This window comes from Erinaceus europaeus, chromosome 13 (assembly GCF_950295315.1).
Source record: "Erinaceus europaeus chromosome 13, mEriEur2.1, whole genome shotgun sequence".
Taxonomy (NCBI): domain Eukaryota; kingdom Metazoa; phylum Chordata; class Mammalia; order Eulipotyphla; family Erinaceidae; genus Erinaceus; species Erinaceus europaeus.
The window spans coordinates 62,221,834-62,359,284 of record NC_080174.1 but is presented as its reverse complement, the minus strand read 5'-3'; the positions used below and the strand labels follow the sequence as shown (position 1 = coordinate 62,359,284).

Sequence of the window (137,451 nt, the reverse complement as noted above, 5' to 3'; positions counted from 1 at the left end):
TATAATGTTTTTGTGTTTTTTTCCCCACTAGCTCACATTCTGTCTTTATTTTTCAGGTTCACTTTAGAGCAATTGACTGAGAGGGCAAGGAGAGACAGCAAGAGGGAAAGCAAGCAAGCCAACCAGAGCAGATAGAAGAGGGGTACAGGCTCCTCCTGGACCCACAGTGGCTGCCAGATGGGAGGCCACTCGGTGGCTGGGTCCCCCTGTTGGCACAACAACTCCCTTAGGCGAGAACAGCACCCCAGGGCCCCACACCCTGTGCCCTTCCCTGCAACCCTGTTGGTGGACTCCATTATACACTGGCCCCACCAAATGCTCCTGACTACATACCCATCGCTGTCCACATTGTGTGTCTCCATAGCAAGTCCTCCTTGTACCAACTTTATTCCACATGCTGCAGGCAGCATACACCTGTGGCCCACCCCCCAACACACACATTCATCTTGTTTTTCCTTTGCCTGTGCATACTCTGGGGCCCAGCTACCCACATCCACCCCGTCCTAATCCATGCTGTGTTCTGACTCCTTGCCACTTCTGTTGTGTCCACAGAGCGCATCAGACGGCTTCTGGAAGTCTGTGGCTACCCGAGTGCCCAAGGAGCCTCCTGAGATTCGCATCCTCAACCCATATTTCATCCAGGAGGCCGCCTTCACCCTCATCGGACTCCCCTTCAACAATGGCCTCATGGGCCGCGGGGTGAGTTTACCAGCCCTCAGCAGAGGAAGGGGAGTGGTGTTGGGAAGGAAGGACAGGACAGCAGGGCCAGGATAGTGTGCTCAGTCCTGGGAAATGAACCTCTCTGTTCTGGGGGACCCCACTCAGACCTTTTGCTGAATCCTTTGCACCATCTGCCCTCCCTGCCTCCAGAACATCCCGACCCTCGGCAGCGTGGCTGTGACCATGGCACTACACGGCTGTGATGAGGTGGCAGTTGCAGGCTTTGGCTACGACATGAGCACACCCAATGCACCCCTGCACTACTATGAGACCGTGCGCATGGCAGCCATCAAAGAGGTGCGGGGCTGGGCCCAGGGAGGGGGTGATCCATCCCAGAGCACAAGGCCCTGGCTGAGTGAAAGAGGAAGTGGTGAAGGGATAGGACGAGGCAGTGCTGGCCCAGCTGCCCCAGTGGCCCTGCCAACAGCTGAGTGACAAGGAGCCACCCCTGCCTGCATATTCTGAGCTCTCCCTACAGTGTGGCCCCAATCCTAGCATGTCCCTTCTGCTTGAACTTCCCCTCCCTGGCCTGGACCCTGTGTCTTCTGCTCAGACTTCTGAATCAGTGGACTTCTTCCAATGTTCTGCTTATTTCACTAGCCATTTTCTCTTATTCTCTTTCTCAGTGTCCTTAGTTTCAGTTCACTCCTTAGGAATAGGCACTAGGGGGGCAGAGAACTCCCCTGGCAAGGCACTTGCATTGCCATACAAGGCCCAGGTTCAAGTATTACCACATTACATGGGAGTTCTGTGGCACTGGGGAAAGCTTTGGTGCTGTGGTGTCTCTTCCTCTCTCTGTCTCAACCCAGAAAAGTCAGTTTATAGTAGTAAAAACATGCATATATGTTGACAAAAAGGAGGAGGAGAGAGGGTGTCAGGGGTAGGTGGGCGAGGAATAAGAAATAACTAACATTAGCTAAGACTTCAATCTGGATAATCTTCTTACATTATATGTTCTCTAAGAAGTATTCATTCAGGGAGTTGGGTGGTAGCACAGAAGGTTAAGTGCAGGCAGAGCAAAGTGCAGGGACCGGCATAAGGATCCCAGTTTGAGCCCCTGGCTCCCCACCTGCAGGGGAGTCACTTTGCAAGCAGTGAAGCAGATCTGCAGGTGTCTGTCTTTCTCTCCCCCTCTCTGTCTTCCCCTCCTCTCTCCATTTCTCTCTGTCCTATCCAACAACGATGACATCAATAACAACAATAATAACTACAACAATAAAATAACAAGGGGCAACAAAAATAAATAAATAAATAAATAAATATTAAAAAAAAAAGAAGAAGTATTCATTCTTGGATGCTGGATATAGCCCACCCAATAAAACACATTTTATCTTGTGTGAGAACCAGAACTCAAGTCTCTGGCCCCACATGTGGGAGTACCATGCAAAGAGGAAATTTCACAAACAGTGGAGCAGTACTATATTGTCTCTCCTTTTCCTCTCTCCCTCTTTGTTTCTCTCTCTGTCTCTCATCCTCTTAAAAGAGAGAAAATGTAAGTGCAAGGGCTGGCTTAAGGATCCCGGTTCAAGCCTGGCCTCCCCACCTGCAGGGGGCTCGCTTCACAAGTGGTGAAGCAGGTCTGCAGGTGTCTATCTTTCTCTCCCCCTCTTTGTCTTCTCCTCCTCTCTCCATTTCTCTCCGTTCTATCCAATAACAATGACATCAATAACAATAAAACAGCAACAGCAACAAAAAATAAATAAATATTTTTTTAAAAAAAGAGAGAGAAAATGTGTCCACCAGGAGCAGTGGACTTATGTAGGCAGGAAGTCCCAGCAATAACCTGGTGGCCAGAGAGAGAAAGATTTACATCCTCATCCATGACTTTAGTTACGTCTGTATTACTTTATTTATTTACTTTTGGTTCATTCAGGCTTCCACAAGATATGAAAGTCGTTTTCGGGATATAGGAGAGACTTGAGAACCTCTTGGGAACCCAGGAACAGCTTTACACTGGACCTGCTGTTGCCTTGAGTGGGGTTCAAGAGTAGGACACTCACCCTGGGCACAGGAAACTCCAGAACTCTGTTTCCCCTCAGAAGCACCTCCTGGTTACTAGACCCCTGGGAGCTTCCCATCTCTGCCTCTCTCCATGCTATTTCTCCTGCTTCTTTCCCCCCTGCCAGCACCTGCCCCACTCTGCTCTCACCTGCCTCCTAGACTCTGTTCACTTGTTTCTTTGTCACTCACAGATTCCTCTTAGGTAAGCTTCATGGAAAGGTTTGAGGTGGGGTAAGAGGCTATAGACAGGAGCAGTAGCCAGGTTGTGGTGGACATTTCCTGCCAGGGCTAGGAATTTGGCCTTCACTCTGAAGGTAGGAGGGAGTCATGGAAGAGCGTTAGGATACAGATTAGCATATATTTGGATCACTGTGGCAGCCACACAAAAGAGAGGGGTACAAGGCAAGAAGAGATGCCAATAGGTAGTTCAGGCAAGAGGTGAAGACCCTGGACTGGAACTGACCGGTGACAATGCGAGGACAGAGGTAAGAAATGGGGTGTTAGGAACTGGGCAGTGGTGCACATGGTAGAACGCACATTACCATGCACAAGGACCCAGGTTCAAACACCTGGTCCCTACCTGCAGGGGAGAAACTTCATAAGCAATGGGACAGGGCTGCAGATGTCTCTCTTTCTTTCTACCTCTCTCTCCTTATTTCTCTCTCTGTCTCTATAAAAAAAAAGAAAGGGGGCAAGCGGTGGCACACCTAGTTAAGCACTCACATTAAAATGTTCAAGGACCCAAGTATAAGCCCCTGCAGAGGGAAAGCTTCATGAGTGGTGAATCAGGGCTACAGGTGTCTGTCTTTCTCTTCCTCTTGTCTCTTCCCTCTCAATTTCTCTGTCTCTATCCAATAAAAAAAATTTTTTTTTTTGTTTTAAGCTACTGGAAACAGTAGAATTAATGAGTAGGCTCCCAGCCCCAGTGATAGATAGCACTGGTAGATAAATAAATAAATAGATAAATAAATAAATAAATAAATAAATAAATAAATAAATAAATGGGGGGTTGTATCAACAAAGCATCACCTTTCTGTAGGATGCTGAGGAAAGAGCACAGGCTATGAAATCAGATCACCTAGGTCAGAGCCTGGCTCCATGCCTCCCTTCCCTTATCAGGCTAATGATGGCACCTGCCTCCTACATCTGGAAGAGACTAGATGGGATAACGATTTAAAAGGCCTGGCTCACAGTCAGGACCTATAAATGTTAGCAAGTGATACTAATGTTTTTACCTGTCTTTGACAGCCTCCTGGAATTCACTGAAAGTGTCTGGGTTTAGAATCCCTGTTCTCACTCAAGGTGTCTTCAGTAGTCAAGTCAGCATCCTGGCCTCACCATTGCTTCACCTCCACTTAACTAGTCAGCCCCTTTATTAGGCCCAGCTGCAGTGCATAGGGTGTGAACAAATGCAAGTGACATAAGAGGGCTGGCAAAATAGCTCACCTGATGTGGCATGTGCCTGACCCAGGTCTGATCCTAGGGAGATATATATCAACCCAGAACAGTGAAACCCCAGCAGTGACAAAAATAAATAAGTAAAGCAAGGATGCAATGCCAGGGGAATACATCAAGGTTGGCAGTGTAATACCTAACGGAGGCAGTGTGAAAGTAGGAATAAATTAGGAAGTTGTGATTCCTGGAGCTCTGAGGAACAGGGTTCCAAGGAGGCAGTGTCTCCACTGCCCAGAAGCTCAGAATGTTCAGTAAGGTAAAAATGTCACTAATTTTTCTCTAAAAGATAAGGGCTGTATTTATTATTATAACATCATTATCACATCTAAGAAAATAAATAAGAGTTAGGGAAGTAGCAGAATGATTATGTAAAAGACATTCTTGCCTGAGGCTTTGAGATCCCAAATTCAATCCTCAGAGCCACCATAAATAGAGGACCAGTATGTAGCCATCAGGCATGTCAGCCAGAAGTCCCTGCCAACTGTAATTAAAGGAGTGATGGTGTGGGACCCAGGCCACAGTAGCTTTACAGTGAGTGAGGCCAATACACATCACAGAGTGGTGTGGTCATCACTGCATAGGAAGCCAGGAGGAGAAGGTAGGAGAGACCCATTTGGTCCTTGGAGCCAAAAGGTCCACACTGGAGTCTGCCACTCAGCAGAACACACAGGGCTGAAATGTTGATTGGAGTCATGAGCACGGTTGCTTCTTCCAGCACAGGGCAGGCCTGGGGTGAGCAGCACAGAGCCAAGACAGAGCCCAAGGGTGCCAACACTTAACAATGTGGCAAGGGAAAAGTGAAAACTCTTATAGAACTGTCAGAGGAAGGGTTCTTCCTAAGAATGTGGATTGTGAAGTAGGTTGAACATTGGGGCCTCAGGACCACCAGGATGCTGTGCCAGTACAGAACCAGCAAAGACAGTGCAGTGCAGTGAGTGCTGGGAAACTCCTTTGTGTCAGGAGGAAAGAGGAAACAGGAAAAGTGTACCGGTGAGATGGTGTCACCTGGTCACACACCACAACCCAGGGCCAGCTTTATTTAATTCTTTTATTGGGGGTGGGGGAGATAGCATAATGGTTATGCAAAAAATATATATCAAGTGTACTCTCATAAGAAAAGAATCGCTTCCCCAGTTATCAGCATATGACCAGTTCTTCATCCATTCTTCCTCATGCTCCTCCTCCCCACTGATTATTCAGAAGCAGGTCTCAGATACCATTCCATTCCTGCCATAAAAAATGTCATTAGTTTTCTCTAAAAGATAAGGACTGTGTTTTTATTATTATAACATCATTATCACACCTAAAATAAATAAATAAATAAAGCCAGGGAGATAGTAGGATGTTTATGCAAACGACATTCTTGCCTGAGGCTTTGAGATCCCAGATTCAGTTCCCAGTGTCACCATAAACCAGAGTTGAGTAGCACTCTGGTTTAAAAATAAAATACAGGGAGTTGAGTGGTAGTACACATGGCGTAAGTTACAAGAACCGGACTAAGGATCCTGGTTTGAGCCCCCGGTTCCCCACCTGCAGGAGAATCGCTTTACAGGTGGTGAAGCAGGTCTGCAGGTGTCTATCTTTCTCTCCCCGTCTCTGTCTCCTCCACCTCTCCATTTCTCTCTGTCCTATGCAACAACAACAACATCAATAATAACTACAACAATGAGACAACTAGAGCAACAAAAGATAATGAATAAATAAATAAAATTAAAATAAAATACAATGGGGGTGGAGAGATAGCATAATGGTTATGTAAAAAAAAAAAAAAAACTTTCATGCCTGAAGCACCCAAGGTTCCAAGTTCCATTCCCAGTACTACCATAAGCCAGAGCTGAACTGTGCTCTGGTAAAATAATAATAGTTGTTATTATTATTAATTTTATTAATAAAAACTAGCAATAATTTCTTTTTTATTGGGAAATTAATGTTTTACATTTGACAATGAATACAATAGTTTTTGTACATGCATAACATTTCCCAGTTTTCTATATAACAATACAACCCCACTAGGTCCTCTGTCATCCTTTTTGAACCTGTATTCTCCCACCCACCCACCCCAGAGTCTTTTACTTTGGTGCAATATGCCAATAATAATTTCTTGATATCATCATATACCCAGTTCTCTGGTTCCTAGTGGAGGTCATTGGCCTTGCGGGTGTTGTTTCTTCTTCCTGAGAATGATGAAATATGGGACAAATAAAGAGTGCTTTGCTTCATTTGCTTGGATACTGACCCTACCACTCTTCCAAGCTGCAATGTTCTTACCTATAAAATACAATTCAGGTGGTCCGGGAGGTGGCGCAGTGGATAAGGCTTTGGACTCTCAAGCATGAGGTCCCGAGTTCAATCCCCAGCAGTACATGTACCAGAGTGATGTCTGGCTCTTTCTCTGTCTCCTGTCATTTCTCATGAATAAATAAATAAAATATTAAAAAAAAAACAAAAACAATTCAGGGCCTGGGAGGTAACGCACTGGGTTAGGCTCACATAGTACGAAGTGCAAGGACCCAAGCAAGGATCTCAGTTTGAGCCCTCAGCTCCCCACCCACAGAGGGGTCACTCCACAGGCAGTGAAGCAGGCCTGCAGGTGTCTTATCTCTCTCTCTCTCTCTCTCTCTCTCTCTCTCTCTAATCTCCTCACTCCTCTCTCAATTTCTCTCTGTCCTATTTTTAAAAATGGAAAAATTGACCTCTAGGAGCAGTGGATTCGTAGTGTCGGCACTTGAGCTGAATCGATTAACTCTGGAGGCAAAATTCTTTCATTCATTCATTCATTCATTGAAATACGATTCTGAAATAGTTTAACTGAATAGTGAGCTGCTTTGCTTTGAGCCTAGCCCCCCACAGTGATGAAGGGAGCTTTGATGTGGTATCTCTCTTTCTCTGCCCCTCTCTTCCACTCCCCCTCTCCCTCTTTCACTTCTTCAGTCTAAAAAAGTCATGCTGGTGTTGCAAAGCCTCTGGATATAATTAAAAAAACTGTCTGGGGATTGGGTAGTAGCGCAGTGGGTTAAGCGCACATGGCATGAAGCTCAAGGACCGGCTTAAGGATCCGGGTTCAAGCCCCTGGCTCCCCACCTGCAGGGGGGTCACTTTGGAAGCGGTGAAGAAGCAGGTCTGCAGGTGTTTATCTTCTCTCCCCCTCTCTGTCGACTCCTCTGTCGACTTCTCTCTGTCTTATCCAACAACAATGACATCAATAACCACAACAATGATAAAACAGGGGCAAAAAAAGGGGGAATGGCCTCCAGGAGCAGTGGATTTGTGGTGCAGGCACCAAGCCCAGCAATAACGGGGGGGAGGGGGCGACTATCTAATTCCATTCAGCAAATATTTATTGAACACCTACTTTATACCTTTAAGAAAGTTAGCAGATGACAGAGTATAATAATAGAATCCTCAAGAGAACTGGGGCTTTCAGGCCAGCTGTGCAGACCCAGCAGTAGATTGAGGAGTACCTACCTGCCCACCTTTAGGCACTGTGGAGTGGAGTGGGTGGGAGTCATCACTTGGGAGTGTGTCTGGGAAACACTGTCCTTAGTGCAGCCAAGTCTGTGACTAGTACAAGACGTTGAAGGGAATATTCAGATAAGAGGAATATAGGGAATTGTGTCTGAGTTTCAGATAGCAAAAGCCTGGAAGGTTGGGCAGAGATGATTAGATCAGATGTTCAGAGCTATCAGTTCTCAGCAAGAGTAAATATTGCCTGATAATATCACCACAGTAAGGTTGGAGCTGTCAAATGCAACAGAGAAATCAGTTATATATAAACTATGGTAAAGCTATTGGTTTTCATTCATTTGTTCATCTAATCAGTTATTCCATTGTGGTGTGTGTGTGTGTGTGTGTGTGTGTGTGTGTGTGTGTGTGTGTGTGTGTGTGTCTGTGTTGGGGATCAAATCCATGGCCTCATATGTGCCCAACACATATTCTACCACTGAGCTACATCTCTGGCCCCCTTTTTTCATTCTTGAGAAACTTAACTATCAAGGCTTCCTGGTGAGAGCTCTGGAGAAATAAAGATTCTGTACCTGGGCCCTATCTTCTGGAAAGCACTGGAAGACAGCATCTTCCCTGTGATTTCTACCTTGACAGGAAGATTAGCCTCTTGTCCTCAGGCCTCTGGCTCAGAGCTAAGAGTCAGGGTTTCCTCGGCTGCCCTAGGCCTGCAGAGCGGATTGCATCAGGACAGAATGACTAAGCCACCCCACCCCTGGGGCCAGGGCCAGAGCTAAGTGACTCACACTACCTGTCCTCTGAGTGCCTAGAACCTAGGTGCCACACATGGGGGTGATGGGGAGAAGGCTGGAGTCTGTGGGAACAAGTTTGGAAAGCTTAACATCTCCTCCAACTTGGATGAATGAGTTAAGAGGCACAGTTCCCTTGGGATGGGGAAAGGGATTAGAAGATTCTTTTCTCCAGCTCTTGAGAAAGGAGGAGGGTGAGGTGTGGCACTACTAGAGTGGTAGCATCATACCTTATTGGCACAAATGATGACAGGTGTCTGCCCGCTGGTTTCCCACAGTCACAGAGCATCAGAAGGTAGCAGTCAGGAAAGAACACTGAGCCCTGGGCAGAAGATGCAGTAAAGCCTTTAGCAGGGCTCTGGTTCAGCAGCCTACTGGCTCCCCAACTGACCTCTTCTCCTTCTGCTTCCTTTCAGTCCTGGACACACAATATTCAGCGTGAGAAAGAGTTTCTGAGGAAGCTAGTAAAAGCCCGTGTCATCACTGACCTAACCAGTGGCATCTGAGGTGGGCCCAGCACACAGCCACAGAGGTCCAGGCCCCTCCAGGAACAAGGAGCAGTTGCCACCACCTGCCTACTTGATTGGCCTCAGTCTGGCTCTGCCTGAAAGGCACAGGAGTCTTCAGACCCAGAGAAGGATAGTGCCAAGTGATCCCCGGGCTGGTGAGGCCATGGCAGGGCAGCCAGAGCTGTGTCTGCTCAGAGACCAGCACTCAGCCTCACTCTCAGTCTGGATCCTTGAAGCCAGAAGGCCAAGAGGCCTCTGGCTGTGCCCAGCAGGCCCCACATGCAGGAGGTGGGACATTCAGCAGCAGGGCCGCTGCCGGAATCATTTCTCCAATCAGTGTTTGGTGTATTATCATTTTGTGAATTCGGGTTGGGGGGAGGGGAGGGATAATTTATTTTTAAATAAGGTTGGAGATGTCACATTGGATCTACTTGCTGTGCAGAAAGAGGCCCACTAGAGGGCCCATCAGGCAGTGATACCAACAGGGTCCTGCAGAGTGGGAATACCATGACTAGCTGGACCCTACTCTGGGGCTGCAGGAGAGGAACAAGTTGTCTGTCATGCCAGGCCCTTCCAGCCCACAACACTGTTTGGCCTTTCTTGGGGTTTTCCTGCTCACAAGCCCCTAACTATCCCACAGCACAACCCTGGAACCATCCTTTAAGACAATAAGATAGTCTCCAGGCTAGTACAGTGAACTCCAGGGCTTAGGAGTTGAGGCCTGGCCCAGCCCATGGGGCTAGCCCCCTCCCCAGCTGCAACTGATCCACAGGACATTGCCCCCCACATCTGGAGTGGACCATCTGGGCAGGTTTCAGCAATGAGGCTGTTAGACCATTGGGTTCTGCCTTTAACCTGGAACAGAGGGAACAGTGCGAGAACCTTACCCAGGCTGTGGCAGCCTATGGAACAGCCGTCATGGAAGCAATAAAGCTCTTCCCTGAACCTGGCCTCCTCTCTTTCTGAGTTTCAGGGTGGGGGGTGGGAGCAGGGGTTGGGTGAGGTGACACAAGAATCTGGGACTTTGGCAGCTATACTAAACTCATTAGCACTCCAGCCCACAGATTCCCATGTCCCTTTCACACCTAAATAGCCACCTAGGAGCCTTCTGGAACCTCTCCCACTGCACACCCTTTGTTTAAGAGAAGCAGACCAGGGGTGTCAGGGCACAGCCCAGAATATATCTGGCTGCCTCCCAAAGGAGCCAGAGGGCAGGGATTGATGCCAACAGACTAGCACAATACCTTTGGGCCCCCGCAGTCTCAACTTAGAAGGACAGAATCCCATAGACATGAGAGACACTCCTGAGCCCACCAAACAGAGAGGTCCACATACCTTCCACTGTCCCCCTGGTGCTCCTGGTCAAGCCCTAGCAATAACATACACCCTCTCCCTGTGGCTCCTGTTCCACACAGCCCAGCTCTAGGTACCCTGGGTCAAACTTTAGAAAGGACACCCCCTACCACCACCACCATCTCACCTCCTTAGCACTCTGGAATATGACCCCATTCTTGCCTAGCATTCCCAACGGGCCTGAGATGGAGCAAACCTACATGCAGCCAAGGCTGTGGAGCCTTGTTGTGACAGAAAGCATGGCTGGCCTGTTCCCTGCCCCTAAAACCCAAGAGTTCTGGCAATTACAGCTCCCCCCCACACACACACACTGCTTCCTGTCCCCTTAAGGAACCCTAAGGATAGAGCCTGGCCACCATAAAGACCACTGGTTTCCCATCCCCCTCCCCCCCAATTGCTATAATGGGTCTAAGCTGCTTTATCTGAGGGGGAAAGGTGGTGATTGAGGTGGTGATTGAAAGGTGGTGGTGAGCAAATTCAGGAACTCCCTTCAGATTGTGCTGGAAGCGGGTACAGTGGCACAAAATCCCACACTCTGCACTCTGAAAAGTGCTCACCAGTGCTGTACAGGGTACTAGCTGCAGCGAAGCTTTGAGGAAGTCACCCTCACTGGGTAGCAGGTGGTGGCAGAGAGCAGAGCTTGACCTCCTATCTCCCTGAGGTCTGTCAAACCCTCAGTAACCACAGCCAGCAGCAGTCCTTTGCTTTTTGGAATGCATGGAAAATGCTCTCTCAAAGCTACAGTCCTTAGTCCTGGCACACACCAACATCACCTGTGCCGACTCAGAAACCTGCACACGCCACCTCTAGGTGCCGATTCAGGTCTGAAGCCAGGACTGGGGTGGAGCCCGGATGTGGGTAATTTTAAAAGGTCCACAGGTGGTTCTGATGCATAGCAGGGGATTTGCTGGTCCACACACGCTCCCCTAAGCATTCATCCCCACCCAAGGCTTCCAATCATCAATTGCTTGACAATTCTGGAAATTGATATCTCCAGTCCAGCCCCTGGCTACAAATTCAATTGTTTCCTAAAATCTCTGCTAGGATTATCAACAAGGCCTTCCAACTCAGCATGTATGACAGTGAATTCCTGATCTCCTGTCCTTTATGTGTCCTTATAGGGAGTCTCAACTTACAGAACACATCCACCATGAAACTGCCAAAGGAAGGTCTGTGTTCTCCCTATCTCCTTACTCTGTCCAGTCAAGCACCAACTGAGTTTGTTTGTTTTGGTGTTTTAACGTGTGGTATGGAAGAACAAGGCTCTTCCCACAACTCCTCTCTCCCCCTGCAGCCTCCTGACACCACCCTTTCTCATTTTCAAACCATCTTTCCTCCTTGTAGCCAGACTCAGTCATGGAAATGCCTATGATCATACAATATTCTCCAGCCTGAAAACCCCAGTGTCACTGGGACAAAGTTCAGACTCCCTAGGATGATATACAGGAACTGGCCTTTCCTTCCCTCCATCCACATTACTCATTCACCCTCCACCCCACCTGTCAAATTGCCATTAACTAGGCATCTGAAATCCTACCCTCCAGCTCCTACCTCAAACATCCGTGCAAAGGTTCCTCCCCTTCTTCAGCCCCCAGCGCACACTCCTACCACCCCTGCCTGCCTGTGAGTGGGTTGGGTAAGCAGTCCCATCTGCAGGTGTGTCTTTACTCTAAGCCCCAGGCAGTGCAGGAGGAGAGCGACGGGGCCGCAGAGCAAGACCAGACTTCAAAAGCGCCAGTGCAGTGTGCAGCAGGATGTTCCAAGGGTATATTAAGAGAAGAAACTAGCAGTGGAGGAGAGAACAATCACTGTAGGGCAGCCACCCAGACCGTGAGTTGAGGCAGCCCAACCCTAAAGGCTGGTGGCCCAAGATAGGACCCGCAGGTCCCCTCCCTCCCCACCCTCTCTCCCGCCCGCCCTCAGTCCGGCCTCCCAACTCCCTACTTGGAGTGCCTACAAACTGAACGCCCAGCTTCCTTGCCTCTCTGCTGCTTGTCTTCCCAAGCAGTATCTCCTCCCTACTCTACCGTGGTGGGGTCTAGTGAATCCAGGGGGAGATCAGATCCTAAGGGTAGAGTAGCCAGGTGAGCCCTAAAAGGTGGGGCGGGGCGGGGGTGCTCTGGGCCCCACCCCAGGATCGGGTGACGCCGGGGCTGGAATTTGACACCGGACGGCGGCAGGCATGAGGCTGCTGAGGGATGGAGTTGGGCCCGGCCCCCAGATGCGGCCCACGGGCTCTGCCGGCAGCAGGTCCCTGGGGCCCCAGCCCTCGCTGAGTCCAGGACCCAGAGAGCTGCATATTCGGTAAGCCAACCCGCTGTCCACCCCTTGTCCCAGTCCTGGGGCTGGGGGACCGGGCAGGATGGTCACACACACCCCTCCTTCATCACATCCTCCTCCTCCTAGGCCTGCTGTTGTGCAGCTCTCCACCCCTCTCACCTCCCCCCCTCAGTCCATCTAGTCGGTTATCTGAGGGCGGGAGCCCTGCCGGCCCACTGTAACGTGAGGCTTCTGCTGCTACTACAGGGCACAGACTGGCTGCCAAGGCCACGCTTTTGGCTAAAGAGGTGCTGCCAGGTGCACAGCCCTGGGCATATGTCTTTAGAGCTGCAGGGAGAGACCCAGCACTGATCCCAGGACAGGTGCCTAGAAGAACAGAGCACAGGACCTCCATGGTGAGTAGTGTGTTGGCAGATTGGGAAGCAAAAGCTGGAGAATCAAGTGGCCCCTAACTTTAGGAGAAAGTGAGGGCCTGAGCTGCCTTCAAGGAACCTACTCCTGGGTGCCCTCTAGTGTTGGGGGCCTTAATGCTGCTTTACTGTGCTTTCCCTCCATCAGTGAGAACAACCACTGGAGGGGCCCTGTGTCTAGTTAACTTGACCCTGGATGAGAAGGCCCAGGGGTGTCTGACCACCTGTATGCAAACAGTCATATGCAAGGGGATGGGGTGGAGGGGACACATGGGAGCCAAGATCAGGCCAGCTAATGAAGCTATGAGGGCCCAGGGACTCTAGATGGTGTTTTGGAGAATGTCAACCAGTAAAGGGGGAGAGGGAGTCACCAAGGCCAGTATGGGTTAGCAAGGCTGGCAGGGCTCAGGAAAAATTCATAGAGTAAACTTCTAGAAGAAAGGTCACTGTCAGAGCCACAAGAAGCTGTAAGAAGGGGACCACCTGGACCAAAGCAAATTGACTTAGTTCTGTAAGATCAGGCTAGGGCAAAGTCCTGGCTGATTTTCCTGGGAGTTACTCAAGCCTGAGTCTGGCTGGGGGTAGAGAAAGCCCACCCCTCTTTCAGTCTGCAGACTTGGCAAATGCTGCTCCCTGGTGGTCATAAGAAGCCATAGACCAGGCCCCATGTTCCTCCTGAGCCCATCAGTCTTCACCATCTGCAAGTTCTTGTGAGACACAGGTAACTAGAAAAAGAAAATTTAGGTTTCTCTGGTTCCACACAGAAATCACAGGGGATCAAAAAACTCAGTGTGCAGGTGAGAGACAGCATAATGGTTATTCAAAAATCTTTCATGCCTGAGGCTCAGAAAAGTCCCAGGTTCAATCCTCTACACCACCATAAGCCAAAGCTGAGATGTACTCTGAAAAAAAAAAAAAAAAAAAAGATAACCCTCTGAGTACTGGAGAGGCAACATAGGCATGGGTCTCACTATCATTAGACAACACTCAGGTCAATCAGCAGGTACTCTAAATCTTCTCCTCTTCTGTGGTATGGAGAAGGTTTTCTGTAGGATCAAGGATGTCCAACAACTCCTTCCTCCAACCAGTCCTAGCAGATCCAGCCCTGCAACGCAGAGCAGGAAGGTCCTGGGAAAAAAGAGGGCACCTACACACACACACACACTTCAGATCTGTGTGGGTCTGGATTTATAATCCTTGGCAATTACTGAGTTTTTCTAAGTCTGGTTTGCTCATGTACAAAATAGGACGATAGTGTTTGTCTCATGGAGTTGTGATGACTAAAACGGGGAACAGGTGCAAAGCATCAACACATAGTTAGGTTCTTGATGCTGTTACCTCTCCTCCCGAATCCAATCCAACAACTCAAGTCATCTGTTCCTCGCCTGGAACAATTGAAGTAGTGGGATGACCTGTTCAAAAGATAACTCACCTCTCAATATTCCAAGCTGCCTCAAAAGGAGGGTGGGGGAACAAGTCAACAGAGGCTGATGAGAGCTCCTGATGTTGACAGAGATGGAACCTGCACGAGGAGGCCCTTCTGCACTACCCCATCAGCCTGGGCCTAGACGACAGGTGAGTGGGCAGGGTGAATGTGGAAGAGAAAGCGGTCAGGGAGGGACAAGGAGTATGGGAAGCTCAGTGCCTTGGGTGTCTTTTCTTTTCGAAGCACTGGACCCATTACTCCCCAGGGGCAGCCCATCCTGAGCTCTCCCACCCAACCAGGAACCCATCCTGTCTTCCCTTATCCTGTATTTATTTTTTTCATTGCAGAGAGACAGAGCGAACTACAGGGGGAAAGGGAGACAGAGAGGGAAAGAGAAAAACCTGCAGCACTGCTTCACCACTGTGAAGCTTCCCCCTACAGGTGGGGAGTGGGGACTTGAACCCCAGGCTTACGCATGGTAAGGTGTGCTCAGCCAGGAGCACCACCACCCGGTGCCTCCCTCCTGAAGCCCGCCTGTCTCTGAGCAGCCGGCCCTGTGGCCGACCTTGGCCGCTCTGGCCCTGCTGAGCAGCGTCACCGAGTCGTCCCTGGGCCCCGCGCCCCGAAACCCGGTCACCCGCGAAGTCCCTGCGCTGGTCCTGGCGCCCCCCGCCGAACACCTGCCAGGTAGGTGAACTTCAACCACGCGGTGCCGGGTGGGGGCAGGACTGGGCTGGGACCCTGCCAGTGATCCATCTCCTTGCAGGGGGCCGCGCCGCCCGTCTGTGCGGGGGGAGAGCCCGGCGGCCGCCGCCCCCGCCGCCCCGGGCCGCGCCGCCCTCGCCCTCGCCCGCGCCCTCGCCCGCACCGTCCCGCGGGGACCGCATCGCGCGCGCCAGGAGCCGAGGGAGGCGCGCGCGGGTCCCGGGGGCGCGGGGCTGCCGCCTCCGTTCGCAGCTGGTGCCAGTAAGCGCTCTCGGCCTGGGCCACAGCTCAGCTGAGCTGGTGCGCTTCCGCTTCTGCAGCGGCTCTTGCCGCCGCGCGCGCTCCCCGCATGACCTCAGCCTGGCCAGCCTCCTGCAATCCGGGGTCCTGCGGCCGCCCCCCGGCGCCCGGCCAGACACCCAGCCCTGCTGCCGCCCCACGCGCTACGAGGCCGTCTCCTTCATGGACGTCAACAGCACCTGGAGGACTGTGGACCGGCTGTCCGCCACTGCTTGCGGCTGCCTGAGCTGAGGACCAGCTCCCAGGCTCACAGACTGGACCGCATGGCATCCTGCCTGGAAGGCGCCTGGTGTTTTGCCACAGAGGGAGGCCTCAGCCCTGGAGAGACAGAGGCAGGACTGACCAGTGGGCCTGCCAGGCCCTCACCCTTAGAGTGCAGACACTAAAGAGCTCCAAGATGAAGACCTTAGGACCCACTTCTCAAACTCTGGGCACTAGCCAGGCAAAAGACTCCTCTGGACAAACCCAGCATTGCCTGAGCTCTCAGTCTCTGCTTAGGCCCTGGGGGAGAAAATTTGGAAGAGATGCATTGCAATGTTATCGCTGAAGTGCCTGTGCTGGAGCAGGCAGGCCTTGGACTCAGTCCTGGGAGCTGGAGCCCTATTTATTATTTCTAAGTTATTTATTTACTTCTGTCGTTTGTCAGCTCTTTTCCTGGACAGTAGGGGTTGGGTGGGTTGAAATTATGTGAACCCTAGGCCCTGGAGTCGTATGCACAATTTCAGATGACTCAGTAAACACAAGCTTGGCCTCATTGCCAACTGCTTGACCCCCACCCCAAAGCTCTGGGACAGGGGGGCCAGGGAATGCAGGCAGAATGGGGTGGCAATGGTGCAATGCACTAGTCCCAAAAGGACAGGTCACAACCACCTACACAGTCCCCAGCAGTGGAGCCTTGCTAGTAGTTAAAGACATGAAACCACACATCTACTCAGCCTCCCTCACCCCCAGTATCATTCAGCAGTGTCCTGTTCTCCAGGGCACCCTGACAGATATATCCACTGCCTCTGCTTGCAAAAGGGGAGCTCACTAGACCCATACTGCATGAAGCAGTCCAGGGCAGAGAGCATTTGAAGAAGCTAAGGGTAAGAGGGAGGGTGCAGTGAGAGGTTGGTTTAGGGACAATGAAGCAACAAGTATCTTGGAGATAAGATGGTAAGAAAAGACTGCAGACCCCTAGACAAACTTAAATCTTTTATGATAAATGAGAATATGTATTTAATCAATACTATTTTTTTTTTTTGTCTCCAGGGTTATTGCCGGGGCTCAGTGCCTGCACCACGAATCCACTGCTCCTGGAGGCCATTTTTCCCCCCTTTGTTACCCTGGTTGTTTTACCATTGTTGTGGTTATTATTATCGTTATTGATGTCATTGTTGTTGGATAGGACAGAGAGAAATGGAGAGAGGAGGGGAAGACAGAGGGGGGAGAGAAAGACAGACACCTGCAGACCTACTTCACCGCCTGTGAAGCGACTCCTCTGCAGGCAGGGGGCCAGGGCTCAAACTGGGATCCTTCCACCGGTCCCTGCACTTTGCGCCACATGCGCTTAACCTACTGAGCTACCACCTGACCCCAATCAATACCCTTTCTTTCTCTTCCTTCCTTCCTCTCTTTCTTCTTGCCACTAGGGTCATTGCTGGAGCTCAGTGCCTACATAACAAATCCACTGCTCCTGGTGGATGTTTTTCTTTCTTTTTTTAATTGACAGGACAAAGATATTTATAAGGGAAGGAGAGATAGGGATGTAGACAGAGCACTGCTTCACTGTTTGTGAAGGTTATCTCCTGTAGGTAGAGACCTTGAACCCAGTTACTTGCACATAGTAATGTGAGCACTCAACAGTATATATTGACTAGGCACCTATAATGTGTCAGATACTGAATAGACACCAGGAATACAGAAGTGAAAGGGATATGGACCCTGCCCTTCATTAAACTAGGAGAGACAGGCAATTAATAAACAGTTACATAACTATATTTAAATTTGATTTGGTAAGCAGTATGAATAAAATGCCAAGAACCTGAAAGGTACACACATCTGGCAGGAAGGAGTGGTTAGTTTTGACCCTGGCTTTCTACACTGTCTCCCAAGTCATCTCCAAAATGTCAGTGCAGTCCTTCTGAGCTTTTTTGCATATGCTGAGAAACCTTAAGTGGATCCTATGAATTTATCCTATATGACTTGCTTCTTTGGAAGAGGAGGATGAATGTCTGGAAAGGATGCTGAATCTGAAGAACAATGGGACACCTAGAGAGGAGGCAGTGGAGTGTGGTCTGGAACTGAAGAGGGAGGTCTGGGCTGAGTGTGAATTGGCAGTTGTGAACACAGAGACAATAACTGTAGCCAGGGCTGCATGAGATCACCATGAAAGCAGGCCAGGTTGAAGGTGGGATCCCACAGGAATTTGACACTGTTGACTAAAATTCTTAGACTGCCTAAGCACCTACCTGCTTTGCACAGGTACCCCTTTACCCAGGAAAACTGGCAAGAGCTCTGAGGACTGGCCTTCATACTGAGTATAGAAGGCTTCATACTCCCAACACTTTAGTTCTTTTTTTTGCTACTCACAAACACCCCTCTGGGGCCCTTATGCCTACAGACTTATTCAGGATCTCCAGTTGCTGGTTCCTTTCCCTGTCCTGGAGCAGAACATCTTGTCAATTCCAGGGTCACTGGGACCAGGATACCAGGATACTGGGACCTGCTAGAAATACTTGTAAGTCTGGTCTACCGCCACTTAAGTGAGAATGGCTGCACCATATTTGATGCTGCTCACAGCAAGAACAAGTTGGGGCCCTAGTCAAAGGTACTGGCTCTCAACACTCCTCAGGTTGCCAGTGCTGAAGAGACTACATCTACCCCAACTCAAGGCTGCATTTTGGACCCTGGAGAGATTATCTCATAAAATCCTGAATGAAAAAGCAGTCTCATAGAAGACCTGCAGGAACCAGCCTCAGTTTGTAGCTCAGAACAACCTAAATTCCTCTTTTGAAGATAAGAATCATTGGGTTATTTTCCTCAGTGGAAATGAGCTACAGTTTCTCTATGACTAGCAGAGGTAACCTGGTGCACAGGCTCAGCACTGGAGCTCTTGGGGAACCACAGTAGAACTTAGTGTCTCCATTTTTACTGTTGTCTTCTTTCACATTGAGAACACTATACTGCCCATTGGATGGTCTTTCCAGAACTAAAGAATGGTCTCTTCAAGTCACTTACCTCTTGAAATACAGAAAACTACAAGAAGCTTTTATTAATCTGTTTGTTTTTAATGCAGTGCTAGGTCATGAACCCAGGGCTTTATGCATGTATCATACCACTAAGCAACCACCAGGTCCAATTTTATTCTGTTTTTTTTTTTTTCTACCAGAACTTTGCTGGGATGTTGTAATTTCATTATTCCTGGAGTATGTTTTTCTTTTTTCCTCAATTAGAGAGTGAGAGACAGAGGGAAGAAGAGACCCCACAGTTCCACCACTTGTGAAGCTTTGCCTTTACATAGTATTCCCATGTAGTATACAGAAGCTTGAACCTGGGTCCTCATACATGATAAAGTACTGGGGCAGATTTTCAAAAAACAGCTTTTCCAGCTTTGGGGAGCACCAGAAACTTGCTTCTCAGTTCATTTCACCCAGAAATCAGTCCAGGGTTCCATGTGCTCTCCTGCCCTCACCAGTGACTTTCCTCCTCTTGTGTCTAGAGATTGCCATATTTTTTTTTCCCAACTTGAGATCCCTGAGACACAATACTTGTAAACTTGGTGACTGACCGAAGTCTGGTCTTGAAAAGACTGGATGGCAAATTGTGAGGAATAGCAAAGAAAAGGTCTAGAATTTTGTTCCAAATGAGATCATTTTATTCAAAGGAATGGTTCATAACCTCTTTTGGAGTTGCAATATCCTTAAAGAATCTGATAAGAGTCAAAGATCCTCTCCACCCTCCACCATGCCTCCCTCAAGTCCTGAAAAGTCTATTAACATAAATTTGATAAAAATGTTTAGAGGTCCACATACTTTCTAAAGCTCATGCAGAGATTCCTAGGAGTCATTAAGGTATGATTCCTATTCCCTGATTGAGATCCTATTATTAATGTTCCCTGTAGCTATATCAGTTCCTCTGTCTGTAACTAGGATCTCATCTTAGGGTTCTCTGTCTCAATTATTATTTTTTTTATTTTCCCTTTTGTTGCTCTTGTTGTTTAACGTTGTGGTTATTGATGTCGTTGTTGTTGACTAGGACAGAGAGAAATGGAGAGAGATGGGGAAGACAGAGAGAGGGAGAGAAAGACAGACACTTGTGGACCTGCTTCACCGCTTGGGAAGCAACTCCCCTACAGATGGGGAGCCGGGGGCTCAAACCAGGGTCTTTATGCTGGTCCTTGCGCTTTGCACCACGTGTGCTTAACCCGCTGCGCCACTGCCTGACTCTCATCTCTGTCTCAATTATTTACAAGCCTCACCAATTCTTTTGCTTTTTTCTCTACTGAGTTGCTCTTTCTCTCTGCATTTAAGTTTGCTGAAATATATGCCATTAAAAAAACAACACTGTGATTATGAATATACATACCTCTATTTCCACCTCTCCTCTTTCACTAGAAGAGCTCTTACTGAAGTCACCAGAGGCCTCAACATTCTTAAACCCAAAGGCCAATTCTCAGCCTGTAGGCTTTGAGCTCTCAAAAACACTCAATGGAAAGCTTTTTGAAACACCTGTCTTCTCTTAACTCTCCTGAATTTCTGCCACTCCTCCAGCTGCTCATTCTCAGACTGTTTGGGGGTTCCATTTCTCCTCTCAGCTTTGTGAGTGCTCCTCAGGGCCTGATACAGGTCTTTTTCACTTCTGACTCTTTCCTGGAGCAATCTGATCACCTTCCTTGGTCTCATTTTCTTTCCTGCCTAGATCTTGGGTCCCAAGTCTACACTTAAAGTACTTATTTATTTTTTATTTTGCCACCAGGTTATCGCTGGGGCTTGGTGCCCACATGGTCCACCACTCCAAGTGGCTTTTTTTTTTTTAATAGAGGGAGAAAGCAAGGGAGGTGTGTGTGTGTGGGGGGGGGGGGTTGTGATACCTGCAGCACTGCTCAAGGAGCTTCCTTCACCACCACTGCTGGTGGGGACCAGGGATTTGAACCCTAAGACTACTGGGTAAGCCACCACCTACTTTTCCAGTAGTTCTATCTGCATAGTCTCCAAAACTTAAACTTCACCTGTCTGTCCTGGATCCATTCTACTTGAGCCTTTAGAGTCACTTTCCATTCTCCTTTACTGCACTCTGAGCCTTGCATCAAGGAACCTGCCTGCTCTTCAGCTTCTGCACCTCTTCCAGTGTTTCTTCCTGAGTGCATGACACTAACCTCTGCTGGGAAATTGTGCCAATGCAGTCACATCTGCCATGTTGTCCCCTCAGGCTACTGCTAGTTCCCTGGAGAGTTGGGACATTCTCGGAGTGCCTGTTCAGCCATGTTGTGCCCTCAGGACATTGTCTATATCCCCCAGATATCTGGAGTGCTCTGGTTACTCCTCCCCCCTCCCATTCTCACGAGAGTTATCATCCTATCCTGGAGTGCTATGGTTACTCTTCCCCCTTCCCATTCTCGCGAAAGCTACTCCTATAAAAACCCTTAGTTTTCCGCACCTCGTTCTCTTGCCGGCGCTCCACTCTGGTGTTCAGACGCAGGAAAGGTTACTGCGTGAGGCGGCCATTTTCTCTACCTCCACGTGGCCCAACCTGCTTCTCTAACACCCAACTCTGAGGTGCCAGCGCGAATAAAGATTTGTGTTTCCTCTTCGCTCCGGACCCTCTCTCTCTCTTCTCTGCGGCCTGCGCACTACAACATCTGGCTCTACAACAAACCTCCATCTGGTGACACATGCCAGAAACTTGGACAACATTCTAGATTCTTTGAGCATAGTACTTCTCATCCCCATTGGTCTGCAAATCCTTAGATCTTGCCAGTCTGTCTTCTTTCCTCTATTCCCAATACTGTTCTAGTGAAGCCTTTGTGATTTAGGAATGGTTTATTGCTCACCCTTCAGGCTTGTTTCTTTATCATTTTTTTTTTCTTTTTCAACCAGAGCATTGTTCAATTCTGACTTATGGTAGTACTGAGGACTGAACCTGAGACATTAAAGCTTCATGCTTGAGAGTCTTTTTGCATAACCATTATGTTGTCTCTTCAGCCCAGATTTGTTTCTTTGTCTTGACTTCTGAAGTCTAGTCATACTCAAATCTGCAACCAGATTAATCACCATTAAAACAACAACAACATGGTCTAGGAAGTGATGCAGTAAAGTGTTGAACTTTCAAGCATGGTCCAGAGGTCAGTCCCTGGCAACATCTGTACCAGAGTGATTCTCTTTCTCTCACTCCTCCTATCTCTTTTATTAATTATAAATAATACCTTATTTTTAAAAAAACACCATTAAATTGGGGCTAGGGAGATAGTATAATTGATATGCAAAGTGTTTTCATGACTAAGGTACTAGAAGTTCCTAGCACTACCATAAGCCAGAGCTGAGCAGCACTCCAATCTTTCTCTGTGTCTTCATCTCTATATATCTCATTAAAAACAAAACAAAATAAAATACATATTTTAAAATTTTTAGTGTTCTTTCTTTTTAAAAAAATATTTTCATTCATTTTATTATTGGACAGAGACAGAGAGAAATTGGGAGGGGAGGGGCAAGATAGAGAAGGAAGAGACGAGAGACACCTGTAGCCCTACTGCACCACTTGTGAAGTTTTCCCCCTCCAGGTGAGGACCAGGGGCTTGAACCTAGGACCTTGTGCACTGCAATGTGTACACTTAAAACTAGGTGTACCACTGCCTGGCCCCAAAATAACATATTTTAAAAAGACATTAAAATTAATTGGTGGGCTGGTGGTGAGTAGTACACCCGGTTGAGCACACACATTACCGTGTGCAGGGACCTGGGTTCAATCTCCTGGTCCCCACCTACTGGGAGAAAGCTTCACAAGTGGTCAAACAGTGCTATAGATGTCTTTCTTTCCCTCTTGATTTCTCTCTGTCTCTATTCAACAAGTAAAATATTTTTTAAAATTTGTTCATTTAAAAAATAATGGAAGTTGGGCAGTGGTGTACCCAGTTAAGTGCAAACATTACCATTTACCATGTAGAAGGACCTCGGTTCAAGCCTGTGCTCCCCACCTGCAAGAAGGACATTTCACAAGCAGTGAAGCAGATCTGCATAGGTGTCTATCTTTCTCTCTTTCTCTGTCTTCCCTCCCCCTCTCAATTTCTCTCTGTCCTATCTAATTAAATAGAAAAGAAAGGAAAGAAGAAAGAAAGAATAAAGGGGGGGCCAGGTAGTAGCGCACCTGATTAAGCACACACATTACTGTGCCCAAGGACCCAGGTTCAAGTCCCTGGTCCCCACCTGCAGGGGGAAAGCTTCACAAGTGGTGATGCAGGACTGCAGGTGTCTCTCTGTCTCTTCCTCTCTATCTCCCCCTCTAGTCTCAATTTCTTGTCTCTAGCCAATAAATGAATGAATAAATAAATAAATATGTTTAAAAAATATCTGTTTAAAAAAAAAGAAAAAAAGTGGTTTTCAGGCATGGTGGATTTGTGGTGCTGGCACCAAGCCCCAGGGTAACTCTGGTGGCAGAAAAAAAAATAAAGATAATAACTAATTGAGTACTAGCATGTATTGGGCTTATGACAGAGATTCAAAAGTTAGCCAGAACTTGTCCTGTTATCAAGGAGACAGCCATGGGGGGGGGGGGGGTAGAATTGACCGAAGGGTTATCAGGGTTGTCAGGTTTAGTGACTAAAAATACAGGACTTCCTGTTAGATGTTAATTTCAGATAACAATAATTTTTTTTTAGTACGGATGTTTCATGCAATAATTGTAACATACTTAATATTTTTGCTTTTTATTTCTCTGCTATACAGCTTCAGTTTTATTTTATTCTTTTATTTATTGCCACCAGGGTTATTGTCAATGCCTGCACTGTTTCCGGTGGCCATATTTTTCTTTTTCCTTCTTTTTAAAAATATTTACTTATTTATTCCCTTTTGTTGCCCTTGTTGTTTTATTGTTGTTGTATTGATGCCATTGTTGTTGGATAGGACAGAGATAAATGGAGAGAGGAGGGGAAGACAGAGAGGGGGAGAGAAAGACACCCGCAGACCTGCTTTACCGCCTGTGAAGCGACTCTCCTGCAGGTGGGGAGCGGGGAGCTCAAACCGAGATCCTTACGCTGGTCCTTGCACTTTGAGCCACCTGTGCTTACCCACTGCGCTACTGCCCGACTCCCTCTTTTTCCTTCTTTTTAAAAATATTTAAAAATTTTTATTATCTTTATTTATTGGGTAGAGACAGCCAGAAATCAAGAGGGAAGGGGGGGTTAGAGAGAAAGAGAGACAGAGAGACACCTGCAGCACTGCTTCACCATTTATCAAGCTTTCCCCTGCAGGTGGCAACTGGGACTCGAGCCTGGGTCCTTGCGCATTGTCACATGTGCACTCAACCAGGTCTGCCACCACCTGGCCCCCATTTTTTTCTTTTTCTTTACTTATTTTCTTTCATTTTTTTTTTTTATGATAGAGACAGAGAGAACTTGAGAGGAAAGGAGGATATGGAGAGGGAGAGAGACAGAGAAATACAGACAGTGTTACTCCACTGGTCATGAAACTTTTTTCCTTTAAGGTGGTTAGCGGGGGCTTAAACCTGGGTCTTTTGTCATGATAATGTGTGTGCTCTACTGGGTGTGCCACCACTTGGCCCTTATTCAGCTTTGACTGGGTGTCTTGTGTTTTCTCTGGCAGATCTAGGCAGGTGTAAAGCAGTAAAGAAACAAAAAATACAATCAATCATCATAAATATCCCAATAAAGTATGACTAGGCTGCAGTTATGTAAGTTAGGGTAGCGGAGGATTCCACATTTGCAAAGACAAAGGAATTGGCCTTACCTGCACAGAAGGACAAGAAGAGTTGGAGAAGTCTTCTTGGAGGATGTGGAACTTGAGCTGCATCTTGGAGAAATGAAATCTCTCTGCAGGTTGGAGGGGGAGGTTGTACAGTATCCTCTATCACCATCACTGCCTCACAGTTCCCAGCCCATTAGATGCACCTGGTCTCTTATCTCGACAGCAAAGTCTATCTCAGCTTTGGCTGGGGGCAGGACCCAGAGCGTCTTCTTTGGGCTCTTTGTCTCAGCCCTAGGACTCTCATTTCTTACTAGTCAGTTACTTCAAGCCCATTACTGCTCAAAATTCTTTTTTAAAAATTTTTTATTTCCTTATTTATTTCAAATTTCCTTTTAATATATTATTTGAAATAATATATATGAGAGTTTCATATGAAACAGACAGAGAAGAGAGAGGAGCCAGAGCATCACTCTGGTACATACACAGCACTGGAGGTTGAACCAGAAACTTCAGGCATGAAAGTCTAATGCTCTATCAGTTGAGTCATTTCCCCAGCTGTAATATTTATTTATGAATGAGGGAGAGAGAAGGAAATTTCTCTCTGGCACATGTGGTCTCTTGAAAGTGGTAGTTATCAAGTCATTATTTCTTGAAAGACAGAAAACTACAGTTTTTTTGTTTGTTTGTTTTTAACCAAAGCAGTGCTCAGGTCTGGCTTATGGTGGTGTGGGGGATTGAACCTGGGACTTTGGAGCCTCAGGCATGAGGGTCTCTGCATAACCATTATACTATCTACCCCCACCCCAAACAGTTTTTCTTTATTTTTACTTTTTACATATTTATTGATGAATATTATTTACGGAAGTCGGGCGGTAGCGCTACCTCCCGACCCCCAAAACTTTTTAAAAAATACTTTATTTATGCAAGTTGGGTGGTAGTGCAGCGGGTTAAGCACACATGGCGCACAGCGCAAGGACCAGCGTAAGGATCACAGTTTGAGCCCCCAGCTCTCCACCTTCAGAGGAGTCGCTTCACAAGTGGTGAAGCAGGTCTGCAGGTGTCTCTCTCCCCCTCTCTGTCTTCCCCTCCTCTCTCCATTTCTCTGTCCTATCCAACAACAAACAACATCAATAATAACTACAACAATAAAACAACAAGGGCAACAAAAGGGAATAAATAATAATAAATATTTTAAAAATACAAAATTTATATATTAATGAGAAAGATAGGAGGAGAGAAAGAAAGAACCAGATATCACTCTGGTACATGTGCTGCTGGGGTTTGAACTCAGGACCTCCTACTTTTCTTAGTGAACATTTTTTAAAATTATTTTTTATTTATAAAAAGGAAACATTGACTAAACCATAGGATAAGAGGGGTACAACTTCACACAGTTCCTGCCACCAGAACTCTGTATCCCATCCCCTCCCCTGATAGCTTTCCTATTCTTTAACCCTCTGAGAGTATGGATCTATATTGGTGTGTTTATAGTGTGTACTTGTGCTGTCACTAGGATAGTATGTGTGATTTGTGTTGCCAGAAGCCATTTCTCTGCTTGATAAGCTTTGAAACAATGGAAGCCCTCGAGACAAGTTTCCAATTTCCCCCGGGGCAGGCCATTTCCCCTCAGGTAGACCATTTATCAGAAATCAAGTGACACAACACATAGTTGTGGTAACAAACATGGTTTCGGCCATTGTATATTGCAAGGAACATTCCACTTTGAAGATTGCTCCCCCTCCTCCTCCTCCAGCACCTTCCCCCCCCTTCCCCCAAAGCCTTATAATGCCTGTGAACACAATAAAATTTTGCAGCTTGATCAGAAACCTGTCTTGCTGTCGTTCTTTCGTGTCTCTTGTCCCTGTCATTCCAGGTCCTGAGGTTCCTAGCCCCTGTTCACCGCCCCGCTGGTCGGGGCATTGTGTACATTCTTTCTGTCTCTATTCCAATAAATAAATAATAAATAGGGGGCTTGGCAGTAGTGCAACAGGTTAAGTGCACATGGTGCAAAGGGCAAGGACTGGCATAGGGATCCCGGTTTGAGCCTCTGGCTCCCCACCTACAAAGGGGTTGCTTCACAGTTGGTGAAGCAGGTCTGCAGGTGTCTGTCTTTCTCTCCCCCTCTCTGTCTTCCCCTCCTCTCTAGATTTTTCTCTGTCCTATCCAACAACAACAGCAGTAACAACAATAATAACAACAACGATTAACAACAAGGGCAACAAAAGGGAAAAAATAGCTTCCAGTAGCAGTGGATTTGTAGTGCAGGCATCGAGCCCCAGCAATAACCCAGGATGATAAATAAATAAATAAATAAATAAATAAATAATATTTATCTTTCCCTTTTGTTGCCCTTGTTGTCTTTTATTGTTGTAGTCATTATTGTTGTTATTGATGTCATCATTGTTAGATAGGACAGAGAAATGGAGAGAGCAGGGGAAACAGGGAGAGAGAAAGACACCTACAGGTGGGGAGCTGGGGGCTGGAACCAGAATCCTTACAGGACCTTGCGCATCGCATCGCGTGTGCTTAACCCGCTGCGCATCGCCGGACTCCCAATAAATAATTTTTAAAATTTCTTTATTGGATATTAATGTTTTACATTTGACAGCCCCCACTAGGTCCTCTGAATAATAAATAATTTAAAGCCACTTAAAAATAATGAAAAATGTAGTAATGGCTTACAAGATGGGCCAGAGAAATAGCTCATTTGGATAGTGTGATACTTTGTCATGTGCATGACCCTGTTTTGAGCCTGATTCCCACCACACTAAAGGAAACTTGAGTGCTATGGTCTCTTTCTCCTTCTCTCTCTCTTTCTCTTTGCCTCTATCTAAAAAACAAATAAATGATTAAATGAACAAGTAATATGATAGGGGCTGGGCAGTGGCACACCTGGTTGAGAGTACATATCACCATGAGCAATGACCTGGGTTTGAGCCCCCATTCCCCACCTTCAGGGTGGAAGCTCCACGAGTGATGAAGCAGGTTTGCAGGTGTCTCTCTTTCTCTCTCTCCATCTCTCCCTCCCCCTCCCCTCAATTTCTCTTTGTCATATCAAATAAAATAGAAAAAAATAGAGGGGAGAAAATGGCTGCCAGTGGATTCATAATGCCTGAATTGAACTCCAGTGATAACCTTGGTGGCAGTAAAAATAAATAAATATAAAAAATTAGGAGACTTCCGGAGGCGGGGCTACGAGCAGCAGCAGATGTCTTTCTCTCCTCTCCTCTCCCGGATCAACTAGGAATACCGAAGGAGACCACCTGGGACTGAAAGGAGACAGGACTGGACCGACTACAGGAACCCACCAGGTCATGGGTGAGAGCAAATATGTGTGGCTGATGACAGAGAGGAGGCTAGGGAGAGATTAAGTGGCTGGTAACAGTCTTGCAGTTTGTCAGTTGAGACACCACCTCCAGTCTGTTCCAGCAACAAGGGGACAGCTGAGGGGAGGAGAGTACTCCCCAGAGACTCACCAAGTGCAACTCTGGGTCTCCATTGCTACTGCCCTCAGAGTCTGGAGCAGCGGCAGGGAGGGACACCAGGGGACAGAGATCTAGCTAGGAAACTCAGGAGAAGACCTATACCTCGGTGGCATAGCTGTGGGGCTGTGAAAGTCTCTTTGCATAACCACTGGAGTATCTCTGCCACACCCTGCTTTATCTCTTTATCAGGAGTCAATGATTAAGCTAAGAAGCCTACTTGTAGTTTAAAAGCCCTCAGGCTCCCATAGGCTACAGGGAAGAAAAAGAAAAAAAGAGGCTTTTAAACCACTGAGCTCCAACTCAGGGATTAAAATACTATTGAAACAACTATTAACTTCCACCACTGTGAACCCTTTAATTACCTTACTTAGACACAAGTCAATCCAGGAAATAGTGACCAGTAATTTGAAAAGTACTGAGAGAGGGAACTCATAACATAATATATAAAATGGGTAAACCAACAAGAAGAAATAATGGAGAAACAAACCAGGACAAGAGTCCAGCTAAAAGCCCCCCAAAGGGTGAAGAACAAAATAATGAGTTCAACATCCAAACACTAGCTAAGGAAATAATCACAGGAGTGAGTAAAGAGTTTGAAAGAATTGTAATCAGAAATACAGGAACAACAAATGAGACTCTGGAAGAAAACAATAATTATCTCAAGGTTATTAGAGAGCTGAAAGCTGAAATAGCTGAGCTAAGAACACAACTAGCTGAACAAGCTAAAACAGTATCAGAACAGGGTAACAAAATAGATGAACTCCAGAAAACAGTAGAGGGCAGAGAGAATAGAATCAATGAGGCTGAAGACAGAATGAGAAGGATCGAGGACAAATTAGAGACAACTAAAAAAGAAGTAAGAGATCTCAAAAAGAGATTAAGAAATGCTGAAAACAACAACAGAGACCTATGGGATGACTTCAAAAGAAACAATATACGCATTATTGGCTTACCAGAGGAAGAAAGAGAGGGAGAGGAAGAAAGCATTCTTCAGGCCATAACAGCTGAAAACTTCTCTAGTCTAGACAACATCAAAGACATAAAGATTCAAGAAGCCCAGAAAGTCCCGAACAAAATTAACCTAGACTTAAAGACACCAAGACAAATCATATTTAGAATAGAAAGGAATAAGGATAAAGAAAGAATCCTGAAGGCTGCAAGAAAAAAAACACAAAGAGTCACCTACAGAGGAAAACCCATAAGATTAGCAGCAGACTTCTCCACACAAACACTACAGGCCAGAAGAGAATGGCAAGATATCTATCGAGTGCTCAATGAGAAAGGCTTTCAACCAAGAATACTATATCCTGCTAAACTGTCATTCAGACTACAGGGAGGCATCAAAATCTTCTCAGACAAGCAACAGTTGAAGGAATCAACTATCACCAAGCCAGCCCTGAAAGAAGTTCTGAAAGGTCTTCTATAAACAGTCAGACCATCATAAATAGGACATATACCAGAATACTCTAAAACTCTACAAGAATGGCATTAAAATATCTTCAGTCTTTGATATCAATAAATGTTAATGGCCTGAATTCACCTATTAAAAGACACAGAGTAGGAAGATGGATCAGAAAATACAACCCACAGTATGCTGTCTACAGGAAACCCACCTTCTTCTTCTTCTTCTAGCGTTTGCCCTTCTTCCGTAGCCAGTCAACAGCATCAGGTTGAGACTGATGTAAAGTTTCGAGACCTCCTTTGAATCTGGAGAGATGGCAGTCATTGACTATGTGGGTCATAGTCTGTCTGTAGCCGCAGGGTCAGTTCGGGTCATCTCTGGCTCCCCAGCGATGGAACATAGCGGCGCACCGGCCATGGCCTGTTCGATAGCGATTGAGGAGGGCCCAATCATAACGTGCTAGGTCAAAGCTGGGTTGACGCTTGCAGGGGTCTGTGATGAGGTGTTTGTTCTTTACCTCAGCTGACTGCCAGCTCTGTTTCCAAGAGACTGGAACAGAGAAGTTCAGTGTAGGCATAGGGGAACAGATTGGGTGACGAGACATCAAGCGTTGAACAGGGTGGGCGAAGATATCCGTGTATATTGGCAGGTCCGGTCGAGCATAGACGTGGGAAATGAACTTAGATGATGCCGCATCCCGACGAATATCTGGTGGGGCGATATGGCTAAGAACTGGCAGCCATGGAACCGGGGTGGAACGGATGCACCTAACTCAACAAGACAAACTCAGACTTAAAGTGAAAGGATGGAAAACTATCATACAAGCCAATGGCCCACAAAAGAGGGCAGGAACAGCTATTCTCATATCTGACATGATAGACTTTAAAATAGATAAGATTTAAAAAGATAGGAATGGACACTACTTAATGCTCAGAGGATCAGTCAATCAAGAGGACTTAACTATTATTAACATCTATGCACCCAATGAGAAGCCATCTAAATACATCAAACTTCTACTGAAAGAGCTACAGCAATATATTAACAGCAACACAGTCATAGTAGGGGACTTCAACTCTCTCAACTTGACAGATCATCTAGGCAGAAAATGAATAAAGACATAAGAGAGATAAATGAAGAGATAAACTAGAACTGTTGGACATTTTCAGAGTCATTCACCCCAAGAAACTGGAATACACATTCTACTCAAATTCACATGGGTCATTCTCCAGGCTAGACCATATGTTAGGCCACAAAGACAGCATCAGCAAATTCAAGAGCATTGAAATCATCCCAAGCATCTTCTCAGACCACAGTGGAACTAAACTAACACTTAACAATGAACAAAAGACTAGTAATAGTCCCAAAATGTGGAAGCTCAACAGTACACTTCTTAACAACTTCTAGGTCAAAGAGGAAATCAAAGAAGAAATCAAAATGTTTTGAGAGTTCAATGAAAATGAAGACACAAGCTATCAAAATATTTGGGACACAGCTAAAGCAGTCCTAAGAGGGAAGTTCATAGCCATACAAACACACATTAGGAAACAAGAAAAAGCACAAATAAACAGGCTGATTATACATCTTAAAGACCTAGAAGAAGAAGAACAAAGGAACCCTAAAGCAACCAGAAGGACAGAAATCACTAAAGTTAGGGCAGAAATAAATAACATTGAAAATAAGAAAACCATACAAAAGATCAACGAAAGTAAATATTGGTTCTTTGACAGAGTGAACAAAATCGACAAACATTTAGCCAGACTCACAAAACAAAAAAGGGAAAAGACCCAAATAAATAGGATAGTAAATGAAAAAGGAGATATCAAAACAGACACCACAGAAATTCAACATATCTAGCGAGGCTTCTATGAACAACTATATGCCAGCAAGCTAGAGAACCTGGAAGAATTGGACGATTTCCTAGATACCTACCAACTTCCAAAACTAAGTAAAGAGGAAGTGGATAACATGAAGAGCACCCATCACAGCTAATGAAATTGAGGTTTCTTTTTTTTTTAATTCTTTTTTTATATATATATTTATTTTATTTATTTATTCCCTTTTGTTGCCCTTGTTGTTTTATTGTTGTAGTTATTATTGTTGTTGTTGTTGTTGGATAGGACAGAGAGAAATGGAGAGAGGAGGGGAAGACAGAGAGGAGGAGAGAAAGATAGACACCTGCAGACCTGCTTCACCGCCTGTGACGCGACTCCCCTGCAGGTGGGGAGCCGGGGTTCGAACCGGGATCCTTATGCCGGTCCTTGTGCTCTGCGCCACGTGCGCTTAACCTGCTGCGCTACAGCCCGACTCCCAGCTAATGAAATTGAAATAGTTATCAAAAATCTTCCCAAAAATAAAAGTCCTGGACCAGATGGTTTTACAAATGAATTCTACAAAACCTTCAAAGAAGAACTAATACCTCTACTTTTAAAAGTCTTCCAGAAGATTGAAGACACTGGAGTACTCCCTGCCAGCTTCTATGAAGCCAACATCACTCTGATACCAAAAGCAGACAGGGACACAACCAAAAAAGAAAACTACAGACCAATATCTCTGATGAACATAGATGCGAAAATATTGAACAAAAATTCTAGCCAACTGGATACAGAAGTATATTTAAAAGATTGTTCATCATGACCAAGTGGGGTTTATCCCAGGCATGCAAGGTTGGTTTAATATACGTAAATCAATCAATGTGATCCACCACATCAACAAAAGCAAGACCAAAAACCACATGGTCATATTAATTGATGTAGAGAAAGCCTTTGACAAAATACAACATCTCTTTATGATCAAAACACTACAAAAAAATGGGAATAGATGGAAAATTCCTGAAGATAGTAGAGTTGATATATAGCAAATCTACAGCCAACATCATACTCAATGGTGAAAAACTGGAAGCATTTCCCCTCAGATCAGGTACTAGACAGGGCTGCCCACTATCACCATTACTATTCAACATAGTGTTGGAAGTTCTTGCCATAGCAATCAGGCAGGAGCAAGGATTAAAGGCATACAGATTGGAAGAGAAGTCAAACTCTCCCTATTTGCAGATGATATGCTAGTATACACAGGAAAACCTAAGGAATCCAACAAGAAGCTTTTGGAAATCATCAAGAAATACAGTAAAGTGTCAGGCTACAAAATTAATATTCAAAAGTCAGTGGCATTTCTCTATGCAAACACTAAGTTAGAAGAAATTGAAATCCAGAAAACAATTCCTTTTACTATAGCAGCAAAAACAATAAAATATCTAGGACTAAACCTAACCAAAGAAGTGAAAGACTTGTATACTGAAAATTAAGAGTCACTACTCAAGGAAATTGAAAAAGACACAAAGAAGTGGAAAGATATTCCATGTTCATGGATTGGTAGAATTAACATCATCAAAATTAATATACTACCAATAGCCATCTACAAATTTAATGCTATCCCCATCAGATACCAAGAACATTTTTAGGAGAATAGAAAAAATGCTACAAATGTTTATCTGGAACCAGAAAAGACCTAGAATTGCCAAAACAATCTTGAGAAAAAAGAACAGAACCGGAGGCATCACACTCCCAGATCTCAAATTGTATTATAGGGCCATTGTCATCAAAACTTCTTGGTACTGGAAAATGAATAGACACACTGACCAGTGGCATAGAATTGAGAGCCCAGAAGTGAGCCCCACACCTTTGGACATTTAATCTTTGACAAAGGGGCCTAGACTATTAAATGGGGAAAGCAGAGTCTCTTCAACAAATGGTATTGGAAACAATGGGTTGAAACATGCAGAAGAATGAAACTGAACCTCTGTATTTCACCAAATACAAAAGTAAATTCCAAGTGGATCAAGAACTTGGATATTAGACCAGAAACTATCAAATACTTAGAGGAAAATATTGGCAGAACTCTTTTCCGCATAAATTTTAAAGACATCTTCAATGAAACGAATCCAATTACAAAGAAGACTAAGGCAGGTGTATAAACCTATGGGACTACATCAAATTAAAAAGCTTCTTCACAGCAAAAGAAATCACTACCCAAAGCAAGAGACCCCTCACAGAATGGGAGAAGATCTTTACATGTCATATTCAGACAAGAGTTTAATAACCAACATATATGGAGAGCTTGCCAAACTCAACAACAAGACAACAAATAACCCCATCCAAAAATGGGGAGAGGGCAGGAATAGAATATTCACCACAGAAGAGATCCAAAAGGCTGAGAAACACATGAAAAAATGCTCCAGGTCTCTGATTGTCAGAGAAATGCAAATCAAGACAACAATGAGATACCACTTCACTCCTGTGAGAATGTCATACATCAGAAAAGGTAACAGCAAAAAATGCTGGAGAGGGTGTGGGCTCAAAGGAACCCTCCTACACTGCTGGTGGGAATGCAAATTGGTCCAACCTCTGTGGAGAACAGTCTGGAGAACTCTCAGAAGGCTAGACATGGATCTACCCTATGATCCTGCAATTCTTCTCCTGGGGATATATCCTAAGGAACCCAACACATCCATCCAAAAAGATCTGTGTACACATATGTTCTTGGCAGCACAATTTGCAATAGCCAAAACCTGGAATCAACCCAGGTGTCCAACAACAGATGAGTGGCTGAGCAAGTTGTGATATATATACACAATAGAATACTACTCTGCTGTAAAAAATGGTGACTTCACCGTTTTCAGCCGATCTTGAATGGACCTTGAAAAATTCATGTTAAGTGAAATAAGTCAGAAGCAGAAGGATGAATATGGGATGATCTCACTCTCAGGCAGAAGTTGAAAAACAAGATCAGAAGAATAAAAAAAAAAAAAAAAGTAGAACCTGAAATCGTATTGGTGTATCGCACCAAAGTAAATGACTACAGGTCCAAGAAGGATGACAGAAGACCTAGTGGGGGTTGTATTGTTAAATGGGAAACTGGGGAATGTTATGCATGTACAAACTATTGTATTTACTGTTGAATGTAAAACATTAGTTCCCCAATAAAGAAATAAAAAAATTAACAACAGCAACAACAGAAGAGCAAGATTATAAGATTATAGGGCTGGGAGTTGGGTGGTAGTGCAGCAGGTTAAGCACATGTGGCCCAAAGCACAAGGACCCGAATAAGGATCCCTGTTCCTGCCCCCAGCATCCCACCTGCAAGGGAGTCACCTCACAAGCGGTGAAGCAGGTCTGCAGGTGTCTTTCTCTCCCCATCTCTGTCTTCCCCTTCTCTCTCCATTTCTCTCTGTCCTATCTAACAATGACAACATCAATAACAACAACAATAATAACTACAACAACAATAAATAACAATAAGGGCAACAAAAGGGAAAATAAATAAATTATAAAAAGATTACAGGGCTGTAGTTCCACACTGCACCCACCACCAAAGTTCTGTGTTGCCCACCCCTTGTATTAACTTATTTTTAAAGATTTTTATTTATTAATGAGAGAGGAAGAGGAAAGAAAGAGAACTAGAGCATCATTCTGGCACATGCAATGCTGGAGATTAAATTCTGAACCTGAGGCCAGGTGATAGTGCACCGGGTTGAGTGCACATCGTGCAAAGTAAAAGGACCCCTGCAAGGATTCTGGTTCGAGTCCCCAGCTCCCCACCTGCAAGGGGGTCGCTTCACAAGTGGTGAAGCAGGTCTGTAGGTGTTTTTTTCTCTCCCTCTCTCTCTACCCCTTCTCTCTCAATTTCTCTGTTTTTTTCCAACAACAGTAGCAACATCAATAGCAGTAACAACAATAACAGCAACAACAACAATGGAAAAAAAATGGCCACCTCGAGCAGTGGATTCGTAGTGCAGGCATTGAGCTCCAGCGATAACCCTGGAGGGAAAAAAAAAAAAAAAATCTGGACCTTACACTTAAAGAGTTAAATGCTTCTTCCATTGTACCACATCCTGGACTGCTCAAAATTCTTAAACTAACCTGTTTTTATGAGCTGTGTGGTATTTCTTTTCTGAATGACTCTAACCTGGCACAGAGCTTTCTCAGCTGAGGCAGAAGCATGAATAAAGGTAGGGAAGTGGGGACTGGTCCAGTGTGTCCCAGGATATCCATCAGTTTCATGTGGAACTGGGGGATTCTCTCATCAAGGCAATAAATAGGCTAGTGAAATTATAAAGGCTCTTCCTTGAGTGCTATACAAAAGAGCATTAACTTTGTCCTGAGAGAGACACTGAAGGATTTTAAGTGGGATTGCCTAGACAAGCCTTTCTGATAGATCACTGACTGACTAGTGTTGATGGAAGAGGTAAAAGAGGGCAGGTTGCAGCTGCTATGGTTAGAACTATTTAGGCAACAAATGTGGGTACTTTGATTGGGGTAGAAGAATGCATGGAAGGACTGAAGAGAGGTGAGGGTCAATAAACAAAATCTGAGGCTTGATGAATGAGGCTCAATGAGTAAGACCTAGAGCCTTGTTAACCAAGGGTTATTGCTAGGACTTGGTGCCTGTATTGTGAATCCACTGTTCCTGGTAACAATTTATTTATTTAACCTTTTTTCCCCTTTATTGATAGAGACAAAGAAAAATTGAAAGGGAAGAGTAATAGAGATAGAGAGAGACCTACAGCACTGCTCCTGTGCTTGTGAACCTTCTCCTCTGTAGATGGAGACTGGGGGCTTGAACCTAGTCCTTGCACACTATGTGTGCACTCTACCAGGTGTGCCACCACCTGGTCACCTTGTTCCTTTTTTAAAATATATTTTTAAATATTTGTTCACTTTCCCTTTTGTTGCCTTGTCTTTTTTAAAAATTGTAGCTATTATTGTTGTTACTGATGTCATCATTGTTGGATAGGACAGAGAGAAATGGAGAGAGGAGGGGGAGGACAGAGAAGGAGAGAGAAAGATAGACACCTAGACCTGCTTCACCGCCTGTGAAGCTACTCCCTGGCAGGTGGGGAGCTGGGGCTCGAACCAGGATCCTTACTCCGGTCCTTGCGCTTTGCGCCACATGCACCTAACTTGCTGCACTACCACCCGACTCCCTAGTTCCTTCTCCTCTTTCTTTTTTAGATAGAGGGTGAGAGACACGGAGACAGGATAGATGTCATAGCTTCTCCTTTGTGTAGTGCTCCTATGTGGTGGCCCACTTCTTGAAATACTGAGTAAGCTACCTTCTGGTCCCCCAAAGACAAGTTTTGGACACAGTTCTAGGAACTTGTTTTCCTCCAGGATTATTGCTGGGGCTCAGTGCTAGCCATATAAATCCACTGCTTCTGGTGGCCATTTTTTCCATTTTATTTGACAGGAAATAAATTTGGGGAAAAGTTGAGAACGGAGGAGGAGATACAGAAGGGAAGAGAGGAGGCTGGGTGGTAGTGCACCGGGTTAAATGCACATAGTACATAAATGTAAGGACCCACACAAGGGTCCCAGTTCGAGCTCCTGGCTCCCCACATGCAGGGGGGAGGGGGTTTGCTTCACAAGTGATAAGCAGGTCTGTAGGTGTCTATCTTTCTCTCTCCCTCTCTGTCTTCCCCATCCCTCTCAATTTCTCTCTGTCCTATGCAAAAAAAAAAAAAGTGGTGGGGGTCAGGCGGTAGCGCAGCGGGTTAAGCGCACGTGCTGCAAAGCGCAAGGACCGGTGGGAGGATCCCAGTTCGAGCTGTTGCTCCCCACCTGCAGGGGAGTAGCTTCACAGGCGGTGAAGCAGGTCTGCAGATGTCGATCTTTCCCTCCCCCTCTCTGTCTTCCCCTTCTCTCTCCATTTCTCTCTGTCCTTTCCAACAACAAATGACATCAACAATAATAATCACAACAAGGCTGTAACAACAAGGGCAACAAAAGGGGGGGGGGATGGCCTCCGGGAGCAGTGGATTCATGGTGCAGGCACTGAGCCCCAGCAATAACCCTGGAGGCAAAAAAGAAGTGGTCCAGGAGGTGGCGCAGTGATAAAGCTTTGGACTCTCAAGCATGAGGTCCTGAGTTCGATCCCCAGCAGCACATGTGCCAGAGTGATGTCTGGTTCTTTCTCTTTCCTCCTATCTTTCTCACTAGTAAATAAAATCTTTTAAAAAAATGGCCACAGGAGCAGTGGATTTGTAGTGCAGGCACCGAGCCCCAGTGAAGGCAAAAAAAAAAAAAAAAAAAAGAAAGAAAGAAAAAAAAAAAGAAAGAGACACTGCTTTACCACCTGTGAAGCGTACCCTCTGCAGGTGGGGGGCCAGGGACTTTAACCAGGATCTTTGCACTTAGTACTATGTGAACTTAACCAGGTGTGCCACTGCCCCGCCCTCCAGAATATTTTTTTTTATAATTTATTTTAGTTTTATTTTCTCTTTTTATTGTTATTATTTGTAATTATTATTGTTTTCGTTGTTAGGACAGAGAGAAATGGAGAGAGGAGGGGAAGACAAGGGGAGAGAAAGACACCCACAGACCTGCTTCACCGCCTGTGAAGCAACTCCCCTGCAGGTGGGGAGCCAGGGGCTCCTACCGAGATCTTTAAGTCAGTCCTTGTACTTCGTGCCACCTGCTGGTAACCCGCTGCGCTACCGCCCGATACCCGCCACTTAAAAAAAAAAAAATTATTTATGAGAGAACCAGAACATCACGCTGGCATATGCAATGCCAGGGATCAAACTCAACTCCGGAACCCATGGTTTTTGTTTTTTTTTTAATATTTATTTATTTGTTTTCCTTGTTGTTTTTTATTGTTGTTGTAGTTATTATTGTTGTTGATGTCATCGTCATTGGATACGACAGAGAGAAATGGACAGAAGAGGGAAGACAGAGAGGGGGAGGGAAAGATAGACACCTGCAGACCTGCTTCACCACCTATGAAGCGACTCCCCTGCAGGTGGGGAGCCGGGGGCTCGAATCGGGATCCTTAAACCAGTCCTTGAGCTTTGCGCCACCTGCGCTTAACCCGCTAAGCTACCGCCAGACTCCCTGGACCCCATGGTTTTAAGTTCAACACTTTATCCACCTTTGTGGCACCTCTTAAGCTGCCTGAATGTGTGTGTTTTAATATTTATTTATTATTTTTTGATAGGACATAGAGATGAGAGATAGGGAGAGAGACACCTACAGCACTGCTTCACCACTCATGAAGCTTGCCCCCTGGAGGAGGGGACTAGGGACTTGAATCCAGGTTCTTGCACATGAAAACATCTGTACTCAGTGCGCCACAGCCCAGCCCCTAGAATGTAGAGTACTGGGGCTTAGTGCTTGTACTACCCCCCCTTTTTTAAAAGACTTTTAAAAAAAATATTAATTTTATTTATTTATTCCCTTTTGTTACCCTTGTTGTTTTATTGTTGTAGTTATTATTGTTGTTGTCGTCGTTGTTGGATAGGACAGAGAGAAATGGAGAAAGGAGGGGAAGACAGAGAGGAGGAGAGAAAGATAGACACCTGCAGACCTGCTTCACCGCCTGTGAAGCGACTCCCCTGCAGGTGGGGAGCCGGGGTTCGAACCGGGATCCTTATGCCAGTCCTTGTGCTTTGCGCCACCTGCGCTTAACCCGCTGCGCTACAGCCCGACTCCCCCCCTTTTTTTTAATAGAGAAGAGAGAAATTGAGAGGGAAGGGAAGATAGAGGAGAAAGACAGACACCTGCAGACCTGCTTCATCATTCTCAAAGCTTCCCTCCTGCAGGTGGGGAGTGGGGGCTTGAGCCAGGTCCTTGTGCATAATAATGTGCGTGCTCAACTGGGTGCAACCCTTAAAATTGTGTTCTTAACCTTCTTCCAACCTTCCTACTTTTTACAGTGAAATCTCTAGTCAACAAGCACAGACCTGAAACAGTTACTTCATTTTGGCATCCTATTCTTTCTTCCAAATATCCCTTGTCTCTATTTTTCCCTCCTTCAATTTATTGTACATACTACAGACAGACTTCATGAAAACAAAACCCCAAACATCACAGCTCATTTGAAACCCCATGGTGGTTTCAAATTGCACTCAGGATAAACTCCAAACTCCTTCAAGAATCTACTGCCGGGGAAAAAAAAAAAAAAAAAAAACTACTGCTGGGTCCAGGAGGTGGCGCAGTGAGCAGAGTGCTAAGCTTCAGAAACAAGAAGTCCTAAATTTGATCCCCATCATCCCATGTGCCAGATGATGCTCTGGTGCTCTCTCATCCTCTCTCTGTCTCCCCCTCTCCCCCTTGTGTTAATTAAAAAAAAATCTTAAAAAAATAAATAAAACAAGTCTACTGCTTTCAACTCTCTTTGTCAATCTCATGTTACCGGTGCCCCTCCCTTTTTTTTTAAAAATATTTATTTATTGGATAGAGACAGCCAGAAGTCAAGAGAAAAGGGGGTGATAGAGAGGGAGAGACAGAGAGACACCTGCAGCCCTGCTTTATCATTTGCAATGCTTTACTGCTGCAGGTGGGGATCTGGGGCTCAAACCCAGGTCCTTGAGCATTGTAACATGTGCACTCAACCAGGTATGCCACCACCTGGCCTCACCTTTCCTTTCCTCACTCCACAAATACTCCCTTTAACTGCACACATGTTACTAGTTATACTTCAAACTCTTTCTTGATAAAAGAGTTTACTAGATCCCCACTAGAATTTGCCAGCTAATCAAGACATTTCCTCTCCAGTTTCTCTATTCAAGTTAAGATGATGTTTCTCCTTCTCAGGGAAACTGTCTCATTCACCTACTCAAGTCTCAATGGCAGTTGCCAATGCCAGCTTCCTCCACGGAACACACATATAGAGGTTCTTTCTTTCTTTCCTTCTTTCTTTAATATTTTATTTATTAGTGAGAAAGATTGGAGGAAAGAGAGAAAGAACCAGATATCACTCTAGTACATGTGCTGCCAGGGATTGAACTCAGGACCTCATGCTTGAGAGTCCAGTGCTTTATCCACTGCACCATCTCCTGGACCACTGAGGTTCTTTCTTTTTATAAATATTTTTATTTATTTATTATTGGATAGAGATAGAGTGAAATTGAGAGGGGAGGGGGAGGTGGAGGAGAGAGACACAGAGACACCTGCAGCAGTGTTTCACCACTCTTGAAGCTTCCCCCCCTTGCAGGTGGGGTAGAGGGTCTTTCCATCTTCATAATCTCACCCTTCTGTTATTCTAGTAAGAGAAAAGAGAAAGGGGCTGATAGCATAATGGTTATGTAAAGAGACTTTCACGCCTGAGGCTCTTAAGTCCCAGGTTCAATCCCCCGCACCACTATAAGCCAGAGAAAGAGAGACACAGAGACAGAGACAGAGAGACAGAGAGAGAGGGTGGGGAGAGAAGGGGGGCAACTTGGGAGCGCAGAGAGTTCGAGGTAGGGGCTGCAAGGTTTGACCAGATCCATGACTGGTCTCTGCTACCCTAACCATGTGTTCATGCATAAAATAGACTCAACTTTACCCAACTTTCGTTATCCCACCTGAAAATGGTCAATAAAACCTTCATCTCAAAAGAACTGGATCTTGTTGAGATAATGCGTGATGAATTTTTTAATGTGGGGGGAACGAACGTCGGCCCCTTTTCCACCCAAACAGACCTATGACATACAAAATATCTTCGTAGCACTTAAATGTAAGCCGTTCCTATTCTAATTACCCACAAAGAGAAGTTGGCTCCAAGGCGCACAGGAAATTCTCAGAGCACTGTCCATGGTATGCAGTTTCCTGGTTGCTCACTGGATGGTCCTGAGAGCAGTCCCGCCCCCCACCCTCAACCCCCCTAAACCGTCTCTCTCAGAGGCGCGCGGATGCCTTCCTCCTAGGCGGCCCTTTCCTGGGCTACAAGATACGTCCTTTGCGGGGCACCGAGTGACCTGTCTACCCCACCCCAACAGGATCATTATCTTTCATCCTGGACTCCCAGCTCCATGCACGGGTCCATTGAGTCACATCCTCCTATATTGTTGCCGCGCGGGTCTGAGCTTAGAGGTCTGATATTCGCAGAAGGCCCGGGCTAGAGGGGACTCACTACTCCTTCACCCCGCCCCACTCCCTGGTCCACGTGCTTCCAGCCCCCGCCGCAAGGCGCCGCCTTCACTGTAGGTGCCGTGGGGACTACATTTCCCAGAATGCGCATCGGCGGGACCTTGGCTTGGCGGGGACCTCGAACAGCGCGCCTGCTCGGGGGCACATAGATAGACTGGCGCGAGGACAGGACCAGGGACCCGGAATGAGTTTCCTTGAAGTTCCGCTGTGCAGTGCCGGGCTGTGCCAGACTGGGTTGAGCCAGGGCAAGTGCGGGAGTAGGGACTGCGTCCGGGTCATCGGTGCCGGGGACAGGCGCTGGGGGCAGCCCGTGCCTCGTTAAGGTCCCCGCCCCGTCCCAGCCGGGCCGACTCGCCTGTCAGTCACTGGGGCGGAGGCAGCGGCGGTAGCGGGGCCGGATCTCCGGCGCAGAGAAGAGAGCTGGGTCGCGGCGGGCAGAGGCGACCTGCTACAGCCCCTCAGCTCTCCGGACTCTTCGCCGCAGACTAGCGAAACTGCGTCCCTGCGCTTCGTTGGACGCCTCGGCAGCCCGCGAAGGGCTCTCTCCTCCGTGACCCCCACCGGTGACCTCTTCTTAGGGGCCCGGAGAGCTCACCCGGACGAGCGTGCTGTGGGGACAGGTTATCGACCCAGTGACCCCCCCCAGCCCCACCCCCACGGGCCGGGGATTTGGTTTCCCTTGCAGGCTTCCCTCTGTCCCTCCCTCACCCCCCCTTATGACTCCCTCCTCACAGATTCTGGGGTCAGAGCCTTGACTTACTCCTGGAACCCCCCATCCCTCGCCTGAGAACTCCTGCCTGGCCGCTCCTTCCCCGCAGTCACTCTCCGCGGGCCCCCGAGACTGCCCGCTTTGCTCTCTGGCAAGCTCCCCACTGCCGACCGAGGTGGGGAGGCCTCGGCAGCCATGCCCGCCCTGGGCTCCCTTTCACACCACCAGTCCCTGGGCACCCAAGCCGGGGTCTAGCAGGGAGCCAGCAGCCAGGGGGCTGGGGCAGGAGGCAGGTCAGGGTTCAGCTCCCTGCTGGGGAGGAAGCAAAGATGGAGCGGCGAGAGGAGCAGTCGGGGGCTGCAGGGGCTGGAGCAACACCGGCCCTGGACTTCACTGTGGAGAACGTGGAGAAGGTACGAGGGCCCCAGGGTGGGCACTCCAGTGACAGAGCACAAGTCCTGAGAACTGATACTAATCCCAGAGCCCGGGCCTGGGCTGGGTGCCCGTTGGGATGGTGCCCCTGCCCCCCAGGCACCTGGCATCAGCGGCTCTCTGGGCAGCCAGGACAGGAGTGTGATGCTGTCCTAATGAGCTATTTTTGGTTTTCGGAGACATGGATTCTTTGTGGATAGAGACTCAGGGTCAGAGGATGGTTCCTCCAGGGTGCTGATGGCTTAGACCTTCAGCCAACCTGGCTGCTCTCCAGCTCCATGGGAGCTGCATCAGAGTGCAGTAAGAAAGCAGGATCCCAGGAGACCTGCACTCTGTCCCCAAGAGCCATGCTGCTGCCCAACCATCCTGGACCTATTTTGTTGAGCCAGGGTCTCAGAAAGTAATCAAGAACTAAAATAATCCTGATTGTATGTCTATTCTTCCTTGGGTCCTACTTTATTGGGTAGAGGCTAGATCAGTCGTGGGCAGCCAGAAATAGTGCTGGACCTCTGTTTTATGTTGAGTCCAAGGGACCTAGGCCTGCTAGCAGTCTCATAGGCTTCCCCTACTCTCTTCTGCCTATTTAGCTTCCTCCCACCTCTACTCTTTTCTGAACTGTTTATCTTTTCTGGGCTCTGTCCCCAGAGGCTGGGGATGCAGAAATACATGCCCCATGGGATGAATGGGGAGATGAGGCTACTTTACTGGAAAGCAAAGGATGAATGCACATATTCATTGTTATTCTCTAGTCCTCTTTGCCATATCAAGTAGTGAGGGTGCATCTTTTTGCTTCTGTTCTCTGTCTCCCCCAGCATTTCTTTCTGAGATCATACAAGGTGCAGTGGTCATAACTGGCTGTCAGGAATACATATGAGGCTAAGCTTACTTCTGTAGAGTCTGCTTATGGGTATCCAAGTCCTGAACTCACACTCCCACCCCGTGGGGCCATGCAGGGTTGACATGGTGGCGCACTCTTGCATGCGCTGCCACGGAGACAAATCACTGTTTTCTTACTGTGTGAAGTCCCCGTGGAATTGGGACCCTGGGAATTTGGCAGGTTAAAACTTCCAGGCTATGCATTTGTCAGGGCTGCCGACCAATACTTCTCTGGGCCAGTTTTTTGAACCTTCATCACTATGGGATATTCTTATTCTCCCTCCCAGTATGTCTCTGCCCCAGAGCTGTCTGACAGTGTCTTTGTCCTGCTCATATTTCACACTGGCTTTGGTGCTAACATCTGGGGGTGACTTCAGGGTGTTCCCGGGGGAGCTGAATAGAGCTGTTAATGGGGCCAGCTGTGTCTAGGAGACTGTTACATGTTCTTCTTAGGCTTAGCTTTGGCCCTATGAAGCCAGTACTTTCACCTGGGCTTAGCCTTTTTACCTCACCTGCCTCCCCTCTGGAGAGCTCAGCTGCCTCTTATTGCTGCTTTTCTACAGTGATTTACACTCTGAAACCACAGTGTTTTGCTGTTAGGAAAAGAAGGTGTAGTAGAACATGGGCAAGGTTCAGACTCTCAAAATACCAGCAGGACCCCCTGGACCCAGGAAGCAGAGTCCTGAGCTCTCACTTCCTATTCTGTCTCCCAGTCAGAAAATGAGTGATTTTGCAGGATGCAGCTGTGACCTCTGTGCTGGGCTTTGGTGGGATCCAGAGTAACCAACACCTGCTCAGTCCCATAATGTCCTGTAGGCACTGCACCAACTCTACTACGACCCCAACATCGAGAACAAGAACTTGGCACAGAAGTGGCTGATGCAGGCCCAGGTATCCCCACAGGCCTGGCACTTCAGCTGGCAACTACTACAACCGGACAAAGTACCTGAGATCCAGTACTTTGGGGCCAGTGCCCTGCACATCAAGATCTCTCGCTACTGGAGTGACATCCCCACTGACCAGTATGAAAGTCTAAAGGCTCAGCTTTTCACCCAGATCACTCGTTTTGCCAGTGGTTCTAAGATTGTGCTGACTCGGCTTTGTGTAGCACTGGCCTCATTGGCTCTCAGCATGATGCCAGATGCTTGGCCATGTGCGGTGGCAGATATGGTACGACTCTTCCAGGCTGAGAACTCGCCTGTGGACAGCCAGGGCCGCTGCCTGGCCCTGCTAGAACTACTCACAGTACTGCCTGAGGAGTTCCAGACCAGCCGTTTGCCCCAGTATCGCAAAGGTCTGGTGCGGGCCAGCCTGGCAGTGGAGTGTGGGGCCGTCTTCCCATTGCTGGAGCAGCTGCTTCAGCAACCCAGCTCACCCAGCTGTGTGCGTCAGAAGGTGCTCAAGTGCTTTTCCAGCTGGGTGCAGCTGGAGGTGCCACTGCAGGACTGTGAGGCGCTCATTCAGGCTGCTTTTGCTGCTCTGCAGGACTCGGAGCTGTTTGACAGCAGTGTAGAGGCCATTGTCAATGCCATCTCACAGCCTGACGCCCAGAGGTGAGCAGGTCCCCACTTTCCTGGAGAGGGACAACCTGCCTGGTCAGCCATCCATCCATCCATCCATTCATCTTTTCAGTGAGTGCTAATTGAGTGCCTCCAGCATATCTGGTATTATGCTGGAGATACAGCAAGGAAGCCAACAAGACATAGTCCCTGTCCTTATGGTTCAGAGTGAGAGACAGACATTAAACAACTAGTCATTCAACACATTATCCAGTTAAAATATTTGACTTCTCTTTTCTCTGAAGCACTCAAGTCTTCAAGTCCTGGCTGTTCTGCTCCTGACCATATTGCAAATCTTTTTTTTTTTTTTTTTCCATTTCTACAGTCACCACTATAGTCCAAGCTGTCATCATCTCTCTCTCCAATTACTGCAGAGCTTTCTCACCAGTTCCCCCTGGTTTTTGCTTGTGTACCTTCCATTGTCTACCCAGCAGCCAGAATGATCTCTCGAAAATGAGGATGTAATCTTTTCTGCTTAGAATCCTTCAGTGGCTTTCTCTCTGCTCTTAGTATAATGTCCAGGATTCTTTTCTTTTTCTTTTTTTTTTTTTAATGTCCAGGATTCTTGTGACTTACAAAAGTGCTGCACTGCGGCATTTCCAAACACATTTTTTTGCCATGCTCTTTGCTTTCTTACTCTCTAGTTCCTTGAATGTTCCATACTCCTTCCAGCCTCTGAACTGTCACATATTCTAGATGCATCATCACTCTCTCAGCTCAAGCTCCACTTAGAGAAGGCTTCAGTGCTTTCTGAGACTGAATTTGGTCTTTCTTGATTATTAATCTCAGTGCTCAGAATGCCTTCCCTTCTTAGTCCATAGCTTTTTTTTTTTTAAAGATCCACTTTATTCCCTTTTGTTGCCCTTGTTTTATTGTTGTAATTATTATTGTTGTTGATGTCGTCGTCGTTAGGACAGAGAGAAGGGGAAAACAGGAAGAGAAAGACACCTGCAAACCTTTTTCACTGCCTGTGAAGCGACTCCCCTGCAGGTGGGGAGCTGGGGGCTTGAACCGGGATCCTTACGCTGGTCCTTGCACTTTGCGCCACCTGCACTTAACCCGCTGCGCTACTGCCCGATTCCCAGCTTGGTTTCATTTTAAGATGATTTCATTTAAGATTATCTTCCCATTAGTTTCTCAGCTCTGTGAGGACAGGGACTCTGGTGTTTTATTTATTTTTTTCACATTGTGCTTCCCAGTACTTGGTAGCATTCATTGTTTTTTTTTTTTTAATGAAAAACAGGAGTTGCCTGAGTCGGGGGTGAGTCTCAGTTGCCTGAGACCTGTTGTAGGTACAAAGGCTTCTAGTAGGTAGGACCATGAGACATTCTGGGCAAGTACAGTCATTATGACCAGTGCTCTAATAGAGTAAACAGGGGTCTGTAAGCGTGCTGAGGAGGCACTCAACCCAGTCTGATGTTGGAAAAGACTTGCTAGAGGAGGTGATATCTAAACTGTGCTTTGAAGGCTGTGTAAGAGTTACCTAGGTAGAGGTGATGGATATGGGGAGGAAATTCCAGACAGACTTTACAATAGCCCTGAGTAAGGTCTTGAGAGAACCTGCTGAGTGTGGTTAGAAATCAGGGTTTTGGGGGTCAGGCGGTAGTGCATCGGGTTAAGTGCACATGGCGCAAAGCTCAAGGACCCACATAAGCCCCCAGTTCCCCACCTGCACTTCACAAGCAGTGAAGCAGGTCTGTAGGTATCTTTCTCTCCCCCTCTGTCTTCCCCTTCTCTCTCCATTTCTCTCTGTCCTATCCAACAACAGTAATAATATGATAATACTCATAACAATGATAAAACAACAAGGGCAACAAAAGGAAAAAAAAAAAGCCTCCAGAAGCAGTGGATTCATGGTGCTGGCATCGAGCCCCAGCAATAACCCTGGAGGTAAAAATAAAAATAAAATAAAATAAAATAAAATAAAATAAGAAATCAGGGTTTTTAGGGGCCAGTTGTAGGAGATGAATTCTCAGATCAGCCAGGATCTGTGGCTGGCTTTAAAGTCTATCTTTCCATCAGTAAGGATACTTTAGAGGATTTAAAGCAGAGAAAAGGGCATGAGATTTTTGGCATAAGTTGGTTTGTAAAGGATGAGATTGGAGGCCTGACACTAGCATTTCAGAGAGTTAGATGGGGAAAGAAACTACTGAAAGAGATCATGTGGGGAAGTGGTTAATGATTTAGCCCTGGAATCAGTTACATCTGAGTCTGAATCCCAGGTAATCTACTTCCTAGATCTGAGGCCTTGAGTAGACACCACTTACAAGCCAGTTTCCTCAGCAGTAAAATGGGCTTGATGTGTAGCATCTGTACAGAGTTGTAAGGGTTTATAGAGAGTAATGTGCACAGGGCCTGTCTCTCATACTCTATAAGAATATTATGTGAAAATGGAATAAGAAAATGTCTATGAAAGATTTATCATGGTTCTTGTGCTCTTGGTAGTTACTAGTATTTGGTGATAATTATGTCAGGGGTTAGTATCATCCCCTTTTACTGGCTTTTCATTTTAAGGTGGGTTCTAGGTCAAGGCCTTTCTTGGCAGCCTGAAGCCCAAGTGCTGGCTAGGTTTGGAAGTTTGTGGATAAGAGGGAATTAGCCAGGGCCAGTGCATAGGTGATGTGGGTTATCCTTGGATATACTCTGGTTTACCCACTTAGCCAGTCTCAAGGGCTTTGGCATGTAATTGATGCCTCTTCTCTCTTCGAATGAGCAAGTGAATGAGCAAGTGAGGAGCCAGTGAGGGAATCTATAGCCTCCTGAGCGCCCATTGGCTGCGGCCCCCCCTTGGTTGCTTAGCAACTCTCCCCATTTCCTCAGCTTTCCTCCTAGAGCTCTAATTGCAGGTCTGTGCTGAGCTTGCTATGAGTGGCAACCAAAGAGTCCCAGCAGTCCTATCCCACCTTCTCAAACTGACCACTTAGAGCCAGGCTTCTTGAGCCCAGTGTTATCCATGGTTCTTAAAAGCTGTCTCTCTCCCTCAAACCTAGAAGCTGTTGGCCTGAGGCTTCTTATTCTTTCGATTCATAGTTCTCAGACATAGATGCCCAAGTGGTAGGAAACCATGCAAGAGCTTCTTTCCCCCATGGGGTGGGCTGCACCAACCCAGAGTTAGTTTGAGCCTTGTTCTGTCTAGTCTACTTTTTATTTATTTTTTTTACCAAAGCACTCCTTAGCTTTGGCTTATGATGGTGCTGGAAATTGAACCTGAAACTTTAGTTTCAGGCATGGAAGTAGCCATTTCATAACCATTATGCTATCTCTCCAGCTCTAGTCTACTTTCTTAGCTTTGACTTGAGAAAGTTGCCTTTGTAGCTTTGACTCCTGGGTCACCCAGCCACTGCCTTTCCTGGATGTGTTGACATCTAGTCTCTCCTTAATGTAGCCTGCACTCGAGTCATCTTCCCCTTTCCTCCACAGCTGCTGCTGCTAATTTGGCTCTGGCTCCTTTGAGAGATAAACACACACATTTTTTTTTTCTTTGAAATGTTTTTAATCCTGGAGAAGCTTTTCAGTGGGGACTAAGGTAGGAAAAATGGTAAAATGGGAGATGAAAGCTGTGATCTGTTCAGCAAATTCAGACTGAATCCTGAAGGAGAAGTACATCTGTAACAGTCTAAGGAGCTGTCCCAGCTTGGAATCTGTCTTTAAGTTGCTTGTATGACCTTGATTAATACTGAGTTCTTCTCGGGGGGGGGGGGGTGTTGACTTATCTTATGAGGATGCTCAGATGAGACCATTTGAGAGCTTTCATTGAGTAGGACTGACTGTTCCTGAACTTTGGCAGGTGTGAGGGAGCCTTGAAATACAATGGGGGTTCTATGGAGGTAGGACAATTTCTCCTGCCTTCTATTTCAGCTGGTGAAGAGCTTGCTGGCTACGGCCTTGGCCATGTCCCTGCTCTTTGTGCCAGAGTCTGGCCTGAAGGTGCCCATTGTCTTATGGTACAGCTTGTGTCAGGGTCATGAGACTGAAGCTATCCCAGCTGTCTCCAGGCAGCACCCTCTGGGGCTGTCTCTGTGTTGGAGGTATTCTGGTTGGGACTCCTTGTCTCACCAGATTGGGGATGGAGAGAACAGTGTCTAGAACTGTTTGTTTCTTGTTCTTCCTCCTATGGCTATGATGCTACCTTTCTGGGAACCTGCTTGGGGCAAGTCCAAATAATAATCCTCTGAACCCTGTCACCCCTCCCCCCATATAGATAGCTGTGGTGATGCTTTGAGCTATAATTGACAGCTGAGGACTTCCAAGCATCTTAAGAGTATCACTTCCTCTGCTTAGTTCACCAGGGAGTGAGCAGCTGAGAAAGGTTCCAGTCATGGAACTAGCCTTCTCTGTCTTCTGTCTACTGTACTTCCTCTGCTCTCCTTTAGGGCTCATTGTATTTCAGGGCTCTGACCTGGACCTCTTCTTTTCTCTCATTCAGCATTTCCTTCTTGGGCAATTCACTAGTTTGCTTGCTTTCTTTTTAAATTTTTGTTTATTTTATGTTTGATAGGACAGAGAAATTGGGGGGGGAGGTATAGGGAGAGAGAGAGACAGACACTTGCAGACCTGCTTCACTGCTTCTGAAGCTTTCTCCTTAATGGTGGGAACCAAGGGCTTGAACCCAGGTCCTTGTGGATTGTAATAACTATGTACAAACAGATACACACCATCACCACCCAGCCCCCTTTCTTTGTAGTAGGCTGTGAGGTGGCACAGTGGATGAAACTTTGGATTCTCAAGCATGAGGTCGAGAGTTCAATCCCCAGCATTGCATATGCCATAGTGATACTGTGGATCTTCTCTCTCTCTCCCTCCCTCCCATGAATACATACATAGATCTTAAAAAATAATTATACCTGTTAGTCCTACCTTAGCAGGAGGAAACACAATCATATATTTGCATATAGCATCCTGGGAGGTAGTACAGTGGATAAAGCATTAGACTCTCAAGCATGAAGTCCTTAGTTCAGTCTCCAGCACTGCATGTGCCAGAATGATGTTCTGGTTTTCTCTTCCTCTTTCTCATTTAATATGAGTTTTATGTGAGATGGGAAAAGAGGTAAGTCTCAGCTGGGGATTTAACCAGAAGCCCTTTCAGGCTTGCAAGCCTTGAGATTCTAATAGCTGAGCTGTTTTCTTGACCACATCAATTCTTATTTATTCTCATAACTTCAACTGCCAGCTATTTGTTAATGACTCCAAAGTCTGTATCTTGGTCTAACCATTCTGCCACACTTTGATTTGTATATCTAACACTTTGGGTACTTATACTTGCATAGCTCACCAGGCATCTCTTGATTCAACATGCCTAACACTGAACTCACCATCTTCCAGCCTCCCATTAAATTTCTTACTGTCCCCTCCACCAAGTCACAGCAAATAGCTTCATCATCTGTTTGAAATCTGTCCTTGACTCTTCTCTACCCTCCTATCCAGTCAATTGAGTCCTGCCCATTTTGCCTCTTAGCTGTTCCTCAGGTGTGCTAACTAATTCTCTCCTATCCAATGGCCAAAGAAAATTGGAATTTGGAAGGGAGTGAAGTGTAAGGTGGGTGGTATTGATATTTCAGGGGCTGTTGCTGTCTTCTAAAGTCTTTGAGCCTTAACTCATTTGTCTCCCATCCTTCTTCAGTCTCTCCAAATACAACTGTATTCATTTCCTGGGGCTGCCATATTAGAGTGTTACAAACAAAGGTATATTTCAATAGCAGAAATGTATTGCCTCACAGATATTGAGGCTAGGTGCTAGCCCCCACTGGAATCTTCAGGAAAAATCTTTCCTTGTCTCTCATTAACCTCTGATACTTTGCTTAGTTACGGAACTCTACTCTTTGCCTTTGTTGCCATTATATATTATCTTCCCTGTAGATCTGTCTTCACATGAATATTTTATGAATTTGTCAATCTTACTGTACCTCCCCTATTATTTCATCTGTAATAATCTTATTTCAAAATAAGGTCACAACATATCATTTTTTGGGAGGAGGGGGTTGCACATAAGTCTGCTGTTTTGTGTCCTTCCCACATGCAAAATACATTCATCTCATCCCTCCTCCCCCAAAGTCATACCCTTCCCCTTATCAGCTCTAAGTCAAATTGAAGGACATAATTTAACCCATAACACTGTCATCTCACACTTCTCTTCCAGAGTGCTCCTGGAGGTCTCTGTCCTAAGATTCTTCCTGACATGGGAAGCACCATACCTGCCATATGGCCTCTTGTTTGGATTTGATGTGGGGAGGGAGTGTTTTGATGGAAGACAGGGATAATATGCTTTTCTCTCAAAGCTGGTGGGGAATGGGCAGACAACTCTGATAGGTTTCCTTACCTCATGCCTCCAGGTACGTGAACACACTCCTGAAACTCATCCCACTGGTGCTGGGACTGCAGGGACAACTGCGACAGGCAGTACAGACTGGGGACATGGAGACCTCCCATGGCATCTGTCGCATTGCTGTGGCCCTAGGCGAGAACCACTCACGGTGAGGAGTGAGACAACTGGGCATGAGTGAGACAACTGCTCAGGGTGCTCTGAGAAGTGGGGTTTGGAGCCCTGTTGGGGGAGGTTGGAATGACATTACCTTGTTTCCTCCTTCTCAGGGCCTTGCTGGATCAAGTGGAGCACTGGCAGAGTTTCCTAGCCCTTGTCAACATGATCATGTTCTGTACAGGCATCCCTGGCCACTATCCTGTCAATGAGACCACCAGTTCCCTGACCCTCACCTTTTGGTACACACTACAGGTGTGTCTATATGGCCTCTGGTTGGGCCATGATGGAATTTGGATCTTGGGCTTCTAAGACTACTGGAGAAGTAGTTAACTCTTTTCTCTGGCTCTCTCAGGATGACATTCTGTCCTTTGAGGCAGAGAAGCAGGCTGTATACCAGCAGGTGTACCGGCCCGTCTACTTCCAGCTGGTGGATGTGCTTCTGCACAAGGCTCAGTTCCCTTCTGATGAGGAGTATGGATTCTGGTCCTCAGATGAGAAGGAGCAGTTTCGAATTTACAGGTGATGGTAGTAGACCCACCCAAGCTCTGAATGGAGTCCTGAAATTACAAAAGCATTTAAGAGGGAAGAGCCTAAGGCTAGGCTTACTGGGTACTGGACATGTCCTATTTTTCTGGGCACTTTTGCAGAGTTGGGAAATGAACTGACTTTGGGTTGGGGTGGGCTCCTGGGTGTGGGGGCAGACCCTAGGCAATGTGTAAAGCCTGCATCTGCTTTTCAGGGTGGACATCTCAGACACGCTCATGTATGTCTACGAGATGCTGGGCGCCGAACTGCTTAGCAACCTCTATGACAAACTGGGCCGTTTGCTCACCTGCTCAGAGCAGCCCTACTCCTGGCAGGTACCTCCCCAGTCTAATTTCCCTCAGCCTTCCCAGACCTGTCACACCTTCCTTCTCAGCTAAAACAGGGGCATCCTCCTTCCCCAGCACACAGAGGCCCTATTGTATGGCTTCCAGTCCATCGCAGAAACCATCGATGTCAACTATTCTGATGTGGTGCCTGGGCTCATCGGTCTCATCCCACGGATCAGCATCAGCAACGTGCAGCTGGCGGATACTGTCATGTTCACCATTGGTGAGACCTGGCACATACCCATTAATATGTTCCCACAGTCACAGATACCCATCCTCAACTACAGCCACCCTGCTGGATTCTATCTGAAATAGGAGAGACACATATCCTCACATAGACAATCACTGATGCAGCCAGCTGACTGTCCTGACACACATAGGGGTCCTTCCTACAGCATACTGAGCTGAAGTCCAGTGAGGCTAATTCATTGTCAGTGAAACAGCAGAGATGGGTCTCCATTGACTCACTCCTGCTTCTCAGCTATAAGGCTCAGGTTTGAGCATGTGCATGCATATTTGCCCATTCGGTCTTCTGAATGAGCAATGCTGGGCACTGAGGTTATCACTAGACCCTGCTAGGAGATCTGCATGCCTCACAGGGACAGGGTATCAAGCCAGCATGGCCTACCTCAAATACCCTTATCTCTCCCTTCTTCCTGTAGGAGCTCTGTCTGAATGGCTGGCTGACCACCCTGTCATGATCAACAACGTTCTGCCTCTCGTTCTGCATGCTCTTGGCAATCCTGAACTTTCTGTTTCTTCTGTGTCTACACTCAAGAAGATCTGTCGAGAATGCAAGTATGACCTGCCACCTTATGCTGCCAACATTGTGGCTGTCTCCCAGGTATGTGGAACCTTGGGTGAAACTGGGCCTCAGAGTATACTCTGCACCGAGCTGATACTATAATCCTCCTTTTCATTTCCAGGATGTACTGATGAAACAGATCCATAAGGTGAGCTCCTACGTGATATTTCAGGAATCTGTGAAATCTGTTGCCCTCCCCTAGCCCAAGTTTTCTCTGTTCTTTGAACCTGTCCCCAAGAGGTTCATTTTTTCCTACCCACAACCAGATGTGTCCAAGACTGACCCTTCATGTTCTGCCCCACAGACAAGCCAGTGCATGTGGCTGATGCAGGCTCTGGGCTTCCTGCTCTCAGCCCTGCAGGTGGAGGAGATTCTTAAGAACCTGCATTCACTCATCTCACCCTATATCCAGCAATTGGAGAAATTGGCAGAGGAGATAGTGAGTTGAGCTGGTGTCTTGTGTGGGGATGGTGGGACTCTACAGTTCCCCTTTGTGTGAGCTGTGGCTGTGGCTGTGGCTGTGGAGGGACTGGGGGTGGGATTGGAGCTGGCAGTCAGGGCTGCGGTCAAGGGGCCAAACTGGAGCTGAGAGATCCAGAGCTTTATTCTGTTCTCTCTTCTCATAGCCCAATCCCTCCAACAAGCTGGCCATTGTTCACATCCTGGGGCTTCTTTCCAACCTCTTCACTACGTTGGATATCAGTCATCATGAGGATGATCATGAAGGTCCTGAGCTCCGGAAGCTGCCAGTGCCACAGGGACCCAACCCTGTGGGTGATGTTGTTATCCTTGCCCCTTCCCCCACTCTGTGGATGTCATTGTCACCCCCTTCCCCATCTCTGGGTGACTTTCATTGTTTCATTCCCCCACTGGGCTATAATGCATTTGTTCCTCTGATCATGTGGTGACCTTACTATCCCTTCATGTACTTTGTAGGGAGTGATGTCACTTTCTCCCTCAACCCTTGAGAGTGCACTATCTTTGTCCCCAGCCTTATTGGGTGATGTCATTGTGGTTCCTCCATTCCCTGGGAGATACTGACATTATCCTTTGACACCTAAGTGAGATAATTATGTGTTCCTATTTAACCCCCAGCTCTGTAGGGCCTTCTACTTCAGTATCCTCTGCTCCCTGCAGGAACCAGTGCTGACATACTTTACATGTGGGTTTTTTTTTTTTTTTTCTTTTTTTCCTTTTGCCTCCAGGGATATCACTGGGGCTTGGCGCCTACACTACAAATCCACTATTCCTGGTAGCCGGTCTTTCTGCCTTTTTTTTTTTTTTTTTGTCTTTTTCTATTTTATTCAATAGGACAGAGAAATTGAGAGGGGAGAGGGAGATAGAGCAGGAGAGAGAAAGATAGATATCTACAGACCTGCTTTACTGCTCATAAAGTATTCCCACTGCAGGTTGGGAAAGGGGATTTGAACCTGTGTCCTTGTGCTTGGTAATATATGTGCTTAACCAGTTGCACCATTGCAGCTCCCCATTTGTAGTAGTTTCCACTGCTCTGCTCCTAATCTAGAGAAAACATATGTAAGCAGATTGTCACAAAGCAGTATGACATGTGCTGTGTTGTTTGGGCACAGGGGAGGTTAAAGTGACCACTCAGATGCTGTTTTCACCTGGGGTAAATATCAACTTCCCATTTCAAAACCGTGAAAGTCAAAATCTGGCTTGCTTATCTCATAGAACTGTGCTAGAGTGGTCTGGGAGGTGGCACAGTGGTAAAGCTTTGGACTCTCAAGCATGAGGTCCTGAGTTCGATCCCTTGTAGCACATGTGCCAGAGTGATGTCTGGTTCTTTCTCTCTCCTCCTATCTTTTTCATAAATAAATAAAATATTTTTTAAAAAACTGTGCTAGATAGCAGATGCTTTTGAGTAAAAGTACTTTCTGTACTGTGTTGTTCTGTTCAAATGTGAGGGACTACCATGATCATTGTTCTCAGTATCCCCTTTAGGGTTTCTCCAGGAGAAACACAAGTCACGATATCCTGGCCCATCTATTCAGTTCCCCACTCTACCGTATGAGCTTTGGACCAGGCCTGGGCCTTCGTCATCCTACTGAACCCTTTCCTTAGTAGTCATCAGCCTACTTTCCCTCACCTCCCAGAACCCATGTCTGCTTTTTACTCCTCCATAAGCTGCCCATGGCTGTGTAGCCATTGGGTCTCCTGTCCTAAACCTATTTGGGTAAGGTGGCATTTCCACTTCTTACTGAACTAACCCATAGGCTTTTGATACTAGGCTAAAGGGAATTTAATGAGAAAAAACAGGAAATTTTTTAAGGTTACATTTTTTATTTTTAAATTAGTGCTTAGTGGCTCACGAGATTGTAAAATTGATGGAATATAGTTTCACACTGCACTCACCACCATAGTTATGCATCTCACCCCACCATAGCCACCATACTTCTCACAAAGTCTTAGACAGTATGCAGTTTGCTGCTGCTGCTGCTTTTTTTTTTTTTTTAGTGTGTATGTGTTCTAGTTCTTGATATTCCACATATTAACAAAATCATGCAGTAGGTAGTTGTCTTTCACCTACTTATTTCATTAAGCATAATCCATACAAGTTACAAAGTTTTAATAATCTTCTGAAACACTCATAATATCTCTGCTTTGCAATGTGAGACTCCCTCTAAGATGATTCTCAGAATTCAGAATATTCATTCATTCAGTGAGTGGGAGTAGAGCAAGCCATTCCCTTCCCCGGGCCTCATGCTCTGAGTCTTTAGTATGCAGTCTGGGGCAGAGGGTTTGGACTCCTGGGCTATGTATTGCTAGGAGGTCATTCTTGGGTAAGTGATAGTGATGATGTACGTGGTCAAAGAAAACCTGACTTCTTTCTGTGCCTTCAGGTGGTAGTGGTGCTGCAGCAAGTCTTCCAGCTTATTCAGAAGGTGCTGAGCAAATGGCTGAATGATGCCCAGGTGGTGGAGGTGAGCCCTATCCTTGCTATATGCCCCCCATGATGACTTTGCTCAGAGGTGGAGAGGAGGCACAGGTATTGCTGCTCCCTTTAAACTTCTGATGGTGTGGAATAAAGGAGACAAATCCTGCCCCACACATGCCAAGAATTGTTGGTGAAGATATTCACTATTTCCTACTATTGCAAATTCACCAAAGGGATTGGGGCTGAGTGACAGGAATCTACTTTAGCATCAGAGACCTGTCTTGGACCCCATTTTAATTTGGGGTTTTGTGGCTACTACTGCTTCCTGAGAGGAAATGGTTGAGATACAAATGATGAGAATCAAGTTCTTGCCTTCTGAGAAAGGTCTTCTTATCTCCTGCCTTGCAGGGTAAGGGTCAGATTTGTATACCTTCCTTGGTTCACAGAGCCAGCAAGGCTTTTAGGTAAGGGACCCTTCTTAAGCCCCCTTTGTGCAGGGCCTCAGTTCTGTTCCAGCCAATCATGAACCAGTGGCTCCTTTGCCTTTCCTCTTTTTTCCTCTTTCCCTTTTTAAATTGAGCTACACTTGCCGTGAAATACTGCATAAATTTAAGGTGTACAACATGCTGTTTCAATAGGCATATATAGATTTTAATTGCCACGGTATCAATTAGCACCTTTGCCATGCCACATAATTAGACTTCCCTTTAGTAATTAGCATAGTTAAGATAGCCTTTTAGAAAATTTGATAACACAATGCTGTCGTCTCATTCATGGGTTCCATTGTTTTCTTCCCAAGGCGGTGTGCGCTATCTTCGAAAAGTCCGTTAAGACTCTGCTGGATGATTTTGCCCCCATGGTGCCACAGCTGTGTGAGATGCTGGGTCGGATGTACAGCACTATCCCCCAGGCCTCTGCTCTTGATCTCACTCGACAGGTGGGCCTTCTCACTGGGTCAGCAATGTTCTGTATTTTAAAAAAAAATACCGAGAGCAAGCTGGGGGTAGAGAGCATCAGAACCTCACTGTAGCACAAAAGATGCCAAGAGGTCACACCCAGGATCTCTTGCTTGAGAGTCCGGTGCTCTGTCCTCTGCACCACCTCCCAAGCCACGATGTTCAAGATTTTCTCATAGAGAACTGACCCAGAAATGGGAGTAGGTAGCTAGAGTGAGGTGACTGCCCTAGTCAAGGTCTTTCTTACATGCTAGGGTTGCTAGCCTGCCCTGGTAAGACAAGGCCTCAGCTAACAACCATTCCCTGCTTTGTTGTAGCTGGTCCACATCTTTGCTCATGAGCCTGCCCACTTTCCCCCAATCGAGGCCCTCTTCCTGCTCGTCACTTCCGTCACACTCACTCTCTTCCAGCAAGGTAGGTCCTGACCTGGGTCTCTGCTGCTGCCGCTGCCACTGCCTCTGCTTCCCTGAGTGGGGAGCCAAAGCTGCCCACTGTGTTCTCCTCTGTCCCCTGAGTTGCACATGGGACTTGCTGGGAAACTTACGGGATCAAGCACAGCAACTGCCACCTTACAAAAAGTCAACACATTAGGTTGAAGTGGTTAAGAGTGAATGATGTCTTCTGCTGGCTTACTGGGCTCAGGGCCAGTCTGGATGTGGGGAAAGGTGGGACCAGAAGTTCCAAGGGATGTGGGTCACCAAGACTAGCTCCTTTTCTTTGGCTTTTAATGAAAAGTGGGAAGGGCATAGGCTTCAGAGTCAGATAGATGTAGATTCTAAGCTCATCACCACCAACTAGTTGTGTGACCTTGGGCAAGTCACTTACCTTTGCAGAACCTTTGTTCCCATACCTGTGAAATAGAAATTTCATATACTTAATGGGATTGTTGTAGCATCTTTGGGGCTTAAGTGCTCAGTACTTAGTGAGTGTTGTTTCGTTTCCCTGTACTGAGGTTTATTCCTTTCTAGGCCAGAAGCCTTGGGCTGTGTGGTCCCAGATACCCATTCACTGTAGGACATGTCTTTACCTGAAAATACCTTAGCAGGGGACACCAGATTTTCCCCTGCTGTCTAACTCAAGCTTCTTGTTTAGAAAATAACTAGCGCTCATGAATCTCACCTGAATTTATGGCAGCAGGGTTGAGACTCACCAGGGGGACCACCCTCAGTGACTGGTCCTGTGATGCTCACCTCTGTTCTGGTGGGTCATGGGTTGGTTTTTTGGGCATTTTTCTCCCAAAGTAGAGAGAAACCTGAGCCCAAAACCTGGGCACTGTCCTCAACTCCACTCCACATATCTGGTCAGGACAAGTACTAGTGGTGCTGGCTCCTGATTACCCCTTATGTGCCCATTCCTCCTCCCCTCCATGGCCTCAGCTTTCTCACTGGTTTCCCAGACTCCTGCCCTTCTCCCCAATCCATTCCACACCCTGAAGCTGTAAGGCTCTTTATAAAACACCAGTGTGAACATCTTCCCTCCTTGACTTAAAAACCCTTTCATTGTTCCCTGTTCCCCCAAGTTATCTTAACCCACCCTCATGACTCCACTCCTGTGTAACTCTCAGGATCCCCTCCTGCTCTCCTGCCAGTGTTCCCCTGACTCTGGCAACACATCCACACCGACTTTGCCATGTCCCATATGATCCCTTAGTGTGCCTTGGTCCTCTGTACCCTTTACTGGGTTCACCCACTGCTTCATGCCTTCCCTATCATCAGTCCTTCTCTGATGCAGAAGTGAGTGCCTCTAAGCTTGTGCTGAAACCACACTGTGCCCACACTGCTGATAGAGTACTAACCACACACTGTAATCAACGTTTATGTCTGCCTCTCTGCCTACACTAAGCCCCATAAGGCAGGGTTGGGTATCTTCTCTCTGCACTTAGTGCCCAGAAGGAAGCCCCCATAGCACAGGAATCAGATACTGCTGAAGAAAGGGGGACATCCCCTTTTTCCTTGCCCTCAGAACCTTTCTGGTCCACTGTCAGCAGGATAGCTGCCTAAAGTTGAACCTACTGTCTGAAGTGGAACCCAGGCACAGGGCACGTGTGGGCCTCAAATTTTAGGGCTTTAGTAAATCAGACCTCAGAGGCGAAGGGGAAGGGCTTATCATAGCCTGGAGAAGTGGAGGAGAGACTGCTATCAACTTTCCAGCTGGGGAAACAGTGTCTGTGGCTTGCACAAGATCACACAGCTCCTCAGTGGTGTCTTAGGCAGATGTCACTACGGCAGCTCCTCCTGAGGGTACAACAGCCGGGGTAGGAGCTCTACACACATACCTTGTCCTTACCACAGGTGTCATCACAACTGGAGGCCAGAAAGGGCTCGATATATTTATTGGGTTTGTTGGTTGTCTTGCTGGATAGGATGAGCCCCTTACCTGCTACGCTGTCCTAAGTCTTTCCAACCGTCCCCTGGGCTCTGTTTTCCACTACACCATGGGGGTGACACCTTGACTGGTTTCCCTCCTTGTGTGCCCAGATAGCAAGAACCTGTCCTCAGCCCTGAGCCTGGCACTCTGCTGCATCAGTGCCCATGTGGAGGGGCTTTGCTGGATGGGTCTCTCCTCTTGGGCCTTGTGATGCAGTTTCCTAACCTTAGACCCTGCCAAGGGCTTGGCCAGCCATCCCCACAGCAAATGGGGCACTGCCCTACTCCAGAAGGAGTACTCTGGTTTAAGTAGGCCTCATAGATTCCTTTTATTGGCTGAATGAAGAGCCCTAAGGCCATCAAAATGTGGGAATACCTGCTCAGGCTCTGATACCCTGACTTTCCCAGGATCTTCAGTCAGGTCTCCAAAGGGGAGATACCAAGGACCAAACTCCCACCAGCTCCACCCTTCTCTTGGAGGGCTAGTGATGGGGAGAGGTATGTGCAAGGAAGCAGTATAGTGTCATCCAGCCTGCAGGAGGCCCCAGCAGAAGTGAGGAGGCTGTTCCTTCAGCCACAGGGAGTCCAGTATTGTTCAAGCACCAAAGGATCACTTTGAGGGGCTGGCCTGAGGAATGGGGAGTAGGTGGAAGACCCCCTTGGGAGGGAGCTGGGGCAGGCCGTCCTTCACTTTGCCGTCTCTTTCTGTTGGGCTTCTCCCAGTTCATGGTTTTTGTATGTTTTGTTTCTTTATCTTGCTTCCTGCTGCTCATGTGCCCCCACGCTGTCTCCCTGCAGGCTCTCAGTCCCACATGACTATATGAGGTTGAGTTGCTGTTTGTATAATTTTTTCTTAAGTTCCATCTTTATTATATTTTAGGGCCCAGGGATCATCCTGATATTGTTGATTCATTTATGCAACTCCTGGCACAGGTGTGTTTTAGTTTTATTCATTCACGTTCTGTTCTCTCTCTTACTCTTTCTCTTATGTTGAAATTCAATTTAAGCCTATTTTTAGCTTTCTGTTGACAAATTTTTTTTTCTGTTCAGTTAAATAGAGTTTCTTCATCTGTTTCCGTGGAAGTTGACAACCCAACATCCTCCTTTAGTGCCCCTTTGCCTCAACTAGCTCAGACCTCCACAAAGACCAGGGAGAGGTGGCCCTGAAGGGAGGGAACTGGGCTGGCCTGGGATGTTGGGAGAGGGAGGGGGTGGCAACTGTACCCAACAGCTCCTGCACAGCTGGGGTACCTGAGAAGTTCAGGCCTACAACTGAAGTTGAAGGGCCTGGGGTTGGATGTCCCCGTGCTCCTGCCGGGAACTCCCTGCCTCAGTGCCCCAGCCTGCTCTTGAGATGTAGGCTGGGAGGAGCTCCAAAGGGAGGGGCTGAAGATGAGTGTGCTGCTGCAGAGCCCAGACTTGGGCTGTTGAACAGGCTGTGCCGCTGCCGGGAGGTGGGGTGCTGGTTCCACTGAGATTATGTCAGGAGCTGTTTGTATCTGGTGTGTGTTTTAAGTGTGTTGGATCTCTGTGTGTTCTGAGTTTTGTTTGGGAAGGGAACAGAAATCATGTAGTGAACAAGTAGTGTGTGTGTTGAGTGTTGGGGTATATGTGCATTGTTGGTGTAGCATGTGCATTGGTTTGTGTTATATGTTGATGTGTATTAGGTGTATATGTATTTTTATCTTTAATATATTTTATTTATTGCATAGAGACAGAAATTGAGCATGAAAGGGGAGATAGAGAGACACCTGTAGCACTGCGTTACCACTTGTGAAGCGTTCCCTCTGCAAATGGGGACTGGGGGCTTGGACCTGGGTCTTTGCACATTGTAACATGTGTGCTCAATCAGCTATGCCACTGCCTGGCCCTCCTCTTCCTCCTCTCCTCTTCCTCCTCCTCCACTTTCTCCTTCTCTTCCTTCTTTTTAATTTTTTTCTTCTTTATTTATTGGTTAGAGATAGCGAGGAAGCGGGGGGAGGTATAGAGGGAGAGAGAGATGAGATACCTGCAGTCCTGCTTCACCACTTGTGAAGCTTTCCCCTTCAGGTGGGGACAAGGGGCTTGAACCTGGGTCCTTGTGCATTGTAATGTGTGCTCAACTAGGGGTGCCATCACCCTCTTTTTTTTTTAATTTGCCAGGATAGAGAGAAATTGAGAAGATTGGGAGAGACAGGAAGAGAGAGTACCTTGTAGTACTGCTTCACAGCTCAAGCTTTGCCCCTGCAGTGGGGAGTGGGGGTTTGAACTCAGGTCCTTGTGAATGGTAATGTGTGTGCTCAACCAGGTACACCATGACCCAGCCCCTAACATACATATACATATTTAAACTGAATGTATATATGCATTTTAAAGTCTATTTTTTATCACAAAGATTATCACTGGGGCTTAGTGCCTACATGACTCCATTATTCCCAATGCCATTTTTTTTTCTTTCCTTTTGATATTGGGTGAGAAACATAGAATTAGAGAAGGAGAGGAAGAGGACATAGAAGAGAGATACCTGCAGCACTAATCCATCATTTGTGAAACTCCCCTCATATAGGTGGACACCGGGGACTTGAACCTGGGTCCTCATGCATGGTAACGTGTGTTCTACCGAGTGAGCCACCACCCAGCCCCTAATGCCATTTCTATGTTATGTGTTAGAGGTGCATGTGTTTGTGTGTGTTGGACTGTGGGAGTGTGTATTATGAGTAAAAGGAGTAGATACTATGATTTAAGTATCTCTATATTAGGGTAGGCATGTTTTAGATGTGTGTGAGGCTTTGGGAACATGGTGTTAGTATGATGTGTATTCTGTGTTTTAAGGGGTTCCTGTGAGTTGTCGGGTGGGGTCTGGTGTGCTGAGGTAAATGATATGCTTCATAAACATTTCACAAAGATTTGTATGTGTGATATATGCTTGGTACTCTGCTAGGTACTAGAATATACTGGTAAGCAAAGGCAGGAACAGTTCTTATTCTTTTGGAATTTAGATACTTAGGGGTGGTGCACAGAATTGAGGAGTGTGTTTTGGGCCTGGCTTGGCATGTGTGGGGATGTCTATGAGGGCACATCTTTAGGGGTGAGGGTGTTTGAGTGTATTTGTGAGTGTGTTGGGAGAGTGTGCTGAAGGATTGGGTTGATGTCTGGACATGGTTTAGGCATGTGGGTGTGTGAATATGTTGCAAGAGTTTATTGTGAATATGGGGGAGTTTGTGTATAAGAGGTGTGATTGAGGCTGTTTTAAGTGAGGGTGCATGTGGGGGTGTTTGCACATGAGTGAACATGGGGGCTGGAAAGTGTGAGGGGCTGGCGGGCTAAGGTTCTATGTGATATGTACTTGGGCAGCTGCTGGGGGAACAGCAGTGTCTGATAACTGCTGTACAGACCATTTTCTGTGACCTGAGAATGTGCCAGGAATGTTCTGGTACCACTTGGGGTGGGCCTCCTGCCCCCTGTTCTCCATCTGTTCCCCCAGATGGCAGCAGTGGCTCTTGGGATGGGGATGGCTGGGAAGGGCCTGGACAAAGGATATCCTGGGTGAAAAATGGGGTCATGGTTCCAGGGCTTCTATGTACTTCTCCTCTTCCTGAGTTGGTGGGTATTTGAGGAGCACAGATGGGACCTAGAGGGGGGCTGGTGGACTGGGCTGCATGACCAGCTGTCATCTCTTCTTCCTGCTGCCCTGTTAAGAAAACCAGTGGGACTCCAACTGCCTTTGTGAATCAAAGTAAAGTCACTGCTGGCTACCTGAAGCCTGATGGAGGGTAAAGGGGAAGGCTGTTTGCTCAGGGAGTGGTTTTCTGCACTGTATCCCCAAACTCTTCCAAATATACCTCTGTGTTTATGTATACATACATGGATATAACACCCCTTGGTTGCTCCTCTGCTTCTCTCCTGACCTACTGGACTCTGGGGTGATCTGGGCCCCCTGGAGATGGTTGGGTGGCTGCTTTGGGCAGCCTTTATATGTGGTATGCAAGGTTGGGATCTGGGATGGCAGGTGAGTGGGGGGATGGTCCTTGGAGCTGGCTGGGGCTGAGCTTACCAGCTCCACCTCCTGCAGGCCTTGAAGCGGAAGCCAGATTTGTTCCTGTGTGAACGATTGGATGTCAAAGCTGTGTTCCAGTGTGGTAAGTGGGACCAGGTGGGCAGGCGGGCCCGGCACCCCCTCAGGAGGACCCTTAGACCCCATCTGATCTGCCTCTCCTCCTACAGCTGTGCTGGCCCTCAAATTCCCTGAGGCACCTACTGTCAAGGCCTCCTGTGGCTTCTTTGTGAGTTCCATGCTGACCTCTGGTCTCCTACCATCCCTCTGTCCAGCCCTGCCCTGATCAGGACTCTAGCGAGTGGGTTTACGGTATGCAAATCTTGTCTCCAGGGAGGAGGAAGGGGACCAGGGCTGAACTGGGCCTCTCTCCTCTGCAGACGGAGCTGCTCCCTCGCTGTGGGGAAGTAGAACCTGTGGGGAAAGTGGTCCAGGAGAATGGCCGTATACTGCTTATAGCAGTGCTGGAGGTGAGATCAGCAGCTGGGGTTTTGATGAGGCAGCTACTTGGGGGGGGGGGCATCATCCTTTGGTTCCCTAAGCTCTTTGAGTCTGATCTTCACTAAATGCCTGACAATTGTTGGGGCTGCTGTGAAAATCAGCTGACTTTCAAACGGTAACACTCACTAATCTTGTGCAATTTAGCTGAGGAACTGTCAGGATGTGGTGGGGCATGGCTAGGCACCCTTGCTGCAGCAGGAGCAAAACCCTGGTGTGCTGAACACATGTCTCCCATAGGCCATTGGGGGCCAGGCCTCTCGAAGTCTCATGGACTGCTTTGCTGACATCCTATTTGCCCTGAACAAACACTGCTTCAGTCTCCTGACCATGTGGGTCAAGGAGGCACTGCAGCCACCTGGCTTTCCCTCTGCCCGCGTCAGTCCTGAACAGAAGGACACCTTTAGCCAGCAGATTCTTCGGTGAGTAGACCTAGCAGAGTCTGGGCTTGGAGGAGGAGGTGGCAGCCATGGTGATAAATGGTGCTAACCTGCTCTTTCTTCCCTTCTTCAGAGAGCGAGTGAACAAGAGACGGGTGAAGGAAATGGTAAAGGAATTCACACTGCTGTGCAGGGGGCTACATGGCACAGATTATACAGCTGACTACTGAAGGACACCCCATTCCACTCATGCCTCCTCCTCATCCCTTCATATCCCCAAAGAGTAAACTAGATCTTAACTCACTGCTGTCTCTGCCTCTTTCTTTTGTTACTGCCTGGTTAACCTTGGTCTTGGCAATGAATAGTGGGGATAAGTCCTAGCTTGTAGGATGGAAAGGGTACTGTTTTGTAGCCAAGCCTCCTAGACTGGAGCCATTCAGAATACTGTCATTTACCCCTTCCAGGCGTGGGGACTGCAGTAGCGTCAGCAACCTCCCCACCCTACCTATCCTGCTAACACCAGCGTGTATGAGAGCATACATGTATTAATAATGCTGAGTGTTAGGCCCCAGGTTCTATCTTGCCTTGCTCTATCTGAACAAAGACTGATGTAGTTCAGTTATCTTGCTAAGCTGGGGAATGCAGCCAGTGAAGGAAGGCCATGTGAAGGAAGTAATTTCTGGTGGGAATGGGAGACTTCATAGGTAGAAAACTTTAGGCCTTAGGCTGCAAGTGAGGTGGTACCAGGTCCATTTGGGAAGGACCACTCGTGGAGTGTGGTTTGGGGTTCAGTATGGGATTATGGAGACCCCCAAACTTATACATGGCTAGGGAGAGATGAAGCAAGTAGGGCTAAGCATGTGTGGGAAGAGGTATTATAGTCCCCAGAAGAAGAGGAAGGCAGGGCCCAGGTGTTGTCTACCTACCCTTAGTACTTACCTTTGTAGGCCCCAATTAAGACAAGACCTGCAGGGCCTAGTCAGGACCAAGGACAGCTCCCCTCTTGCTTCCTGTCCTCCCTTAGCAAGATGCCCTTCCGTTCTATTCTTCAGCCATAGTTCCATCTAATATGCCATTTAGGATTCCTATCTTTCCAGCAGTAAGAGCTGAAGCAGGATTGGTTTACCCCCATTCTCATTTATGTGCCTTGAGTTCCTTGGAGGTGATAGAACTGGTTACTCACCCCTTCCCTTGTTTTCCCAACTTCTAGTTAATTTCTGGGTCCTCTATTAAAAATATATTTTATGTAGGAGGTAGAGTGAGAGCAGGGCATACATTGCTTCGGGCTTAGGACTTCATACATGCAAATTCTATACTTTGCTGCTGAGCTATATCCCTAACCTTGGGTCCTCCATTCTTCATCCTCATTCAAGCTTTCCCTCATGCCAAAGCTCAATATTTGCCTGATTGGACTGACTACTGTGAAGTTAACAGCCATATACAAAGAACTACTTTGTTTACGAAAAGTCCCATTATCTAGTCTCACCTAAAAATCCCATTAGGAGTACTGTTGCTACAACCCTTACTCTGCAGATGAGAAAATGGCTTGAGAGACATAAAGCAATATACTGTACCTTAAGATTTTCACCAAGTACTAATAGTGGGAGTGCTTAATGTACAAACCTAGGCATTTTTGCTCCTGAATTAAAAAACTATGCAGGGGGCCAGGTGGTAGCGCACCGGGTTAAGCATACATGGCGCAAAGCACAAGGACCGGCATAAGGATCCCGGTTCAAGTCCCCAGCTCCTTACCTGCAGCAGGGTCGCTTGACAAGTGGTGAAGCAGGTCTGCAGGTGTCTCCCCCTCTCTGTCTTCCCCTCCTCTTTCAATTTCTCTTGGTCCTATCCAACAATAACAATGATAAACAAGGGCAATAAAAAGGAAAAGTAGTATCCAGAAGCAGTGGATTTGTAGTGCAGGCACCAAACCCCAGCAGTAACCCTGGAGGCAAAAATAAAATAAAAGGGAAAATAAAACAAAAAAAACTGTGGTGCCATCTCCCAGTTGATAGTGTACACATGAAATGCTTAACAGTGTCCATAGGACAGGACATTGTCAAATTGAAGTAACTTTCAGAATGCAGGTGTTGCTGAGAACACAGAGTGGAGGAGGGGGGCTGGCTGAATCTGAAAACTCCCACCTTAAGGAGAGCCGTGGGTCGGCGGAACTACAATGCCCATAAGGTATTGCGCCTTCCTCTGAGTCACTTCCGATCTGCTGCTGACGCGCCAGCCCATTGGTTTTCTGTGGAAGGCTTGGCGCGGATTGGAAGGTGGGAACTGTGCTGATTTAGGATTGGTAGAATTTCAGCCATGCCCAGGAACCCGGAAGTGATCTTGCGGCAGGCCCATGTGTAGCATCAAGACCTAAGTATGAATGCGTGGGGCCTGGGCCTGGGGCTTTGGACTGAGTAGCGTTTCAGACCCCAGCCTACGCCGAGTGACTCTGAGAACTATTTTGAGGGACGCAGCTGACTGAGGGGAATCGTCGCTGCTTCCTGCCACTCAAATTGTACTTCATGGAGTCCACGTTCAGCAGCCCGGCCGAAGCGGCGCTGCAGCGGGAGGCAGGCCCAGGAGGACTGCTCACTTCTCGGGAGGACTTGGACCGAGTGTACGAGCTAGAGCGAATCAGCGGATTTATCAGCGACCTGGGCTGCCTGCGGGTGAGGGCAGGTGAAGGAGGGGGGCTCCCCTCCCTGGGGCGGTTCACCTAGAGGCGGTTCCCCAGGTCTGGGGAGAATTCTGTGAGGGTAAGACTGGGGGGAGCTGCTCCTCAGGGGCTTTGAAGGTGAGCACTCCCACAGGTTTCCCTTGAAGACTCTCTCAGTGGAGAAGTGTTAGTGATAACGTGTTTTCTGCTCAGGTGGCATTGCAGTTTCCTGATAAGCTCTTGGGAGATGCTGGGGCCGTGGCTGCACGACTGGAAGACATCACAGGGTCGAAGATGTTCATTCTGGGGGACACAGCCTATGGCAGGTGTGAACTTGAGCTTCAGTTTAGAGGATGGTGTTGGCCTAGGAATCCAGTACTCATGATGGTTTTTTCCCCTCTATCTTAATCTCCAGTAGGTGTGTTTCTCCTCTGTGGTGATAGCTAGTTTTCAGTAATGATTGTGTCTTCATAGCATTACTTTCTTTGCTGACTAGCTTTTTCATCAGTGACAGCAACTCTTTTCTGATGAAAGCCCTTCTCACTAATGGTATCCTTCCTGCAGCTGCTGTGTGGATGTGCTGGGTGCCGAGCAAGCTGGAGCTCAGGCTCTTGTACATTTTGGCCCTGCCTGCTTAAGTCCACCAGCCCGACCACTGCCTGTGGCCTTTGTCCATGGTCAGCGTTCTGTGGCTTTGGAACTCTGTGCTCAGGCCTTTGTGGCCCGGAATCCAGACCCCACAGCGTCTGTGGTGCTGCTGAGTGAGCCGGCTTGTGCACATGCCCTGGGTGAGAGGCTTTAACTATGGGTGTGATATGGGTGGAATAACTACTTAGTGCTTTAATTTCCCCATCTCTTCCTCTTTTTTTTAAAATTTTATTTACTTATTCCCTTTTGTTGCCCTTGTTTTATTGTTGTAGTTATTATTGTTGTTATTGATGTCGTTGTTGTTGGATAGGACAGAGAGAAATGGAGAGAGGAGGGGAAGACAGAGGGGGAGAGAAAGACACCTGCAGACCTGCTTCACTGCTTTTGAAGCGACTCCCCTGCAGGTGGGGAGCCGGGGGCTTCAATCAGGACCCTTCTGCCAGCCCTTGTGCTTTGTGCCACGTGCACTTAATCCGCTGTGCTACTGCCGGACTCCCCTGTTTTTGTTGTTATTACCAGAACACTGTTCAGTTCTGGCTTATGGTGGTGCAGGGGATTGAACCTGGGACCTTGGGGCCTCAGGCACGAATCTCTTTGCATAACCATTATGATATCTACTCTCTGCCCGAATTTCCCTATTTTATTAACTTGTTTTGTCATCACTGGAGCTTCACTGCCCCATACCAACATTTTCAGATAGATAGACAGAAAAACACCATTACACCAAAGCTTCCATCAGTGTGGTGGGGGCTGGGCTCAAACCTGGGTTATACACATGGTAAAGCAAGTGTACTGTCAAAGTGAGCTACCTTGCTGGTCATTTCCTTATACTGTAATAGAGCTCTCATTATGAGTTTCACCCTAGCCTTTGCTTTTGGGTCATACTCAGATCTCTTGGAATTGAGGGGGGCTTCTGCTTTGCTAGACCCCAACCTTGACACCACTTCTTTCTTTCAGAGGCCTTAGCCACACTCTTGCGTCCACGGTGTTCAGACCTGCTTGTCTCCAGACCTGCTCTCCCCCTGCCAGGAGAGGGCTCCCTCAATTCAGAGCCTGAGCCCCTGGAGCGTTTTGGGCGTCACTTCCCACTGGCTCCAGGGAGGCGCCTGGAAGAATATGGTGCCTTCTATGTGGGGGGCTCTGAAGCCAACCCTGACCTGGATCCAGACCTGAGCCGGCTGCTCTTGGGCTGGGCACCAGGGCAGCCCTTCTCTTCTTGCTGCCCAGACACAGGACACACTCAGGATGAAAGTGCCCGGGCTGGGCGGCTAAGGGCACGCCGACACTATCTGGTAGAGAGGGCCAGGGATGCCCGTGTGGTGGGTCTGCTGGCAGGCACATTAGGTGTTGCACGACACCGTGAGGCACTGGCACACTTGCGGAACTTGACTCGGGCTGCTGGTAAGCGCAGCTATGTGTTGGCCGTGGGGCGACCCACACCTGCCAAACTTGCCAACTTTCCTGAGGTGGATGTCTTTGTGTTGTTGGCCTGTCCTCTGGGTGCCCTAGCCCCCCAGCCTTCTGATGGCTTCTTCCAACCTATTTTGACACCATGTGAGCTGGAGGCTGCATGCAACCCTGCCTGGCCACCTCCAGGTCTGGCTCCTCATCTCACACATTATGCAGATTTACTACCTGGTGAGTGATGGGCACTGGCTGAGCAGAATACATTCGAGCCATGGAGTTATGGAGCCATCAGGAATCCTCCTTTTTCTTCCCAGGTTCTCCCTTCCATGTGCCCCTCCCACCACCTGACTCAGAACTGTGGGATACCCCAGATGTGTCACTGATTACTGGGGACCTCCGACCCCCCACTGCCTGGAAACCATCAGGTGACCCTGGATCCTCTGCCCTGGCCCCACGGCCTCAGCTGGAACTGATAGAGAGCAGCCCTGCAGGTAAATGTACAAAGTCATCTTCACTTCTAGCTGAATTCTTTCCCCAGATTCAGCCCTTCAAGTCTCAGCCTCCTTCTTTTGCAGCCTTGTTCCTTAGTTCGAGGAGTTGGCAAGGGCTGCAGCCCTGCCTGGGCCAAACACCAGTGACAGGAGCTGTGAGTGGAAGACGAGGAATTGCCATCGCCTACGAGGATGAAGGAAGCAACTGATACTATGTGAGGCCAGAGACACAGGTGGACTTAAGAGTTACCACTGTGGGAGTCGGGCTGTAGCGCAGCGGGTTAAGTGCAGGTGGCGCAAAGCACAAGGACCGGCATAAGGATCCCGGTTCGAACCCCGGCTCCCCACCTGCAGGGGAGTCGCTTCACAGGCGGTGAAGCAGGTCTGCAGGTGTCTATCTTTCTCTCCTCCTCTCTGTCTCCCCTCCTCTCTCCATTTCTCTCTGTCCTATCCAACAACGACGACAAAAATAATAACTACAACAATAAGACAACAAGGGCAACAAAAGGGAATAAATAAATAAAATAAATATTTAAAAAAAAAAAAAGAGTTATCACTGTGACCTTCAATATTTCCTCTACTGACCTCTCAACCCTCTGCTGCCTGAAACCTTGAAGGCACCCCAGCAGAGGAAGAGAGAAGACATTCTTCATTGAGGGCAGGCTCCAGCTCTGTCCTGTCCTGGCATTGGCACAAGGCTTGGCATATTTTGGCTTAGAAAATACCTGTTACTTGACTGATGGGACTGATTTGGATTTTCCTGAAACAGAACTTTCAATCTGTCCTCATGGGAGTAACCTAGGACCTCTGGTCAATAATAGCCCCTGGCATGCAGTTAAGGGTCTATCCTTGTCAAAGGGAGGTTCTAGGAGGTCATAAATAGGATTTCTCAACCCTGGTACTATTGATGTTGATGATTCTTTGCTGTAAAGGACTGTCCTGTGCATTGCAAGATGTTTAACATCATCCATGGCTTCTGTACACTAGATGTAAGTAGTACACTCCTCTCCAGTTGTGACAACTAACAATGTTTCCAGACATTGACAGATGTCCCCCGTGGGGGCAAAATTATATCCAGTTGAAAACCCCTGGTATTTGTAGTCCAACAGACTCATGTGGCTGCTTTACCTAAGACTGAAAACTGTTGGCTTAGTCACTCTAGTATCTCAGTGTTCCTATAGCTGCATGAAAGGACAGGACAGCTATGGGACACATTCAACTAGCTGAAAGTTCGGCAGTGTTGGTCCACACTAACTGATTTGTTTCTCAGGAGATCACAGAAATAAACTATATATATTTTTTCTCCCTCTGTTTTATTATCTTTATTTATTGGATAGAGACAGCCTGAAATCGAGAGGAAAGGGAGAAACAGAGACCTGCAGCACTGCTTTACCACTTGCAAAGCTTTCCCCTGCAGGTAGAGACCGCGTGCTTAAACCCGTGCTTAAACCCGGGTCCTTGTACATTGTAACTTGCACTCAAGCCAGGTTCGCCACCACCTAGCTCTTTTTTTTTTTTCCAGAGCATTGCTCATCCCTGGCTGTTGTGCTGGGGACACATGAAAGTGCTGTGCTGGGAGTCGGGTGGTAGCTCGGCAGGTTAAGCGCATGTGGCACAAAGTGCAAGGACCAGCGTAAGGATCCCGGTTCGAGCCCCCCGGCTCCCCACTTGCAGGGGAGTCCCTTCACAGGTGGTGAAGCAGGTCTGCAGGTGTCTGTCTTTCTCTTCCCCTCTCTGTCTTCCCCTCCTCTCTCCATTTCTCTCTGTCCTGTCCAACTACAACGACATCAGTAACAACCACAATAATAACTACAACAATAAAACAAGGGCAACAAAAGGGAATGAATAAATAAATATTTTTTTAAAAAGTGCTGTGCTGTAGATTGCTCTCGTTTCTTTTTGTTCATCATGCATGGCAGGTCTAGCACAGAGCCTATGAATAAAGATCTGAATTGTACTTGATAGAGAAAGGCAGAAATTGAGAGGAAGGGGGAGATAGAGGGATAGAGACAGAGAGACATCTACAGACCTGTTTTACCTGTGAAGCTTTCCTTCTACAGGTGAGGCCTGGGGTGGGGGGGGCGTTGAACCCAGGTCCTGTGCATTGTAATGTTAGGCTAGCCCCTTCTGGCTTCCAGTTCTCAAATGTCTGCTTCACCACCGGCCCTTGCCAGGATGGCCTGCCACTGTCAATAAACCATTTGTATTTATCCTGGGTGCCTTTCTGTCTGATTTGGGAATCAACACCTGTGAAACCCACAGTGTGCAAGGACCCAGGTTCAAGCCCATGGACCCCACCTTCAGGGGAAACCTTCATGAGTAGAGAATCGATGTTGCAGGTGTCTGTTTTTCCCCCTCTCAATTTCTCTGTCTATCCAATAATTTAAAAAAAAGAATGCTTAGACAGGTTTTTATTTTTATTTTTGTTAGAATTCATTTATGTAAGAGAAAGGAGAGAAAGACCCAGACATCCTGTGGTACATGTGCTGCCAGGGATTGAACTTTAGATCTTGTGTTGAGAATTCAATACGTTATCTACTGCACCACCTCCTGGACCACAGATTTGTTTGAATGAGTGAGATGTGGACAGGAGGATACAGGAGAGCAGAGCACTGCTCAGCTCTGGCTTATGGTGGTACTGTGAATTGAACCTGGGACCTCAGAGCCTCAAGCATGAAAATCTTGCATAAGTAATCATTATGCCATCTTCCCAACCCAAAAGGTTTCTTTTACTTTGTCACTATCATCTAGAATATCTTGTTAGTTTATGGAATGTATTTTAAACGTTTTTTGTTTTTTTTTTCATCAGAACATTGCTCAGTCCTAGCTTATGGTGGTGTCCAGGATTGAACCTATGACCATGGAGCCTCAGGAATGAAGGTCTTTAATATAACCACTGTGCTGTCTTCTGAACCCTAATAGGAATTTATGTCTGTTAGGCCAGAAAATTCATAGTTTACATATAGTCAAATCCAGTACCTCATACTCCATGCTTAAATACACAGATAAGAACTAATATGGTGGGTTCTTCAAAGTGGAGCTGCTGTCTAGCCCTTGCCCGGACCTCCTTGGAGGAAGCTTTGGTGCTATGGTGTCTTTCCTTCTTTCTGAAAAAGTTCAGCCCTGAACAGTGAAACGGATGATTTAAAAAAAAAAAAAAAAAAAAAAGCCAGTCGCTGGACCTGGAGGGTTAAGTGAGAGGAGTGTAGTGATTAATTTCTTCATTTGCTTAGAATCTTAGCATATTGGCATTGTGTAGGACGTTAAAGAAGTAGTTTAACAAAGGGTATATGGTATATGGGTGGTCCAGGAGTTGTTGCAGTGTCTATAGCACTGGATTTGTAAGCACGAGGTCCTAAGTTTAATTTTTGGCATCAAATGTATCCTGGTTCTATTACTAGTAAGTAAACTTAAAAAAAAAAAAGTATTCCTTGCTCTTAGGGAGTGTCCAGTTGACTGGTAGAGGCAGACCTATAAACTGAAACCATGGTGGATAGGTGGGCACCAGACATGTATTCTACAAAATATAGCATCTGGGGGTCAGGTGGTAGTGCAGCGAGTTAAGTGCACGTGGTGCAAAGCACAAGGACTGGCGGAAGGATCCCAGTTTGAGCCCCCAGCTCCCCACCTGCAGTCGCTTCACAGGTGGTGAATCAGGTCTGCAGGTGTCTTTCTCTTCCCCTCTGTCTTCCTCTCTCCATTTCTTTCTGTCCTATCCAATAATGAATGACATCAACAACAACAATAATAACCACAACAAGGCTACAACAATAAGGACAACAAAAGGGGGAACAATGGCCTTCAGAAGCAGTGGATTCATGGTGCAGACACTGAGCCCCAGCAATTACCCTCGAGGCAAAAAAAAAAAAAAAAAAATATATATATATATATATATATATATATCATCTACTGTGTGCCAGGCACTGGAAATGCAACAGTGATCTCAAATCCTTTCATGGTGTTTATATTGGGGAGTTGAAGTGGGAGTGGAGGATGAACAAATCAAACAACATGGGGCTGGAGAGTCAGCATCATGGTTTTATAAAACTTTCATGCCTGAGGCTCTCTGGGCTCCCTGGATCAATACCCAGCACTACCATAAACCAGAGCTGAGCAGTGCCTTGGTCTAACTTTTGCTCTATCTCTCTTTTTTAAACAATATACTATGTTAAATGGTGATAACTAATGGTCATATGCTATACACACACACACATGTACTGGTATGTACTTATTGGGAAGGAGTAAAGGGAGAGATTTCCAATATTAAGCTGGATGATCAAGGAAGGCCTTTTAGAGAAAGAGAGAAGACTGAAAAGTTTTGTGAGTCACATAGACAATTAGAAGCAGAGGGAATTTGTGTTAAGGGAAATGGGACTGGGGGCTGGGCGGTAGCACAGCAGGTTAAGCATACATGGCCCAAAGTGCATAATGATTCTGGTTCGAGCCCCTGGCTCCCCACCTGCAGGGGGGTCGCTTTACAAGTGGTGAAGCAGGTCTGCAGGTGTGTCTATCTTTCTCCCTCTTCCTCTCCTCTCTCCATTTCTGTCCTGTCCCAACAACAACAGCAATGACAACAATAACAACAATGATAAACTACAAGTGTAACAAAAAGGAAAAAATAGCCTCCAGGAGCAGTGGATTCCTAGTGCAGGCACCGAGCCCCAGCAATAACCCTGGATACAAAAAAAAAAAAAACTAATGTGACTGTGACGGGCACATCCAGGAAACAGGCCATTGCAGCCAGAGATAATGTGAGTATCAGGACTTGAAGTTAGCTTAGGGCCATGGGGAACCACATCAGCAGGCTTGTTTGACTTTTATTCCTGGTGAAATTGGAGTCACTACATAAAAAAAAAAAAAAAAAAAGCACTATGGAGTTGGGAGGTGGGGCTAGATAGTATAATGGCTATGTAAACAGACTCTTATGCCTGAGGCTCCAAAGTCTCAGGTTCAATCCCCTGCACCACCATAAACCAGGGCAGAGTAGTGCTCTGTTTTTTTTTTTTTTTTTTTTTTAAAAAGTACACTGGTACTTGTGATGCTGCAAATGGAACATGAGACCTCATGTTTGTAAGTACAACGCTAGTAAAAGCACTATGCCACCTCTGGGGCCACTACCAGCACATTTTAAACAGAAAAGTCACGATCCTGCTGAAGTTTCATAAACATACCCAGGGCATCGTGGAAGTCCAAGAGCCAGCACACCACCTTGTCTCCAGGTTGGGGGAGGCTTCCTGAGAGGGAGTTGCCAGGATGGATGGTTTGTTAGGCAATGTGAGCAGGAACTGGCATGCTTCATGCAGAGGAGACAACATGCGCAGAGTGAAGAGAGCATCGCACCCTTTTTGAGATGCACAGAAAGAGACTGAAACACTAGAGCACTGCCCAGCTCTGGTTTATGTTGGTGAGGGGGACTGAACTTCGGAGCCTCAGGCATGAGAGTCTCTTTGCATAACCATTATGCTATCTACCCCCGCCCAGCATCGCACCCTTGAGGGACTGCATAGGACTTCATGGGTGGGCAGTGGATTGGAAGGCCAAGCTAGGGAGGCAGGGCTGGTGGGTCGTGCAAAGCAGAGTTCCTGAGAGACTACAACAACCACAATCCTCTGCGTCTGCAAAAGTCCGGTGACGCCAAGTCCCGGACCCACTATGGTGCGACGCAGAATCGGGATGTGGGTCACGTGGTGCTAGCGAATCACGTGGTCAGGTCAGGTGACGCTGCGGGGCGGGCGGACAGACTGCGGGGCGACGGCGGACGTAGGGATAGGGACGCGGTTTTAGGTCAGGCCCCACCGACCTGATCCCCGCCGTCGTAGCTGCCATGGCGGGGCTAGTGCTGCTCTACTCCGGAGTCTTCGTGGCCTTCTGGGCCTGCATGATCGTCGTGGGTGAGGCCGGGTCCCTGCAGGCGGGGGCTGCCTGGCCAGAACGGAGCCCCCAGGGGAAACGGGGTCCTGAGACTGTGGGCCCAGCGCGCACTCCGGACCCCGCACTCCCAGATGCCCCTCTCCCCACGCCCTTGGGGCCTCTGTTGTCGCTGTAAAGGCCCGGATGTGCAGGGGTTTGAGGAGGGGCCGGGGGGGGGGCACCAGGCAGCCCTTAGTCCCCACCTACCAGCACCGCTCCCACCCCCGCCCCACGGCCTTATTCCCTCTCGATTCTGACCGGTTTGCTTGTTTCACGAGCGGGCCTCCCAGTTCCTCTTTCCTCGGTTGATTTGTCCTTCCTCTGCTCCACCCCACCCCAGCCCCAGCTTGTTGGGTAAACGGAGGCCGGCGGGATCCGGCACAGCTCTGCCCCCCCAGGGCCAGTCAGCCCTCCCAGCAGCACCAGCTTGTGGAGGATCGCGGTCCGGGATCTTGGGAGGGGTTGATGGAGGGAGTGGCAAAAAATGGAGGCCCTAAGCAAAGGAATCTGTAATAGCTTTAATTTTTTAAGTGGGGGCCAGCTTGAGGACTCTCTTTCTTGGACTAGGTGTGTGTAGACAGACCTTTGGGGGAGGCAACTTCCCTTCTTAATTAGGGAGTGGCCCCCTAACACCTGCTTTCTCACCGTTGCAGGAATCTGCTACACCATTTTTGACCTGGGCTTCCGTTTTGACGTGGCATGGTAATGGGGGGGGGGGCAGAGAGAGAATTCTCTTAGGAGCCTCCTCTTTGTAGTCTTCTTTCTGTTTTGGGAGATTTAAAGCCTTGTCTTAATGTTCAGGACTGGTGGAGTTGGGGAGGAGGGGGGTGCAATGGTTTCTGTGATTGTTCCTCCAACCAGGGGCAAATTGCTTTCCTCTCTATGTTTACACCAGGTTCCTGACTGAAACATCCCCCTTCATGTGGTCAAATCTGGGCATTGGCCTGGCTATCTCCTTGTCTGTCGTTGGAGCAGCATGGTGAGTATTGGGTTGGTGGGGCCAGGAGGAGAGATTGAGTCATAACAACTGGTGTCATTGGGTCATTAGTCATTCTGGGGATAGTGTCGAGTTGGGACTCAGCCACTCAATTTCTTTTCTTTTTTTTTTCTTTTCTTTTTTTTTTTTTTTTTTTTTGCCTTCAGGGTTATTGCTGGGGCTCAGTGCCTGCACCATGAATCCACTGCTTCTGGAGGCCATTTCCCCCCCTTTTGTTGCCCTTGTTGTAACCTTGTGGTTATTATTGTTATTGTTGATGTCGTTTGTTGTTGGATAGGACAGAGAGAAATGGAGAGAGGAGGGGAAGACAGAGAGGGGAAGAGAAAGATAGACACCTGCAGACCTCCTTCACCGCTTGTGAAGCGACTCTCCTGCAGGTGGGGAGCTGGGGGCTCGAACCGGGATCCTTATGCTGGTCCTTGCGCTTTGCGCCATGTGCTCTTAACCTGCTGCGCTACCGCCTGACCCCCTCAATTTCTTATTTTTTCACCAGGGGCATCTATATTACTGGCTCTTCCATCATTGGAGGAGGGGTGAAGGCCCCTAGGATCAAGACTAAGAACCTGGTCAGGTAAGTGTAAGTCTTTGGAAGTTTGTCAGAAATGATTGTGACTTGCTGCTTCTAATCAACTTTAGGTGGGGTAGAATGTTAGTGGGGAGAATGTAACTGGGGACTCTGGAAAGGTTAGTTTCTTTCTCATGTCTTTCTCCTCTCCACTCCCTGTGCCCACCACTACCACTGCCAGTATCATCTTCTGTGAGGCTGTGGCCATCTATGGCATCATCATGGCAATTGTCATTAGCAACATGGCTGAGGTATGGAAGACCAGGGTGGGGTAGGCATCTACCCCAGTGTGGTCTCTATATTGCTCACTAATAGGGAAAGGGAGGTGCAGCATAGGAAGTGACTTCTGATTACTTTTCTATCTCCATTAGCCTTTCAGAGCCACTGACCCCAAGGCCATTGGTCATCGAAACTACCATGCAGGTAGGTGGGTGGGTGTATGAAGGCAAAGAGCTTGGGCTGTTTGCCTCTCCCTATCACCCAATTTAGATCACTCAGTTTGATATTTTGTCATTTGCCTAAGTGCTTCCTTTTCACCCTCATAGGCTACTCCATGTTTGGGGCTGGCCTTACTGTGGGCCTCTCTAACCTCTTCTGTGGCGTCTGTGTGGGTATCGTGGGCAGTGGAGCAGCCCTGGCTGATGCACAGAACCCAAGCCTCTTTGTGAAGATTCTCATCGTGGAGATCTTTGGCAGTGCCATTGGACTGTTTGGGGTCATTGTTGCAATCCTTCAGGTGCTGAATCTCATTGGGGAGCCTCTGTCTCCTAGTCCCCAACCCCTTCCTCACCTGCCTTCTGGAATGGCTGAGGTGTTGCATCCTTCCTGGTCCTTTTATCAGCTTCTACCACCTCATTTGTTCCTATCTTGAGATTTCCCCCTCTTGAAGCTATAAATTTATTTTTGTCTGCAATATGGTATTTCAGACAACAGTCCTACCCCCCCCCCCCCATTTCTTGGTGTTTCTGTAGCTTTCATTTAGTTTTTATCTGTTTTCTGATTTTATTTGTAGCTTAGACTGGATTGTAACCTTGCATGTGTCTTTGTATTGGTGTGTTTGTATGGTGTACTTGTGCTGTCACTAGGGTAGCGTGTATGATTTGTGTGCGTCTTGTCTGAGTTTGTGGCCTGGGATCAGCTGAAGATCTGTGTGATAGTTGCCTGGCTGAGTTGATTCATAGTGACTGACATTGCCCATGTGCTACCTTTTTTTTCTCCAGCCTAACTCTGGTTGTCACACTGTCCCTCTTCATTGGTATCTGTTACAGTGTGTCCACCCTGGTCCTATCACCCACCTGTTGTGGTCTGTTCATCCAGCTGTGGGCTTGCTAGGCTGGATATTTGGTCATTTGTCACTGTCTTATGTATTCCTCCATCCCTATTTGATTTCTCCTGTTTTTCTTTTGCAGACTTCCAGAGTCAAGATGGGTGACTAGATCATCTGTGGAGAGGGCCATGCCCCACACTTATTTATTTGTGGCTTTCCTGGGAGAGCTGGAGTTGTGCCCCTTTGCCTTTCAGGGGGCTTGGTGTTCAGGGCCCTCCCTGCACCCACTCTTGCTGCCTGTTGACTTGGAGGCACTGCCTGGCTGATCATCATTGTGGGAAGTGGTCCACTGATGACTGCAGCTTGTGCACCTATGTCCCTCCCCACACCTTCACCACTTTTTCCTAGTGTTTGTGAAATAAACATGTTATTTGTCTCGGTCAGTGCTGCTTCTGTTGCCCTCTTCCCCACTTCCTCTCACTGAGGCCTATGTCTATAGGCCTCCACTTCATGCCTGCCTCTTGGAAACTTTCTAACTCATTTACCTTGCCTGTGCTCTGGACAGAACTAGCTCCTAGGTGGAGAGGTAAGGTGGTATGCTTCAGACTTCTGAATGTCTTTGTTGAAGGGAACAAGATACTCTGGGGATAAGGGCCTAGGTGCTTATTTGGGGTAAGGGAGAAATCCTTCTAGCCCCATGTCCTCCCTTTGCTCTGAAAAACACAAGTTAGCCAAATCTGGACTCTACCTTCAGGCTTCCATCACTAAGTTCCCCACTCTTAAGGGCCTGGAGCCTATTCATTTGCCTCCTGCTAGGCCTACACCTTTTCCCGTAACTAATGGGATCTCTGGTTCCCAGTGTCCTGTCCAGCTCCTCTCACTCAGTGCAATCTTTTTTCCCAAACTAGTGTTAACCTAGAAGTTCCAGCCCCCTCGCCCCCCCAAACATGCTGCCCATACCTTGAAGGTTTTGCCCAACCAGCAGCCCCTTAAATGATGCTCCCATCAATGAGTAGACATATCCCTAATCTCTTTCAGCCTCCCTTGCTCCGGCAGGTTTTATTCTCCAACCCAGATCCCACAGTTCCCTAATGGGTTGGGCCCATGCGCACCCTCTCCGACCTGACTTGGAATGCAAACCTCCGGATGCGCTGGACCAGTGTCGTCCGCCTCTCTCTAACCCCCGCGGCCCGCATCCCGGGCTTCGCGCTCTGCCGCCGGCTCCGGCTGTGGGGGGGGCGGGCGGCATCGGGGGCGCGCGGCGGGTGCGGGCGCGCTGTAGGCGGGGGGCCGCGGGGGCGCGCGTGTGAGCGCGCAGGCCGGGCCTGCCCCTCCGAGGCGCCGTAGCGCGGGAGGGAGGCGGCCGCGCTGTGGTCCGTGGGTTCGTGGGTCTGCCCTGCTGCCCGGCCCCGCCCTGCCCCCGGGGCAGCTCGGCTCCATGGCCCGCGGCGGCGGGAGGCGGCCCGGGGGCCGCGGGGGCCACTGACCGGGCGGCGGGAGGCGGCGGGGCCGGGCCATGGGGGACCGAGCAGTCCGCAGCCGCCGGAGCCCTGAACCCAGCCGGAACCGGAGCGGCACCCCCTGCTGAGCCCCGAGCGCCGGGTGAGAGGGGCGCGCGGCCCGGCCGGGGGCCCCGAGATTGCACAGCCAGCCCCTCCAGGGGCGCCCCGAGCGAGCGCAGCCCTGAGACCCCCGCCCTGGACCCGGTGAGAGAGGCGGGCACCAGACCCCGGCCGCCCCGCTGCACCCCGCCCCGCTTCCACCCCGTGCGACCCGGGGCGGGCGCCTCTGCCTCCCCCAGTCATCTTTCCTCATTGTCCTCGCTCGCCCCGGCCTCGTGGCCACGGGAGGCGCTCCACTCACGGCTCCCGGTGACCGTTGCCCCCCGCATCCACTCCCCTAATTCACGCCCCCCACCCACCCCGCCACCCCCAGCCGAGGCTCCACACCCACCCAGCCTCTGCTACCTCCCCCATCACCCGAGGGCCACGTGTTCAGGTCGCGCTGCTCTCCAGCCCCGCCCAGGCGCACCTCGCAGCCGGGCCGCTGTCCTGACCCAGAACCCCTGCCCGGGAGGGAGGAGGGGTGGCGATGCTCGCACGTGGGGCTGGCTGTTGTGAGCTGCCCCAGAACCTGTATGCGCAGCGGTGCGAGTCCAGGAGCTGCGGCTTTGTGAGTGTGTAGTGGCTCCTTCCTGCCTGCCTACCGCCGGGTGTGTCTGTGACTCTGGATACAGTTTTCTGTATGTCTGTGCTGGTTACTGTAGCTGGCTGTGTGACACAGTGTATCCTTCAGCCAGTGAGCTTCAGTCTGCTCCTGCAAGCAGTTCCAGAAACCTACCAACACTCCCTCTCTGTCCCCCTTAGAAGTGTTGCTGCTTTGTTGGAACCTCAGCTGGAGCCATGGCCCAGGAGGTCCCCTTCTGGGAATCGACTGACAGTGCTGGGCAGACCCCAGGGAGTTCATGCTATTTCTTCCTTGAGGTCTTAGGGGAGGGATGTTCCTCGCCCCGCCCTGCATTCTGATCTCTTGCTCCAGACAGAAGATATCCCTAAACTTATTGCCTATATTTGGACTACCCCATTGCTGAGGACCACTTCCCAGTCTGGTCCCAACTGGTCTGTCTTACCCAACTACCTTACCTCTAGGAAGATTTGAGATGAAGTCATAGATATAAAGGGCTTTTGAGTGCAGATAGTTATTTAGTAAATCTGGTCGAGGATGTTATTGTATGGGGTCTGTTTTCTGAGGTGCTGGTGGTCCATAGAAGTCTGCAGATAAGTGCATTTCCACATTGAGGTATGAACCAGTGTGACCAGAAGTCGCACATGCCCATATTCTTTCTTTTTTATCTTTAGTTTTCTTTTTTTTTTTAATTTTTTATTATCTTTACTTACTGGATAGAGACAGCCAGAAATCGAGAGAGTAAGGAATATAGAGAGCGAGAGAGAAAGAGAGACACTTACAGCCCTGCTTCACCACTTGCAAAGCTTTCCCTCTGCAGTTGGGGACCAGGGGTTCAAACCTGGGTCCCTGAGCACTGACATGTGTGCTCAACCAGGTGTGCCACCACCCAGTCCCGCACATGTCCATATTCTTAGCAGTGCAAAGTGCAGGGAGGCCATGCACCTGAGCATAAGGGTGTGGGGCTGTACTTGTGTGTGCATGTCACTAAATATGAAGAAAGTGGTCTTTCTGTCTCTCCCTCTCAACCTCCCTCTTCCCCTCTTGATTTCTGGCTGTCTCTATTCAAGAAATAAAGATAATTATTTAAAAAAAAAAAGATGGGGAGTTGGGCGGTAGTGCAGCGGTTTAAGCGCACGTGGCGCAAAGCGCAAGGACCAGCAGAAGGATCCCAGTTCGAGCCCCGGATCCCCATCTGAGTCGCTTCGCAAGCGTGAAGCGGTCTACAGGTGTCTATCTTTCTCTCCCCCTTTCTGCCTCCCCTTCCTCTTTCTATTTCTCTCTGTCCTATCTAACAATAATAATTACAACAATAAAACAACAAGGGAAACAAAAGGGAATAAATAAATAATAAAAAAATAAAGTGAGTGTTAGAGTTCAGGTACATGAGTAGTGAGTCGTGTGTGTGTGTGTGTGTGTGTGGGGGGGTGGTTTAGCGTGAGTCCATGGTGCCAAAGGATGTGTGAGAAACAGCTGAGTGTGAAGGCTGGCCCTTGAATGTGAGCAGTGGGCAGGGGTGGGTGGGTGGCTTTGCCCAGCTCCATCTGACCTTCTGGGTCTTCTTTCTCCTCCCTCCCCCCTGCTCAGGCCGGCAGCCGGATGCCCGGGCCCATTGGGCGGGCCGGAGGCCTCCTGCGGGATGAGCAGATTGCTGGGGGGGACGCTGGAGCGCGTCTGCAAGGCTGTGCTCCTGCTCTGCCTGCTGCACTTTCTTGTGGCCGTCATCCTCTACTTTGACGTCTATGCCCAGCACCTGGCCTTCTTCAGCCGATTCAGTGCCCGTGGCCCTGCCCGTGCCCTCCACCCCGCCGCTAGCAGCAGCTCCAACTGCTCCCGGCCTAATGCCACTGCCCCCAGCTCCGGGCTGTCTGAGACCCCCAGTGTGCGGCCTGGCCCTACCGTGCCCACCCTGCCGCCCTGTCCTGACTTGCCTCCTGGTCTCGGTGAGCCTGCAGGGCAGGATCTACCTCCATGGTCAGCAGATGGCCTGACAAATTGGTTTGATGGGGGAGATGGGGTCTTGACCCATGGGGGGGGTGGCCACAAGGGGCTAGGTTTGTTGGAGGCTTTCACTGGGGTGCCCTGGCCCAGTGGGTGAAGAAGGCCTGACTTCCACCACTGCCCTACCTGCAGTGGGACGGCTGCTGATTGAGTTCACGTCCCCTATGCCTCTGGAGCGAGTGCAGAGGGAGAACCCTGGTGTGCTCCTGGGCGGCCGCTACACACCACCGGATTGCACCCCAGCCCAGACAGTGGCTGTCATCATCCCCTTCCGACACCGGGAGCACCACCTGCGCTACTGGCTCCACTACTTGCACCCCATCCTGAGGCGACAGCGGCTGCATTATGGCATTTACGTCATCAACCAGGTGCGCTGCCTGAGCAACTGTGTCTGTGGGGTTGGGACATGCATGGACCCTTGTCTGCCTGGGATCATGTGGGTGTGTGAACGTATACACAGAATGTATGTCAGTGTGCACAAGCATGTGCATATGAATGATGTGAATAGGTGAGTGTGGATATGCCTGGCCTGAGAGGCTGGGGTTATCTCACAGTGGTGTAGGCCTTGGGGGTGCCTACAGAGAAGGAAAGGTGGAGCCTGCATGGAGAGGAAGTCACCTTAGGACCAGGTACTGCTACACTTAGTCCCAAGGACTCAACTCCGTCCGTATTCGAGCCCTGGGCCTGGGCCCTCCTGCACACAAAGGACACCCAGATACTGGCATGATGGAGTGACTGCATTTGAGGCACAGAGATCCCTGAGCTAGTAGTCTTGGGGGAGGGGGACAGGAAGTGATGTTTTCCCTGAGGGTGAGTGAGGCTGGAGGAGGATGAAAGACCTGGTGAGAGAACTCTCATTTTTTGAAGAACAGTTGGCTGAGGTGTGGGGTCCAATAGGTATGATAGGGTGGGCAGCCAAGATGGGGCTGGAGGAGTTGGTGAAAGCCAACTTTAAAGGAGTCTCAGGAGGCATGATGAAGGCATTCAGTTTCAGCCTGCAGTTATAGATCCCAGGTGAAAATGGTGGTGCAGTGTTAATGCTTCAAGGTGCCATTTGTTTGTTTTTTCCCCAGAGCACGGCTCAGCTCTGGCTTTTGATGGTTCTGGGGATTGAACTTGTGATTTCAAAGCCTCAGGAAGAAAAATCTTTATTATTATTATCTTTACATATCTGTTGGATAGAGACAGAAATTAAGAAGAAAAAGGGAGATAGAGAGGAAAAGAGACAGAGAGACACCTGCAGCCCTGCTTTACCACTTATGAAGCTTTCCCCCAACAGGTGGGACTGGAGGCTTGAACCTGGGTCCTTGTGCAATGTAGTGTGTGCACTCAGCCAGGTGTGCCACCGCCAGCCCCTGGAAGAAAAGCATTACCACTATACTGCCTCTCCAGCTTCCATTTTCTTATTCTAAGGTCATTGATTACACATGGAGAATAGGATGGGAGGGGGAGAACTGTGGCAGGGTGACATGTTGGGAAGAGGCTACAATGTTGGAAAGAGGTAGTGAAATTGCATATGAGTCAGGCAGTAGTTGTGGGGATACAGGAAGAAAAGCGACAGCAGTAGTGGAGAGTAAGGACAGAGACACCAGGACACTTGACCATTTCTGTTTTGGCCCTTTCCAGTGTGGATGGCTGAACCCCTGCTAAGATGGGGACAGAGGAGCTGGGCCAGATCTGGAGGTGGCTGTGTCACTTGGACTTCTTTTTTTTTCATTCAATGAGTTTGAGTGTGTGGAGAAGTAGGGAGAAGTCGTTCATGGGACTTGGACAAAACAGTCATTAGAAGTGAGGGGTTTGGAAGCCAATATGTAGGTGTTCCCTAAAACCAATATGTTCACTCTGCCCAGGGAGCATGAGATATGAACGGAGAAAGCCAGTATGTAAGAGACAGGAACAGACTGCCACAGAGGCTGTGAAGGTCAGCCAGAAAGGTTGGAGGGGGCCCAAGAGTGTCAGGAAGGAAGACTGGCAGCTGCAGAGCACTGTTGGAGGAGTAAGGAAGGATGGAGACTAAGAAGCGTCCAGTGGATTTAGCAACAAAGTGGGCCCAGTGAGAGCCATTTCAGGGGCATGCTGGGGGTGGAAGCAGATTGCAGTGGGTTGAAAAAGGAATCAGACTTGTCAAAATGCAAATAGCCAATTGGAGACAACTCTTAAAAAAATGAAGAAGAAGAATAAAGAAAAAAGACATTGCCTAGAAGGGAAGACAAAAGGTAAGGCAGTAGCTGCAGGAAAGGTTTTTGATTTCCAGATGGGAGAGCATCCAGCATGTTTATGAGCCTTGTGGGAGGAACCCAGGGCTTCTGGTTGGAGAGAGAGAGAGATTAGAAAGGAGTGCTGATGCACCAGAGAAAATGGACCATTGCTCCATTTTCTTTCTTTAAGAGCTGGTGGGAAAGGATGTGCAGGGGAAGGAGGGAAGAGCCCAGCCAGTGGGCTGTGCAGTTCAGAGATCCAGAGGAACTTGGGAGGTGATGAGGAGAGGCCCCTATTCCTCTTCTTCCTCCAGAATGACCCACTCCCAGACCTCCTCTCCAGGTAGGGGCTCAGAGTCAGCTTCTGCCAGGGAGTCCTTCCTGCTCTGGCAGCCAGGATCATGATCTAAGGAGACCTGTTCTTGGCGCCCCATTTCTCAGGGGCCTGAGATTCTCAGGCCAAGGCTGCAGGTAGACCTTGTGATTGTCATTTTGTAAGGGAGGCAAATGAGACTCATCCAGTCTTGTTCTGGTCTCCAAGGCTATATCCAGAGAGAAGGAGTTGGAGGTTGAACCAGATGAGTCAAGAGGGTAGGTGTCTGAGACTCAGTGGTTCAGTGCCCATGGCTTCTGCATTGTAGACATTTATTTGTCTATCTTGCTTCTTAAGTGTGTGTTCAGGGGTTAGGTGGTGATGCACCTGGTTGAGTGCACATATTACTGTGCAAGGACCTGGGTTTGATCTGTCCTCATCTGTAGGGCGAAAGCTTTGAGAGTGGTAAAGCCGTGTTTCAGGTGTTTCTCTGTTTCTCTCTCTCTCTGTCACCACTTTCCCTCTCAATTTCTGGCAGTCTCTATCCAATAAATAATACCATTTTTTAATATTTTATTTATTTTCCCTTTTGTTGCCCTTGTTTTTTATTATTGTAGTTATTGTTATTGTTGATGTCATTGTTGTTGGATAGGACAGAGAGAAGTGGAGAGGAAGGGAAGAGATAGAGGGGGAGAAAAAGATAGACACCTACAGACCTGCTTCACTGCCTGTGAACAAATTTTTTAAATGTGTGCTTAGTAGGGATAGAGTTCAGGCCCACTCATCTCTAGGATCCCCACTGGCATGAAGAGGTTGGCTGGACAAAAGGGGGCCACAGGGCAGATGTGAGTGAATGAATGAATGAATGAAATGAGAATTCCACATCACAGTTTAGATGAATATTGGCATAAGTGCAGCACACAGGAGGAAATGAATAATTATATGCTGGAGTGGGGGAATCCTTTGCAAACACGAAATGAACTTCACAAGAACAGAGGAGAGCATTTCAGGCAGGAAGGAAGAACTGATAACACCAAGGCATGAGAGCAAGAAAGTCTAGCATATTCTGGAATGTAGTGTAGCTGAGCTTGGGGGGGGGGAGGTGTTGTCACCCCCAATTGGTGTAATGGCAGGTGTCAGTTTGTCACAGGCCCAGTGTTGACCTGTTCCCTCCTTCAACACCAGCATGGTGAGGACACCTTCAACCGAGCCAAGCTGCTCAATGTGGGTTTCCTTGAGGCACTGAAAGAGGATGCTGCCTATGACTGCTTCATCTTTAGTGATGTGGACTTGGTCCCCATGGATGACCGAAACCTGTACCGCTGCGGTGACCAACCCCGCCATTTTGCCATCGCCATGGACAAGTTTGGCTTCCGGTGAGGCCTCCCTTCTCAGGATCCAGACCTCCCACTGTCCATACCCTTTGCCCACATCCAAACTGACTGCTTCCAGCAGCCTCCTGCCCCTGCTTCTGGGCCCTGTGGCACACTCATCCCACGCTCCCCTTCTCTAGTCCTCTCTCTGGAGTTTCCAATGACCTCTCTATCTGACATCTGTCCTCCCACGCCATAGGCTACCCTATGCTGGCTACTTTGGAGGTGTGTCGGGGCTCAGTAAAACCCAGTTTCTAAGAATCAATGGCTTCCCCAATGAGTATTGGGGCTGGGGTGGCGAGGATGACGACATCTTCAACCGGTAAGTAGGTGGTGAGTGGGGAGGTCTGAGAGAGTGCAATACTGACTGGGCATGGTGTCCTGCCTTGCCCAGTACCTGCTTCAGTCCATCTGTCCCTGTCCCCAGGATCTCCCTGACTGGGATGAAGATCTCTCGCCCAGACATCCGCATAGGCCGCTACCGCATGATCAAGCATGACCGGGACAAGCATAACGAGCCCAACCCTCAGAGGTGACCCCCAGCATCCTTGATCCTGAAGCCCCTCTAGCCTCTGACTCCGGAGAGGACCCTCACCCTTGACTCACAGAGATAACTCACAGCTGTCCTAATCCCTGTTCTGCTCCCAGCTCAGCCTCACACCCTGACATCTTCAACCTCCACTCCAATGTCTCCCACCCCCTCCCCAACACCTCTCACTCCCAAACTGATACCTAGCAGTGACTTCAGTTCAGAGGCAGAGCTCAAGTCATCACTGAGTAGATAGATGACTTTCCTGTCTGTGCCCCCACAGGCCTCATTTGTGCCAGAACATATAGGATGAGAGGGGAGGTACTAGGCACAACTCCTGGGCTTGGGAGCCACAAAGGAAGCTTGACTGAGCAATGTGGGGTGGGGAGTAGAAAGAGTGCTGACCCTTCTCCCCCACTTGAGGCTGGAGTGGGCTACTTGGTCTCTGAGCATGTCTTGGTGTCAGGTCCTGGCTGAGAGAGGTGTCCAAGGGCATGTGGGATGTAAACCAGGGATTCTGGGCACTTCTTTCAGGCTGTTTGCCAACCAAACCTTGGTGGGGGGAGGGTCCCAGAGCAGTTACATCTAGCCCCTGAAATCCCAAGTGAAGTTTATTCTAGGGAGGGGATAGTCAGTTATAGTACAAGGTACTCAAAGCCAGGGGCTGTCCTGGCAGAAGAGGGAATGATGGTGAGAGGCTTCCTGGAGAAAGTGGTGATCAATTGGAGTTTGAAGAGAGCTGTTGGTTCAACAAATATTTGTCACACACCTCTTTTGGGCACAGTGCTGTATTCACTAAGCTAATGGAAGAGAACAGTTTTGTTTTGGAAAGATCACTCATTGTGTATGCAGAAGGGGAAGGGCTGGCAGAGATGTTAGATATAGCAGGAGGGAAACCAACCAGGCAAGCAGCAGTTGATGGGACTGGGGTATGCTAGGGAATGGTCCCAGGAGGCTTTTGCACCCCCAGCTTGACCAGAAAAACAACGTTTTCCTCCCCTCATCTGAGCCCATGATGTGTGTGTGGGTCATGTAGGTTGTAGCACTGATATAGGGTTGGTGTTTGGCAGAAGCTTGAAGCACTGAGTGTCCAGGGAGCTGATGAAAAAGCAGATCAGATGAAATCCTGGTGAGCTGGGAAGGGAGGACAGATTGGGAGAAGAGGGCTTCAGGGCATGTGAGGGAGATTGCTCAGCTGATCTCAGGAAAAATGGGAGGATCAAAACAGTTGGGATGAGGTGAGAGTGGAACTCCAGAAGCACATGCTGGCAGCTTGGGCTCTGTTTAAGGAATGAAGTGTCTTGGGCCCTACCATCAATTAATGGTGTCTGCCTTTGGTGGGGTAGTGGCACACTAGCCAGAAATTTTTGGGTTATGGGACTCTAAGGTCACATAAGGTGAAACCTAAGAGTTCTGATTTTTAAAAAAAAAAAACTTATCATCTATTTGATAGAGATATCAAGAAATAGAGAGGAAAGTAGGTGATATGCAGAGAGAGAGAGAGAGAGAGAGGGCCTGCAGCACTGCTTCACTACTCAAAAAGCTCCCCCCCTGCAGTTGGGGACCAGGGGTTCAAACCTGGGTCCTTGTGCATTATAACATGTGCGTTTAACCAGGTGCACCACCACCTGGCCCCAAGTTCTGAATTCTTCATGTCCAAACTGTCAGTAAGTCAAGATATCTGAGCTCATCTGAATTTCCCTTCACTAGCTCTACCTTAGTTCAACTTCTGTCATATCACATGACCAGGGACCTCTGGTGTCCTTGTTGTCCCCTTCTCTTATGTCCCCTGCTCCTACCCTCCTCCTATTCCCCCTCCCCAAAAACTGGGTTAAAAAAAAATCCTCCCCTGTCTTCTCATTCACAGAATAAAACAAGAATTGCTTGTTCTGATTTACAGACTCCTGCCCATACATGCTCTAACTTCCAAGCTAGTTTTACTTTGCTATTCCCCTTGTCCCATTAAGCTTTTGCTTAATGTATAGAAATCTCATTCCCACTTTAGGGTCTGCATATTACCTTGATCTGGAGTGCTCCTCCCCCTGCTGTCAGTTTGATGCCACTGCCCTACCAAGGCAGTCAGCTTGGTCTCCCTGTGCAGTTGATGTTTTCCTTGTTTGTTACTTGCCTTCCCTTGAAGAGCTGACTTGCTGTCCCCTTCGTAGTTCTGTCCCTGGTGCACAAAGTTGAGCTTGACATAGGGACTACTCAGTAAATGGCTGGTGAAGGAGTGACTAAAGAATGAGAAACAGGGATGATGAATTCAGGGAGTACAGATGATGCATCTGATAGAGGCTGTTGTTGCCTTTGAGGTGCCCATGGGATACCCCATGTCTGGGTCTAATATTTAAAAGGAAAGTGAGCTGAGAGAAAGATTTGTGAGGATATCACAATTTTGTTTTCTAACAGAAGGGACTGAGCTCTTTGGGGGCCAGATGCAAGAGCAGTATGACTTTGAGTAGGTAGAAAGTGGAGGGGGTGTCAAGGAGAAAGTCACACCTGGGGGGACCCAGGATGGTTTGAGGCATGGCCCCAAGGGTCCCATACAGGCTTTGATGGTGAGCCCTGACCCTGACCCACTTCCATCCCACCTAGGTTTACCAAGATTCAGAACACGAAGCTGACCATGAAACGGGATGGCATTGGGTCTGTGCGGTATCAGGTCTTGGAGGTGTCTCGGCAACCACTCTTCACCAACATCACAGTGGACATTGGGCGGCCCCCGTCGTGGCTCCCTCGGGGATGACACTAATGGACAAAGGCTCCCATTGCCAAGGATTACCTTCCAGAGGACTGACCTACACCAGCCTGGCTGGTGACAGCTCTGTGGGGGACCCCCCCCCACACCCGGACTGAGACTGTGGGCTCTGTTTTCCAAGAATCTTCAATAGGCCACTCAGCTGCACCTGGAAGTTTCAGAACCTACTTTAGGGGCTTCCATCCTGGGCAGGCCCCTCAAGTGTGGCCCTCTCTGGATTTGACCCACTTTCCTGCCCTTCTATTCCCAGCACAGCCTCCCTCACTGTCAGGGTTGGGCCAGCCCCTGCACTGCCTCGCTGAGTGGCCAGGGCTAGGTCACTCCACCTCTCTGTGCCTCAGTCCCCCCCTCCCCCAGTCCCCTAAGGCCTGGAAGGGTGGAAGGATGACTAGGGGCCATGTCTCTTCCAGGGGGAATTCTCAGACCTAAGGATCCCCTATGCTCCCAGGGGAGGGGAAACTTTTTTTCATTCAACTTTGTAAGGGGCAAATTCTGGTGCACCCCCCCACACACACACACACACTGAGGAGCCACCCCAGGAGGGGACCAGAGGGAGTGCTGCGTCGCTACCTGGATTCTTGGGGTTGAGCTTTGCATGGGGTGGGGGGTGGTGGCAGGTGAAGTTTGGGTCATTCCCACTGGATCTTGCCTCCCTGTCTCAGAAGGCAGTAGCCCCATGGTCGGCTGATCTTTGTACATTGCACAGAAACTTGTGTGGGTGCTTTAGTAAAAAACGTGAATGGAGCAGCTCCCTTGTCTCTTTGGGGATGAAGATCTGGGCCCCTAAACTTGCCCCCCACCCTTTACAAAATTTTTTTTTTTAATTTTACTGCTCAGTTCTGGCTCATGGTGGTACAGGGAATTGAACCTAGGACTTTGAAGCCTCAGGCATGAGAGTCCTTTGCATAAGCATTGTACTATATATATATATATATATATATATATATATATATATATATATATATATCTCCTGCCCCTAACTTCCCATGTGTTTGTCCAGTTTCCCCGACCCCTCAGCACTACACAAGCAGTTCTAAGGGGGGAAGGGTTTACCTCTTAAAGCAACGAGGTGACAAATTCGCCCACCACTACCACCACCACCCCTTGTCTTTGAAGCTGGGGCAGGAGCTGAAGGTGTTTGGGGCCTGGGCTTTGCGGGGAGGAAGGATCCAGGTTTATATTCCCCGCGAGAGGCACCACCCACCCCGCCCTGGAGTGGGCGGGGCCTGGGAGCGGCACAGTTCCCCCGCGACGGTCGTGTGGAAGAGGCGGGGCTAGGCCCTGGGTCTGGCTGCCTGGTTCTCGCGGGCCGCTGAACCGGGAACCTTGGCCCCCAAAAGGCGTAGCGGAGCGGGGCAGAAGGGAGGCCTACGGTCCTCGGTCGGAAATTCTCGCCCTGGGGATTGGCTACAAAGAGGGGGCGTGGCGTGAGGGGGCGGGGTCAGCGGTCTCCCTGGAGCCCGCACAGAGAACCTGCGGTGGCGCAGATCCTAGCTTGGCGCGGAGGGTCGCGGGGCAGCGGGGCGGCCAGGGCGGCCGGGGCAGCGGGTGGGTGGGGGTGGCGGGGCGGGCTGGCCATGCCCCCAGAATCCCCATCGCTGTGGGAGCTGGTGGAAGAGCACGTCCCGCTCCCCGAGCGGCCCGAAGTGAAGCGGATTCTGGGAGAGACCATGGTAGACCTGAGTCTGGAACTGCGGGCAGAGGTGAGCAGGGGGGAATCTGGGCCACATCCCAGGTCTGTCCCCACTGTCCTGATGCCGTTTACGACTCAAGGGGTTTTTCGCTTCTTCCCGGTTCCTGGACCTGCCCAATAAGTTTTACAAAATATTATTTTTTAAAAATTGATAAGACATTCAGAGGGGAGACGGAAAGGGGGGGGGGAGAGAAAGAGAAAGAGAGAAAGCAAGAGACCGATCTACAGCACTGCTTTACCACGCTTGTGAAGCTTCCTCCTGCAGGTGGGGACCAGGGCCTCTGGCCCGGTCCTTAAACTTGGAAAACTTGGTCGCTCAACTGGGTGTGCCGCCGCTTGGCCCCACCCAATAAAGTTTGAGGTCTTGTTAGATCTCACTCTCCTGTCTGACCCAGCCCTGTCCTTCTCTCAGCACTCCCCAACCCCCTTTTTGAGGTTTCTTTCCTTTCTCTTTGCAGGTGGCGATGCTAAGGTCATTGCTCCATGAGGCTCCATCCACCCAGGCTCCTGGCCCCTGCTCTACCTCTGATCTCTCCTCCCTTCTGGCACCACCACCAATCTTAAGAGACCTCGTGCGTCAGGAACTCCGACAGCTGCTCCAAGGTCTCCACCAGAAGGCCATTTCAGAGGGCAGGTGGGAGCCTGGGGCCTCATGTTTGGTCCCTTCCTCAGAACCTATCAAAAGGTCAGGGTCACGTTTCGTATAGTCCTAGGTAAGGAAGCCCTGAGCTTTCTCCATATTTACTTCTGCAGAGACCAGACCCAGGCTTGGGCCCAGTATAGCCCCAGGATCCTGCGCTTTGCCTTGGAGGATCCCAGGTGTGCTCTGCCTGTACAGAAGCTAATCCAAATGAGAGCTGGTGAATCCAGGTAAAGAAGTGGGAGGAGGGTTCTGTCTTGCTTGGCAGAGTACCCCAGCCAAAGGGGAGTAGGTCCCAAAGGGCTTCGTGGGTCTGGGGCTGGACACTACAGTCATTTAAGAATGATAGGGATCAACATCTGAGGACTGCAAAAGCTTAGCGGATACTTGCCTGGCCTGGGGGTGAACAAGGCTTCCTGGAGAAGTGCTGATTTGACCTGGGTCTTGGAGTATGAAGATCAGATTTCCAAGTAGATGAAAGAGAGAAATTTGGGGGGGGCAGGTGGTGGCACACCTGGTTATGATGCTCAAGGACCCAGGTTCAAGCCCCCAGTTCCTACCTGCAGGGGGAAAGCTTCACAAGTGATGAAATAGTATTTCAGGTATCTCACTCTTTCTCCCTCTCTACCTCCCCTCCCTCAAAATTACTTTGTTTTATCAAATAAGATAAAGTTTTAAAATAAAATAAATATTTATAAAAGGAGAGAAACTTGACAGGAAGAGGGGTTGCTATATGCAGAGATAGGCATGGAAAGGAGGTGGTGACAGGAGTCAGTTATTCCTCAGGTTTGGAAAACAGAAACAAGCCAGGGAGAGCTGAGAGGCAAGGGCAACAGATGGTATTTATACCTGGGGTTGAATTAGTTAGGTCAGGGAGCAGGAGCATGTTTGTCCATTAGAGAATGACAGCAATTTTCACATAGCATCCTATAAAGTGGGTAATGCCCCCATTTTGTAGGTGAAGAAACCAAAGCTGAGAAAACATGAGTGATTTGCCCAAGGTTACACACAGTGAGGCATGGCAGAGCCTCTTTATAAGCTAGGGCTCTAGAACACCTCCATTTTGCACTGTATTATGCTACCTTCTTTTATGGAAAAGAGAAACTTGCCTAGGACAAGTGGCATTTGTGTTCGGAAGGCTGGAGTGAGGTGTCATGGGAAGAGTGATGTTGACTTCTTCTGCCACCAGCCATCCCAGGGACCTCAGCAATATCAAGGACCGACTGAATGTGTACAGTGTCGATCAGGTTGTTGGACACTTGCGGTGAGGCTCCTGAGTATGAAGTGGGGGTGGAGGTGGATTCTGAAGTACTAGCACTTGGGAATGGAGAATATACTTGGTAGACAATGGTAGATAGCGTAATGGTTATGCAGAGAGACTCATGCTTGAGGCTTCAAAGTACATAGGAGGTTCAGTCCCCCACACCACCATAAGCCAGAGCGGAGCAATGCTCTGATTAAAAAAAAGTATATATATAGTGAGAGGACCCAAGAAAATAAGGCTGAGAGGTGGAAAGGCAGGTTGCTACAGGGCTTCAAGTATAGAAACCTTCAGGGATCATGAGTGTAGAGAATCTCTATCCTGACTGGAGCAGGGGTTGGGTGAGGGATGGTTAATAACAAAAGGGCTTTAAGCCACAGAACAGCTGGAGGAGCTGCAGGCTCAGCACAGTAGTGCAAAGGAGAGAATCATGCCTGCTAATGTGGGCACTGAACTGGACAAGGGGAGGCTGGAAGTATATGTTGGGACAGCAACCAGGCAGCAGAGGACATGGCAGGCTGAGGAAAGAGGGCCTGGCAGTTGACTGTGTGGAAGATTCAGCTGAGGCTCTGTCCTGTGGTGCCTGCCCTGCATCCCAGGAACCTCCTGGAGGAGGAATGTCACAGTTTGGAGAAGGAGATCCCCATCCTGCAGGTGAGCTGCATGCAACTGGGTATCCCCTTGGAGCTTTTCTGCTGAGTATAGACACATCACTCCCTGCTGGAGTGTGTCTCTGTGAGTAAAGATTGTAATTCCTGTGTCCATTTTTTTTTATGTGCACAAGCTTCTTTTGTGTGCAAGTCCTAGAAGCCTAAGGTCCGAGATCCTAATCCCAGAGCAACCTTCTGAATTTGCCCCAGTCTCTGCCTCCTTCCCTTTCTTTGTGTCTGAGTACAGGTCAGCCACCACCTTGCCAATTCGGCTTTTTAGGGAGGCTGGTGCTTCCCTCAGGACCTGCCCTCAGGTGCTTGGGGTAAAGAGGTCCAGTGGGTTCTGCTCTAAGGATTTGGAGCCTGACCCACCCCACCCTGCCCCATCATTCTGCAAGACCAAACTACTGAGCCAGTTCTCCCTGCAGCGACGTCTGGAGGAGGAGTATACTGGGGCAGCCCGGCCTTCTGAGGGAACCCCAGAGCCCACGCTGGCAGGTGAGGACCGTGAGTAGGCTCCTGAGCACCCAACCTCTTGTTCTCCACCCTGCACATGCACATAGTCTGGAGAAGCAGGGTGTTGTGTCTCAGATGCTTTTCCTGTCTCTCAGAGCTGAAGGAACAGAAGGCAGCCATGCAACAAGAGCTGCAGGCACGCCTACCACCTTCTTGTATCTCTGTCAGCCACAGGTAAACCAAGGCCATTGGGCATCTTTGCAGAGTGGGCTAAAGGCCAGGTCATGGCTCCCTTATACCCACTCCTTCCTGTTCAGGCAGCGGCCCCTGGGGTCCAGCCAGGGCCTGAGGCCCTTGCCCTGCCTACATGGGGCTGCTGGAGCTGGGAACAGACCTCTCCAGCCCTGCCTGCCTTCTCCTCCTTTGAAGAACTGCCCCCGCCCTCAAGATCTGGCTGCAACCTGCCGCTGGGGAAGGAGGCTTCAGTGTAGTCCTGGGATAAGGCCAGCTTCCATGCCAGTGTCCAGTGTAGCGCCCCATGCACCAACCTGAAGGACTGGGCATGAACTTGTCTTCCGCTCCTGCTGGAACTTGGGCCACTGCTGCTGCCGTGCCTAGCTAGCTTCTGATCTCATCTTGGATGGGTCCTTGGGAAGAACCCAAGGCTGTCTGTCTGGTCCCCATCCCAGCCCCTTGCCAGGCATCTGACCAGATCATCAAAACCCCAGACCTTTCCCCTCCCAGGCCTCCACAAAGGCCTGGCAGGCAAGGTCTCATCCCAGCCCTGATTCTTGTCCCCTAGGAAACCCAGACAAAGCACAGCAGCAGCTCAGAGACAGGAATAGAAATTTCATTAAAATCTATGGACTTTAAAATCCTAGTGGCGCACGGATGGGCAGGGGTGGGCAATGCACCGTTATTGCTACAGAGGATTAGAGGTTACTTGGTTGGGGCTGTCACTGCACAGTGGGGCACTGAGGATGGATAAGTGGACACTGCAGGGTTTGGAGGAGGGGGACAGGGTACGTGAGCTGGGGCCATTTGGCACGTGAATAAGGGCAGCCCAGTTGGGGAAGATTGGGTCCTTATAGCCCAGTAGAGGGAGAGAAGGGGGGATCACATAGGGCCCCCTTCCCTAGGGCTCTTGGCTCAAACCTCCAATAAGCAGCACTCCAACCCTGCCCTCCAAAAACTGTGCTTTGGGCAGGCTACTGGGTCATGGGCTTCTGCTGGCTGGGCCTGACAGCCAGGGCTGGAATGAGGTGTAGAGACCCCAGAGCCACTGAGTAAGGTGCAGGCAGGCCTGGAAGACAGACTGGGCCCAAGGCTAGGGACAAGGGGTGGCAACCACAGATAATACATTTTTTTTCTTACAAAAATAATTACACAGACAGACAGGGCTGGGCAGCACAGCCTGACAAGTAACACTACGCAGCCTACAGCCCCTCACCTCACCCCAGAGAGGAAGATTCTGACGTGCCTGGGCAGAGGCTGGGGTTTGCTCTAAAGGCAGGAACACTGTCAGGAGGCTGAAGGCCCACGAAGGGAGGCAGGTGGGTGTGGGGGGTGGTGGGGTGCCCAGCCAGAACCTCAGCTCAAGAAAGAGTGTGGGGCTAATAGAGGCCATATAAAATCCCGCAGGTCTCTGGGGGACCCAGCCTAAGTCCCCTTCCAAAGTGCTTTGGCTCCCACTTCCCCAGCAGCCCTCCCATGGTCCAGACCGACACCCCCCCCCCCCCCAGCTGCCATCTTGGCATCCAAAGGACCTGTAAACACTGGGGACACAAAGGGCTGCGCTATCAATGGTGGCCAAGGTGACAGCAGCTGCCCTGGCCAGGGTGAGTCAGAAGCAGGTGCTGCCCCCCTCCCCCTGCCAACCCCAGTCTCTGGTGGGAGTGCAGGGTGGGGGTGGGGCATGCCCCGGCAGCTATGCTCATATCCGGGAGTCCTGCAGGTGGCTGGAGCTGTTACTGCCCACCATGGGGAGCTGGGCCTTGTCCGGGTGCAGTGGCTGGACCTCTAGTCCATCTTCAGGAGAGGGTGGTATGATGGGGGCATAGCGCCCAGTCCGGTGTTCCAGGAGGGCAGGCCCCCAGTCTCTGCTTGGCTTTGTGGCATTTTTCAAGCGCTGCAGAAGAGGTAGGTGTACACATTAGGGGTGGGCAGAGTACGTCAGAAGGGAGCCCTCTAGACTCGTTCATCCACCCCCTTTGGCTTCATCCACCCCCTGCAGCCAGTGCCTGCCCCCACTGCTTACCTGGAGCAGGGTATCCCCATCTGTGCGGCAGAGCTGGAACAGGGCATAGAGTGGGATGCAGATGACGGAGGATAGGGCCATGAGGAAGCCAATGGCCACAGCCCAGCCTGGATACTGGTAGTGATTGTAGGTGATCGGTCGGTACTGGATCACGGTGAAGATGAGAATAAACTGCAAAGTGGGGCATCATCGTGGGAGTGAGGTCAGCCCAGCAACACCCAGAAACCTCGAGCACCTCCTCCTACTATCGGCACCTTCTCCCTTCCTGCCAGTTCCCCCAACTACGAAGAAGTACTTTGGGGTGGGAAGAGGCACTGTCAATGTTTGGGTAGCTAAAAAAACAAATGGAGCCAGGGGTCCAGGGCCTGGAGGGCAGACAGTTACTGTGGAAGGGGAGGGGTCTGTCTTTGCTATAATCTGGATCAGTTAGGAAACAGTTAAATAAGCCCATCAAAAGAGAGAGACAGGCTGGGATTATGGATCTTCCTGTCAATGCCCATATTTAGCGGGGAAGCAATTACAGAAGCCTTCTGCACACCATAATGACCCTGGGTCCATACTCCCACGGGGTTAAAGAATAGGAAAGCTATCAGGGGAGGGGATGGGATATGGAGCTCTGGTGGTGGGAATTTTACCCTTCTTAGCCTATGGTCTTGTCAGTGTTTCTATTTTATAAATAAATTTAAAAAAAAAATTAGGGAGTTGGGTGGTAGCGCAGCAAGTTAAGCACAGGTGGTGCAAAATGCAAGGACCGGCGTAAGGCTCCCAGTTTGAGCCCCCAGCTCTCCACCTACAGGGGAGTTGCTTCACAAGCAGTGAAGCAGGTGTATCTTTCTCTCCCTCTATGTCTTTCCCTCCTCTCTCCATTTCTCTCTATCCTATCCAACAATTACAACAGCCACAATAACTACAACAATAAAAAACAAGGGCAACAAAAGGGAATAAATAAATATTTTTTTAAAAAATCAGCCCATCAAATACTTAGTCTTTTGCTTATGTAACACCTGACAACACTATTTCAGTTTATCTTTCTGGCCATGTCACTGCTCTCCCAAAATTTCAGCTCTGGTGGCCCAGGAGATGGTATAGTGGATAAAGTATTATATTCTCAAGCATGAGGTCCTGAGTTCAATCCTAGGCATTGCATATACTAGAGTGATGCTTGGGTTTTTGCTCTCCCACTCTTTTCAATACATAAACAAACCTATAAAAACAATAATTAAAATAAACCCAAACCTTCAACTTTGCCAAGCATTTTCCATCCCTCTTTATTTATTCTGGAAAATCTGTTTCTGCATCTTCATCTGTCAAACCCCAGGGTTTTTATTCACTCTTCTCCCCACCTTTCATTCCCCCCCTTTTTTTGGGGGTGAGTGGGGGGGATAGGCTAGAGAATTGAGAGGAGATGGGGGGAGAGAGCGCACGCAAGAGAAATGCAGCACTGTTTCACTGCTCTTGTAGCTTCCCCCTCTCCCTTGAAAGTGGGGACTGGTGGCTGGAACCTGGGTCCTATCGCATGATAATGTTTGCTTTAGTGGGTACACCACCACTCAATTCCTCCTGCTCTGCTTTTTGACCATAAATGTCTCCATACTGTGAGGGCCAAGAATAAAACGAGTCAAAATGCTTCATGTTGTCCTGCCATTTCCTCCAAGAAGCCTCTCTGGATTTCTCATCCTCTCCTCCTGAACGGGCTCTCTGGCATTCTCTGCTAAGCATCTTGTTTCCTACAAACCTGGGGGCTTCTGGGATTGCATGAGTTCTGGGTCTCCAGTACTAAGTACAATCTCACTGGGTGATCTGAGCTGACTACTGCAGAGGGGTAGGAATGAGGGGGTTAGGGAGAGGAGAAGGAAAACCAGGGCCTGTCTGTGGGACCTGACAATCTTCAGAGGCCACAAAGCTGAGTGCCAGACTGGGAGGCACTTTGGGAAAAAAGAAATGAGCTGGGAAACAAAGTATGGGACAACATCAACAGTAATTAAAAAAAAATCCTAGAGGAAGTAGAAATGTAGGCAGGTACTCATGGGCCAGCTGGAGGGCCTGGTGTGTGTGTGCTTCAGCTTGACAGGGGGCTCAGTATTTGCCTCCTGAACTCTCCACTGCATCCTGAGATCAGGCTCTTCAAGCCTTCCTAGGAACCAAATTAAGCAGGAGATGCACATCCATCCAGGGACTCCTTCCTGGGCCATAACTGAACACAGCAGGAGCTTATAACAAGGCATTAGATCCTGGTCTAGGTGTATACCTATTGGAGTTGACAGAAGGATGGGATGTGCCAAAGGAGGTTTTCAGAAATCTAAAGAAGCTGGGTGGTGATGCACCTTGTAGAGTGCACATAGGACCATACACAAGGAACCAGGTTTAAGCCCTCCGACCTACTCGCAGGGGGAAAGTTTCACAAGTGGTGAAGCAGGTGTCTCTCTTTCTCCTTCTCCCTCTCCCCTCTCAATTTCTTTCTGTATGAAAAAAAAAAAGAAGAAGAAAAGGCTGCTGGTGGTGCCCTCTGTAGAGTGCATGTGTTAGCCATGTTCACAGGTCCAGGTTCAAGCCCCTGGTCCCCATCTGCAGGGGGATGCTTCACAAATGGTGAAATATTGCTTCAGGTCTCTCTCTTTCTTTTTTATTTTTCTTCTTTTTTTTGCCACAGGGTTATCACTGGAGCTCAGTGCTGGCGCTATGAATCCATGGCTCCTGGTGGCTTTTTTCCCCCCTTTCTAATTTTTATTAGCTAGGACACAGAGAAATTGATAGAGGAGGGATAGAGAGAAAGAAAAAGGGGGTTTAGTAGTAGTGCAGCGTGTTAAGTGCACATGGTGTGAAGTGCAAGGACTGGCATAAGGACTCCAGTTCCAATCCCCAGCTCCCCACCGCTTCACGGGCAGTGAAACCAGTCTGCAAGTGCCTATCTTTCTCTCCCCGTCTCTGTCATCCTCCCCTCTCTCTATTTCTCTCTGTCCTAGCCAACAACAACAACAACGGCAGCAATGACAACAATAATAATAACCACAACAACAATAAAACAAGGGCAACAAAAGGGGAAAAAAAAACCTCCAGGAGCAGTGGATTCGTGGTGCAGGCACCTAGCTCCAGCAATAACCCTGGAGACAAAAAAAGATATCTGCAGACCTGCTTTACTGCTCATGAAGTATTCCACCGTTCAGGTGGGGAGAGCAGAGCTTGAACCTGGGTCCATGTACTTGGTAATATGTGAGCTTAAGCAGGTGAGCCACTGCCCAGCCCTGTGCAGGTCTCTCTCTCTTCTCTCTCTCTCTCTCCCCTTCTCTCCCTTCCTCCTTCCCTTCCCTCTCAGTTTCTCTGTTTTGGTCCAAAATAAAATATTAAAAAAGATAAATAGGAAAAAATAAGTAAAATAAAAAAAAGCCCACAACAACAAAACAAGCCAGAGCTTTCCCCTTATGGTAATTCCAGGCTGCCTTTCTCAACATAGAGTAGAAGCTGCTCCATTTTACTTTGTCTTTCCAATACATTGGACCCAAGCTGAGGCTACCTCTGTAGACCCCTCTTGTGCCTCTCCTTCCTGACTCCTGCACTGTATCTGCTGGTTTTCTGGTTGGTCCTAGGAACCGTGGAAATTGACTCCCTGCTGCCTGGAGCTCAGTGGCACCCCAAGAGGACATTATGTTTGGCAGGGTGCCTCCCTCCTCAGCCTCCCACCACTTCCAGAAGACTTCCGCTCCTCCTGTTTCAAGGCTGGGCGAATGGCCAGAGCTGGTGCCTGTGCCAGGCTCAGGGAAGACCTCACACCCTATGGTGAGGCCTCGGCCCTCAGAGGACTTTTCATTTTTTTTTTCCCCAGCAACATGAGCCAAAGTGGAAATTGGTGCCCCCTGTGGCACAGAGGAGCTGGGTATGACAGGGACATGGCCCTGGACACTGCCTCTTGCTGCTAGGTTGACCCTGCTGTCACTCAGAGGTGACCCCGCCTCTTCTCTGGGGATTGAGTACCATACTCTCTTACCCCTTGTACCCCCTCCTTCCTATCGTGAGCACAGAGGAGCAAAACTGGAGCGTTCTAGCTGTAGATGTCCATTCTTCCTTCTTGTCAAGTCATACCTAGCCTAGCACTGACCCCACACTTAGCCTCCAAACCAGACAACCTGCTATGTAGCCTCTGATCAATCTCTTAACATCCCTTTGGGTTTCCTCTTCCGTAGCAAGGGGCCAACAATGCCCCCTTTACATAGATTAACAGGTTAATCTAAGAACAGGGAGCAAAAAGCACATGGTTCATGTCATGGTGGGCATTCCCTCCAGCAGCACAGCCCAGCCCAGCCCCCTGAAGGGAGCTTCCTGAGACTGAAAGCTGGTGGACTGAATAACTCCAGGGCCTGAAGGGCTTACAGAGGTGCCTCTGATCCTCATCTGGCATTGGACTTGTACAACTTGCTTCAGGAACACCCACACATTCACATCATGTACCCCGAGCACCCTGGCTGTGAGGAACAAGAAACTCAGGGAGGCTGGCACTATTAAGAATGCTGCCAGAGAGCCTGGGGGTGCCAGGAACATGGGAAAGGAGGTAGGACAACTCTCAGGTGCCATCAGCAATTCAGTGATAGAGTCTTGTCTTCAGTCCAATTCAAGGCTCTTTTCTCCCTCATGGCTTCTGGGGCCAGGGCCTAGGGAACTCTGAGCTTCTGTATACCCATCCAACTTCCTGCAGCCTTCTTCAGATTCTTCATGGCTATAGTTGTGCATATGTGTGTGTGTGTGTGTGTGGGTGCAATGGGAGCTCTGGCCAGGGGCTGGGCTTCTGCTCTCCTTGCAATGACTCCCAAGGAAAAGGCATTTGACCAGGGAGGTGGGGGTGGGGAATGATGGGCCGCCCAGTGACTCACAAAAATGATGGCTGGAGAGACGAAGCGCCAGCAGATCTGGAAGAAGAGGGGTGGTGGGAAGCCCAGCATCATCTGAATGTCCTGGAAGTAGTTCCGATGTCCTGGAGAGAGGGGGATCAGCAGGCCTGGCAGGCCAGGGTGGGCAGGCCAAGTGCTGGGATGTGGAAGGCTAGCTTACCGTAGATGTACATGATAGACACACACATGATGCAGGAGATGATGACCAAGGAGAAGCTGGCCGCATAGTTGTCCATCAGCAGCAGCCAGTAGATACCTGCCTAAGGACCAGGCCGGCAGGTGACTGAGTTTGGGGTGCCCGTGGTGAGGAGTCCTCACTGTCAACCCCTCCATTCTGTGGGAGCCTCAGTCTAACCTTCCCTCCCACTTATTTTTTTAAAATTATTTTATTTATTTTAATGAGAGAGAGACAGAGAGAAAGAAACAGCAAGACAAGAGTACTGTTCAGCTCTGGCTTATGGTGATGCTGGGGGTTGATCCTGGAGCTACAGGGCCTCAAGCATGAAAGCCTTTTGTATAACCATTATGCTGTCTCCCCAGCCCTCCTTCCACTTCTTACCTGGCTGGTGAGGGGGATGCCCAACAGGAAGCCAGCCACAGCCACGCCCAGGGTCACATATGTCTTCTTTTGCAGGATCCACTCGTTCCCCACCTCATCCACAATGGCCGTGACCAGTGTCTCCAGCAAGCAGAACTGCAGGCCGCAGCCATCAGGACTGAGTTGCTGTCCCAGCCTCCCCTGCTTCCCCCAGTCAGTAGCCCATGCCCCGAGCCACATACCTGGGTGCCCAGCCCCAGCAGGATGAGCATGAAGAAGAAGAGCAGTGACCACACCGGAGAGATAGGCAGCAGAGTGAGGGCCTCAGGGTAAGCCACAAAGGCCAGCCCGGGGCCATGGTCAGCCACTCGAGACACGTCCACGCCCAGGTGGTTGGCCATGAAGCCAAGGATGGAGAAGATGACAAAGCCTGCGTAGACGCTGGTGGCACAGTTAGTGATGCTGATGATGACACTGTCTCTGGTGGGCCAGGAAACAGAAGCAGAGTTCAGTACCAGAAGCATGCACCTCTCTGTGCCATTTGGCCCCAGAGAAGACTTGGAGACAGGTAATCTTCCAGAGGTAAAAGTGTCCACTGTTGGCTGAGAGAAGCAGCACAATGGCAACACACCAGACTTACTTGCCTGAGGACCTAGAGGTTGCAGGTTCAATCTCTGATACTACTATATTCCTGAGCTGAGCTGGTCTTTCTCCTCAGTATGTTTTTTTATTTTATTTTTTCTTTATTTATTGAATAGAGACAGCCAGAAATTGAGAGAGAAGAGTGTGATAGAGAGACAGAGAGACACCTGCAACACTACTTCACTACCTGAAAAGCTTTCCTCCTATAGGTGGGGACTGGGTGCTCAGACCCCAGTCCCATTGTAGCATGTGTGTTCAACCAGGTGTGCCACCACCCAGCCCCTCCCCTGTATGTTTCTAATTTAACTTATTATTTTTATCAGAGTGCTGGTTAGCTCTGGCTTATGGTGGTGCTGGGGATTGAACCTGAAACCTCAGAGCTTCAGGCATGAAAGTCAGTTTGCGAAACCATTATGCTATCTCCCCAGTACCTCCTTGCTTATGAAAACAAATAAATAAAATAATCAGTCTTTTTTTTTTTTTTAAAGTCCCCATCACCTCTTTCCTGGCCTATAAGTGGGACTCAGGCTTTGAGTCCCCGTGGCTCCCTGGACACCACCATGGCTATTTCTCTTCTCTCTCCCTGCTCCAGAGACTCCATCCAGACCCTGTCTTCTCAGAATCTCAAGGGGGAGGCTCTTGAGACCTGGGAGGTTGCTCTGGATCTGGTGGGTCTGCTGGAGAGGGGTCAGGGAAGGCAGGGAGCAGGGCTGCCCCCTGCTAGCGGGGAGTATCTCACCGGTAGCAGTTGTTGTGGAACTTGTTGTAGGAGGCCATGGTGATGAGGCCTCCCCAAGCACAGCCCAGAGAGTAGAAGATCTGGGAGGCGGCATCCCCCCACACCTGCAGGGAGGGACAGGTGGTGAAGGGCCAAAGTCAGCGGTCAGAGCAGGCCTCCTTCCGCCCTTCTGGAGAGGGGGTGTGTCCTTCACATCCCACCTTGGCCTCCAGGATCTTGTCCCACTGTGGAGTCAGGTAGTACATGATGCCCGTGAAGGCGCCTTCCAGGCTCACACCGCGGATGAATAGGATGGTCAGCACCACATAGGGGAATGTGGCTGTGAAGTACACCACCTGGGGGCGAGATGTGGGGACAACTTGATACCCCAGCTTCTTTCCCAAGCTGGGGACTGCCTGTTGGTCCTCCTCTGTTCCTGCTTCCCTTGCTGCATCTCCCTCCACCGCCACACACAGCCCAGCAAGGACAGGAGGAGTCATTTTGGGTACAGGTTCCAGTGGGGCTGGGGGACTTACTTTTCCTGAAGACTTGACCCCTCGGATGAGGCAGAGGAAGACGACCACCCAGGAGACCCCAAGGCAGCCGAGGAGGGGAAGCCGCACCTCCCCAAAGTTCCCGATGTCATCTGACAGCTTCAGGACGTAGAGCCTGGGGAAGTGGGGACTGTCATTTACACTCCTCCTTGGCCCCTCATAGCACAGGGGCCACTGTAGGTCTCTCTCTGCCTGCTGTCTCAAAGGAGTCACTACCTGCCATCTCTCTCAGGACCTTCAAGGGTGCCTAGAGGCTGCATCCCAGCTGGGGTCTATTCAATTTTTGGGGTGTAGAAGTCTCCCCATCCCTGCTCAAGCCCACCACAAACTCCTGTTTGTGTATTTCTCCCTTAGGAATACCCTTTCCTGCAAACTGGACACATCCTAACAAATGTCACTTGCCTTTGATGATTCTTTTCTTTTCTTTCCTTTTCATTTCATTTCTTTTTGCCTCCAGGGTTTTCACTGGGGCTCAGTGCCTGCACTATGAATCCACTGCTTCTGGAGGCCATTTTTCCCATTTTGTTGCCTTTGTTGTTATTGCTACTGTTGTTGTTGGATAGGATAGCCAGAAATCGAGAGAGGAGGGGAAGACAGAGAGGGGGAGAGAAAGATAGACACCTGCAGATCTGCTTCACCAACCCCCCTGCAGGTGGGGAGCTGGGGGCTTGAACTGGGATCCTTGTGTTTCACACGCTTAACCTGCTGAGCTACTGGCCAGCCCCCTGATGATTTTTCTGATTCTTTATTTTTAAAATTTTTTTATATTTATTTATTTATTTATTCCCTTTTGTTGTCCTTGTTGTTTTATTGTTGTAGTTATTATTGATGTCATCGTTGTTGGATAGGACAGAGAGAAATGGAGAGAGGAGGGGAAGACAGAGGGGGGAATGAAAGACAGACACCTGCAGACCTGCTTCACTGCCTGTGAAGCGACTCCCCTGCAGGTGGGGAGCCGGGGGCTCAAACCGGGATCCTTCCTCAGGTCCTTGTGCTTTGCGCCACCTGCGCTTAACCCGCTGCGCTACCGCCTGACTCCCCCCTGATGATTTTTCATCCACACTAGTCTCTCCCTTCTCTCTCTCTCTATTTTTAGATGATCTTCTTTTATTATTATTATATTTATTTATTTATTGGAAAGAGACAACCAGAAATTGAGAGGAAAGGGGGAGAGAGAAATACCTGTAGCCCTGCTTTACCACTCACTCGCAAGCTTCCCCCCATAGGTGGGGGCCTGGGGGATCGAACTCCAGTCCTTGCACACTGCAACATATGCACTTAACCAGGTGTGTCATCACCCCGCCCCCAAAAATCTTTATTTATTTATTTTGGATAGACAGATATTGAGAGGGGAGGGGGAAGTTAAGAGGAAGAGAGATGGGAGTTGGGCGGTAGTGCAGTGGGTTAAGTGCACGTGGCTCAAAGCCCAAGGACCGGCATAAGAATCCCGGTTCGAGCCCCTGGCTCCCCACCTGTAGGGGGGTTGCTTCACAAACAGTAAAGCAGGTCTGCAGGTGTCTATCTTTCTCTCCCCCCCCTGCCTTCCCCTCCTCTCTCCATTTCTCTCTGTCCTATCCAACAACAATGACATCAACAATAACTACAACAATAAAACAAGGGCAACAAAAGGGAATAAATAAATAAAACCTAAAAAAAAATTTTAAAAAAGGAGAGAGATACCTGCTGCAGTAGTTTCGTCACTTATGGTGCTTCCCCCTGCCCCCGCAGGTGAGGACTGGGGACTTGAACCTTGGTCCTTGTGCATTGTAATGTGTGCGCTTAACCAGATGCACCACCACCTGGCCCCCATCTCTCCCTTCTCTAATGAATCCTGGGAGGCAGTGGATTGTTGGTAAAGGACAGAGGCTTCAGAGCACCCAGGTGGAGGCTGGAACCCAAATCCTACTACGCACATGTGGACCCAGTTTCCAGCCAACGCCATGCCAGCTGTGTTTTCTCAGTCTGCTGGACATTTATGTGCCAGGGCCTGGCAAGGTGCTGGACACCCAGACCTGGATCAGGCACTGCCAGCAATGCCAAGAAGGACAGCTCAACCCCACAGGGAGGGATATGCCTGGAAGGCTTCCCAGAAGAAAGGGAACTTGAGCTAAGGTTTGAGGAATGGGGAGGAGGAGGAGGTAGAGAGAAGAGGCATACGTGCCTGACAGCATGGCCCTGCCTGGGCTTGTTGGCAGCTCAGGGCAATGGGCAGAGAAAGTAAAGGAAGGAGGGGAGAGGAGGCCCAGGGATGTGAAGGGACCAGGTTATAAGAAACCGTGGAGTCTGGGGCCGGGTGGCTGCACACCTGGTTGAATGCATGTTACAGTGCACAAGGATCCAGGCTGAAGCCCCCAATCTCCACCTGCAGGAGGAAAGCTTTGTGAGCAGTGAAGCAGAGCTTCAGGTGTCTCTCTCTCTCACTCTCTTTCTAATATGTATTTATCATCTTTACTTTTTTATTGTCCAGAAATGGAGATGTAAGGAGATGAGAGAGATGGACACCTGTAGCAGTGCTTCACCACTCACAGCACTTTACCACTGAAGGTGGGGACTAGGGTCTTTAACCTGAGTCCTTGCTCATTGTAGCATGTGTGCTCAACCAGGTGCACTACCACCTGCCCCCTCTCACTCTTTTTAAAAAAATGTTTAATCTTTATTTTATTATTGGATAGAGACAGACAGAAATCAAGAGGGTAGAGTAAGAGAGAAAGGGACACATGCAGCACTGCTTCACCACTAAGAGTCTGGTGAGAGTCTGCTAAGATACTCTCATGTCTCAGGCTTTGAATTCCCAGGTTCAATCCCCTGCACCACCTTAGGCCAGAACTGAGTAGTGCTCTGGTAAAAAATAAATAAATAAATAATAATAAAATAAAGATAATAGAAAAAAAGAAAAAAGAAACCTTGGAGTAACCTTGGAGTCAAGGCTGAGAAAACTGAATTTTATTCCAAGGGCAATAGAAAACATCTGCAGGGGGTTGTAACAGAACTGTCCAGATCTTTCCTTAGCTCAGAGCCTTGCAGAGCTCCTGGCCCTTGCCATGGAAAAACCCAAGGCCTCCCAGTGCCTATAAGTTTCTTTTTTTTTTTTTTATTATTTATTTTATTTATTTATTCCCTTTTGTTGCCCTTGTTGTTTTATTGTTGTAGTTATTATTGTTGTTGTCATTGTTGGATAGGACAGAGAGAAATAGAGAGAGGAGGGGAAGACAGAGAGGAGGAGAGAAAGATAGACACCTGCAGACCTGCTTCACCGCCTGTGAAGCGACTCCCCTGCAGGTGGGGAGCCGGGGTTCGAACCGGGATCCTTATGCCGGTCCTTGTGCTTTGCGCCACCTGCGCTTAACCCACTGCGCTACAGCCCGACTCCCGCCTATAAGTTTCTAATATGGCCTATTTCCCCTACCTTGCAGCCTCCTTTGTCTTTCTTCCTCTCTCCCCTTTGCTCACATAGCAGCACAGGACTCCCCATGTTCCTTAAATGTGCCAGGCACACCTCCATCTCAGGATCTTTGCACATGCTATTTCTTTTTTAAAAAGACTTTGCCTTGATTTCAAAATTATCTTTATTTTAATTTATTAGATAGAGGCAGCCAGAAATTGAGAGGGAAGGGGGTGACAGGGAGAGAGACAGAGAGAAACTGACAGAGGAGGGGAAGACAGAGAGGGAAAGACAAACACCTGCAGACCTGCTTCACCACTTGTTAAGCTTTCCCCCTGCAGGTAGGAAGGGGGGCTCAAACCCAGGTCCTTGAGCATTGTAACATGGGCACTCAGCCAGGTGAGCCACCATCCAGCCCCACACATGCTATTTCCACAGTCTGACAAGTTCTTCCTGAAGCTATCCATATGTGTATGTAGTTGTGCCACCTGTGAAGCCACATGGGCCCACACTTAGGAGGACCTTGTATGTGGTTTATACTCTGCCACTGCTACCTTGGAGTGAATACATTTGAACAAGTGGCCCTGCATTTTCACACTGCACTGGGCACACAGATGACAGATTCTTTCAAGTTTTCATGCAGGTATCTTCTTCTCAGAGGGACTTTCTCTGATTCCCCTACTTAAAGTTGTTGCCCCAAGGGGCTGAGTGATGGTGCACCCAGTTGAGTGTGCCATAGAAGAAGGCATCTATGGGGGCCAGGCAGTAGCACACCAGGTTAAGCACACATAGTACAAAGTGCAAAGACCTGAACAAGGATCCTGGTTCAAGCCCCCAGCTCCCCACCTGCAGGGGGTCACTTTGCAAGTGGTGAAGCAGGTCTGCAGGTGTCTGTCTTTCTCTCCCTCTCTGTCTTCCCCATCTCTCTCAATTTCTCTCTGACCTATCCAACAACAAAATGGAAAAAGATGGCCACCAGGAGCAGTGGAATTGTGATGCAGGCACCGAGCCCCAGCAGTAACCCTGGAGACAAAAATGAAGAAGAAGGAGAAGGAGAAGGAGAAGGAGAAGGAGAAGGAGACGGAGACGGAGACGGAGAGGGAGACGGAGACGGAGACAGAGAAGAAGAATGCATTTCTTCTTTTCTTCTACCTGCTATTCTTCTACCCTCTGGCCTGCCTGCTCTTGCATCAAATCTCCTCCAAAACAGCTCTCACATGATGACCTACAGGGGGCGCTGGCCCACACCATCTCCTGCTAGGTTCCCACCGCTGTGGGAACCAGAGCCAGGTCCTGGGCTATGCCTTCCTCAAGCTCTTAGTCCAGGGGGGCAATGATGGACTGAGACATTTTCTGAAGTCAGGGGAACAACAAGGGCAGGCTCCTGACTCCTTTCTGCAATATTTCCCAGCCTTTTATTCTTTTTAAAAAAATTTTATTTATTTATTATTAGAGAGAGACACAGAGAAATTGAGAAGGGCATGGAGAAGACAGAGAGGGAGAGAGACAGAGAGACACCTGCAGCTCTACTTCACCACTTGTGAAGCTTTCCCTCTGCAGGTGGGGTCCAGGGGCTTGAACCTGGGTCCTTGCACACTGTAGTGTGTGTGTTTAACCAGGTGCGCCACTGCCTGGCCCCCAACCTTTTATTATTTATACAGTTTGAAGGGAAGGGGGCCAGGCAGTGTTGAACCTGGTTAAAGTGCGTATATTACAGTGCACAAGGAGTCAGGCAGCCCCTGGTTGACACCTGCAGAGGGAGAGCTTCATGAATGGTGAAGCAGGGATGCAGGTGTCTTTCTGTCTCTCTTCCTCTCTATCTCCCCCTCCCTTCTCAATTAAATTTATCTATTTATTATATTTATTTTCCCTTTTGTTGCCCTTGTTTTTGTTGTTGCTGTTGTTATTGATGTTGTCGTTGTTGGATAGGACAGAGAGAAATGGAGAGAGGAGGGGGAGACAGAGAGGGGGAGAGAAAGACAGACACCTGCAGACCTTTAGACCTGTTCCACCGCCTGCAGGTGGGGAGCTGGGGGCTCGAACCGGGTCCTTAAGCTGGCCCTCGTGCTTTGCGCCATGTGCACTTAACTGCTGCACTACCTACCGCCCGACTCCCCTCCCTTCTCAATTTATCTTTCTCTATCCAATAATAATAAATCATAAAAATATTTTTAAAAGATGATGTTTAAAAAGACAGTTTGAAGGAAGGGAGAGTTAAAAAAGTGATCAATCATAAGGTGGACTGGAAGCCAGACTTTGGTGATGAGCATAGTGTAGTGTGTATGAATGCTGATAATGTATCTCTGCATACTTCAACCTAAATAATGTCATGAAACAATGCTACTTCATTTGAAAGTGAAAGAAAAAAACTCTGACTTACTGGGGTAAACAGAGACTAACTCACAGCTGAAGACAGTTGAGCTGGGATTCTGGGAAGCCCAGCTGGGCACATCTACAGGGGCAAGCATGCTGGGGAGCTTTGTCTGCCAGGAGAGCCATAGGGTCTCTCTGCTGCTACAACCCAAAACTTTGCACTCACACATCATCATTCAAAGTAAAGCAATCATTCACTGATAATTTTTTTTCTTGTGCCTTAAGGGGTGGCACAACAGACAGAATAACCAGTTTGCAAACATGTGATCCCATGTATGATTCCTTTATATGCCAGAGTCATACTTTGGTTCTTGCTCTATCTCTTTCTTCATTTCTGTTCTTGTCTTTCTCATTAACAAAAACAAATTCTAAAATTTCCCCCCTTAACTATGTCTAAATATGTATGTTAAATTGGTGATGTTTTGGGCCAGCCAGTGGCACACCTTGTTGAGCACACACATTACCATGTGCAAGGACCCAGTTTAAGCCCCAGATCCCCACCTGCAGGGGGAAGCTTTATGAAGTATCTCATGTAGGTATCTCTCTTTCACTATCTCCCCCTCTCCTCTCAATTTCTCTCTGTCTCTATCCAAAACAAACAAACATTGAGTAATGAAATAAAATATACTTAAGTTGGTGGTGTTTTAAACTGCATTTAAAAAATAGTTTATTTTATTTTTTTGCCTCCAGGGTTATAACTGGGGATCAGTGCTCCTGGAGGCCATTTTTCCCTTTTGTTGCCCTTTAAAAAAAAATCATGTCATCATTGTTGGATAGGACAGAGAGAAATCGAAAGAAGAGGGGAAGACAGAGAGGAGTAAAGAAAGGCAGATACCTGCAGAGTTGCTTCACCACTTGTGAAGCGACCCCCCTACAAGTGGGGAGTCAGGATCCGTACGCTGGTCCTTGGGCTTTGCGCCATATGTGCTTAGCCCAGTGTGCTACTGCCTAGCCCTATTTTATTATTTTTTTAAAAAGATTTTATTTATTTATTAATGAGAAAGACAGGTGAGTGAGAAAGAACCAGACATCACTCTGGTACATATACTGCCGGGGATTGAACTCAGGACCTCATGCTTGAGAGTCTAGTGCCTTGGCCACTGCACTACCTCCTGGACCACAAAATATTTTATTTTATTTATTTATTACCAGAGCACTGCTCAGCTCTGGTATATGGTGGTGCTGAGGATTGAAGCTGGGACCACAGAGCTTCAGGCATGAAAATTGTTTGCATAATCATTATGCTGTCTCCCTAGCCCATTTTGTTGCAACAATATAGCACTGCAACATTAAGGATTAGTTGGGTGGGTTTACAAAGTTATCCCGAAAATTAAACAATAAATTTGAGCTTTCTTCTTTCTTTTCTTTTGATTGCATTTAGTATTTTGTTTTGTTTTTGGAGTGTATATTTTTTAGGTAAGTTAATCTAAGAACCTTTGGAAGCCAACACATTTATAAGTCCCTCAATGGATAGCACATCTGGAATTATTCTGTATTATTTTGTAATTTCATTAATCAGATGATAGATAACCTTAAGAACAGGACACCCTCATTTATTACTCTGCATCTCTGGGCAGTGATTGCCATCGCCATTCATAGTGATTTATGCCATATTGTCTCATTTCGTATTTATAATAACAAGGGAGGTATTTAGCTGCCCTCACTTAATGAAGCTTGGTGAGCTTTGGAACCTCTCAAGTCACATAGCTAGAAAGTGGCAGAGACAGGATGTGAGTGAGGTTGGTGTGGCTCTGGAGCTGCCCTAAAGACACTGGGAGAGGGCTGCTGGGCTCCGAGTCCCACTGGGTGTTAGATGCTATGCTTGGCACCACAGCAGCTATGAGCACAGGCCTGAGTTCAGGGCCTATGAGCAGGAATGAGGGCAACACACACACATTGATAAAACAAGACTATGAAGAAGTCGGGTTGGAGGGGAGGACTGTGGCCTGAAAGGCAAGGGCAGGCAGACCCTGGCTCTGCAATCTGTCCCAACTAAGTGTCTCTCTATTAAGTGGAGTCCATATTTCTTTCTTTCTTCTTTTTTTTTAATATTTACTTACTTACTTTCCCTTTGGTTGCCTTGTTGTTGTAGTTACTATTGTTGTTGTTATTGATGTCATCGTTGTTAGGACAGAGAGAAATCAAGAGAGGAGGGGAAGACAGAGAGGGGGAGAGAAAGATAGACACCTGTAGACCTGCTTCACCACCTGTGAAGTGACTCCCCTGCAGGTGGGGAGCCGGGGGCTCGAACTGGTCCTTGTGCTTCACGCCAATCGCACTTAACCTGCTGCGCTTAACCTGACTACCCCATCTTTTTTTTTTTTTTTTTTTTTACCTACTTTCCTCCTTTGTGAAGTGGGATATTTTAAAATCCCTACTACCTAACAGGGCTATTGTGGGATCCAAATCATGCAACTTTCCAAAGGGGTAGTGAAAAGTGTGGATCATGGTGGGCTGGGGAGATAGCTCAATACTAGAGCACAGGACTTTCATGCCTGATGCCCCAGAGGTCCCAAGTTCAACCCCTGGCACCCACATATGCCAGAACTGAGCAGTGCACTAATCTATCTGGAGTGGAGCTTCAGCAATGACAAAAACAATAACAAAATATTGAAACAGCTCACTTGGATAGTGTGCTACTTTGTCGTATGTCCCACCCAAGTTTAAGCCTAGCCCTCACCACACTGAAGGAAGCTTCATGCTACAGAATTTTGCCCTGTCTAACTATTTTCCTCTGTTTCTAAATGAACAGATAAAATAATTTTTAAAAAGTGTGATCCAGGAAAACTGGCAGAGTGTCTTCACCAAATTCACACACCAGATGGCCCTGGTGCTGCGCACATACCACAGCACCGCTTTGCTACTTAGTTCCTTAGCCTCTGACCATCAGTCTCTGAAGCTGAGCAGCAAGACTAATATCCTATATTTTAAAAAATACTTATTTATTTATTCCCTTTTGTTTTTTAAAAAATATTTATTCCCTTTTGTTGCCCTTGTTTTTTATTGTTGTGGTTATTATTGTTGTTGTTGTTGATGTTGTCATTGTTGGCTAGGACAGAAAGAGAGAGAGGAGGGGAAGACAGAGATGGGGAGAGAAAGAGAGACACTTGCAGACCTGCTTCACTGCTTCTGAAACAACTCCCCTGCAGGTGGGGAGCCAGGGGCTTGAACCAGGATCCTTACGCTGGTCCTTGTGCTTTGTGCCACGTGTGCTTAACCCATTGTGCTACCACCCTACTCCCAGGACTAATATCCTAAGACAGCATATGCCAGGCACATAGTAGGTGCCCATGAAATACAAGTGTTGACGCTCTTCCCTTCCTTGAAGTTGAAGCTAACCTGGGTTGCCAGGCTCTCCAGGAGGGGGCAGTAGGGAGCCACACAGCAGGGAAGAAATCCTGCCTAGTTACTTGGGCAGTTCCAGGTCACCTAGCAGGCACTCCACCCATGACCAGCTTAAAAAAAAAATTTGATAGAGACAAAGAAATTAAGAGGGAAGGGGGATATATAGAACACCTGCAGCCCTACTTCATCATTTGTGAAGCTGTCCTTCTGCAGATGGGGACCAGGGGCTTGAACTCAGGTCCTTATGCACTGTAATGTGTACACTTAACCAGGTGTGCCACTGCCTGGCCCCTGACTAAGTCTCTTTGAGGGTTCTTTCACCCTGATTGAGCTGAAGGAAATCAGAGCTTTGATCTGGGTGAAAATCCCTGGCAGCTGACCTCCAGGGCAAGTATTTCTGGAGCACTTGAGATTGGGAGTCTGAGGCCTGGAGAGACCGCATAATGATTATGCAAAAGATTTCCATGCACAAGATTGGGAATCCAGAAAGATTTATTCTGTCTAGAGTCTAATCCATACCATGCATGGAAAGTAGTGGAATACCTGGCTGGTTAGTATTAATTCAGTTCTCCCCTTTAATGTGAGTGCCATGGGGTAGGGTCTGCATGCCTGACTCATAATCTGTCCTTCTCAACACAGTAGGTGCTCAACAAATGGTATGTCCAGTAACTTAGTGAGTGAGTATGCCTGAAGATAATTTTGCCTGGTCACCTCACTGGGAGGCAGCAGATTTGTTGTCTACAGTATGAGCCTTTGTTTGTCTTTGAAGGTCTACAGGGGCTGGTTCAGGAAAGCAGGGAACCTCTGGGGTTTGAGTCCTGGGGCAGGGTTCAAAGGATATCAATCTGTCATAAATCCAGGTACCACTGGAGGCTGAGTCCATCTCACCTATGGCCTTCTATGAAATAGTTCAGAAAGGCTTCAACCTTGAATCTGGCATGAGAAGCCTGTGCCTTAAGATGCCTGCTGACCTCTCGTAGGCCAGTGTCCCATTGTCCCTGAGTTTGGCTTTTCTTTACTAACTCCTGGTCTTGGTTCACCAGCTCATGCCTCTCCCAACCTCAACCCCCCCTTTGTTTTTTTTTGCCTCCAGGGTAATCGTAGGGGCTCAGCGCCTGAATTACGAATCCACTGCTCCTGGAGGCCATTTTTCCCATTTTGTTGCGGCTGTTGTGCTTGTTGTAGTTATTATTGTTATTGTTGTCATAGCTGTTGTTAGACAGGACAGAGAGAAATTGAGAGAGGAGGAGAAGACAGAGAGGAAGAGAGAAAGATAGACACATGCAGACCTGCTTTACCACTTGTGAAGCGACCCCCTGCAGCTGGGGAGCTGGGGGCTTGAACTTGGATCCTTAACGATAGCCCTTGTGCTTTGCACCATGTGCGCTTAACCTGCTGTGCTACTGCCCAGCTCCCCAACTCTTTCTATATCTCTTTCTCTGGGAAGCCTTATTTAAATTATCTCACTCATTCATTTTACTTCAAGAGAGATATTAACCAGAGAACTGCTTCACCAGTCATTCACTCATTATATATATATTCCCTTTTGTTGCCCTTGTTGTTTTATTGTTGTAGTTAATATTGATGTTGTTGTTGTTGGATAGGACAGAGAGAAATGGAGAGAGGAGGGGAAGACAGAGAGGGGGAGAGAAAGATAGATACCTGCAGACCTGCTTCACTGCCTGTGAAGCGACTCCCCTGCAGGTGGGGAGCCGGGGGCTTGAACCAGGATCCTTATGCTGGTCCTTGTGCTTTGTGCCATGTGCGCTTAACCCATTGCACAACGCCTGACTCCTGTCATTTTATATTTTTTGAGGAAGAGACTGACTGAAGCATTCCCTACCATTTAATGAATGTAGTGCTGGGTATCTAATTCAGTGTCCCACACCTGTTAAGACATGTTCTATTGCAGAGCCACCACCCTGTTCCCTGGGAAGCCTATTTGATCTCTTCCACTTGCTTTTCTCCCTTTGGAATTGACCACCAGCTACTATGAGCCCCAGTCGACCCTCTCCTGCCCCTTGCACTAAGGCAACTTACTTTGATATGATTAGTCACCTCCCTGCCTGCTGAACTGTGGGTTCTTTGGGGCTGGGGATCTGGGCCATTTGTACCTATAGCCATCAGGGACCTGGAAGAGAAGGCACTGTACACATGTGCTTGTGGAATGAATGAATTAGGCCTACTCACTGGCCTCCTAAGTCCTTAGCCCACAACTTCCAGCAAGACATAGGGCACTTCTTGCAGGGCATCCTGCTGTGCCCTCTTGCCTATCCATTCAGGAGAAGGTGCTCCAGAACACAGTCTAATTGGGTGATTGCAGTCCTGGGCTCAGGAAACTTCTACAGCTGCTCATATTCTGTGGCAAGAAGTCTAAGCCTAACTTTTATAAGTCCTCCAAGAAAGCTGGTGCCCACCTTACAATCTGAGAACGTTCTCTAGACTTGCTACTCCCATTACAACATGTCCTTTTGTCTCAGGACCAGTCACTGAGCCTCAGGGCCTTTGATCATGCAAGATCTAGACTTACCCTGCTTTTAGGACTTTCCCCACAGCTCTGTCCCTCACCACTACTTAGTAAGCATGATGCCAGCCTCCCCTGCCCCTGACACTATTCCACCAAGCTGAGAACACCTTATGCCTCTTGCCATCTACACTGTGTCCCCACTCCAGTCTGTGGATGATTGCCATCTGTCCTCCCCAATCCAGAGAAGGCCTCACCTCCAGTACTCCTCGCTGGGGCTGGTCCTCTGGTGGGTGTGGGAGAGGTTGCTGGGCAGGGTAGCAGGCTGGGAGCCATTGGTGTGGTTGGTGGCATCCAGCACACCAATGCACTCCGGCGTGTTCCAGGGGTTATTGCAGTAGGCCCAGGGCAGCACATGTGACATGGATGAGAAGAAGTAGTAGAAGGCGATGCAGATGACCACATTATAGTAGATGCCGATGTATGTAGACACCACCATCATGCCGTAGCCCACACCTGGGAGGAGGGAGCAGCCTCACGCACTGAGCCAAAGGAAGGGAGGCTAATTTCCAAGGGGCCCAAGGGGCAGACTTTCATGGAGGGCCCCAGAAGGGATGTCAAGGCCCTGGCAGGTGCAAGCTGGAAGTGGCAATGGATTTTGTATATCCACGTGGTAGGAAGGGAGTGGTGGAGGCCAAGTAAATATGGGTCTCAACATGAGTCCATGGCCTTGGCCATTGATGTGAGGCTAGGGGTCAGCATGGGGCTCCATAGGGCTTGACAGTGTTTGTACAGATGCACGAGCTACATGGTCTCCACAGGCGTGTGTGTGTGTGTGTGTGTGTGTGTGTGTATGTATCTGCACCCCACCCAGGCCTCACCTTTGAACATGGGGCTGATCCTCCAGACCCCCAGGCAGCCCTGACTTGCAAACTGGCCAAAGGAGAGCTCCATGAAGAAGAGGGGGATCCCACAGAATATCAGCATGATGAAATAGGGGAACATGAAGGCGCCTGAAAAGCAGGGAGAGATTGATATCAGGGACAGACATGGGGGAATCCCACCCTCTTCCTGCTCAGGACTCCACACCAAAACCTCTGTAACTGGCTAGGACTGGAAGAGGGCGCACCATGCATTTGTAGGAGCCTAGGTGATAGGCATGCCACCCACGGTCTGTCTTTGAACTTGACAGAGCCTCCCAGGAAGTCTGGTGGGAGCAGATCCCAGACCCCAGAGGCACCACATTTGGGCGAGGTTTGATAGCTTAACCAAACACTTTCACAAACCTGAGCCACTGGGACCCTTAAATGTGCCTAAATGTGTAGATATGCGGCTTCCTGAGCTGGTGGGGGGTGGGTGGGTGGGATGGGACACAGTCTTTTGGTGGTGGGAATGGTGTACAAAATTTAAATAAAATAACAACAAAAAGTGCCTAAATCATTTCGGGGGACAAGGCAAGACATCTCAGAAGATTGGGGTGCCTTCTCCGTCCCTCCTTGTCTTTAGGAAACAGGTTGGCAGGCTCAGGCTCAAACAGCAGGCTGCCAGGGTCGGGGTGGTCTATGCCTCAGGTAAAGGGGACTAATGCCAGGGATGGGGTTGAAGGAAGTCAGGAGCAGAGGCCAGCCTGTCTGGAGTGGGGTCAGTGCCAGGGAAGGGTGGCTTGGGTTCTGGTGGGTGGGCTCTATCCAAGTAGGTGGTCCCTGCCCTGTGCCCACTGGGTACCTCCCCCGTTGCGATAGCAGAGGTATGGGAAGCGCCAAACATTGCCCAGGCCCACAGCATAGCCCACGCTCGTCAGTACAAACTCGATCTGGTTGCCCCAGTTGCCCCGTTTGAGGTTCTGGTCCCTCTTGGTGGCCTCGCTGGGCACAGCACCATTCTGTGGGGGACAGGAGAGAAGCTACCATCAACAAGACGTTTTGCATCTGACCCTCTAGTCCTCCCCCAGCAGGGACACCTTGGACCCTCTAAACCCCAACCCCCTTCCTGGGCTTCCTTTGGACTGGCAGGAGCTGTAGGCAGACCTGGCACTGCAGGGAGACAGGGATGAGGAGCAGCTGCCAGAGGGTGCCAAGTAAGTCCTCTCTTGCTAGCAACCAGCATTCCATGTCAGGTGCACCAGCCCACCTGAGGGTCTGCTGCCAACATGGGAGAGGTGGGACACTGTGAAGGAGCTAGTGTTTACAATCTTCCTTCCCAGCCCCGTCCCTCCAAAGACTCCCCTCTCCTCTCTGAGTGAGGATGTGGGAGTAGCTGAGCCTCATACCAATCAGCCAAGTCGGGTTGGGCACAAAGGGGCCTGTGTCCAGACAGCCCCCCCAACCCAGTGCCTACCACATCACCAGGCTAAGCACGCTGCCTGCAGGCAGGCAGCTGTGGGGGGATGGGATGAGGATCCCAGATGAAGGCATCTTTCTGGGAGCACAGGGGAGGCAGGGCTTTGGGGTGTAGGAAAAGGAAACTGTTCTGGGCCAGACCTGGGAGGGCACTCTGGGACTCTGAACAGAAGGGCCCAGAGGAGCCATCCATGTTGCCCGAGGCTGGGTTGGGGACACTGGGAAAGTTGAGCTGGGTCGGATGGTGCAGGCTGGGAGATGCGGGAGGAGGCTGGAGCTGGAGGCATCACACCTGACTGGGAGGTAACAGACAATGACTCTGGAAAGGGTCTCTGAGCTCTACAAGGATGGATGGGCTGCTGTGGGTGGGGGCTGGTCAAAAGTGGTTGAGGAGGAGGGCTGCCCTGAAGAGGGGAGCTGGTTCTGTTGGTGAAGCTGGGATGGGCAGCTGGAGACCCCAGTGATAATCCACACTAAGACATAGGGGTGGGGTGCAGGGGGAGGTGGGTGGTGATAGGTGGTGGCACACATATCACCATGCACAGTGACCAGGGTTCAAGTCTCTGGTCCCCACCTGCAGCAGGAAAGCTTCATGAATGGTGAAGCACGATCACAGGTATCTTTCTATTTCTCTTCCTGTATAATTCCCCCTTCTCACTCAATTTCTTCCTGTCCTATCAAATAAAGGAGTGGGGTAAGCCACCAAGAGTGGTGGATTTGTCATGCAGGCAACTGAGTCCCAGCGATAACCCTGGTGGAAAAAAAAGATACAGGAACCCCAAGATTCTCCAATAGAGAAACACAGAGCTCTTGGATGACAGAGACAGATACCCAGAGATGGGGTTTACTCCCCAGAGACCTGCACAGAGTTCCCCAAAAGACATGTAGGAGCAGAGACAAAGCAGCATGGCCTCTGAAGGATGACACTGAGGGACACTGCCCCGTGGCTTGAAGGAGACATGTTCAAGGACAGCAGGCAGGCTGACTAATAAACAGAGTCTGGTGCTCTAAATGCTGTCACCCTGACAGTGACAAACGCAGAGGAGAGGAGATGGCCTCTTTGACACCTATGAGTATCCCGGAAAGATCCATTTGGAAATGCAGACCCAGGAGGTTCCAGTGCCCAGTGAAGGCCCCAGTCATGCACCCCTTACCGCCACATTTTGATTTATCTGGTCTTGTGCACCCTGTGAGGCTGCACTTGTCCTCAAGGGTGACATCAGCCCTCACACCCTCCCAGGAATCTTGACATCACAGCACCAGGAATCTATAGGGTCCCCTTCAAGGGGTCCCAGAGCAAACTCTTGGGTCCAAAAAGCATCCATTCATCCATCCATCCTTCCAGAAAATTTACTGACACCTACTATGTGCTAAGCCCTGCATCCTGCATTGGGAATGCAGCAGCGAAAACAGAATCCCCCTCCCCACTGGTAGGTAGAACTCTTGTGGGGGAGCCAGACATCAGAGAAATGAAAAGTGCATATTTTCTATACTCAAGTTCAGTGTAACCACATGGAAATTTTTAAGTTACAAGAGTATGGAAAGAAGACAAGGACTGGGGGTGGGGACAGAGTGAGGTCAGGGACCAACCTGAAGGCCACCTTGGCTCTGGGAGAGGCTTGATCACAGCTTGATTTACTATGTGACAGGACCCTGCAGAGTTCTGCCTGAGCCTGCCACCACCTTCCAGAGCCTGCTTTGGGGTCATGTCTAGGTACACTGCAAGGCAAAGTCAGACTTTTTTTTTTGGGGGGTGTGAGGTCTGCTTAGGGTGGTTCATCCAGTCCCCAACAAATCCCAGCCAAAGACAGCTCCTATATGTTGACTGGACAATAACAATCCTGTCTGAGGCTTGTTTACTTAGGGGCACAATGAGGAATTGTTGCCACAGAGTAAAGGGTGGGGTCACCAATCACTGGCCAGAACTCCAAAAAGGACAATGAAGGTCCAGAATGGGCTCACAGGCTGGGCAAGGGTCCCTAAGGCTTGAAGCTAAAGGCATCTGTCCTGGCTTGTGCAATAGGAGGGACAGAAGCTCCCCAGCCCTCCCACCAGACGCAGCAGCACCAGACTTGTCCATCTGAGGCCATGGCCTGGCAGGAAGGGGGCAGGGAGGGAGGCGATGCCTGGAGCCATGCACCACAGGCAGCCTCCTGACTAAGCCCTGGGGCTCCTATAATGAGCTATGTGCCACTGAGAAGGGCACTAGCCAGTTTGGCTGTGTGGGTGGTACCACAGAGCTCCTGGGCCAGGCCTGGAAGTGGGGCTTGGTGACAGAAGCTACTGTCTAGAAGGAGCTGGAGGACAGCGAAATGACACCATGCAAGTGGTGTAGAAACTGCACCCATCTCCTGCTCCCTGGCACTGAATCTCAGCCTTATGGGACCTAACTGTCAGAGCCTGGGGGCTGGGTTCAGACGACTTGGTCAGTGAGGGTGTAGCTCTCAATGGGGAGCAGAGTAGGTCTATTTTTCCTAAGGGTCTCCAAAATGCTCAGGAGGTGTGTGTGTGTGTGTGTGTGTGTGTGTGTTCGTGTGATGGGGGAGGCTCTAGTTTCCTTTCATCTCCAGCCCTTCTTTTCTTTTCTTTCTTTTCTTTTCTTTTCTTTTCTTTTCTTTTCTTTTCTTTTCTTTTCTTTTCTTTTCTTTTCTTTCTTGGTAGAACTGATGAGTAGGGCTTGGGAATAGGAAGAGCATAGTGGTTATGTAAAAGACTTTCATGACTGAGGCTTTGAGCTCCCAGGTTTAATCCCCAGCACCACCATAAACTAGAGTTGAGCAATGTTCTGGTCTCTTTCTCTCTGTATCACTAATTCATTAAAAATAAATAAATTGTGGCCCGGGAGGTGGCGCAGTGGATAAAGATTTGGACTCTCAAGCATGAGGTCCTGAGTTCGATCCCCGGCAGCACATGTACCAGAGTGATGTCTGGTTCTTTCGCTCTCTCCTCCTATCTTTCTCATTAATAAATAAATAAAATATTAAAAAAAATAAAAATAAATAAATTATATATATGTAGATGACTAGGTTATTCATATGAATTGTCCATGCAGTGGCCATTGACTCTGAGATGCTTGCTTCCTCAGTGTTTGACACATATTGGTGGTTTGTCGCCTAACCCAGCTCTGCCCCACTACTGGGCTCCAGGCTTTTCCTGCCCATGGCCAACCACCCACCTCTTGCCCCTTGCTGCTTACTCTCCTTCTCTCCCTTGCTCACAACTTGGTGTGAAGAATAAACATAGTGGCCTAGTGTTCCTCAGAGTTAGCTCCTCCCAAAGTCCTGCAGACTGCCCCCATCCACACTCCCAACCAGGCCTGGTGGTTAAGTCTTCGGAATGGAGACTGCACTGCTCTGTTCCCCATCTTCCCCAGAACAAAGCCTTAGAGGTGTTCCTTCCCCCGCTGCATGGGATAAGCCCACTGATCATATCTTTATGATCTCTGCCACACACAGATCCTCAGATGCCTCTCTTCTCTAGAAGAAGCTCATTGAGATATCAGGGCTCACTCCTGTACAAAGACGTGTGTGTCTGTGTGTGTGTGTGTGTGTGTGTGTGTGTGTGTGTGTGTGTGTGTACATCCCCCACCCCTGTTCCTGCATAGCTAGGCAAGGTACATGGAGCAGTCACTTACATAAGCCCTTTATGTAGCCCTCTTCCTGGCATATTTACTGCTCCAGATCAGCTCCTGGAATTAAGGCTCTTCAGCTGAAAGGGCTGAACTGGAACTGCTGCTATGTCCTGGGCTTGACAGGCAGGCCCCTGTACCAGGGCTAAGACCCTGGTGTTCTAGACCCTGGGAATGTCACTTACACTCTCATCATCTCAATCTATGAAGTCAAAGGACCAGAAAACCTCTATGGATCTAGAAGTATAGACCAGATAACCTCTACTGATCAACTAGTTATATTCTGTGGTTCTGCCACACCAAGAATTTTGCTATTTCTAACGTTCCTTTGTAGTTCTCATAAGATTTCTAGATTACCCTTTCAAAATATTACTAGTACTTTTTTCTCTTTTGATTTTAGTAGAATCATACACTTAAGATACAAGCAGAAACAGAAAGTACAATAAAGTGTAAAGAGGAAATGATGCCTTTTTTTTTTTTGAGAAGTGACCATCACTAACGGAGGACAATTCCAGCCTCCCCTCATGCCCAGATTTCCACTCTGGCTCACACCACACTGGCCCCTGACTCCTGCCCTCCTATGTCAGTGTCCACTGGGTATTTTTGTGAGTTGTGAACTCCTTCTTCCTGCTCTCAGTGAGTGATAAGGAAGCCTGCAGCTGCCCTGGCTGGGTGGGTCCCACTGGGACCTAGCAGGCTTCTTGTTTAGGACTCTGAACCTCCAGGATGATGCTCCATTTATGATGAACTTTATGGAAGAGAATCTGCAAGAGCTTACATTCCAGACTCACTCTGAGCTAAATCCAGATCATCAGCAACTTTCTCTGAGTCCCAGTAAGGAATTCAGGCAACATAGTCAATTTGTGGCTGCCTTTGAAAACTCCACAGTCCCCATCACTCCTAATTCTTGTTCCTAATCACTCCTAATTCTTGTTCCCCCAATTTCTCTCCCCTTAGCCCAGGATGACTCTTAGATAGCATCTGCCCTGCAAGAGCAAGCCCTTCATTTTTTTCATCTGGCTTTGCTTATTAGACTGGGGAAGAGTTAGGCTTTGCTTATTAGACTGGAGGAGCAAGACCTTGGGAAGTGCTATTCCCAAGTACACAGGGGCAGTACAAGGGGCTACAGTGCCCCCTGCCCTAAGTGAAGTCTTGGAGCAGCCTCTGAGGACCTCTCAGTAGTTCATGCCTTGATTTAGCAGGTGAGAGAGGCAAGGAAAGACCCTGCACTATTTTTCTCCATGGCCCCAAGTGGGCACAGAGTGACGTGCAGATGTTTCAGAGAGCAGAAAGAAGACGCACCAGCTCCACCTCAGGCTCTGTAGCTATCATGGGAGACATTGGGTGGGCCCTGAAGAAGCCCAGCAGCCCTGTTCTGTAGCAGCTGTGGACAGTTTCTCCTGCATCTGCTTGGCAGCGATCTGGCACTCTCGAATGTGGCTGTGGTTTCTGACCCTGGCAGTCCCAGAGACTGAAGGGCAGCCCCTACCTAATGCCTCTCCCAAACCAATCCCATGGCACCCTGCCTCCTGAAGGTCAAGTCAGGATATTCTACATGGCAGGAAGGTGGCTTTCCAGGTCCCTTCACTCCTGCTGCCATCAGCCTTGTTGTGCCTGACATCCCTGCCCAGCCCCAGCTTCCAGGGGTGAGGGCACAGTGGTACCCACACTACCCGGGCACTTGTCCTACTACCAGACAACATTCTGTGGAGTCTCCTTCCAGCTGAGACTCTCGTCTAGCCCCTTCTCCCACCCTCACCATTGAGGGTACCAGGTCCTTCTGCCCCCTCACCCACTCTTCCCATAGGAGTAACTGCTGTGGCACGGACAATGGGGCTGTATTGATTAGTACAATTCTTGGACATCTCCGGCCCGTCTCCCCGGGAGCCAGGACAATGTAGCTTTGATACACAGAGCAGATTCTCAGCAGGTCCTTGGGCAGGGGGAACCCTCACACCCCCACTGCCCCCCCCCCCAAGCACCACACAGCTAACTCTTCCTGCACTCCTTTGCACAGTTGTAACTTTCTGGGTCACTTTTGCTGGTGTCTGTCTCACTCATTGGCTGCATCTGCCCCTCCCTGGCACAGACCCGTCAACCTCTTTTCCCACCCTTAGCCCTCCTAGCCTGTCTAGGTCTGGGGAGGGGTCCCAGCCTTCTGTAAGGCGACTAACCTGTTCTGGGGAGGAGGGGGCTACAGGTCCATGAGCCTCGGCCATCCCAGGGTGAGCACTCAGAGAAGAGCCCAAGGAGCCCGAGTGTCCCACTGCTCATTCACATCTTTGCCAGTTCCAGGCGACACTGACACATCCCCTGCCTCTCCCACTGCAGGCTGGGCAGCTGCAATTACTTTCACCTCATCTCCTCCCTGGAGCTCTGCCTCCCCCTTTCACTGGCCCTCCCCCTCCGGCCAGTCCCCATGCAGCCCAGCCGGGTGCTCTAGAGCTGGAGTGAACGTCTGGCTTGTTGTGTTTTTATTTTATTTTATTTATCCCTTGTTCCCAACAAGTTACTGGAACAACAACAACAACAACAACAACAACACACACACACACACACACACACACACACACGTACATACAGACTCCCAACCACAGAATGAGGCAAAGTAAGTGTGGGAGAGAGTGAGCCAGTGGCTTTGTCTCCTCCCAGGGCTGGGCCTCAGGGCCTAGATGCTCCTGAGCAGAAGGTTTGGCATTTGGTGGGCACCCAGTAGGGTGGCTGGATGGCATCAGGCACCAGGTATATGAGGGGCCAGAAAAAGGGGGCTTATCCATAATGTACCACCTAAGCATCTCTCTCTCTCTCTCTTTTTTTTTGACCAGAGTACCACTCAGCTCTGGTTTATGGTAGGGGTTGGGGGTGGGGTGTGGGCTTTGTCTGGACTGAACTTGGAGCCTTTGAGCCTCAGGCATGAAACCCATTGCATAAACTGCTGTGCTATTTCCTTGGCTCCACATCTTACTTCTTAGAATGGTGCAGGATGGGAGGATGTTAGGCCCCAGGGCTGTACTCCTCTAGAGTTGGGGAACCCCAATCAGCTAAGATGATGGAGTTGTCCTTAAAATGAAAGAATGTGGCTAGTATTGCAAGAAGGCCCTTGGGTAATGAATTGCACTGTCACCTGTCCGAAGAAAGATAGTATTAAAGAGAGTAGTCAGCAGAGGCCAGATGGAGATCTGTGGGTTCTCCTCTGGAAGCATGAACTGGGCAAAGTCCAGCAGGTGTCACCAAACTGGGGTGGGATGTCACTCACACCCAACAATCCCTATTCTCTATGAGGAGCTCACTGGTCAGCCTCCTGCTGATGCCAAGACACCATAAACCTTCCGGCAGGAAGACAGGTACAGTGGTCTGGTCCTGGGCAGTCAATCTGGTCCTTGGGAGATTCAGAGGCCAGCAGCAGACCTGGGACACGATCTTAGCAAACGCTCATCAGGTGGAAGTATGGTTGCTGTCTGAAGGACTGATTCCTGCCAGGCTATAACTGTGGTGGTCCTATAGGGAGTGTGCTAGTATGACTTTTTTTTCATTTTCTTTCTTTCAATAAAAAACCTGGAGATAATATTTATTTTCCTTGTTTATAAGGATGTATCAGCAGATATGTTTCTTTTTATTTTGTTATTATTTTTTTAATTAGAGAAAGAGACATACAGAGATCAGAACACTGCTCACCTCTGGTTTGATGGTTGTGCAAAGGATTGAAACCCCAGGTTCAATAAGAGTCTTTTGCAAGACCCAGCCATATACCACCCCCTTTCTTTATAGGTCATAGGCTTTGGAGTCAGACAGGCCTGGGTTAAAACCCCAGCATTGCAAGTTTCTCCAAGGCAAGTCACTTAACATGTCCAGTCTTGCTTCTTCATCTTTAAAACAGGGGTAAATAACCAACCATCACTGAATCCAGTGAGCACAGTAATAATAAAAAGAAATAGAGCATATTAAGTGCAGGCACTGCCACAAACACTATGTATACATTAAATGAGGGATATAATATATACAGTCTTTAGAACATGACTGGGTATGTCTACACACATATTAACTCATTTACTCCTCCAACAATCCTCTTGAAAAACATCTGTTATTATTCCTATTTTGGGGAAAAAGTGGGGGCTTGTCTTGGTTCAAGCAAGTCTCCTAAAAGTCGAGTCCCCAGACACTCTCTGCTGATTTCCTACAGGCATAGACTTAGGGCCAAGGCTTTGGCTGGGCCACTGGATCCAGGAAGGCCCAATCACCCATGATGCCCAAATGCTCACTTCCACCCAGGGTGGGCTCTGGGCTCTGGCTGCCCTGGCCTGGGCTGGGTGCCCAGAACAGGCAGCCCTGGCTGGACGGCTCTCTCTGGCTCTGGCCATGGGGACAGGAGGAGGCAGCAACCCAGCTGGGCCCTTGCTGTAATGAGGCCTCATTAGTGGGATCCAGCTGCTCCAGGCCCACTTAGTGAGGTCGACGCCCCAGACTCTGACTTTTCTTAATAAGAGTGGGCTTCCTTCCAGAAGGGCAAGGAGTCTGGGGACTTTGTTGAGCCCTGCGACTCCAAGGGAAGGAAGGGCCTGATGAGCAGGGCCTGTGAAGGGCCAGGATTAGGGGGATGGGAGAGCTGTAGAGAAGCTGTGTGTTGTGACATGCTAGGGGCATTTCTTATAGGCAATGGGCTCCTACTCAGGGTTTGTCAACATGTGCCAAGCCCTGTGCTTAGTGAGCGCGCAGTACATTCCAAACCTACATTAGTTGAGCACCTTCCACATGCCAGGACTTGAGCTGGGAGAGCACCCACTGTGCACCTAGTCATGTGATGCTGTAGAGGTGCCCAAGTCCTCATGTTAGAGCAAAATAGAAAGGATCAGGGTGTGGTAGCAACAGGCACCATCTGCTTCCTGCAAAGCCTTCGGGATCATTGAAGTGTACCCAGGGTCTTCACACAATGACTCTACTCTTCATCATGGGGCTCCTCAGTGCAGAAGCCCTCTGTGTGCACAAAAAAAGGGGTGGGGGAGGGGGAGAACCAGCAAGGCTGGGCTCCTACTGCCCCAGACTGTGAGAGTGGAAATGGGTTCAAGGGATGGGAAGAAAGCTGGCTGGCTTATGAATTTAAGGCTGTGGGGCTAAATGGGCTCTCCTGCCGCCTGTTCCTTGTCCTAAACAGGCATTCTGGCCCCATAGTGTGCAGAGGTACTAGGTCTCCATAAAAGGACCACTGCACCCACTCCTTTGCCCTAAAGCATCCCAGCTGCTCCCAGGCTTGGAGGCACCCCAGCCAGCTGGGCTCTTAGAAGACCCTGTCCTAGGAGCTGCTGAAGCGTGAGGGAGGCAGCTGAGCTGGCCTGGCAGAAACCATCTGCACTGGGAGTGGGGGGAGGGACATGTGCACTAGGCATGTGGGCTTGGACACGTGCTAGGAAGTTGCTCATTCCTCCCCCATGGAGCACCTGCTCCAGGAAGAGTCTGACAGAAACTCCATGGAGGACATAGGATATCTGTCCACACTGAGGAAGTCCAGGAGGCCAAGTCCTCACATCCATACCTGGGACAAAAGAGGATGGGAGGGGCCAACTGCCCACTTCCTCATACCAGGGCATAAATAGTGACAAAAGCCACAGGCTTGGGATTGCGAGTGCTCCTGGCTGATATGCATGGTCCTCAGCTCCCTCTGTTCTATGTCACCAAGACCTCCAGAGAAGAGGGCAGCTTTGAGAGGACCTTAGTCATCTGTCCTTAGGGGGACACAACACCTAAGTGAGTGCCAGCTTAGCCACCTAGGTTAGCTGGGAAGCATGGTGCTTCCTGGACTGTATCCTAGAAACAAGCACTGAATGGAAGCAATTTCAGTTCCAAACCGGAGCTGAGAATAGTGTAGCCCAAGGTCATCAGCAGAACTAAAAAGAGGCAGGAATAAACTCTCCAGCCACCCCTGGGGGTGCCCAGGGGACAGATGCTACGAGCCTTCAATGCAGCAGTGGCAGTCAGAAGCAAAGGGCAGAGGGCATGGAAGAAAAAGAGCCCCATCTATCTTTAGGCACATCCTGGTGCTGGGAATGGGAGTCCCAGGGCAGCTTTCCTCTCCAGACGGGTTGGCCCATTCGCCAGCAGAGCCCAGGGGCTCTCGGGTAGGGATTCTGGGACTTTGTGATTCATGTTCTCAACACTCCCACATGGGGCCCACTGCCCTCTTGCTGGCCCCTCCACAGAACTTTCAGGGTCACTTTGGAGACAGAAGAGCAGCCAGGGAGTCCATGGGGGGGGGGGGTTCTCAGGTTTCATAGAACTCAAAATCCTCCAAGGAGCAAAGGGCTATCTATGGCTAGGACCATACCAAGATTTCTCCCACAAAGCGGAAGCCATTTTTCATTTGCTCACAGAATTTTCTATGCCCTTCACCCCACCCCCAGCAAGTGTTCAGGTCACGAGACCTTCATCTGTGCTCATGTTTAAGCACCCAGAGTGAAAGTCGGCTCTGGAACAGTCTCAGAAGCATGGTTCATGTAGACTAGTTTAACCAGAGCGGGCATGAGGGGCTGGGTGCTGGAAATTCAGAAAGGGGTAGGAAAGAGCTCCTGAGGTTGAACTGGAACTGCCCAGCTTCCTCCTAGAACTATCTCTTAAAACCAAGTACTGGGAGTTGGGCAGTAGCACAGGGGGTTAAGCGCAGATGGTGCGAAGTGCAAGGACTGGCGTGAGAATCCCGGTTCATCCCCGGCTCCCCACCTGTAGGGGAGCCGCTTCACAGGTGGTGAAGCAGGTCTGCAGGTGTCTTTCTCTCCCCCTCTCTGTCTTCCTCTCCCCTCTCCATTTCTCTCTGTCCTATTTAACGACAACATCAATAACAACAATAATAGCTACAACAACAACAACAAAAAAAACAAAAACAAGGGCAACAAAAAGGAAACAAATAAATATTAAAAAAAACAAACAGGTACTATGGGTTTAGATCTCTTAGGTGAGAGTAGGGCATATTTGGTGAGGGCTCAACAGAGACCTTAGGGCTCTTTCACTGAATGAGAAAAGCAATGAAGGAATAAATGTGGAGAAGAGATAGACCTGCTTAGCTCTGGGCTTCCTCCTTGGATAGCTACCCCATCTAGCTTGTCCCTGAAGCAAGATGTCAGAGGAAGAAATGCAACCACCACCCCTGGGGTATCTTTTTTGCTGCTTTCTGTTCTTCCTGTTACATTGTTCATCCATTAGTGAGCTATCCTCACTATCCAAGTGCTTGCCCAGACCTTGCACTTGCCCTCTGATTCTCAGGGTGCCTCATCACCATCACTCCTGTGTGCTGGGGCAGAAGGCCAGGAAGGATCAGAGGTTGGGAAAAGGGGTCAAGGTGTTTTCAGACTGGCCTCAGGAGAGAATCAAAACAAAACATTCTTTATGACTTTTGAGAGTGAGAAGGAACCAGAGAAACAGAGGAACACTTGACAGGGTCTGAGGACCCTTTGATTAGAATATACAGGTCACGGACAGAATAGTCACCACAGAAGAGATCCAAAAGGCCAAGAAACACATGAAAAAATGCTCCAAGTCTCTGATTGTCAGAGAAATGCAAATCAAGACAACAATGAGATATCACTTCACTCCTGTGAGAATGTCATACATCAGAAAAGGTAACAGCAGCAAATGCTGGAGAGGGTGTGGGGTCAAAGGAACCCTCCTACACTGCTGGTGGGAATGCAAATTGGTCCAACCTCTGTGGAGAACAGTCTGGAGAACTCTCAGAAGACTAGAAATGGACCTACCCTATGACCCTGCAATTCCTCTCCTGGGGATATATCCTAAGGAACCCAACACATGCATCCAAAAAGATCTGTACACATATGTTTTTGGCAGCACAATTTGTAATAGCCAAAACCTGGAAACAACCCAGGTGTCCAACAACAAATGAGTGGCTGAGCAAGTTGTGGTCTATATACACAATGGAATACTACTCAGCTGTAAAAAATGGTGACTTCACTGTTTTCAGCCAATCTTGGATGGACCTTGAAAAAATCATGTTGAGTGAAATAAGTCAGAAACAGAAGGATGAATATGGGATGATCTCACTCTCAGGCTGAAGTTGAAAAACAAGATCAGAAAAGAAAACACAAGTAGAACCTGAAATGGAATTGGCATATTGCACCAAAGTAAAAGACTCTGGGGTAGGTGGGTGGGGAGAATACAGGTCCATGAAGGATGATAAATGACATAGTGGGGGTTGTATTGTTAAATGGGAAACTGGGGAATGTTATGCATGTACAAACTATTGTATTTACTATTGAATGTAAAACATTAATTCCCCAATAAAGAAATAAATTAAAAAAAAAAAAAAGAATATACAGGTCACTCCCTGTGGCAGGCAGAATACCCAGTGAGGGTGGGGGGTAACTAGGTACCAGGGTCAGATGACCCCAAGAAGATAAGATGCAGCCTTCTCTCTGGGAGGTCTTTTGTGATGAGGGAAGAGTGGCTCCTGCCTCTGCAGACTCTGTGACAAAATCTGCCCCACTATGGGCACCACTTAATCTGCTAGATGAGTAATTGCAGTCCAGGGTCTGGAACAACCCTAGAACACATGACCTTTGGCAGTGCCAGACTTAGGAGCCCCATGGAACCTCCTAGGCCATCCTGTCATGGCAAACAGTTCCAAAGAAGTCAGTGTTCATGACTCCCCACCTTCTTCCTCCCTGTAGTTTAGTATTTGTACTCACCAGCATCCCTTTGGCACCTTTTCCTACCATAGTGGCAATGGGTTGGGGACTCTGGAGTCTGGAACCACACTCAGGTTTTGCTCTCAACACCTTTCAGGCTACAGACTTCAAGAGCTGTGGAACGAACAGAGTGAAGTGAGGCCCTGGCTCCACAGGCAGGGGCAGGATGCATGTAGCTCTCAGGGATGTCCAGAACAGGTAGTATGGGGCTTAGGTCACCAATTAGTGGGTCTTCACTTCTGGCTCACCCTGTCCATCCTGCCAGCAACCATTTTCCCATCTTGCTTTTTATTTTCTGGATGACCCCCATCCAGCTCCTTCCCCAACCCTTCCCCTGGATCCCTTGTTTCCAGGCTTTCTGTCCCAGTGGGCAAAGGTCTATTTTTGACTCTCCAGATGCCCAATTCTATAAAAGATAAAAAAATGAACACAGAACTGGGCCAGGGTCCAATTCCTTCATCGTCTGTGTGAATGACTTCGACCTTTCCCCTGAAGGAGAGTCAGCTTAGATTAGTACATGCTCCCCAACCTTCAGCCAGGCAGCCAAGCTGGTCCTTCCCCATCCTGGTGCTACTCAGTTTGGGCTCTGGGGCAGCTGGGCTTGTCGTGTCACTAATTTGAACCATAAGCTCTGGGCTTGTCAGACAAATGCGTCCCTTCCCTGGTTTGGGCTGTCCTCTATGTGCAATATACCTTCACTCTTGTTCATCAGGTGAATTACAAATCCTCTAGCAATGAGCTTAGATGTCTCTCCTCCTTCTTCCTCCTTTTCCTCCTCTACCTCTCTTTCCCTCTCTCTCTCTCTCTCTCTTTAAAAAAGATTTATTGCTGGACTGGTGAAACAGTTCACTTGATTAGTGTCCTACTTTGCTATGTGCACAGCCCAAGTTCAAACCTAGCCCTCACTGCATTAAAGGAAGTTTTGGTGCTGTGGGGTCTCCCTCCCTCTCTCTCTCTCTCTCTCTCTCTCTCTCTATATATATATATATATATATATATAAAATATATATTATATATATACATATATATGATTTATTTATTTATTTAGAGAGGAACCAGATCACTGCTCAGCTCTGGCATATGGCAGTATCAGAGACTGAACCTGGGGTCTGAGACATGTAAATCCTGTGCTCTAATACACTGAGCTATTGCCTTTGGTCCATAACTTCTTCTCTGTAGCTTTTCCTGACACTACCAAACCAGAATGAATAGACCACTTCCTCCTTTATACTGTATTCACCTTCTACTAGTACCCATATCAATCCTTATGACACTTATTTGCTTGGGAGTCTGTCATCCACTAGATGGTGAGTTCCCTGAGGACCTGGGCCTCTGAGTCATTGACCTCTCAGTGCCAAGCACCCAGCACCATGCTCCACTTGCAAGGAACACAGCCTAGTTGGTTTGAAATGGTTAGGACTAAGGCATGGAGACAAGTGGTCCTGGTCCTCAGAGGTGTGGGGCTGGAGAGCTAGAGAGGCAGCAGAGAAATGGCAGAAACAGGCACATGGTCATACTGGTGTTTACAGGTTTTATGTCAGTTGCAGACAGGTGAAGGTGTTTTCCCAGGCTCCAGAAGAGGAATCAATCTTCAAGGAACCTTAAACAATTTTTTCATAGGAGGAAAGTTCTGGATCTACTAGGCCTGGTCACAGGAAGGATTTGGCTCAGCTTCTGGGACATTTCTTACCTTCCCAGAGAGCAGACTGTATTCCAAAAGCTGTTCTGTGTTACTCTGCCCCTCCCATAACCACCTGTCAAGGGTCACCTCTCACCCACAGGCCCAGGAAGCACCTAAAGGCTAGAAGGAGGAGGAGGAAGCTCTTTGCCTAAGCAAATCAGACCTTGGCTTCCTCAGGCCTTTGCCCTGGCTACTAGGTCTCCTTTAGAACTTTCTCTGCAGGGGAGGGATAACTAGGGAGATGACTTATAATCATTTTCTAGTGTCAGTTGCCCAGGGTGAACTCTCTTCTTAAACAGACTTCCTAAGGAGGTTCCTGCTTGAGGCTTTGGTGTTGGAAGGAGAGGGATGTGCTCTCCTGGAAGATCCTTTTTACTACACCCCTCCCTCCATGCTATAAACTTTGTGTTTGACTTCCCTCAAGTCATATCTCTTCAGTCATTAAATAAAAATAGTAATGACATTGTTGTTTGTCCTAGTTGCTCAGGGCATTGTTAAGAGCCACCTTGTGGATGTGGACAGGGAATAGCTATGCCCTCTGGTTAGGTGAGTAAACTGAGAAGAGCACTCAGTCTTGGTATGGAATGTTTCACACATTCCATACCAAGACTACCCCCAGAGCACCCAGTGCAAATTCAGTCTTTGCCCTCAAGGAGCTTACAGATAACGGGGGCAAAACTGCTTAGAGGCTGCATCCAGGAGAATAAATTGGATGTCACTCTTTGTTGTTTCTCCTGTCTTTGCCATTTATGTCAAATGTCTCACCCATCCAAAAAGTAGCAACTAAAGTCCCATGAGATGCCAGGCCCCTGTGCTATTTATTACTCAGGTAACAGAATGGTCCCTAACTCATACATGGGTACCTCTGACAAAGCAGTGGGTCAGTCAATTTAATGTGTGGGAAGAGCTCAGAATGTGAGATCTAGGCTGGAATCCTGGCTCTGCCACTGACTGGGTATGTGCCTTCAAGCATTATTTGACCTCTCTGAACACTGGCTTTCTCAATCTGGAAGATGGGGCTAATCATACTTTCTCTGTAAATTCTGGAGCTCCAGCTTTATTCATGACTTTACTACAAGCCATTCATATTTCCCTTCTCTCAAATTCATTAACCTTTCCAAAGCCATAAAGCCTGAATTTCCTCCAATATTTCTCTACAGCCAGCAGGATAAATCCTAAAATGCTAAGTGGGCATTTAATGCTAGCCACAACTGGGTTCATTTATTTCATATTTATTGCAAGCTGGTTGTAGGTAGACTCCAGCTAAGCACCAAGCACTCACTGGTCTTTGTCCCTTGAAATGTAAAAGCTAGAAGAAAGAGTGAAAATAGTGACCCACATGAATACCATTCAGAATAAAGATAAAGCGTGTGAAGGAGGAAGATCCTTTCCTGAATATATTAGTAGAGGGTTTGATCTTGTCTGAGAGTAAGGGAGACCATCTCTAAGGAAGTGATGTTTAGGGTCAGATGGAGTTAATTGGGCAATGTGGCAATAATGAGGAAGGGAAGAGAAAGAAAGATTCAAATGAAATATGTGGAAAAATGCTGAGGCTAGGCTCAGAGAGAACGTGGCCAAAGGTAAAGATGGGCAGATGAGCAGCACTTGGGACTTGGGTTTTGTTTTTCTCTGTCTTAAGTGTAGAAAAAGGACAGGAGAAGGGAAATCAACTGGAGTAGGCCAGATCAATAGTGATGGGGGTGACTGGATCTGGGAGGTGATATTGGAGAAGGGAGGTACACAGACTAGGAAGACAGTGTTGATAGGACTTGGAGATGAGGGAGATAAAGAAAGATCTCTCTGGTTTCTGCTGGTGCAACAAGATTAAGTCAGTGTTAGTTCTGGAGGCAGGAATGCTGAGGGTGCTGCAGGTTTAGAGGTGGAGGGTAGATGTTCACAGTTATCTGTGAACTACCTAGAGGCAGATATTTACAGAGCCGTTATCACACTAACCCTCCTTTACAGTCTCATTTCTTCTCTAAACAGAACTGTCAGGTCAACTAATTTTAAGGGTCCATCTGGAATCCTCACTGGGGATAGAAGCGCTTTCCTTGCCTTCAAGGACCTCGCACTTGAGTAGAAAGATGTAGGAAGATGTAGAAAGTACCATCTCCATTCACTGTGGGGGTGGCGTCAAGGGGCAGTGGGAGCAGGGGGAGGGTCCTAAGGTGTACCTGGGACCACCTGTGGCCACATGAGACTATCCATTCCTAGAGAGCTCCTGCCTCCAAATTTGCTTTGGGCATTTTCTGTCCCCACTTTCACCTGCATATTTCCTACCCCTCTTCAAATCTTGTTCCAGTGCCATTATATTCAAGAAACCGCCCTTGGTCTGGCGGCTGCAGTCAGTCTTTCCTTTGTACCCACAAAGCGCGTTGTAGACATCTACTGAACACACTCATCACACATCACACATACCACTGCAGCAGGGTGATTCGTGTCTAAGTCCGGTTTCCCCACCTACGGGAGAGGTCTTTCAGAGCAGAGGGCTGGGCAGGGAGCGGGTACCACCGCAGTGGCAGTGTAGGTCGAGCACAGGGGCGTTTTCTCTGCAGTCCTTGTAAATATTTGGGCATGCTCGGTGTCGCCGGCTAGTCCCTTCCTAGAACCAATCCCCACACCCACTACTCTCCAATCTTCTGATGTCCCCTCGCTTTGGGGGTGTTTAACCCGTCAGGTCCTTCTCTACTTCTCCTCCAGACTCCCCAGTTTTTATTTTCTAGCGGATCTAACATCAATCTTGCTCTCGCAAGGAAACACATCGCAGCATTCAGAGGGAGCTGTCAGAAAACTAGCGACGCTTCTCCTTTAAGAGTGGCCAATGAGGGGCGTGGCTTGTGGAGAGCAGGCCCGAAAGGGGGCGCGGCTCCTTTAAGAAGCTGGCTGCGGCGCGGGGGGAGGAGGCCTCGGGCCGACGGGCAGGGGCGCGGCCGCATTGGAAGCTGCGGCACTGCCCGGAGCGCCCAGGTTCTTCGAAGCGGGGCGCGCCGGGCTTTAATCGGGGCGCTAGCCGTGGGGTGGGCGGGCGTTACATCAGCCGCCACGTGTGGGCCTTTCAGCTGGCTAGGAGGCGGCGGCCCCGCCCCCGGCCGCTGCGGTGGAAAAGTACCGGGGCGCCCAGGTCCCCGCCCCCTGCCCCGCCCCCAGGCCGGCCGCGGCCCCTCCCGGCCCTCAGGAGAGCCCCCTCACTGCGCCGGGGCCCGCAGTCTCTCCCACCCGGGGGGTGCGGGACACGGGATGCGGGGCGCCGCGGGGCTGCTAGGCCCTGTGCTCACCTGTGGCCGCCGGCGCGCACCCGGTATGAAGGCTGATTGCGGGGAGGCAACGGATTCCTCCCGGGGAGCTGCCCGTCCGCACCCCTGCCCCAAAGCCCAGGCCACGGGGGCCGCAGACAAAGAGCCCGGGACCCCAGGGCCGGCGGGCGCGCGGGAACCCGCACCGGGAGGACTGGCAGATAGGAGGCAGCCGGCTGCAGGGACCAGATAGGCGGCGGGGAGGGAGGTGCGAGGCGACGAAGCGGGAGCTGTCTTGCGGGGCGCAGGCACTGCCCCCCGCCCCCGGCCTTGCACCCCCCACCCCCCATCCCCGCGGGCGCCCCAGACTGACCTCGGCGCACCCCGGGGCCAGGCTGTCCGCACAGCCCCGAGCCTGCCGCCCCCGACCCTGCACCCCCCTCCCCCACACACACACCAGTTCCCGCTCGCTTCGGCTCCTTGGTGACTGCGGTGACACCAGACGCTCACACCTACCCCGACCTTTGCGGCGAGACAGACATCCCCTTGCGTGCGCCCAGTTACCCACGGATGCCCGCCTGCATGCGCGATCACACACTCACATGCACACGCACGCCGGTCTGGGGGCTCAGCCCCACGGGTTCCCCCGCAACACACCGACTACACCCCCGCACCCCCAGCCCCTTACCATGCTGCAGCCCCGGGCCCAGGCAAGCTGGTCCGCGCGGGGGAGCGCCCAGGTGGCTTTTTCTTAAAGGGAAAGTTGCATCAGCCTCCCGAGACTCGGTCCTCTTGCCGCGAGTCTGCCCGCCCAGCCGCGCCGCTCGCCGCTCCTCCACAGCTTGTTGTGTTTTGGTTTCGGGCCGGCGGAGGCCAAGAGTTTGGTGAAAGTTTGGAGAGTGTAGAAGGCTTGGGAGATCTTGCCAAGTCCCTCCCCTCACTCAACAGCTCCTCTGGCTGCCCTCCCCCCCCTTTCCCCGTCTCATCCCCACCCCGCTGGCCGACTTCTCGGGCTCCTCCTCCCAGGGAATAAAATTACAAGTCGCTCCAGCTTTCAGATAATTGACCCCCCCACCCCCACGAACCCCACAGAGTGGGCTCCACAAAGGAACCTACCTCTCCACCCGCCCCCCCCCTTTGGAGGAAGCAGGTATCGCTCCCTTAGGTTGAAATGAGACAGAGGGTCGGGGGCACTAAGGGGCCTGGGGCTCAAGTTAGTCTGCTGGCCAGGCCCTCTATCCTGCGCCTGCGTTCCCCCCTAGAAAAAATTCAGAGCAAATTCCATTCCCTTTGGAGCTTCGCTGCTAGGGACTTCGGGAACGGCTGGGTGAGGCCTGGGTCCTTACTCCTTGGATCTGGAGGGCTGGGGACACAGCCCTTTCTCCCCAAAGTCTCCTGTGACCACTAGCTTGGTTACCCTACTCTGGCCCTCTAGCTGTACACACCAACCTGGTCCCCTCTTCCCATACTGGAAGATAGACTTGAATTCTAATCCTAGCTAGAGGAGATTTTGCCAAAAGGAAGGAACTTTGTCTATTTTGTTTCCTCAACATGCAAAATGAAGATGAACTAGGGTGGCACACTTACTGACCCTAAAACATATTGCTCCAAGCTACTTTTAGGAAACAGTACCTGACACTTGGTGGAATGGGGCACCCACATTTGCCTACCTTGTGAGCCGACACCAGTCTACAGGGAGAAAGACCAGTTGGAGAAAAAGGATGTCACCCCAGCCTGAGCAAAACATCTGCTGGGAAAGGGGCTCTGCCTGGGGAGATGGTCTTATCTCTGTACCTTGAGTCCCTTCCTCACAGTTGTCTGGTCAGGAAACTGGTTTTATTTGTTCTTTGGGATAATCAGCCTCCAAAAAAACTGATGCACACATGCCAAACACACAAGATCAACTGATGAGTGAGATTCCACTTTATTAATGTACAATGCCACTGGGCATTGAGCAAGATAGTAGATATGAAGCCCAGATGCTTCGTGCCCACAGATGGAAGCATGCTCAGGCCACACACAGTCCCTTGTCACAAACCTTACCCAGGGTTGTTGTCTTGAAGCCCACCCACACTCTATTTTAATAAAGACTTGATTCGATCTACAAAGATACCTTTGTCTCATCATCAAGATTATTTGTGTTTTCACTTTATGCCCTAACCTAACATACATAGCATGTTTGCGATTTATACTTTCCTGTGAACAAATTACAGCTCTCTCTCTCTCTCTCTCTCTCTCTCTCTCTCTCTATGTCCAGCATGTAGTGGGGTGAATGTGCCACACTCTGGGGATCAAGCAGGATTGACAAAAGCCCTTTTCCCCATACATGTTGTCTCTGGACCCTCTCTTTATTCTCTCTGGAAGTTGTCAAAAAGGATGGAGGCTATTGGAAGAGACTCTCTACATGGTGGGATGGAGACAAGGAAGAGTGTGGGACAATGCCCCCCTTCCCCTTGTAACTGTAGAGCACGGGTCAGGAATAGGTTGAAAAGAGGGCACTGAGAGATGGCACCACCTGGAGAAAGTTGGATTTCCCACATCCACATGGAGTCAACTCATATGGAAGGAAGCATGTTCAGGACGCTCAGAGCCAGTCCCCTAGAAGACCTTCAGGTCTAGCCCTGGGGGTGGGCTTGGAAGAAGAAGTGAGGAGGGGTCCTCAGGGTTTATCTTTCTGGTGCTCTACAGGAAATGAGAGTTTGGAATTAATCTGGGGGCTGGAGACAGCTCATCCCACAGAAAAAGAAAATGTCCCTGGAAGTGTTTGGGAAAGTTGGAGATGT

The 137,451-nt window shown here is 48.8% G+C and overlaps 8 protein-coding genes and 1 long non-coding RNA gene across 28 annotated transcripts in view; 7 read left to right on the top strand and 2 right to left on the bottom strand.

The window, feature by feature from the left end:
* ST3GAL3 (ST3 beta-galactoside alpha-2,3-sialyltransferase 3) overlaps positions 1-9,880 on the top strand; it is a 270,798-nt gene extending 260,918 nt beyond the window's left edge. For 5 of the 6 annotated variants that reach the window (XM_060206046.1, XM_007535285.3, XM_060206043.1 and 2 more), the window contains 3 exons: positions 553-699; positions 871-1,017; positions 8,843-9,880. In XM_060206046.1, coding sequence (XP_060062029.1) covers positions 553-699; positions 871-1,017; positions 8,843-8,932 — 384 coding nt within the window. In that variant the 3' untranslated portion in view covers positions 8,933-9,880. The remainder of the gene's footprint in view (positions 1-552; positions 700-870; positions 1,018-8,842) is intronic. The other variant, XM_060206044.1, reaches the window with a different exon arrangement.
* On the bottom strand, positions 6,037-11,914 carry LOC132542873 (uncharacterized). Its single transcript, XR_009553843.1, has 4 exons — positions 11,840-11,914; positions 8,657-8,844; positions 7,536-7,914; positions 6,037-6,350 (listed from the first exon to the last, which is right to left on the bottom strand). It is a non-coding gene; the product is annotated as an uncharacterized LOC132542873 (long non-coding RNA).
* Positions 11,915-11,950: 36 nt separating this feature from the next.
* Positions 11,951-16,038, top strand: ARTN (artemin). 4 transcript variants are annotated; one of them, XM_060206049.1, is made up of 6 exons: positions 12,275-12,592; positions 12,815-12,963; positions 13,586-13,699; positions 14,492-14,553; positions 14,953-15,091; positions 15,171-16,038. In XM_060206049.1, the coding sequence occupies exons 4-6, from the start codon at positions 14,494-14,496 to the stop codon at positions 15,638-15,640; spliced, it is 669 nt and encodes a 222-aa protein (XP_060062032.1). In that variant the 5' UTR covers positions 12,275-12,592; positions 12,815-12,963; positions 13,586-13,699; positions 14,492-14,493; the 3' UTR covers positions 15,641-16,038. The 4 variants fall into 4 exon arrangements, 3 of the variants coding, with proteins under 3 accessions (XP_060062031.1, XP_060062032.1, XP_060062030.1); XM_060206048.1 differs by lacking the exons at positions 12,275-12,592; positions 13,586-13,699 and adding an exon at positions 11,951-12,030; XM_060206047.1 differs by lacking the exon at positions 13,586-13,699.
* A 25,234-nt stretch (positions 16,039-41,272) lies between these two features.
* IPO13 (importin 13) lies at positions 41,273-64,259 on the top strand. 2 transcript variants are annotated; one of them, XM_007535292.3, is made up of 20 exons: positions 41,278-42,218; positions 43,930-44,666; positions 51,002-51,142; positions 51,261-51,402; positions 51,503-51,669; positions 51,890-52,010; positions 52,098-52,245; positions 52,685-52,866; positions 52,949-52,975; positions 53,132-53,266; positions 53,454-53,597; positions 55,689-55,769; positions 56,523-56,660; positions 56,997-57,093; positions 59,926-59,978; positions 63,097-63,163; positions 63,249-63,307; positions 63,459-63,548; positions 63,817-63,998; positions 64,090-64,259. In XM_007535292.3, the coding sequence occupies exons 1-20, from the start codon at positions 42,135-42,137 to the stop codon at positions 64,184-64,186; spliced, it is 2,892 nt and encodes a 963-aa protein (XP_007535354.1). In that variant the 5' UTR covers positions 41,278-42,134; the 3' UTR covers positions 64,187-64,259. The 2 variants fall into 2 exon arrangements, 1 of the variants encoding a protein (XP_007535354.1); XR_009553839.1 differs by lacking the exons at positions 59,926-59,978; positions 63,817-63,998; positions 64,090-64,259 and having other exon boundaries at positions 41,273-42,218; positions 63,459-63,534.
* A 2,031-nt stretch (positions 64,260-66,290) lies between these two features.
* On the top strand, positions 66,291-71,014 carry DPH2 (diphthamide biosynthesis 2). Its single transcript, XM_007535294.3, has 7 exons — positions 66,291-66,622; positions 66,823-66,935; positions 67,174-67,397; positions 68,215-68,895; positions 68,979-69,155; positions 69,240-69,412; positions 69,717-71,014. The coding sequence occupies exons 1-6, from the start codon at positions 66,476-66,478 to the stop codon at positions 69,362-69,364; spliced, it is 1,467 nt and encodes a 488-aa protein (XP_007535356.1). The 5' UTR covers positions 66,291-66,475; the 3' UTR covers positions 69,365-69,412; positions 69,717-71,014.
* A 3,854-nt stretch (positions 71,015-74,868) lies between these two features.
* On the top strand, positions 74,869-78,337 carry ATP6V0B (ATPase H+ transporting V0 subunit b). Its single transcript, XM_007535296.3, has 8 exons — positions 74,869-75,046; positions 75,719-75,767; positions 75,961-76,044; positions 76,556-76,633; positions 76,809-76,878; positions 76,999-77,050; positions 77,173-77,363; positions 78,037-78,337. Exons 1-8 carry the CDS (start codon positions 74,980-74,982, stop codon positions 78,061-78,063), a joined length of 618 nt encoding a protein of 205 aa, XP_007535358.1. The 5' UTR covers positions 74,869-74,979; the 3' UTR covers positions 78,064-78,337.
* A 1,019-nt stretch (positions 78,338-79,356) lies between these two features.
* Positions 79,357-89,994, top strand: B4GALT2 (beta-1,4-galactosyltransferase 2). 4 transcript variants are annotated; one of them, XM_060206040.1, is made up of 7 exons: positions 79,357-79,496; positions 81,666-82,021; positions 82,212-82,447; positions 85,731-85,966; positions 86,163-86,285; positions 86,391-86,495; positions 89,088-89,994. In XM_060206040.1, the coding sequence occupies exons 2-7, from the start codon at positions 81,718-81,720 to the stop codon at positions 89,236-89,238; spliced, it is 1,155 nt and encodes a 384-aa protein (XP_060062023.1). In that variant the 5' UTR covers positions 79,357-79,496; positions 81,666-81,717; the 3' UTR covers positions 89,239-89,994. The 4 variants fall into 4 exon arrangements, with proteins under 4 accessions (XP_060062023.1, XP_060062024.1, XP_060062021.1 ...); XM_060206041.1 differs by having other exon boundaries at positions 79,468-79,600; XM_060206038.1 differs by lacking the exon at positions 79,357-79,496 and adding an exon at positions 79,915-80,066.
* A 540-nt stretch (positions 89,995-90,534) lies between these two features.
* On the top strand, positions 90,535-94,825 carry CCDC24 (coiled-coil domain containing 24). 5 transcript variants are annotated; one of them, XM_060206035.1, is made up of 8 exons: positions 90,535-90,953; positions 91,402-91,577; positions 91,697-91,813; positions 92,773-92,847; positions 93,444-93,498; positions 93,893-93,992; positions 94,106-94,184; positions 94,268-94,825. In XM_060206035.1, exons 1-8 carry the CDS (start codon positions 90,828-90,830, stop codon positions 94,500-94,502), a joined length of 963 nt encoding a protein of 320 aa, XP_060062018.1. In that variant the 5' UTR covers positions 90,535-90,827; the 3' UTR covers positions 94,503-94,825. The 5 variants fall into 5 exon arrangements, with proteins under 5 accessions (XP_060062018.1, XP_060062019.1, XP_016049009.2 ...); XM_007535302.3 differs by having other exon boundaries at positions 90,536-90,953; positions 93,923-93,992; XM_060206036.1 differs by lacking the exon at positions 92,773-92,847.
* On the bottom strand, positions 94,780-135,595 carry SLC6A9 (solute carrier family 6 member 9). Of its 4 annotated transcripts, none has more exons than XM_060206033.1 (14): positions 135,357-135,595; positions 129,755-129,868; positions 116,829-116,985; positions 115,985-116,116; positions 115,361-115,619; positions 103,522-103,654; positions 103,207-103,341; positions 103,007-103,110; positions 101,868-102,105; positions 101,647-101,781; positions 101,248-101,347; positions 101,070-101,170; positions 96,208-96,378; positions 94,780-96,078 (listed from the first exon to the last, which is right to left on the bottom strand). In XM_060206033.1, the coding sequence occupies exons 2-14, from the start codon at positions 129,782-129,784 to the stop codon at positions 95,884-95,886; spliced, it is 1,890 nt and encodes a 629-aa protein (XP_060062016.1). In that variant the 5' UTR covers positions 129,785-129,868; positions 135,357-135,595; the 3' UTR covers positions 94,780-95,883. The 4 variants fall into 4 exon arrangements, with proteins under 4 accessions (XP_060062016.1, XP_060062015.1, XP_007535361.1 ...); XM_060206032.1 differs by lacking the exon at positions 135,357-135,595 and adding an exon at positions 117,584-117,738; XM_007535299.2 differs by lacking the exons at positions 129,755-129,868; positions 135,357-135,595 and adding an exon at positions 123,245-123,523.
* Between the last annotated feature and the right edge of the window lie 1,856 nt (positions 135,596-137,451).

Bases quoted from the DNA above. Each gene is read 5' to 3' on its own strand.
- DPH2 (XM_007535294.3), top strand. From the start codon at position 66,476: ATGGAGTCCACGTTCAGCAGCCCGGCCGAAGCGGCGCTGCAGCGGGAG. The intron at 67,398-68,214 runs GTGAGAGGCTTT...TCTTTCTTTCAG, and splicing joins GGCTTGTGCACATGCCCTGG to AGGCCTTAGCCACACTCTTG. The intron at 69,156-69,239 runs GTAAATGTACAA...CTTCTTTTGCAG, and splicing joins GATAGAGAGCAGCCCTGCAG to CCTTGTTCCTTAGTTCGAGG.
- IPO13 (XM_007535292.3), top strand. From the start codon at position 42,135: ATGGAGCGGCGAGAGGAGCAGTCGGGGGCTGCAGGGGCTGGAGCAACA. The intron at 52,011-52,097 runs GTACCTCCCCAG...CTCCTTCCCCAG, and splicing joins AGCAGCCCTACTCCTGGCAG to CACACAGAGGCCCTATTGTA. The intron at 59,979-63,096 runs GTGTGTTTTAGT...CACCTCCTGCAG, and splicing joins TTATGCAACTCCTGGCACAG to GCCTTGAAGCGGAAGCCAGA.
- ATP6V0B (XM_007535296.3), top strand. From the start codon at position 74,980: ATGGCGGGGCTAGTGCTGCTCTACTCCGGAGTCTTCGTGGCCTTCTGG. The intron at 75,047-75,718 runs GTGAGGCCGGGT...TCACCGTTGCAG, and splicing joins GGCCTGCATGATCGTCGTGG to GAATCTGCTACACCATTTTT. The intron at 76,634-76,808 runs GTAAGTGTAAGT...TACCACTGCCAG, and splicing joins AAGACTAAGAACCTGGTCAG to TATCATCTTCTGTGAGGCTG.
- CCDC24 (XM_016193523.2), top strand. From the start codon at position 90,828: ATGCCCCCAGAATCCCCATCGCTGTGGGAGCTGGTGGAAGAGCACGTC. The intron at 91,814-93,741 runs GTAAAGAAGTGG...GTCTGAGTACAG, and splicing joins ATGAGAGCTGGTGAATCCAG to GTCAGCCACCACCTTGCCAA. The intron at 93,993-94,105 runs GTGAGGACCGTG...CCTGTCTCTCAG, and splicing joins CCCAGAGCCCACGCTGGCAG to AGCTGAAGGAACAGAAGGCA.
- B4GALT2 (XM_060206038.1), top strand. From the start codon at position 80,032: ATGCGCAGCGGTGCGAGTCCAGGAGCTGCGGCTTT. The intron at 82,022-82,211 runs GTGAGCCTGCAG...CCCTACCTGCAG, and splicing joins TGACTTGCCTCCTGGTCTCG to TGGGACGGCTGCTGATTGAG. The intron at 85,967-86,162 runs GTGAGGCCTCCC...CCCACGCCATAG, and splicing joins ATGGACAAGTTTGGCTTCCG to GCTACCCTATGCTGGCTACT.
- SLC6A9 (XM_060206032.1), bottom strand. From the start codon at position 117,631: ATGGCTCCTCTGGGCCCTTCTGTTCAGAGTCCCAGAGTGCCCTCCCAG. The intron at 103,342-103,521 runs GTAAGTCCCCCA...TCTCGCCCCCAG, and splicing joins GGGTCAAGTCTTCAGGAAAA to GTGGTGTACTTCACAGCCAC. The intron at 96,379-101,069 runs GTGAGTCACTGG...CCCACTTTGCAG, and splicing joins TCTCTCCAGCCATCATTTTT to TTTATTCTCATCTTCACCGT.
- ARTN (XM_060206048.1), top strand. From the start codon at position 14,494: ATGGAACCTGCACGAGGAGGCCCTTCTGCACTACCCCATCAGCCTGGG. The intron at 14,554-14,952 runs GTGAGTGGGCAG...GTCTCTGAGCAG, and splicing joins AGCCTGGGCCTAGACGACAG to CCGGCCCTGTGGCCGACCTT. The intron at 15,092-15,170 runs GTAGGTGAACTT...ATCTCCTTGCAG, and splicing joins CCCCGCCGAACACCTGCCAG to GGGGCCGCGCCGCCCGTCTG.